This window comes from Lepidochelys kempii, chromosome 16, assembly GCF_965140285.1.
Source record: "Lepidochelys kempii isolate rLepKem1 chromosome 16, rLepKem1.hap1, whole genome shotgun sequence".
Lineage (NCBI taxonomy): Eukaryota > Metazoa > Chordata > Testudines > Cheloniidae > Lepidochelys > Lepidochelys kempii.
In genome coordinates, this window is record NC_136395.1 from 20,807,918 (window position 1) to 20,952,096 (window position 144,179).

Here is a 144,179-nt window from a genome sequence, read left to right on the forward strand (position 1 = left end):
GTCACATTGGAAGGTGTGGGCCATTGTTTAGAAGGAGAAGAACGTGATTTTGCAGGGCCCCTGATTTTTCTCACTCCCCACCCTGCCTTGGTTTGCAAAAAACTAAAAGTTCTCGTGATTCAGAGATTCCAAAGCCAGACGTGAACACTGTGATCACCTAGTCTGACCTCCTGTATAAGCCAGGCCAGAGAACTTCCCCGAAATAGTTCTTAGAGCAGATCTTTACAAATAAATAAATAAATAAAAATAAAAAATCCCATCCATCCAGGAGAGAGTTGGATCCAGACTAGTGCAGAGAATAGAGTTGGTCATCTTTCTAGACTAGCAGATTGTGCCAGTTGTCACGTTTTGCTGATTCGTTTCTAATCATGGAAGTGTTCAGGAAAAGCGGGTAATTAGCAGTTTATTCATAAGTTTGCAGAATGTGGATGCACAAGTTTGCAGAATATGTGCTTGATAAGAATTCCGATAGCTTATTATCGTAGCACCCTGACATCCGAGACCTGGACCGGGACCCCATTACGCTAGGCGCTGTATAGACAAAGAACAAAAAAATCTTCTCATGAACGACGATGCTTGATTTAGCATAGGTGATCTTGTCTTTTCCCCTGTGGGTAGGCCCAGCAATTATAACAGCCTACTACTTATCCCCAGCTAAAGGAGTTAAGTTACTCCTTTAGCTCAAGTAGTAGAGGCCTGTGTTTTGGGTGCTGAAGACCTGGGTTTAATCCCCAATGCTTTTAGGTTTGTTACAGCTGCATTGATGAGGATTCCAAGGTTAGAGAATTGGTGCCTCATCTGCTCTCTTTCCATATAAAAACAAGCAGAGGGGACAAAGAGTGGGAAAACCGCACATGTTCTCTCCTCTTTCTGGCAGTAGGCAGGACCAGCAGGGGTGTGGAGCAGGCAGACATCTTCAGTGGGTGCTGGGGAGCATTCCAGCATCGATAGGGTGACCAGATAGCAACTGTGAGAAACTGGGACAGAGGGTGGGGAGGGGTAATAGGTGCCTATATAAGAAAAAGTCCCCCAAAATGGGATGGTCCCTATAAAAACGGGACATCTGGTCACCCTAAGCATAGATATCTCTTCTGTTACAGTGGGCCCAAGACAGCTTTCCCCTTTGATTTGCTCCCCTCCCTTTACATATTAGAAAAGGGATGGGGTGAGCCATAGAAATTAGTGATGGAAAAGCATTCTCCAGTCAGGAAACCCATTCTCCTCCCAAAGCAGGAGTGCTTTCTGGTAGAAGAAGAAATGGTGATTTCGAGGAACGTCTATAGGAAGATGCTCTCACCAGACCGACAGTTCAGGGCAAATATAGTCTCCAGTCTCATGGAATGGAATCAAAGTGCCATTCATTGTGACACAAAAGTGTGATGCTCCTGCATGAACATATGAGGACAGCAGCCTCAAGAGATGGCCACAAACCCATAGTTTATTTCAAGCTGAAGTTAGTAAGAAGGGGTGGGGGTGAAGGGGAAAGACCTTTTTCTCTTTAGTAAATAATAATACAAAACCCAAGATATCAATTGGCCTGACCCAGATATAAGAAGCAGAGCTGTCTGGATACCAGGTACAATTTGATTAATTGGTTACACTATTTGACAAAGAACAGCTACATTCATCGAAGAGCGTATCTGACCAATACCGCTTGGCCCGTCTTAATATTCCCATTTAGAGACACCAAGAGTCCACGCCTGGTCCCTGTGTACTGCGTAAAGAGTGTGGATTCTTCAAACCGTGAGGACTGCTGTTTGTTGGGAAGTTCTCTGTGGTGGACTTTGCTTTCCAGTGATTGGCCTGCGATTACAAAAGGCGTTCATTTGTGCTCTCTCTTGGGAGACCTATAAATAATGCATGCGTCGGTTGGCTGCTAATAAGTCAAAAGGTGTTATTCTCCTCTGCTCATAAGCTAGATTCATACTTCCTTAAGGCACCTGCTAATGGATCATCTGTGTATTACAACATCTTCTTGCTCAATTATCTAATTTATCCGGAGTGGCACAACCCAGTTAAACCTTTTCCTTCCGTCCTGTTGTTTTAGCATCTTACACCCTTGGGCCACTGCGGCTGACTTCACAGATTCTGCTGAGGAGGACGGATGTATATTTATGTCACAGTTTGCTCTCTTCTGTCCTTCAGTGAAGGTCGCTCGCAGAGGTGGAGGGAATGCAATGTAAAGCAGCTGCCATGCTCCTACAGGAAGGGAGAGCATACACACAGCAGCGGTTCATACTATTAAAATTTAAGGTTTCCCCTCCCTCCCCCCAGTTGAGAACAGGAGATGTATTGTTAAATCACAACACCCAGTAATGCTATGGTCCTGATTCTCTTTTCACTTGCCCTGATGTAAGTCCGGAGGAACTCCCCTGGGGCTGACGGAGTTATATCACTGTAACACTGACGGGAAGGGAGATTCAGGCCCAATATCCTCATCCCGTGATGGCTGCTAACAGTGGTTCGTAAGGAGTCCTTTTCACTTGCTGTGGGGCTGGACTACACCATCGCTGGGCCCCCCTGGCTGTTTGGGGGGTCTGGAGTAGCTTATCATTAGAGACATGTCCCCTTCTTGTAGCACAAAAGAAGACAAGAGTAAAGAGATTGAACCACTAGACCTTTATTAAGAGACCACAAGAGGGGTCGCTCTCCTGGCTTGCACAAAACATTGTTCCACCCAGGTTCTTTCACTCACACTTTGGTGTGGACGATCCAGGTCCCTGGACTTAAATCACAATAACTCTGGTGAAGGTGATGCGTTCATGAGACTGGAGTCACTGCACTTTAGCACTTGGCTTTCTCAGCAGGACACCTCAAGGAGGGGAAAATGGAAGAACCAGTTTAGCCTATGAACCAGGGGCAACAGTAGGGGACAACAGGCAGGCAAAGGTTGGTGGGATGCAGAAGAAAAGCAGAGGCAGGGACCAAAGCAGGGCATGTAGTTCAATGACACCATGGGCCCCGTAATAGCTCACCCATTACCTTGAGAAGGTCAAACCTGTTTTGTCGTGAGAAGGAGTGCTGGCGGGGATGCCAGCATCACCCACCAAAACGACAATAGGAAGTTTGCATGGACAAATGAAGCCACTGAATTTAGTGCCCCTGGTTAGTAGGTGAGGGTGCTGGTTATCTCCTGGCTGGGCAGAAAGGAAAGTAATCTGGTTTAGCATTTAGGACCTGGCTGAAGGAAAAAAAGAGAACTACTTTTTAAAGTTCATCCAGAAGCCTAATGGATCACCAAGGGTTAAACAAAGGGCAGGGAAGCTGGCTGCTCGGAGAGGCTGGGAGTGTGAGCAAAGGCCCAGAGCAGGGACATGGGAGAGAAAATAGACACCGCTGAGGCCATCCATGGAAGAGGGTTTGTTAACATCATTTAACCTCCTACCCATGTGAGTTTATAGCTATCATTACAGCGAGGGTGCCTGGGGTGTTTGAACTAGAGCTCCGTGTGTGTGTGTGTCCAACAGGGAGGGGCCATCGAGGGGAGGTAGGGAAGGTAGAAAACGGGGCCCACTAGAGGTATAAAAAGGAATAAAGAGAAGAGCACAATATTTAACCTTTCAAGTTGGCACGTGGTTACTTGTCAGCTATCTGTGCACATGCAGGCTGGAGAACAAGGAATGGTACAGGTAGGGAGCATGCTGATAATGATACCATTATGTCTAATAGTCTAATCTCTCCATCTGAGCCACTTTGTGGGGAGCAAAAGGATCAGAGAGGGCTGAGTGCGTGGAAAAAAGCAACCAAGCTTCGCGAAGAGGGAGATTAAAGATACAAAAACAACCCCAGGGCTCAGCCTAGAACATATTTGTTCCTGATTAGCTGGATGTGCTTTGCCTGTCTAGCTAGACACCAGGTGATGACATGCAAAAGCATCTTGCAGGCAGGGCATACTGTCTTCTGTGTTGGTTGAAAGGAATTGCTTTGCTAGCAAGAGGGTCTAAATTAGTTTAATCCACTTTGGACGTGTCTACATGGAGATATTCCAGAATAGCCACTCTGCTTTAAATTCACACCCTACCTTCCTGTGGAATAACTTCCAGGTGTACACAAGTCTTAAGTATAGAGGCGGTGGGGCTAAACCAAGGGAAGCAGGAGCTCCTGGGTTCCAATCCCATTTCTCACACTAAGGCCCAAATGGATCACTAGTATAAACTGGTCCTACTCCACTGGCCTCATCATCATCAATCCCAAGACTCAATGGCAAGTGACTTCGGGCTGGATTGTGAGAGGGCAACGTCGTAGCACCCACCAGCCTGCACTGCTTCCTCTTACTGCCCACAGGGACACTGGTCACTGGAGGAGAAGGGATCAAGCCCAGGGAGCTGTCTCAGTACACTGCAGGGAGCAGGCCATTTTAAGGGATTGTACCCTGTTTGCGCTCACCCTACTTGCTGAGAATCCCTGGGATTCTGCCTTCTGAGATGTGATCCATCTTTATGCAGCTCTGTCCCCCAGGGTCTGTGTCTCTCTGGCACAATCTGCCCCTTGACATCTCTGGGATAATTGCACCAGCATAAAGCTGCAGTAGTTACATTGTAGTCAAATGAGTTACTCAGGATTAAATCCATGTAATTGACAGCAGGATCCATCACTCTGTGGCTCAGTTTCCCCACCTGGAATGTGAATAAATTAATATTACATCCAGCACCTGCCTCCCAGGGCTGTTGGATTAACAGGTGAATGGCTGAAAAGCCGACCGTTCGTCTTCTAACACTGGAACACTGACAGTTTTCACTTTAAGGCAAGGGTGCCGGAACCTTTGTAGAAGTGGGGGGGGGGGCCGCCAAGGCAAAAGTGCCCCCTCCCTCTCTGTGGCTGGCTGCTCCGGCAGGGAGCCAGTTGCTCTCTCTTCTGGCACGACAGTAGCCACTGGCACGTGATCTGCGGGGGACATGAATTCTCAGCTCATGTTCCTTTTGTTAAAAAGGTGAGGGGCATGGCCCTCACACTGTTAAAAGTAGGGGGCTATGGTTCCTTACCCTCCCCCCGGTTCCAGGACATTAAAGCACAGACCCAATTTATTTTTAATTGCTTTTCCGTTGTGACTGACACAGCCACAAGCCCGACCAGCTCTTACAAATGTACATCCTGAAAACAGCTTCATGTCTCTTGCCCCCCTGGGCTCCCCTACACACCGGACCCACTGCATCATTAACGTACGCCCCCTTGCGTTTGGTCCTCAGAAATACGCAGGGACAGACTCTCCCCGGGCATAAACACCATTGATTTCACAGGAGAGACGTCCATTGACACGAGCTGAAGCACGAGTCTGGTCCGTTTTCTCCGTGAGAATTATTTTTTGCAGTTTCACTCAGATTCTGCCTTTTTAGCCATGGGTTGAATCTCCTTTCCAACAGGAAGTTATACTCTTGTTGGACAGCTCATCTGAACAGCTAATTCTTCAAGGCACGCTGTTAGCAGGAGGTCTAGGCTGATCAGTGTATCTATTCTTTGAACAATATTAAAGAGTGGGGAGCGGGTCAGTTTAACCCTGATGGAGCATAAAATCAGGGTACAGCTTAGTAGATGGGCGAAGAGCTTAGCATTGCCTCCTTCAGGCAGTTCTGGGCTGTTCATCTACATCCGTTGGTTCCTAGGAAAGATTCCTGCCAAGTTTCAGTTTTACGCCACTGACATGAAATACGACAAATTGCTCGTCGGGCCTGTGGAGTCTCTGCAGCCATCAAACACTAACTCCTTAGGTGACAAGAGAAAACTTGGCTGGCATCGGCTCCTGAGGTCTGAGCACAAGGCTGCTAACTAGTAAACAAGGGATAATCTGATCAATTAAGTGCTCAACCTCCAGTACCAGGCAAGGGCACAGCTTTACCAGGTAAAGCGCTTGGAATAAACAGACTGTACAGCACTGGTGCAGAGGGTCAGACAGATGCAGCTTGGGTGGAAACCTCTGGGCACAGATGAGGCTAACGAAGGTACCATCGTTTCTCTTGGACATGGATTGTCCAAGTGTCCAAGGCCCAGCCCAGTCACTTTAGGGCACGTTTACACAGCAAGAACAACCCTTCATCAGTGAGTTCCAGAGCCCGGGTCAACTGACTTGGCCTTGGGCGGCAGGGCTAAAAATAGCAGTGTAGATGTTTGGGCTCGGACTGGAGCCTGGGCTCTGAGCCCCTCCCCCCTTGCCGTGTCTCGGAGCCTGGGCTCCAGCCCGAACTCGAATGTCTCCACTGCTATTTTTAGCCCCACGGCCCAAGTCCTGCAAGCCCGAGTCAGCTCAGTGCCACAGGTCTTGTATTGCTGTGTAGCCATACCGGTGAGAGCTCCCAGAGAAACACAGGAATTCCCATCGTACCCATTTTGCCATGCTGGGTAGGACCGACCCTATCTCTGACCATAGCCAATGTCACACACTTCCAAGGAAGGTGCAAGAAAATAGGTAATGAACAGATATAGAATAATCTGGCCACGGGGCAGTTAGTGGTTGTCTTATGCCATGAAGTAAGAAGGTTTTCCCTAGATCTCTCCTTAGATGGGAGCCTGGTCTTTTGCTCCCCAGGAAGCTGGGAACAACTTTGTTCCTAGGAGTGGGGGTGCTCCATGTTATCACAGAATGATCATCTAGCTCACTGGTTCTCAGCCAGGGGTCCAGGGCCCCCGGGGGACCGTGAGCAGGTTTCAGGAGGTCCACCAAGCAGGGCCAGCATTAGACTCACTGGGGCCCAGGGCAGAAAGCCGAAGCCCTACCGCATGGGTCTGAAGCCCAGGGCCCCGAGCCCCACCACCCTGAAGCCTGAGCAATGTAGCGTCGCCGGGGCCCATGGTGTGGGGCCCCAGGCAATTGCCCTGCTTGCTACCCCTAACACCAGCCCTGGCTTTTATATGCAGAAAACCAGTTATTGTGGCACAGGTGGGCCATGGAGTTTTTATAGCGTGCGGGTGGAGGGAGGGCTCAGAAAGAAACAGGTTGAGAACCCCTGATCTAGCTGATTAAGGAGTGGCACTGAGGGACATGGAAAGGGATCTGTCCAGTTCTCTTTGGCCAGCAGGACAATAGCTTCAATCCAAAGCCCTGAGATGGGGTGATGAGCAGGTTAAAGAGAAGGCAAAATGTGCTAGGTTCTCATTCCATGCTATAGTTATACCCATGTTCTGAAGGAGCAATGGAGCTTAGAAGGGTGTAGGCACCTGTATAGAGATAGCTCGGAAGATGCTTATGTACTGGTTCAATGTCATCTAGACGTCCAAGTGGGCTTTACCTATTGCAGTGACGATGTCAGATAAACAGATGTCAGGGTAAGCTATTGCCTGTCAGCAGCCACTTGGATTTCCTCCACTCAGTGCTCTAGCTTCTCCAGCCTTTCCTCTTCCAGAGAAAGGAGGCAAATCCCATAAAGGCTCTGCACCCCTTTCTGACCCTGAAGGCCAGATTAAATCACTGCCATAAAGGGATCCAATGCCATTGCAGCCAGTGAAATTGTGACTGCCTACACCCACAGTGAATTTTGCCCCTCGCTGGGTTCTTGGCTCTGCAAGAGGAGAGAGGAAATGGTAACATCGAAGGAGATGAATGACCTCATCCCCAAATCTTGCGAATCTGAGTGCAGGAGAGCAGTAGAGAACGGAAATTAAAAATGTCTGGTGCTAACGACGGAAAGCTCGTTAGTAGGCACACGTAGAAAAGGGGCTTTGCACCACCGCGGGGGTTTCCTGTATTATTATAATGTCTGGGTTATGTTGAAACTTGCCATTAAGCAGCCTACAGCAAAGGGTGCATTTTCTGTGCATTAAAGCCAGGGGCAGCAACAGGGTGCAGACGGAAAATGTGTTGAGTGACGCTGGAGCTCAGGTACTCTTGAGAACAGCCAAGATAGAATCCTGTGTCTTATGTTTTGTGTGAACGTGTGTGCCCGGTAAAAGTGCTGGACAGACTCCCCGGGGGTCTGAAATGCTTTAGCCACAGATAGGTAGAGAGCATAGGTGCAGCAATGCAAGTGTCCTCTACCCTGCTGCGCTGGAGAAGAAACTTCTTTAAGGCTCCACGGCCCATCCAGTCCTTCACCTCTCTGCTGTGACCACCAGTTCCTGCTGTTTCTAGTGTTGTGGATACCTCTCTTATGGGAACGAGTCTGACACCCCTCATCTCGTTTCACAAAAGCCACCGAAACCAGACGGTGACACCTTCTGATCGGCAATACTCACCTGGCCTGGATTTGAACCTGCAGTCTAATGCAAGGCTCCAGAGGCCAAATTCATCTTTGGTGTAACTTCACAGAAGCAGATGGAATTACACCAAGGATGGATTTGGCTCTGTGTTATGCCACAATTCTCCTTTGCTGATCAGCCCCACAAGGCCCTGATAAAAGAACAGGGCTCTCAACGGAAAACATGCTAGGAAGATAAATGCAACAGAAATGATCTGTATTTCATCCACAGGCCCACCAAGTTGGGGCCCCATTGTGCTAGGTGCGGTACAATCATAAAAGATGACGGTACCTGACTCAAAGAGCCATTTTTGCTGAAATTTTATATAAAAAAATGGATTTTCCAGGAGAGAGGGAAAAGCCCCACCAAAAATGTTCATAGAAAATGTTTGTATTTGTTGACCAGCTTTTTTTCAACTATTGAAGCATGTCAGTGAAATTAAAAAATAATAACAAAGTAAATTTAAAAAAACAACAACAAACCCTCCATGATTTTTTCGTACCGTTTTTTCAACAGCTGCACTTATAGACTAATGCGATCGGTTTAAAATTGGAAACATTTTCCAGTGGACCAACCCAAATGCTAGCTCAAACAAATTGAACTCTCTTCAGACACATGCTGGCTGAAATCCACCTTCCCTCAAATTCCCCCATTCAGAACATTTTTCCCCCTTCCCAATAAGATGATGCATATTACAGTTTCCAAGGAGCTCAGATTTTGAAACCTGCGATATTTGCCCTACCCCCTCTACAAGCAAGGAGTGAGAAAATGTCTAAGGAATTAGAACTGTCAGATCCAATAACCTGAAATCTTATTTGTGGCAGTGAAGGAGGGAGACATGATGGGCGTTGCCATAATTAAGGGGAGTTGAAGTGGGGAAAAGAAATATCAGAACCTGAAATGTTATCCTGCTTCTTAACAGCCCTGCAGGTAGGAAAAGAAAAGGAAAAAACAAAACGAAACATGGAAACCAAACCCCAGCAATAGCCCTATTCACCTACAAGGCTTTTATCCACTCAGAGTGTTTGATTCTCCCCTCATCTCGGTGTTCAATTAATCAATAGAACAAATCTCCAGTGTCACACCTCTCATAGCACCCACGGGCTCCTCGGAGATTGATTAAAGCAAACATCAATTTTCAGGGCTGCACGCCTCTGAAAACACGGCACTTTTCCAGACTGAATTGCTACTGTGCACTCAGTGTGAATAAAGGCGAGGGAACAATATGGGAGATTTGTTACCTTGCGGAGCAACTGCTCAATCTAACGCTTTCTCTAGTGCTGTTTTAAAAGGGGAAACAAAAAAAGCAAGACCAGGGTAACCCAACACACACAGAGACACACAGACACACACCAGGCAAAGGGGGAAACGATCTGGTCTGCAGGGTGGGAGAGAACAGATTTGTTTGAGCTTATTTCAAGGGAATTACTGTAACTGATCATGTGACACTGACACAAGAACCCATGTCCAATTCACAGAACTAGAGATGGGGTTTAAACTCGGGATGTCAAAACTTCCGTTGACTTAATTCCTCCAGCCCCTGCAAGTGGCAGTAGCTATGTCAGCGGGAGAAGCTGTCTACTCTGGCACTTAGGTCGGTGTAACTTATGTCCCGTGGAGGGTGGCTTATTCACACCCCTAAGTGACATAACTTATACTGGTTATAACTTATACTGATGTAAGCTATAGTGTGTACATAGCTCTCATGTCTTAAAAACTCAAGAGCAGTGTTTGGATTTGAATCCTTGCATCAGAAGCTGTCCCTCCTTGCTTTGGACGCATGCAAATATCAGAAAGGGCTGCTTTGGATGCATGCAAATATCAGAAAGGGCTGTGTCGCCCAGTACAGAATTGCCAGCCATGCCATATGCAAACAGCACTTCCACCACTCCAGGGATGAGAACCTGTATAGAAAACCACTGTCATCAGTAGCAGCAAGTAGGTCCGAGCATCCCCAGCCAAGATCAGGGCCCCTTTGTGCTAGGCCTGGGTCCAAAACACATAGCAAGAAATAATCTCTGCCCCCCCCAAGCCTGCAATCTAAATAGACAAGTCAGACAAAGTGTGGAAGACAGGAAGTGTTTCTTGACCCAGTTGTGCAGATGGGGAACTGAGGCACAGATAATTTAAGTAACTTGCCCACAGTCACACAGGAAGTCTGTGGCAGAACCAGGAACTGGTTTTTCTAATACTCAGGCCTGGTTCCCTAGCCACAAGACCACCTCTTCCTTTTCATGCCAGCTGCTCTTAGCCCTCAGTCACATTTGTAGGAACTGGTCTGTCCAGCTTTAGTTCTTTGCAGCTAGAGAGGCTGCGTCAACAGCAACAGATGGTTGAAGCGCACGGTAGTGAAAGCTGCAAGCACCATGGAATACAGCTCTCTCATAGCTCATCTGCTTTTAAAAAAAAGGACAGTTGGTTGGGTTTTCAGGGAGCCCCTCCATGAACACACAGGCTGCTGTGTGATTTTTATCTCCATTTTTGTACATCAGGACCTGGAGTTGTGCCTAGGAATAGGGTGGGGGAAGCGACAAAGATTTACAGAGCTGAGCTGGAAGGGAAAGCCATGCAGAGAGGTGTTAAACCGAGGACAGCCTTCTTCTGTGGTCAGTCTGAATCAGCCCCATACTGCCTCTCTCTTTGGAGCCTTGACAACAAACCTTTTACACAGCCTGGACAAAATGCTCAGAAAGTTAAAAATGGCTTTTTAGCCCTGTAGAGCCCTCAAGAGACACCAGGCCAAATATTGTTTCTGATGTAACTCCACTTCAGTCAATCGAGTTGCACCAGGGATGACGTGGTATCTCCGTCCTCCCATGTACTGTCAAGGGGCTCGCCAGGAAAAGCATTAGCAGCGCAAGGTTTGTGTTAATTCTCAGGCTGCTGCACTGAAAATTTGTACATTCCATCTGAGCGTTGAGTCTAACCCAAGGGTGAGGTTCAATAGATAGGGAAGCTAGTGATGGTGTCAAAATGTAACGATCATCCCTGATTTACACAAAGACAAGGAGAACTTTTATAGGACTTAAAGGAAGCCTGTCTTTAAAGGACACAAAAACACATGGCTCTAATACATATACTTAACAGACATACAATCAAAACTGGAATAACCTAATTTCCTTCTCTGACAGCTTTGCTGTCCTGGTGGATGGGGAACAGGTTGGACATACCTGTCAGGGATGGTCTAGGTTTCAATGCCGGGGGCTGGATTTGAAGGCCTCTCAAGGTCCCTTCCAGCCCCATATTTCTATGATTCTGATCTAGTTTAATTTTTAAAACCGCAAATGACTGTAGAAAATGTTTCAGTTTCTTTTCTTATCAGATGTTCTCTGAAGTTGTACCTCATCAAATTGCAAGGAACCTGCACTGACATAGAAGCCAGATGTCAAAACTTTGATCAATATATCCGTGATTGTATTGATCCCACATGGCGGGGAGAGGGAAAGCGTGCTAGGAGGATGAGATAGGTTTAAAGATGGAATGTATAAAGGTGAGGAGGTTGCACTAAACCTTTCCTCAGCTATTTAAAGAGCAATGAAAATTCTGGAAACAGGCGACATTTTGGAAGAACAGAGAACACTGCAACAGTATTGCCAGCACGTGCGAGTCTTAAGCTATTTAGGGTTGCTTTTAAAGCCCCAAGTCCTGGAGTCATGTGATTATGTAAGACTCAGCTTTCATTCAAAACCAAAACGGAAGCTTCAAAGCCTTATGAGTGTTGAGAAAAGCTTGACAATCTGAATTCCTTAAAGCTCCTACACTGGAAGGTAAACATAAAGAACCCCAACCCTACTGGATATTTTCTCCTTTAAATCTCTTGATTTTTAGGCTAATCTTGCGATTGCTTGATTTTTAAATCATGGTTGGCAATACTGCTGGAAGCTGTGATAAGTTTTAGTGACAGATCCTCAGCTGGTGTAAGTAAAATCGAACTTTTAATCTTTTTCTTAACTGCCCGAAAATCTTGCCAGTTCATGCCAGTCAGTGGTTTGGAAAAAATCAGAAGGGAGCTTTAAAAAAGGGTTATGGAAGGTGATAAATTATAGTAATGTTTATTTCCATCAATCATGTCTGATTGGAATCCAGTTTAGTAAGGATAAATCTCTATGCATGATAAAGGAAGGGTTGTCTGGTCGTGGATAGGCTACAGGATGGTATGTCTGAAATGCAGCTAGACCCTCACTTAATTGAAGAACACACCAGCTGCAAATCAGCAACAAACTCTTTATTTCATCAGACAGACTTAAGATGACTTATGTCCCTCCCCCTACCTCCGGCCCTGCTCAGCCCAATCTTCCCAAATTTTGCCCAGGGGACCATGTCTGAGGACAAAAGGTGAGTTTAGTCTCCTTGGCCCATTTGTTCCTTTGTTTCTCTGAGACTCTGACCCGTTGGTGACAGCTATGGTGGTGGTTTTCTCTGACGTGGACCACCTTACCTACTGGCGCTTGAACTGAGCTCATTTGATACATGGCCCACTGGGGGGCTATCAGACAGTAACACCTTTCACTTATTAACAGGCTGGGCGAGATCTGGACCACTCACCCAGAAGTCAAGTCTGTATAGCCCACTCCATCAGCCATCCTGTCCCACCAGAAGTGAGGCTGTTTGGCCAAGCTCCTACAGATGTCCGAATATGCATCCTTTTAAAGTTAATGTGGTTCAGTGAAAGACCCACCTAGTGGTTGATTCTGGAAACTACGAGGGTCAGTTGCCCATATGAATTGTATTTTGGGAGCTGAGGAGCAGCTTGGCTGACTGTTAAGCAGCAGGCAAAGGCTACCTCCTGTAGTTTGTCCACTGTGTATTCTTGTGTACAGATTCAGCTGCTTCTTTCCTCCCATTTGAAAGCTTCAGTGGTCCAGAAATCAGCTGCCATGGGATTTTTAAAACAGGTTTTGAACATGGATTAGGGTTGCCAATTTTGGTTGGGTGTATTTCTGGAGGTTTCATCACATGACATAATCTTTAAAGATTAATCTTTAATTGCTGGAGACTCCAGGACAATCCGGGAGGGTTGGCAACTCTAACATGGATTGGTGCAGTCCACATTGACAAAACCATATCTGAAACTAAATTAGCCAGAGGCATTTGAAAACACAGCTGGAATCCCAGTATGGACAGGGTGCTTAATACAACCTAGAACAAAACACAGGACTAGACATGCATCACAGGACTCTAATGATTGTCCTACGATATCCATCATGTCACCAAAACTCCTCTGATGTGTAGAAGCTGAGGAACTCACAGCTACTGGAGCCATATTTTTCTATGCATCATTCACTCTGTGACCCAGCGGGAGGAAGCCAAAAGTAATTACAGAAAGGAAAAGGCTTATTCCTGAATTAATATTTGTTATTTGTATTCCAAATACCTTACAATGTAAATAGACAAGACAGGGCAAAGGAAGGACTGTTATCCTCATTTCACAGATGGGGAAACTGAGGCACAGAGCAATTATGTGACTTGCTCAAAGGCCTGGTAGAGCCAAGAATTGAACCCTGCTCTGCTGAGTTTCAGTGCCATGTCCTAACCCGAAAAGCACCCGTCCCATCTGTATTAATGACTGAAAGGAAGCCATTGGGTGGTGGAAAAAGGGATGCTGGGAATAATACAGACAGCTGTTAAATAATAACAGAGATGGGCTTGAACCAAAACTCTACATCTGAGCAGCTTTGACCGCTCAGACAGATGAAAACTTTCAGGCCTCTAATAATAACAGTAATGCGTCGAGTTTAGCCTGGGGTTCAGGCTTATGAAGAAGCTGCAGTCATTCTAAATCGCACGTCGCCCCAGACAGCCTTTCCCTCGAAGCTGCTGGAATTCCGGGAGGAAGCAGCTGAGCTAGTCAACAGGTTTGTTCTCCCAGTAGCCTCCTGCATAATGGCCAGTGAAGCACCAGCATATGTGTGTGTGTGTGTGTGTGAGAGACCCTTTGCTGGCCTAGAGCCAGGGCCCTACCAAATTCACAACCCATTTGGGTAAATTTCATGGTCATCACATTTTTAAAATCTGGAATTTCACAATTTCAGATATTTAAATCTTAATGTTGTAACCATGGGGGTCCCAACCCAAAAGAGGGTCATGGTGGGGGGGGAGGTCACAAGGCTATTGTAGGGTGGTCAGAGTATTGCCACACTTATTTCTGCCCTGCCACCCCTCCCCAGCCACCCAGCTCTGAGGCAAGGCAGGAGTAAGGATGGCTATTCCACAGCCCCCCTACAATAGCCAGATTTCACAGGGGACACCAGACTTCATGTTCCGTGACATGTTTTTCACAGCCGTGAATTTGGTAGGGCCCTATGTCTAGCCCTCGCTAGAAGACTCCTGTCTGCTGTTCATACAGCTAGGAGCACAGGCTTGCAAAGGGAATCTGCACAAGTTATCCTTTCGTCAGTGGGCAAACCACTGCTTGAATGCCCTCCAGCAGCAGTGCAGTTTGCAAATAATTAACGTTACCCGCAGAGTCCGCGGTGATCCCTACAGCAACAAGGGGGGGGATTGTAGTAATTGAAACGACTGTAATGGCCGTCGCTGTACACTTTGCAGGCTAGTTAATTGATGTCATACGATTGGGGGAAATGGGGCCAAGTACGCTTCCTCTGCCCCCTTAATGGACATGGTGCTATAGCATTGGGGCACCTTTGGTATTTCATACAAATGGAGGGCTGATACGGCTCTCAAGAGGTCATCTAGTCTGGTGGTTCTCAACCAGGGGTCCAGGCGGGGCCTCCTGGGGGGCTGCGAGTAGGTTTCAGGGGATCTGCCAAGCAGGACCAGCATTAGACTTGCTGGGGCCCAGGGCAGAAAGCCGAAGCCTCACTGCATGGGTCTGAAGCCTGGGGCCCTGAGCCCTGCCACAGGGGCTGAAGCTGAAGCCTGAGAAATGTAGCTTCACGGGGGCCCCAGTGGTGTTGGGCGCCAGGCAATTGCACTGCTTGCTTCCCCCTAACACTGGCTTTTATGTGCAGAAAGGCAGTTATTGTGGCCCAGGTGGGCCGTGGAGTTTTTATAGCATGTTGGTGGGGGGTGCAGCTCAGAAAGAAAAAGATTGAGAACCCCTGATCTAGGCCAGTTCCCTGCACTGAGGCAGGATTAAGTATACCTAAACTGTCCCTGCCAGGTGTTGGTCTAACCTGTTCTTAAAAACCTCCCGTGATGGGGATTCCACAACCTCCTTAGACAACCTGGTCCAGGGCTTAACTATTCAAGAAAGTTTTTCCTAATATTTACCCTAAATCTCCATGTTACACACTAAACCAGTTATTTCTTGTGCTTGGGGGAGCGTGGAGAACAACTGATCACCATCCTCGTCATAACAACCTTTTATCCATTTGAAAACTGCTATCACGTCTCCTCTCAGCTGTCTCTGACTAAAACTTGCCCAGTCCTTTCAGTCTTTCCTCAGAGGTCATGTTTTCATTTTGTTGCTCTCCACAGGTCGCTCTCCAATTTGTCCACCTCTTTCCTGAAGCGTGGTGCCCAAAACTGGACGCAGGACTTCAGCTGAGGCCCCACCAGTGCCGAGTAGAGCAGAAATTCCTGTGCCTTCCTTCTGACACTCATGGATTGAAACAGTTCATATTACATCCGAGATTCACACAAACACAAGGCCTCCTTGTCATTGGCGGTGTCCACTTTAAATGAGCGCACAGAGGTTTGCATGTACAAAACTCAAGTGAGCTTGTGTAAAAACTCACCTTGCTTCCATCCTTTTAGTGGTGTCTGGGGGCCTATTATAGAAATGAAAACAAACTACTGTTGTCAAGAGCTGGCATAGATCAAACCTTCCCCTGCATCTGCTTTCCTCATCCAGTGACAAGATAAGTATCCTCCAAATCTGCAAAAGGCTACAGAAGGGCCAATTCTTCTCTCAGTTATTACACAGTAATGTCAACTGACATGCTATATATAAGTCCCCAAATCTGCCCAGCTGAGGCTCTGGAGGATCAAGTGGGAGCAAATTCCAGAGTCAAGGACCCTTCTCTAAACACACCCTGCTGCCCCCAGGCCCTGTGGGTGTGTGGGGGGAACAGACAGCAAAAGCATTATGGCAGATCTAGGGGGAGTCAGCCTCTGAGTGAGACCCTCAGGGTTAGGTGAGAACGAGCTCCTTGAAGTGCCCCCTTGAGGCAGAGCAGGAACCAGGGGAGGACACGAGCCCAGCTATTATGTGTTTGTAATGCCAACAAATCCCGGTCGTCAGTGGACGGGATCGAACCTGGGACCTCGGGAGCTTAGTGTGTGAGCCTCTAGTGCATGAGCTAAAAGCCAACCGCCTGTTAGCTAAGGCAGTTGGGCAGACTCATTTTATCTCTCTCTCTAAGTGGTCTCGGTGACACTAGATGGGACAGACACCACCCCAGAAGGTGTGGGGTTACATGTTCACATCGATCTCCTTTGCTTAAAAGACACGGGCACAGTGGGCCGTTCGGGCCTAACTCCCTGGTGTGCATGCCGGTGGATGTTTGTTCACATATTTGCACATGCAGGTAGAGAGGCTGGGGGTGAGATGGGGTGAAAATTTGGAAGCCACAGTCACCTGGCAGAATCAGGCCTGCAGCATGGGCAGGCTGAAGTCAGCAATTGTGTTCCCAGCATATACATAAAAATCAGAAATAAAAAATTAAACCATAGCAACAAAAGGCGCTCGCATGGCAACAGCAGCACCTGCTGCAAAACAAACAGTAACAAAGAGGCTCTGGGGGGAAAAAAGTCTTGGTCAGTTACTTAAGGTTTTTTAAGGTAACGTGGAGTTTTGTGCCGCAGATCTACAGGAGCCTGGAATGAACACATTGACTCAGTGATAATGCAAAGAACCATCCACTTTGTACTGGCCCAGCTACAGAGCCCTAAGTGAAACTCTTGTCCTAGCATGCTCCAGGTCTTGTGTAAAGCCTGGACTGGAACCTCCTTGGACATGGTGTGTGCCTTGATGGTCTCACGTCCTTGCCAAGGACACTCTGTGACGTTCTTCCCGAACGTCACAGAGTGTGAGAAGACAGGAACAATGAGGCAAATGTCGAAATCAGCGGGAGTTTTGCCGGATTAAAAGAAATGGCGAGTACAACTTGCTGGCTCCAGGACTGTGGTACAGGGACAAACTGCCCCCCTTAACTCAGCAGGAGGCCCCGTGCAAAGTAGAGTTCAGCGGGACCTGAGGGTGCCAGCGAAGGTCTCTGCCCTGGGTAGGGTGACCAGCTAGCATGTGTGAAAAATCGGGACAGAAGGTGGGGGGTAATAGGAGCCCATATTAAAAAAAGGCCCCCAAAATCGGTACTGTCCCTATAAAATCAGGATGTCTGGTCACCCTAGCCTTGGGTGGTGATAGTTTACAGTGGATGGATGCAATACACAAAATAAAAGGGTGGCAGAGAGATCTGCAGCCAGTGATGGGAAGCCAGATGCAGGGAGTGGCTTTGAAGGAGGAGGGAGAGGAAATTTGGAGCCCTGGAGGGAGGAAGATGAGCCAAGCACAGCAGGCAGCGTGAAGGGAGGTACAAAGTCAAGAGTGGGAGTGGTGAGGGGAGAAACCTAATGGCTGATTATCTGGAGCGGGTGCAGGAGGAAGAGAGATGCGAGGGAGGAAGGGGTGGAGCTGTTTGGTGCCGGAGGCCCTGATGCAGCATGCAGGCATTTCAGCTGGGATTTAAGCACGGGCCTAATTGCTTCGTTATTAGGGATGTGCCTAAAATTAAGCCTGTGCTTAAAGGCGAGAACGAGGAACTGATATCTGGATGTAGGCAGAGGAAGTGAGTGGCAGGAGTCAGTCAGGTGAGTGATGTGATCGGAGCAGAGGGGAGAGCCAATGTTGGTCAGGGGTATTAGCATCTACACAGCAGTACTTAGCTAAACAATCCCTGTCTGCTCTGGTCAGAGAAACCAGGCTTCAACAGCACCTCTCCCAGAATCCCAGCAGAAGGGGTGAGCCTTCTGGTTTGTGTCTTCAAGGGCCCATGTGCCAGGGTATAACACCTACGCACCCGGACACTATGCATGGAACTCTAACACATTTCTCTTTCCTGAATGGATAAAGCACAGGGTGCAAATCATACAGAAACAAACATCCTGAATGCAATGCCCCTCGCTCTAGCTCAGCCCTCCCTGGGGAGCCCTGGATCATCTCAGTGTAAGTGGGCATAGTCCCCCACCTCATCAGGCTCCCTCATCTTGAGGTGGTGAAAATGGCTGAAGTCCTCAAAACAGATTAACTCCTGCCCTTTCCAGTCCTTCTGTCAGATGATCCCTGGATCAGCCTTTTCAGGTGATCCCAGACCTCTACCGGATGACTTCACTGCCAGGTATTCCCCCCCACCCCCAACCAGTTTTCCTGGCTGGGAGCCAGTCTGTTGTCTAGGATGTTTGTAACTGAGTAGAGAGGACCACCTGGAGGACCACCTGCATCTGATGAAGTGAGCTGTAGCTCACGAAAGCTTATGCCCAAATAAATTGGTTCGTCTCTAAGGTGCCACAAGTACTCCTTTTCTTTTTGCGAATACAGACTAACACGGCTGTTACTCTGACACCTGGAGTTAATGACTCTCTGTTTGTCACTGCTGTATGACTAGGCCTTGGAATTTCAGTCCAACATGGAGGTAAAACGCACAACAGAGAGGTCAACTTGCCCCCACATTCAGAATGGAATTTGCAGTTTGGTAAAGACACAGAGTTCGTAAGTGGTACAGACAGACGCCCAAATTGCTAGCAGTGGCTGCGTTTCAGCACAGCTGCAGCTAACATGTAACTGGTTTCCATGTATAGGCCCGAATGACTCAGCCCTTCTGCAGTACCTCCATTCTCTCGGAGCAAGGTAACCTTGAAACTACTTCATCCTCGTAACAATTAGGGAAATGGAATGAGAGCACCGAGGGATCGATGCTCACTCATCTAGGCTGCAACATCAGTGAAAAGAAATAATAATGAATTCCTTTGTTATCCTGTTTTCAATTACATCCCAAGGTTTATTGTCTTTCGAGAACCAATAATGCAGGCAAGGCCCACCCCCTGAGTAGCTGGGTATTGTGTAGATTTAATGAACAGATTGGACCATGGAATGCAGCCCCTCTGGAATTTAAAACAACAAAATAGTACGGACAGCTCAGAACACTCCTGATTCCTGAATCTGTTCTGATCTTCGCCCCCCCCCCCCCCCAAGCTCCCGTGAGTCTGTGCGCGTGCGCACACGCCCAAATACCATTCTTATTCTTCATGGATAGATCAGGGACCAGCCTCTTGGTAGGTGTACATCAGCATAGCACCGGCAGGCATGCATCAGCGTTCCCGTCGTCCCCCCCGTCAGTACCTGGCCTGTGGCGGGAAAGCGAATGATCCAACCAGCGGATCAAGTTCGGCGACGAATCCTGGTCATGTGCTACCTGAGGCATGTTGCCCATGTGCTAAGCAGCATCAGCATAGCACCATTGAAGCCAGCTGAGGATCTGGCCCAAGATCTGCTCTATAATCCACAGCCAACGAGCCTAGAAAGTGTTGTAACACACAGCTCAGAGTGCAAAGCTGCAATCCCTGTCCTTGTAGCTGAGATTCACTGCACTGACCACCGTGTGTTACTGTTGGAGCGGTCTGAAATATTCAGCTCAAACCACAAAGATGCTTGGACGTGGTTTTAACTTGATCTGTGTTTGAGACCTCATGGAACATAAACTGAGCTTGGCCTCATAGCTGGGAAGCCAATGAGCATCGTAATCTTCAAGCGGCCCCTTCCATTGTAATTATCACTCCTACTTACAGCACCCAGTATCCCCCCTACAGGTTTCAAGCTGGTCCCTGAAGACCTCCCAGGTAAGAATTCTGGTAGTGATGATGGTGGTCCTCAGGGCTTGCTGGAGGATTTTGGGGGGATCTGGCTGTGGTTGGTCACTCTTGATTTGTTTGAGTTTGTCTCCATTGGCTCTCTAGGGGTTGGCGGCTTTCCAAGCCTCTCTGAACCAAGCTGCAGCACATAGCTTGCGAAACTCATGCTCAGCCCAACCAGAGGGTTGCGACTCCCAGCCAAGCGACCCTAGAATTGGGAATGCAACTGCGAGATCAGCAGTACCAAATGAGAGACAATCAGCCCTATGAGGAGTCACGGTGAAACCCAATCAGCCCTATGAGGAGGGGCCAGCCCCATGCAATGCAATTACATTCAAAGTAAACCCTCAAAGTAGTGCTTAAGTGAGACTTGATTGGTGCATGGGCCAGTTCATCTGCAAAGTGGTGAACTTTGCCATAATGAAAAAGGCTGTTTTACCCTCCCAGTGAAAGGTATGCCATTCCAGTTGAGCAGGGATCACACCTGCTGAAGCATCTCTGTTCCTCCACTCCACTGACCGTCACTTGTTTCCATCAACCGTTATTGATAAAATTACTTAACAGTCACCTAATAAATAAACACACGTTCATAATTAATTATAACAATAGATTCTTAAGCACTAATGAACAATCATTCTCTCCAGCAGCGTTATGACCAGAAGGATAATACTTTGCACTTGTATTTGCACCAGATGGGCATGTTTTTAGGAGAGTTATCAAACTAAAAAAAAAAAGCAGAACTGCTCGAAAGAAGCGAGAGCACACAGCACGGTACTAAAGGAGCACAAAGTAATGACCGCCTGCTCCGCAAGTCATGTTATTAGCCACATGAATGGGAAAGAAACAACAAACTGAGCATCAAACAAGTGTTCAAAAGGCTTAGTTTGCACCCAGGTAATGATCGGCTGCAGCTGTGTGGGAAGAGGGCTGCAGAAGCAAGCCCTAATGCTTGTTAATTTCAAGTGGCATCCACTATGTGAGTCAGGCAGCAGGAGTGAAGGGATGGAGTGGGAAGGCCTAAGCAGACAGCACTGTATGGCAATGAAAGTGTTGCTGCTTCTGTTGCATGCTAAAAGGAGTCACATACAATTCTGGCCTGGCAGGCCAGCCAGAAAGCGCTGGAACAATATTAGGTGGGTTTGGGATTTGGAAAGAGCTGTATAGAGAATACAGATGGGATTGCATAAAATTGAGTTGCAGACAATTTGGCTTTATTGAAACCCACGTTAAATGAATGCTTTTTAAAGGATTATATTTTCCATGCTCCCAGAGCCAAACCAAATACCGTGAGACATATTTAAATGCTTGCCTGCTAAAATAACAATTTTCCTGCAAATCAAAAGGTAACGCACGATAAAAGACGGCCCCGATAAAAGAACAGTTTAGCCTGTGTGCCAAATGGAAACATACTAATAAAGAGCCAAGGCCTTTTAAAGACTTGTTGGGTTTTTTTAAAGTAATAAAAAGAATAATATTTTTGTGCAGTAGGGTCTGTCTGTCTGGTCTCACATAAAGGTCTATCTGTGTATCTATCTAATCCCAGTGAGGCTAAAAAAGAATGATTATGCCCTCTGTGGTCACTGAGCTAGCAACTAAAGTCATACTTCACCATAGTCCCTTGTGTGCCATTTGTCCCTATCACAGAAAAACAATATACACTTCAGTGCTGCACCGCTTAATTGGCTTAAGAAGCAGTCTTGTCTGAATTACCAACAGCCAGTTGAAATACTAATGCTCATCTAGAGAAAAGTGGGAAAAAGCGCTTTGAGTAACTGTGCAATCTTTATTCTGTCCCTGGCAGTAAAACAACAAAAAAACTTCTGCACTTCTCCCTCTTTATTATACAGAGGAAACTTTGGTCATTTCATTTAGTGGGAACAAAGCCACTTGGTCCATGACAAAAAAATTTGTTCAGAGGGTCCCTGGTCTGGTACGGGTTAGTTGGAAGAAAGGATACTGGGCTATATGGACCATTGGTCTGATTCAGTATGGCCATTCTTACATTCTTCTGTCAAAGAAAGTATTTAAGAAATACCTTCCAAGAAGGAAGAATCCAGGAGACTATAATACAAAACCAAAAGAACCCAGAATAATAATTTCTAAGAGGCAAACTTTAACAGAGACCTTGACATTTTTACCCATGGAACCCCACAAGTGGGCACAAAGAGCATGTGAGTGTGAAGACCATTGCTCATGCATTTAGTATACTAGCTATCTAGTTATTGCATTTTGGGTGCACAAATGATTATGTGTGCAAAACTGCATGCCCAAATTTACAAAAGGCCAGGTACAAAACTGGTTGGAAAAATCAGTCCATAAATGTTCTTCTGTTTAAGATAAAAGCTTGTGTGTGTGTGGTTTTTATTTTTAACCTCCTTGATGCTGAATATGTAGGACTTTACCCATTGTGAAAAAAATCCCCCAGCAGAATTATTTGCTGCCCACGTTTTATTAAAAGGAATTAGGACTTGGATATGTTAACTGCATTGCTAGTGGCAACAGGTCTTCAAGCCATAAAATAAGAACTAAACATACTTGGACATGACAAATGAGATAGGAGGCTATTTTACATGGCCAGCAGCGTTGCCTTGTGCAATAACAGACGTGCTGCTGTTTCTAAAGCTCTCCTCTGCTGCTTTGTTCCTACCCTGCCTGGCCCTCCTTACTCCTGCTAATAGTTCTGTCTGCTGGGAGGAGTCTCATTCGGGTTGAGATTCCACTTTCACATACACCAGTGGTTTGAGAGCAGCCTCAGCTCCATTTCGTGAGAAGACTCACATGAGTAAAGGCGGCAGGACTGATCTCTAAAGCATGTGGGCAAGGTTCTCAGCGAGCATTTGCTAGGTTTACCCTAGCTGAGAACCTGGCTGGGTATTTGTTGAATCTTAAAAGTGACTAATGCAAGAAAGCAATAGCGCTGGAGACACATAGCAGGAAGAAGTCATGCAGTCCCTCCTCAACACCTATGCAGCTCTGCCAGTGCCAGCAGGTTTCCCGAGGAATGCTGTGACCCTTCCAACCTGACAAGACTTATTTTGATTATTTTTTGCATGAAGATCAGGGCTCCATTGTGTTAAGTGCTGTACATACACACAGTAAAAGACAAGTCCTTGCCCTGAAGAGTTTACAATCTAAAGCACTATTCTTTTTATTTACATGATGATAAAATCTAGAGGCCCTCTCAAGGCCGCATTGTGCAAGGTGCAAGCAAAAAGATGACAAGGTGGGTGAGGTAATATCTTTCATTGAACCAGCTTCTGTTGGTGGAAGACAAACTTTTGAGCTCCACAGAGCTCTTTTTCAGGTCAAAAAGACATTCCTTCTGCCAGAGAGTTCATAGTCTAGAGTTATAACAAGACACAGCAGATGGAAGAAACAGACATAAGGCTTGGGAATGGGTGGGAAGGACAAGGTAACAGTATGAATGCATTCTGTATAATAATCAGTAGTGTCCCCCCTGCCCACCAGCCAAGCAATTGTCCTGAACATCAACATTCCATCTATTTCAACCCTGGACTATAGCCAAGCAAAGACTGGCCAGTGATGGCTGTGCTGGGGCTCTGTGGTAGGGGTTGAGATTTTTAATTTATTTATTGTTTCAGTTTTACCCTCCTGCCACAAATATAGGCCACCAAATTTTATTTTGATTGTGATCTGAAACATAATATAACGTAACACCTTATTAAAACAGAAATAATTTAAAAATTATATATAATTTTATGCAGTTTGCTTACTTTTTGCACTTCACTTAACTAAGTCACTAGACTGGTCAGTTTCACTTTTTGTTTAAAATCCATTTCACTTCCTGTTTCAAATGCACTAGTGCAATACTTTTGTGCTGGTGTCCAAAACTGGGAATGGTTCAGTTAAAAAAGACCCTGTTTTTATTGATTTTAATACAACCACAATGGCTTTTTTATTCATGTTCTATACTTTTTTCAAACCCCTCCAAACACAAATTCTCCCTCTCTCCTTTATTTAAAAAAAAAAGAAAAGAAAAAGAAAAAGACTGAATTTAGGGCCTAAATTACTTGGCATTGTCCCTTTAAAAAGGTTCAATATTACTTCATGGCTGGAATGACAGAAATAAACCTGCTAATAAAGTGGAAAACCAATAACTTTTAGCCTTTTTGTCCTTTCAGAAGAGTTACACTGTGGAGCCTATACAGTAATTATACTGCAGTTAGCTAAAAGTTAAATTAAAAATTAGTCACTCCTGCCCCTCCCCTCTAGAAAAGAAGTTGGCAATAAATTAAAAACAGTTTTATTTACCTTGAACTATTCAGCCAAGAATGCACATTATTTAGGGACTGGAATAAAAAGCCATTCACTCTAGTTCAATTGGCCATTTAGTTCAATTTGTGTGTGTTACTGTAGGTAATTACTATGGTAATAATGTACTGTAATCTGTGTTGATTTGGAACTTATCCTGTTTCTGTATTAATAATAAGTGCTATATATGTACTAATTACCAGTTTGTTACCATGGTTATTAGTGTAGATGCCATGTTAACGATACCCTGGGAACATAAAGCAATCGCATTTTTTGAATTAAATCTTTGTGGTCTCTTTAGTGCTAAAAGCCCAATTCACATAAAATAATGATGAAGAAAATGAGATCATTGACTCGGACTTGCCAGCAAGCTGATTAGCTGAACTGCATAAATATACCCATCCTGAAAAATTAAAACCTCCAAAACATTTTCCATGGTTGCTAAGTAACTTCCCAAAGATTACATCACTTACAGGAATATGTGGTGTCAAATATGTCCTGCACACATATTTATAGGCCATATAGTACGTGGAATGTATATTCTATATAAAACCCTGTCATTTCCTCTGGTGCCATAGGTGTAATCTGCTGGATCATGGCCCGAGATGTATAAACAAGAATCCCTTAACTTTCCTGTCACAAATAATCTACCCACTTGAAGGAGTCAATGGAAGACAATTCCTAGACTTTAAAGGCCAGATGGGGCCAGCATTATCTCTTCAGTGCAACACAGGCCAAAGGATTTCACTCAGTAATTCCTCCAGTGGAGGAGATTATTGTCCCCTAACAGGTAAATGAACACACGTTGTTCAAATTAAATTTATCATCACTTCTTTTTTTAAGTGATCTGGTGGAAATAAATAATACTGACAGGTTTCAGAGGAACAGCCGTGTTAGTCTGTATTCGCAAAAAGAAAAGGAGTACTTGTGGCACCTTAGAGACTAACCAATTTATTTGAGCATGAGCTTTCGTGAGCTACAGCTCACATCTGATGAAGTGAGCTGTAGCTCACGAAAGCTCATGCTCAAATAAATTGGTTAGTCTCTAAGGTGCCACAAGTACTCCTTTTCTTTTTATAAATAATACTGTGATGGATTGGCTCGTGTGCTGCTGCTCTCTACTGGATGGAATCAGAATTGCTCAACTGTGTGTTACAGGTCCCATTCTGCTAACAGAGATTCTCCACTAGTTCATGTGGTAATATCCTGCATATATGGAACACAAGGATGTGAGTTGTAGCCCTGCATAAGCTCATAGACGTTTAGGTCAGGAGGGACCATCGTGATTATCTAGTCTAACCTCCTGCACGTTGCAGGCCACAGAACCTCACCGACCCCTACTGGCCGTGATGTGCAGCATAGTTGGACATGGATTTGTCATTACTTTATTAAGCCCATAAAATCTCCCCTTTAGGGAGGTGAAGCAACTACCTCAAAGGTGTCAGCATCATTGCCAGGATGAGACTTGAGGAGTTCCTGGTTCTCAGCCCTGCCCTCCTGACCACTAGATCACATCTTTTTCAAATATTGCTGTAGAAGGATATACTTCCACTGTCCTAGTATGCATCCAGATACAGGGCCACATTTCACTCACTGACACCTGATCATGTCAGGATGGTTGCACATGGCTACCTGGGAATAGAATATGCTCGGAGCTTTCTCTTTAAGGTTTAAAGAAAAGGAGTACTTGTGGCACCTTAGAGACTAGTAATCCAGTTTATTCTAAAAACAACCTGTTATTCTCACACAGCAGCTATGTCATTGTCCTAACTGGATCTACATTACAATTAAAAATACTTCCTTGGCAACAAAAACATTCCCTTTTCAATGATCACATGTTAAACAATGCATTCTTCCCACCCCCGTATTAATGACAAACCCTCCACTAGCCACCCCGGTGTCAGGGGAATGGTAGGGTGAGAAATCAAAGTCAGTGTAGCTTTGTTTCTCTCCAGCACTAATGAATAATGCAGATAAATTTAAAGGGCCCAATCCCATTGTAAGATCTGATCCGATGGTCATTACTCAAGACCTTGGAGTCAATAGAGACTTTTGCCAGCCTAGAGACTTCAGAATTTGTCCTTTGGTGCTGTAGTTCCACCTAACAGAGCTCATAGCACAATCCTGGGGCTAGTAAAAGCCCCCATGAATGACACAGCCTCTTCCAAAGGGTGGAACTTCTTCCATTTCCCAACACATAAGGCCACAGAGCTATTTGCAGCCACTGTAATTAGCCAGTGAGCCAGGGAAATAGCCAGACACCAAGTGGGAAAGAGGGGCTTTCCTTGCTAGCCAGAGAGGTTTATTCAAAGAGATTAAGAAAAACAGCTGGAAAGAGAAGACTCCAGCAAGTTTTGCTGTCAAGCAAACTGGTGCCCTGAAGGAATTGGATGGACCAGTCTTGAGAAACAACAGCCATTGCAATGTTGCAGAGTGGGTAAAATTTTTCGTTCAAAGCTCTTTTTCCTGAAAAATTCAGATGCAGGTTGACCAAAATGTTTTGTGAATTCATGTTGATTTTGCTGAATTATTTTGGTTGACTCCTGCTTTCTCCCCCCCCCAAACAATTGTGAAAAAAATGAAACATTTTGTTTACTTCAATTTCATTAAAAGTTTCAAAATGCTGAAAAAAAACCCCAAATATTTGTTTTGGGTCAAATGAAACATTTTGTTCCATCCAAAACTAATTATTTTTTCAACTTCTTGTTTCAACAAAAATTTCAAAAAGCTTTCACATCATAATGACTCACAACTATGAAGTGAGCTGTAGCTCATGAAAGCTCATGCTCAAATAAATTGGTTAGTCTCTAAGGTGCCACAAGTACTCCTTTTCTTTTTGCGAATACAGACTAACACGGCTGTTACTCTGAAACTAGTAGTTGTATTAATTATTATTGTTCTTCTGAATAGCCACCAAACCAAAAAAAATTTTTAAAAATCAGTTATTTGCACAGCTGTAGTTGCCAAGACTTGTGAGACTCACTATGATAACCTGCTAAGTACCCACTAGCCAGCAGGTGAAAGATACCTGATGGCAACTTTGTATCCAACACAGCATTTCTGAAAGACCAAAGCAGAGACGATATATAACTAGGGAGAGTTCTCTGCTTCCCTGATGGGGCTCTGGAGATTCCCCCACTCTCCTCCCAGTTTTAAAAGTCATTCTCCTCACCTTCAAGGGGTCTTCCAGACAACTAAATACTTCCAGCCAAGGAGGGCTGGCTGGGAGTACGTCCTTGGGAGTGTTGTATCATTCTCTCTTCCATCAGCCAGAGGAGTGACACTGGATCAAGATGAGGTATTCTTTTCTCTGCCTTCCCAAGGTGGCACTCTGCACTGACTCCCCTCCAGCTACGACAGCCCCAGGGAGCAAAAAACCTGGACCAGGAATCCAACCAAATCCCTCATGAAGCAACAAGGCCGAGACTAGGAATCAAACCATGTGGCAATGCAGAGCTCATACACTGGAATACAAGACTTGCCATTCCAGAGCAGATGAGTAGGCCTTCAGGCCTAGGTTCCTACCTGTTCCCTGTACCTTGATGCTTCAGAGGCAGGTGAAAACCTCCTCATAATGAACCCGACTAATTATGCAATAAGAGAAAAATACCCTTCCAACTCCCTGCACCCATCAGCTGAGGCACAAGGCTCAATTCACCCCCAATTAATTCACCTGTTCATAGAATGATTGTGGCCTTTGAGCAAGCTCAGTTTCTTTCATGATTTTCCCCACCTGCTGTTACACCAGGGCATCTCAGTTCCCAGGAGCAGGACATTTAACCGGAAGGTTAGAACAATAGATTGGACACCACAGCATTTGAATGAAGAGCTACTTAGTGTCCTTTTATTATTTGGTCAATTATTTTTCCACTGAAGCCTGAGGTACACAAGACATAAATCAAAGCAGAACAGGAGCCTTTAGAGCTGCCCCTTAGAGCAGGTAAAGATAATAAAAGATTTTAATTAGTGAATCCAGACAAGAAAAGCAAAGCAAGGGTGAGGGTAAGCAGTGGGGCCGTAGCGTAGGGTAGAGAAAAGAAAACAAAGAAAGAGAAACATCACTTGTTTGGGATCTAGTCAGATGTTTCCAAAGCCACATTTTCCACATGACTCCCAGTAAAAGCTTTGGGTTTGATTATTAATCACAGACACACCTCCATCCATCAATCCCTCTGGTCAGGCTTCCCAATTTGTTTGATGTGCTATTTGATGCTCACTCATTTCACATCTTCCCCCTCGAGTGGAGCTGATCTGAGAACGAGTTGTTTAAAGAAAAGCACCCCCTCTCCCCCAAAAGCACACCAGGAAGGAAATATTCTTCTACGTTTGTTAGCTACCTGACCCTGAGCGCTTTGGAGAGATGCTGACACTTGGAGCAGCTTTCTAAATAGATGGGCTTTGCTTTTCAGCTCATACATCTGTTTAATGACCTCTCTGTGTGGGCACTTGACACGTGATTTATTGGGTATGAATTTTACCTTACACTTAGATGTTGCAATTGCTAATTCCAAAAGGTGAGTCTACTTCACCTCAAGGGAAGTTCGCCTAATGATGTTCCACCCAGTTCTCTCTCAGTCCTTTTCTTCCCTTTCTTTTAAACTTTTTGTCTTTCTTAAAATAAATGTGCTGCCAAAGCAGCTTTAGCAGGATTCGAAGCCGATTGTGTCTTGCAGAAAAAGCAGCATCCCAGCTGATTTCCTGCAAACGAACCCCGCCCCCAAACTTTAATTCTTTTACTGGCATCCGTAGCCTCTAATTCATAAATTCATCAGGACTTTCCCAGGATGTCAGTTTTGGCAAATGAGCACCGAGTTGCCTAATGCTAATGGAGCGGTGGGCTGCCTGACCTCAGGAAATAGAAAGGCCAAACATGAAAAAACAGAGCTGGGTTCAAGGCTGGGGCTGTGAACCCCAGATTCGAGGGTGAGGTCAGGCTAGGGTCAAAAAAGCATTGTGTGCGCGCAAAGTGAAATGCTGGTTTCCATTTAAAGCCTTTCATGCAGCTCAGAGAGACCCTTCTCCATTGTATGCTGGGAGCAGCCTGGCTGTTGGGAAATCTTCCTTGAAGACTCCTGACTGCAGGAATGGGAACAGATTGAAAACAGTCACACTTAAGTGTTACCAACCAAACCTCTTCCATACCTTGGAAAGAAAGCAAGGGAGATATGCCTGTCTCTTTTCACTGGCTAACACAGATGGATTTCCTTTGGCACATGCATCACGTTTAAATGCCAGGTGCTATTCATTAGAAATGATTTGTTGGAGTGAGTGTAGCTTGCCTGCCCATTAGGATACATTTACTTCACAGGTTAGTAATGATGGGTGCACTTAATAGTTTTTAAGTATCAGAGGGCATTTAAAGAGCCTTGGAAGGAAAGGATATCAATATTTACAGCTTCAATTTGTTGGTGGAGAAAAACAGTGTGTGTGTCTGGAAGGGGTAGCTGCATGAGATAGTGCAAACAGAGGGCTGGATTCTTTGTGCTAAGGGAGCTTGCTAGCCACCCAAGGGAAATGCTGGTCCTGGAGTGAGATTTTAGGGTGGTGGAAGAAGGGAACCTCTATCCAGTGCATGGTTAACAGTGGCTTCCATTGTGGATAGTAAATAATCATAGTACTTGGTTATCAGAGGAGCTCCACAACCACCACTCCGGCTGAAGTCAACAGGAACTGCGCAAATCAGGCCCGTGATGATTTGCATTTCTATTAGCCCTTCGTGCAAAGATCTTAAAGTGCTTCACAAACAGTAATTTATTAAGCTCTGTGACATTCAGCCCGTTTTTAAGACGGGTAAAACAGAGGCAGTTTGCCCAAGTTCACACATGGCAAGCCAGTCAGGCAAAGCCAGAGGCAGAACCCAGGTGTTCTGATTCCCAGTCCACTGTTCTAATTGGACACACTCCTTCCACTGTGATTAAAGAGCTATTTGATTCAGGTTCTGCCAGCATGATAGGCCAGGCTAGCATTAGCAGAGGGTCATTCACTGAGGAAAGACGATGGCTGCTACATACCAATTCTCTCCACCCTCCCCCACAACCGAGGCTTCACTAGGAGAGAAATCCTGTTAACAGTCTTCTGCCGATAGGTGGCCATTTACTTAAGTTCCAATTTTTCATTAAAATAGCACATATGGCCATCAAGCATCGCAAGGTCACAGGGCTGCATTGTCTCAGCTTAATATGGTGCCATTAAGGCTGGGCTCTAATGTCTCAGATACAGCAAGTTCAGCAGAGTAAGATCAAGCATTGGGCAAAACTGTAATTTCCTCCTGTCCTCTTGCTATGATCTTATCAACCTCTGAGTGATTTTTATATAAGAATCTTCCTGGAAAACATTAAATATCACATAAGACTTTGCTTCCACGAGTTTGGGGTCCCTGTGTATTTATTTCCCTTTGTGCTATTGGCTTGCTCCGCGCTTTTGTTTTTATCCCTGCAAAGGTTGAAACAGTATTGGCTTAGTCGGCAGAAGCGGCCAGAGCGGAGAAATGATTGTGACTTTGCATTTTATCTTTGTAATTTGTTTTTAAAAGTTCGATCTTAATTCAGGCCCAGGCATTGTTGATTCAAGTTCTTGTCTCCGAGAAAGCACGGGGTGAACACCATTGAGTCACTCATTTTTGCCAACAGCAGCAGCCCGCCAGTGCGATTCTCCTTTGTCTTGACTGAGGTCCGTAACTGAAGAGAGGGGAACAGCAGCTTTGTGGTTAAGGCAGCCGACTGCGTTTCAAGACACCTGGGTTCAATTGCCAACCCTGGGCACCTCACCTAAGCCTCCTCTTTCCCTCATCTGTTACACCGGGTGATAATACTTCTTTCCTCCCAGCTGTTGTTTGTCTTGTCGATTTCATTAAATTGTAAGCTCTTGCATGCAAGAAACTTTCTTATTATGTGTTTGTCCTGCACCTAGCACAATGGGGTCCTGATCTCGGTGGGGCTTTTAGATGCTATTGGAATACAGATAACAACATAATTACAGAACAGGTGTAAAGGTGAATGCATGTAGATTGTAAACTCTTTGAAGCAAGGACTATATTTTAATCGCTTTAATGGACCATCCAAAGATATGCCACCTGCCGTCGATCGTTTAATATAAATTGATAGAAGCCAATTGTCAACCAATTTAAGTGTATCCACATGGGGAAGATAGGATAGTTTAAAAAAAAAAAAAAGAGATTACAGTGAAACCAGTGCATAGTTGTGTGTCCCGAGAGAGTGAGAAATCAGGTGCACTACCTTGATAAAAGTGACTGTGATGACAGTTTGTCCATGGTGGCGCAAAAGGGATCCTTGAGGGGCTACTGTAAGAATAAGAAGAGGAGTTAACATCTTTCACAACCCTCATCTACAGTCCTCCCCTCCCTAAGCATACACCAGTGTACTCTGCAACAGTTAGCTCATGTTACCCCTCTGGAGTTATTCCACTCGAGCCAGCCCAGCTCTGCCACACTGCACACCAAGACCGGAGTGACACCGAATGACTGGATTTGTAGAGTGATCGGATTTGCAGCTGATGAGTGGGGCTGTCTCTAGCTGTTGCCTGTCGCTGCATCCCCACTGCCTGGCTAGCTCGAGTGTGGGCTTCAAGCCGTTCCCTCGGAGGGTATGTCTACACTGCAGCTGGGAAAAAGCCTTCCAGCCTGGGGAGACTGACATGTGCAAGCAGGGCTCAAGCTAGTGCTCTAAAAATAGCCGTGCAGATGCGGCTGGTCCGGCAGCGACTCAGGTGAGCCACTTACACTCAGACCCAGGCGGCTGGGTGGACTTGAGAGTCTGAGCTGCAGCCAAAGGCGCAACATCCCCATTGCTCTATTAGCGAGCTAACTGGAGTCCGGCTAGCCCTGGCCTGTCTACCCAGCTGGGAGACTCACTCCCAATGCAGTGTAGACGTACCCAGACAGGCCAGCTGGCTCGAGTTTAAAGCCACCTTAGCTCAAGCTAGAGATTTGTGTGTGTGGATGGGAGTCGGATTAGGGGCAGCACTTGAGTTATGCCCTAACTAATGCTGTCGTGAACACAACCCTAAAGCGTGCAAGGAGAGATTCTCTGGAAAATGAGAAATGCAAGTCGATATGCCAGTAAATCCAGGATGGAAGAAATGAACTGTCTGCTTGTGCATACACTCAATGCAATTTTGTGTATGCAAACATGGTCACTGAGCTTGGATTGTGCATATATGGAATGCACGGTCACATGTGGTTATGTCTCTGTATATTTTTGTTTGGTCGTGTGGACCGGAAACTCTGGTTAAGAGTCTGTGATGTGGCTCTAGCAATGGAAATAGAGTTGCCAGCAACAAACAAACAAACAAACAAGGAAACTAAATTAAAAAGCAAAGCTCCTCGGCCATTATTTCCCATCTGAGTCAGAACGGCTTAAAAGATAATTAGTTAATTGAGCTAAGGAAGCCATCTCCCTATAGCTATGTGTCAGCTCCTATTAGCTGCTCTGTAACATTAACTGAGATTATACAGAGACTCCCTGGAGATATTGATCATTCATTTACCAGGCCCCTGCAAGAACCCTTCCCCTTCTCTCTTAGGAATGGTTTGCAGTGGAGAGCTACTCCATCATGCCACACAGCACTCCACAGACAGCCATCAGCTGCAATTGTTTTCTAGTGAAAATAGATGTTCTGTATTGATCTCTCTCCTCCAGTGGAGTCCGGGGGCCTTCTCCTTAGTTACTCTAATAAAACACAACTAATTAAATTTGTGTCTTGCATTTTCAATATTGCATTATCCTAATTGCTAATTACGGGGACCACCTGTAAGGGAATAAGCAGTATTTCCTGCAAAGGATCCCCTAATGGCCTAAATGTCATCTATTGTATGGAGGAAATCTTTCACCAAAGGCAAAGCCATGACTGAGGCCTGAAGGGGAATCCCTAAGGGGAGCCCATTAAAGGCTCTTTAACCCTTCAATTGCTGCGACTGCATTTGCAAAATCATGGGTTGTCTGGGAAGGCGTTAATGCAAAAAATGTCTGCCAATCTGGAGCAGTCAGAGATGGGCCCAGACACAAACCACACATACAAACGTGCCCTGTCTTTGCGGGTTAACTGATTTGGATCCAAACTTCATTGCTGGACTCTATGTTTAGAACCATTCTGACCAAAACACTGGATCTGGGCAATCCAAACGTTGGGAAAGTGGCTGGACTGGGAAGTCAGCTTTGCGTCTCATGCCCGTTTCTGGGTATGAAGTGATGGGACTGCTTCAGGCACGGCGTCCTTCCAGCAGGGCCGGACTGTCACATAGGGGGAGCAGAGTGAACTCCTGGTGCTCCTCCAGTGGTGGTATGGATCCCCACCCTGGGTTGTGCCCAGAGGAGCATGATTTAGCCCTGAAAGGAAAAAAATGTCATGGCAAAATTCATTAATCATTTGAAATAACGAATATATCTGAGATTTTTGCCAGCTGCTTGGGAGCCAGAAAAAGAGGAAACTGGAGGAATTAACTATACAGGGCAAATTATTCACTCATCTTCACTACATATCATGCTACAGCAAATCATACCCTGTGACATATTGTTATATCTATACCCTGTTATGATATACCCCAGCATGTCATACCCAAGTCGCCAGACCCAGACCTTACCAAACCAGAACTCTGCCATAAAACTTGTATTCTGTTTCAATCTGAGACACAACATCTATTGCCACATCTTTGGCAGCCAACCGCAGATCAAACAGAAACCTAGCTCCAAATTCCCCAGCCATCCCTGGTAATAAATACTTAGCTCTTATATAGCATTTTTCATCTATAGATCTCAAAGTATTTTTCATATGGGGAAACTGAGGCACAGAGCTGGGACATGGACTTGCCCAAGATCACCCAGCAGGAGAATGAGGAAGAGAACCCAAATCTCGCAAGTCCCACTCCAGTGCTCTTCCCACTAGGCCACACTGAACCCATTTCCAGTGAAACATTATGAGGATCCTAACCAAATGGACTTAGTCTTCTGTAGCAGGGCTCTTTGGATGAAATACCAAATTCATTTAATATGCTCCTAGTGGGTTGAGACCACTGGCAGAAAAAACCTCTCCAAGCTAATTGTTAACCTTCTCTTTCTCGGGGTTGGAATGTTAAATCCTAATTAATGTTTGCTAACACTCTTGTTTAATTTTTCCATGTGAATCGCTGCTCAAATTCCCGCCTCAGTTCTTCTGTTCTGGGCCTTTCAGTCACTGATTCATTTTTCATATGTTTTTTTTTTATAGATTCATAGATAAGGCCAAAAGGAACCATTGTGATCATCTAGTCTGACCTCCTGTATAACACAGGCCAGAGACCTTCCCCACAATAATTCCTGGAGCAGATCTTTTAGAAAAGCATCCCATCTTGATTTAAAAATTGCTGGTGATGGAGAATCCACCACAACTCCTGGTAAATTGTTCCTGTGGTTAATTACTCTCACTGTTAAAAATGTACACCTGATTTCTAGTCTGAATTTGTCTAGCTTCAGCTTCCACTCTTTGGATCCTGTTAGACCTCTCTCTGCTAGACTGAAGAGCCCATTATTAAATATGAAGAAAGGTACTTCTAAAAATGGCCTAAAAGCTTGAATTGGGATTTGGTCTGAAAATAATTTTGAAAGATGCCCAAATTTCTCTTTGATGGAGAAAAAAATTCTAATGCTATGAACTCCTCTGATATAGTCTAAGGGATATAATGGGGTTTATTTGGCCTCTGAGTACAATAAAAATACTTAGCTCATACACAGTGCTTTTTGTCTGTAGGCCCCTTTAGGCTTTAAAGGAAGGTAAGTATCTTTAGCACCATTTTACAGACAGGAGAACTGAGGCACAGATGATGTCACACCGCAGGGTAATGATTAAGTCAGGAGTAGAACCCAGTTTCCAAATCCTGCCTCCAGTCCATACTGCCTCATCCTAGGATAGCTCCACCCATCATCAATGCAGCCACAATTTGGCTATGAAATTACAGTATTAATTGGAATGGAAAAGAACCCTGGACAAAACTGATGGCTGGAATTAGGAGTCCCCTTCGCTTCTATTCTGCTCACAGGTTAGACTGAGCACAGGTCAGCTTTGGTTTGTTTAGTCTCTTCCTTCTTCTAAGTGATCAGAATCTCAATAATGAAGGATAATATTGATGCCAAAGTTTTAAGCAGTAAACATATAAGCAGAATGAAAAGAAGCAGGATGCTTATGCCTCTCGACAGTGAAAACAGATCCTTTTTGTTTTCCTGTAGCAGATGTTAAGCTTCCAATAAGAAAAAAAAAAATCTAAGGGAGACGTTTAGCAAAGTATAGCTTTGCACTCCAGAGTTATCACTCCAATTTCAATGGGGACTATAAAGTTTTATGAGCTATTAAATTGTCCTAAACCTCCTTTAACACACCAGCGCTAATGGTGGAGATTAACCATTTAGAAAAAGCAAGTTACCTTCGCAGAGCTAGGACTGGTATTCAGTCAATAATAACTTTATAGAGTAGGGCCATTTGCTGCAGAGTATGAATTGTAATTACCTGTCATGCCCCACAGGTGACTCTATCGTTAGGTTGGATTCGGTCTCTCCTGCAAAGCGGGGAAGTCTTAGATCGAAAGGAAGGATGAGCTTGTGTTTAAGGCACTGGACAGGGATTCAGGAGATCAGGTTTAAATTCCTGGTCCTGCCAGACTCCCTGTGTGACTTTGCGCGATCGGTTCCCCTTCTGTCAAATGGGGACAACATTTCCTGAATAGAATACATACTTGCAAAAAGAAAAGGAGGACTTGTGGCACCTTAGAGACTAACCAATTTATTTGAGCATGAGCTTTCGTGAGCTACAGCTCACTTCATCGGATGCTGTAGCTCACGAAAGCTCATGCTCAAATAAATTGGTTAGTCTCTAAGGTGCCACAAGTACTCCTTTTCTTTTTGCAAAGACAGACTAACACGGCTGTTACTCTGAAACAATACATACTTGGTCTCTCTCGTCTATGGAGACTGTAAGCTCTTTGGGCCAGGGACTAACACTTACTATACGTGTGGGCAGCGCATAGAGCATGATGGGACCCTGGTCTTGGTTTGAGCCTCTCGGTGCTACTGTGATACAAATAAATAATAACTGGATTGCTCATGCACCAGAACAGATTAATAATAATTCAGATTTGCACTGATCTAGCTCCTTTCATTGAAGGATCTTCACACTTCACACACATTCATGAAGTCTCGCCACATTCTCTGTAGGTATTATTTTATTGATTTTACAGAGGAGTAAAGTGAGCCACAGAGTTCAATGACTCATTCAAGCTCATCCATTCAGTGGCTGAGCCAGGAAGAGAATCCAGGAGTCCTGGCTCCAAGTACCTTGTTCGATCCAAATCAGAGTCTGACGCCTGGGCAATACTCCTCATTGTTGTCCTTCCATTTGACAAGGCCAACACACATTTAAATCATGTAGATGAAAATGCATATTAAAAAAAAATCTCCCTTGGAAAGATGTAGGAAGTTGTAACTTTAGTTTTATGACAGTCCAGTTCCAACAAAGAAGCCATCACAGCTACATGCTTAACCATCAACCTTATATAAGGAATAGTGGAAAAATGGACCTTTCTTGGATCTCATGGGGTCAGGGGCATGAGTCATAAGGAACTCATGTTGAACCTCTGACCCACCATGTGCTGGGATTGCTGTGGACATAGTGGTGGAGGGAATGAGTGGTGTTGTGTTACCCTGTACATCTGTGATGACTAAGGAAGAGTGCTGATGATCTGTGAAGGAAGTTCTATTTGTCCTTCTAGGTCAGGCAGGATGCAACAGGAAAGCTAGAAAAGAGGGGAAAATGGTGAGGAAATCCCCAGGGCTCCCGCACATATGTGGGAGGTTCAGTGAAAAAAGAATTTGGAGGAAAAAACCCAACAGGTGCAGCTGCTGCAGGTTAGAGATTTGAGATGCAGTGTGGCCCAGGCTTGAGATTTTATTGCCAGTCTCAGGATATTAGGTGTTTTTTCTGAAACTCCAGCTCCTGGAATCATATGAGTATAGGATAATCTCGTCTTTCATTAACGTTTCTAGCTCTCATGGTTGCAGGGAAAAGCTGGAAAAGGTGAACCCCAAAAGATCCAAAACCAGATTTTGTCCCCCTTGGTTTTAGAAGAGAACCCAAGTAAAAAGAACTCCAAAGTTGCCATTGTTTAACACCCAGTGTTTTGGGGGCCTGACTTATGATTTCTGAATGCTTGGGGTGTGCTAAAGTGTACATGAGCTAGTTGCTAAAGGCTTAATCCCAAACCCATTGAATTCAATAGAAAGACTCCCACGGACTTCCATAGGCTCTATCTCACTCATGACGAGGCATGTCTGGTGAGGCCAAGTTGTTATACAAGAAGATACCTTCCCTGTCCTGCCATGCAATGCACAGAGCTCTGCTAATCCCGGGTTGTAGGATGATGCATCCAAAATGTGCGCCTTATCTCCTGACACTGAGGAATTATCTTGGGGAAAGTTAAACTAGGAAAAGGAGAGGGGACCCATTGTTATGTTCTGCCAAAGGATTTGTATGAGAAATGAACATTTCCTCCTGGTATCGTACTTTACTGTTGAAACATAGAATACATACAGCATAGAAACCTGGATAAGAACATTAAGCACCAGTCTATGGAACAGAAAATGTACGGCAAACCTTATTGATGCTGTTCTGCACCAACTGGCCAATAGCTTTCACGTAGCATAAGACTGTTGTTTGTTAGCTCTCCAGGGTGGAAATGCTCCCTGCTGGTCATCTGACTTCCATTTTCCTGTGTTAGGATTATTCAAGACTATTTTCCTGGTATAATTATTTAGGTTTCATGCTTTAAACTTTTATTATTTCCCTCATCCTAGCTCTTGTAGCAGGATGCAAACTGCTTGCCTTCAGAGGCCAGGAAGAGATTTTCCTCCTCAGACACTGTTTCATCTAGATGCATTATCTTCCTTCAAAGCGTCATGTATCTGCTATTCCAGGGAGGGAGGGAGGTGGACTAAATGGACCCCTGGTGTCATCCAGTATAACAAATTCTGTATTCCACCTTTGCTAGGACCAGAGTCTCTTATAGGCAAGCCACACGCTGCAAAGTTTAGAATTAAAATTTATGGTACAAATCTACAGCTGACAGAACAGGCTGGCACATGAACCCTCTTGTGGACTATTGGCTCTATGCAATTTCTTCCTTTCTTTGGGCTTTGAAACTGGGAAGGGGAAATACTCTATGAGGGACACACATGAGAGCCCTTTTTGTTACCAGAGATGCATTTCCAGTTTCTAAGATTCCTTAGAGTATGAGCAGAGACCGTGGTGGGAAGCACCTAGCACATACTAAGCCCTAGTAATTATCATCAGTCATTATCACGTAAGGACTGTTTAGTATGGGGTGCACCCAACTTTTGGAAATGCCTTATATGACTATCTTTTACATCAGCACTGAAGGCCTGACCTCCTCCATACTGTGTATTGTATTCACACAAATTAGTGTGATGTGTGTTTAGCATTATGGGTGAACAGTCTCTAACTTCAGTTGAGAGTCCTGTGGGGTAAGGGATACATTATATATTTGGGTACTGCTGAAAGAGTGTTGAGCACTCATAAGAAAACTTCTCCTGATGCACTCTTACACACAGGATGCTGCCTAGCAGGACACTTTATGCAGGCAGACTTTAGAAGGATGTAAATCAGAGGTGAATTCCAACACCAGTTCTCTCCCCCAAATCAAACCTCAGATCTAGAGCTGAACTTTGCAGTTGGCCCCTTGCTATCTAATGGGCTAAATCAAAACCATGGATTTGGAGCCTCCTGAACATTGTGGACATTTAGATGCATCCTGGCTGCTCTCTCTCTGCAACTCTTAATTATTCCATGTACCACTGAGATACTCTAGCACCTGAGAAATTTCCAAGCTAGATAGAGGCAGACTTTACCGCTCAGTTCCATCTCTAATGTAAATGAACCCCCAGAAGTGTTTAGCTGCTAAACAAAGAAAAAACAGTCATTACTTTTTGTGAAGCATGAGATACAGATCTATGTCTGTTCAATAACCAGAAATTACAAACAAATCACCTTTGACTACAGCCCTAGAGCTCTCTACTGAATATGCCAGCAGCCCCACCACATCTCCCTCCCTCTAGTCTATCCCTGACTACAGCCACTGTGGCCTTATATAGCAGCCTCAGCTATCCCACAATGCCATGCTGCTTTCTCTTGACCCCACCCAGTGCACAGCTGTGGCAGTTTAGCCTTAACTGTGTTGCTAAACTCAGGCAAGTATGAAAAAGAGGCTCCTGCAGAATCCCCTGTTCAAAGAGCTAGAAAAAAGAGCCAACACAAAGTTCTGTAGGAGCAACACTGCTTCTGGCTCCTTGTCTGCTGCACTGTTCATAGTGCCGGGTACCATTCAAATGGGGAGCCTGCAGCATTTCCAAACACTTTGACTGATCCTTCCTGTTCCCTGGCTTTCCTATTAACAGACAGAATGTATATGGGGAATGCAAACATCATCATGAGAAAACGGGCCTTTCTGCTGAATGTCACTGAGTCCCGCACAGTGGGCGTGTTGGCATACAATCGCTAGGTCCAATCTGTACAGTTATGCAGATAGACAGATGTGTGTAAGACTTAGTGATAATAACAGGTGGCCCTTTTAAGTACTTTTCATCAATGGAGCTCAAAGCACTTTATAATCTCTAGTTTATTTAGCTTCACAGCACCCCTGTGAAGCAGGGTAAGTATTGCTATTCCCATTTTACAGCTGGGGAGCAGAGGCACATAAAAACTAAGCAATGTGCCCAGGGTATTACAGGAGCTTGAACCTGGGTCTTTAGAAGTTCTAGGGTAGGGCCCTAGAACCAATCTATTTAAATAGGTCTTGCTAGTTTGGTAGTTTTTATGTGTTGTGATCCCAACGCTTCCCGGTGCTATCACCATTACAGTGCTGCTGATGCTAGGATTATAATAAGAGAGCAAGGCCTACAATAGGTAGCAACCTGTGTGCGAGTCTGAAATATATCCACAGCTACCTCTTGGCTCACTAGCTAAACCATTGGCTTGTAGAGCAGGGGGCTTGGGGTCTGTTCCTAGCTGTGCTACTGAATTGGACAAGTTTCAGAGTAGCAGCCGTGTTAGTCTGTATTCGCAAAAAAGAAAAGGAGGACTTGTGGCACCTTAGAGACTAACCAATTTATTTGAGCATGAGCTTTCGTGAGCTTCAGCATCCAAAGAAGTGAGCTGTAGCTCACGAAAGCTTATGCTCAAATAAATTGGTTAGTCTCTGAATTGGACAAGTAATTGGAAGCCACACTCTGAACAGTGGCCTTTAATTCTGCATGCCTGAATTTCTGAGCACCTGGTTTGAAATTCCTAAAGGGGTCTTATTTTCACATGTGCTAAGCATCGACTTAAACTGCAGCGGTGAGTGCTCAGAAGCCTAAAAATGACGCTTGTAGCAGGTGTGGCAATTTCCTGCAATATCTTTGGAAAACCTTATTGAATTATCTTTGGAGTCCATTGTATGAAATGCAAAGGTCCTGTATTACTGTGGGCCTGGATGATCAAAGGACTGTATTGAACAATGCGGCAGACAAGAATGGTCTTTTGGGACAACAATGTGTGCCACTGATTTTCTGGGGAATATCTAGGGGGAGGTTCTGCAAATTCTCCACACACACCCCCTTATGCAAAAACTCAGCCTTTTGAAGCTATGCCCTGAGAAGTGGACTTCTGTCTGCTGAACACCTGGTACATAAGGTCAAGATGAAAGGCCCAAGCTGTATAAAGGAAGGACTGACCTATTCATGGTTGTGCTTGGCTAAGGCTGTTACTAACTTGTAACCACAGAAACCCCCCTGGGTGGGATCTGAAAGATTGACTCCTACCAGAGCCCTTCTTGGACTTGGGAGGGGAATCGTTCGTAAGCTTATTAGCATGTATGTAGGTTCTTGTATTGCTTTTAAGACATTTTCTCTGTAATGCTTTCACCTTATAACTGCTGGCAGTTCCATTGCTCACAGAGGAAGCTAGTCTCTAAGGTGCCACAAGTACTCCTTTTCTAAGTGCAGATGCTGGCCTGTTTAGGCCATCCGGCTTGCTGGGGATATCACGGTGTAGGCAGGGAACTGCGTAGCCGAAAAACACACTGGTCAGGAGGGAAACACGGGTGTCTGCCCAAGAGTGGCGATGGCTGAGGAGCTGGGAGCTTACAGGGGGAATCCTTCGGGGACCATGCAAGTGCAGTTACCGTGAACTGTGACCCTGTATCAGAGGCAGCCAAACTCAGTGACCATTAAAGCTGGTAAAAAGGGATGAATGTTTTTTTGGTGAAATTTTTTTCATAGAAATTAAAAAGAGAAAATCATCCCGGGCTAGAGTCGCTTTTGAAAACTGAGAGAGGCCGGTGCTGTTGAACAGCCATCTGATTATTATGACAGCACCGGGAGGCCCCCAGCTGAGTTCAGGACCCTTTGTATTAGGTGTTTTGCAAACACACCATGAGAGACAGTGCCTGCCCTGAAGAACTGAGAGTCTAAACAGGCCAGGCTGAGAGGGGAAACAGAAGTGAAGTGATTACCCAAGGTCAGAGCCATAAATAGAACTCAGGTGTCCTCCCCCTCAGTCCAGTCCTTATCTACTTGACCTTGCTGCAGCTAGCTATTTGCCGTGTGCCCATCATTGTGTCCTTTGGGACCTCAATAAAGCTTTTAAAATCTTTTGCTCCATTTATTTGACATGCCCACATCTATCCCTTTTGCCTCGATATCAGACATGTAGTTTGGAGAATTTAGGGCAGCTGCTCTAAAGGGCTTTTATAATTTTTGCCAAACCCTTTCAGTGTTTTAGGCAAGGCTTGAAATGAGGCCATGTTATTTCTCCCTCTTCTTCTTCTTCTTCTTTTTTTTTTTTTGGTCCCTGTCTACGGTTGCTTCGGGATGAATTAATTTAGACGTGTGGTTTTGAATTTTTTTGGCTGCTGGTTATTGAGCCATTCAGCAGTTCTCGGAGCCTTCCTCCCATAGGCTGTTATTGTACCAGACAGAGAGGGGGAGGAGGACTTGGCAATGGCCTGATTTGTTGGCTTGTTAGTTCTGCTCCTTCAAACAGTCCATCGTGTCATATTTCTAAACGCTGACAGGGAGAGACGTCAGCCAAAATGCTCCTTGCGAGTGGACTGGAGGGGCTGCCTGCTTCATGCCGCTCGTGGAATAATTATTAGCATTTAATTTAAAGTTAAAACATTGGGTTTCTTTTTTTTCCTAATTGAGGCCAGAGCACAGGAACTGGGATATTCTGGAATCCCAAACCACATTATCGGGATGGATTTTTAACACAGAGGACTGAGAGAGCTTGCTGGGTGACAGGAACAGCTGCGCATGAGGGGGCAAGAACTCGCCATTAATTGCTTCAGTTTATCCTCCTTGGATGGGATCAATGAATGGCCAGATCCTGGTGTAAATCAGTGTACTTTCATGGGACACAGGAGACCTGAGTTCTAGGCCCAGATCACCCAGTGCCCTGTAGTGTGACTTTGGGGAAATCACTTAATTGCTTCTGATTCTTCTCCCACTCTTTGTCCATCTTCTCTGTTTATGCCCTGATCCTACAAAGATTGACTCACTTGCTTAACTTGAAGTATGTGAATAGCTCCATTGGATGCCGTGGAACTAATCACAGGTGTAAAGTTAAGCGTATGCATTAATCTTTGCAAGCCTGGGGCCTGGGATGTAAGATCTTCAGGGCCGGGACTATGACCCAGATCCTCAAAGGTATTTAGGTGCTTAACTTCCATTGATTGTTTTGTACAACACCTAGCACAATGGGGGCCCGATACTGGTTGGCTCTTCTAGGTGCTACAGTGATACAAATAATTGTAAAAACCTGGCTATTCCCTCCACTTTCCTGAGCTCATTTCCTGGGAGCAGCAGCCACATAAGACTCCCAATACAGATGGGCATGAACCACCAAATTTGTAGCTGGATCTGAACATGTTCAAGATTCAGGGTATTGTTAGGATTTAGCATTTCAGTTTGGGACCATTATAATAACTTCCAAATTTCTCTTGAAATGTATTTCTGTTCAAATTTCCTACCATCCAACAGAAATATTATCCAATAGCCTGGCTCCCTTTCACCCCAGACTTGTTTGCCTTTCAGTGGTGGGTGAAGCCATGCCTGTATATTAATTATCTAGCTGTTAAATATCTCTGGAAACCTTCCAGGTGAAGGTGTCAGTGGAACCCACCTTGCACTGAACTCTGCTGGAGTCAGACTCCATCTACAGTGAAGCAGAATGGAAGTCCTGTATTGTTTCAGAACATCACCATGTGAAGATGGTGTTTCTGTTCTGGGACAAATGTCCTGCTAGTTTTACTAAGAGGCTTCCATTATAGGTATAAAAAGAGGGTGTCTGAATTTACTGCTGGTGTAATTCCCTGACCTTTGATAGAATTCCATCAAAGATGAATTTGGGCCATTGCTACTATCCATAAGAGCCCATAAGACAAGAAGATCCTGTCCCTCTTTCACATCAGCTCTTAACTCTCGCTTTTTTTCTGTTCATTTCATCCACATTTTTCATTTATGTCTTGATTGGAAGCCCAGTGAAGTTAATGGGCCTAATGTGTATTTTGACCTACAAGGTTTGGTAACTTACCGCTTCAAGTTCATATACACGGCCATGTGTTAAGCAACCAAAGCTAATTCCCTGATTCCCACAGAAACTCTGCAAAAGACGAATGTGCCAAGGAAATGGATGTTGTGTTCTGAATTTTCCACTGACTTTAATGGGCCTTGGATCCAATAATGGGCTCAAACTCTGTGTCTCAGGTCCGCCTTGACTTTATACAGAGAGATATAGGGCTCAGCCATCTCCCTTGCCTGAGATTACTGAGCTGAATTAAACGGGGTTACGCTGGGGCTTACGTGACTATAGTTCAACCACATACCAAAAGGTTGGACGGGAAGGGGAACGCAGGAGTGAGAAAGGCTTATTCTTACAACCATGCTAGTGGCGGATATATAGATGGTGGTTAAAAAACTGGGTGGGATATACCCCATAGTGGTTTCACCCATTACACCCGAATGAGAGGAGAATCAGGCCTTGTCTACACTAGGGAATTGCCCTGATATAAGCCAACATGCAATGTCGCTGCACCATTGCAAAGCCAGGGTAAAATAGCTACAAGCTGCAAACAGAGGTAGCGTAAATAACACCTTGCAGGCCTATGTTAGAGGTTTGCCCTGGGGCAGCGATACAGGTGGCTATAATGAGGGCAAATCCATGGGGCAGACAAGGCCTCAGTGTTTGTACTTGAAATCAAAAACCTTAGAGAAAGGAAAAGAAAGAACCATGCCCTGGTAGGGCTTGTCTCCATGGGCAAACTGACCAGCAGGACAATATAGTGCTGTAGCTAGGCTGGTAGAACTCCCCATGTGAATAATCTCTTTGGGGATTCAGAGTGCCTTTGTTGGTTTAGCTGATGTCTCTACTCTTAATTATACCACTCTAACTAAGCCAGCCACTTTCCCCATTTAGACCAGGCTGTCGTGGCAGAGCACGGAGGATATGTCTTTGTGTGCACAGTGTACTCAAGGCAGCTCTGAACAGCGAGAGAGAGGAAGAAAGAGGGAGAAGAATAGAAAAGAATGTGTGAGGGAAAGAGAGTGTTATTGCCACATCCCACTGAGAGTCTGAGGCGGACGGCAGCAGGCAGCCTTTCTCCAGCTGGGTTCTTCTTTTGCAATTCCTGTGTCTTGTTTCTCAGTAATTTATATTGACAGAGACTTTCAAAACACTTTAGGGTTGTTTACAATGTTGAGCAAGAACATTTTGTCTCCTGTCCTCTCCATCCTTAAAGAGGATTCTCTCTTCTTTCCATTCCCACCACCCTCCCCTCTTCTCTCCTTAAAGAGACACACCCCTCTCGCCGATCCACCCCGCTAGAGCTCAGGACAAAAGGAAAATGCATCTGCACCACTGATGGGTTAAAAGGGAAGGAGGGCATAGAAAGATCTTTGACATAAGGTGCCATTATGTCTGATCAAAAATTTGACTTTTCAATCAGAGCAAAGGGATTATTTCTGTGGGGGAAACTCCATTTGCTTAAATTGTGTCTCTGTGTGTGAACTATGTTTATCATAACCCGGGAGGCAACATGAGCTCCAGCATGCACTCAGTGTCAGAAGAGCTGGGTTCTACTCGTGGATCTGCCTTTGACTCAACATGTCATGGCCCCGCTCTGTGCCTCAGTTTCCCCAAAATTGGGCATGTTACACTTACTCTTCTAGGGCAAGTGCTTTGAGATCTTCTGAGGAAGTGCTACATGTGATTACTACTCAGTGGAGTTAGACCATGGATGGAATTTAGATCAATGCAATCCCTTCCCTCTCTACATACTTTCCAACCACTCTGAACTCCGCCATCTCTCCCATTTTGCCCTTTTAGTAGTCCCTGCTTCTCAAATCTGGCTGCTTTGACTTTCTCTCATCTCCTTGCTGTTTCCTTGTGAATATGTATCCTTGACACTGCAGGAAAAGAGTGCATCCCTACAGAGTCAGTGCAGTCCCACACCCTTTCCACCAACACTGGGCAATTTTTAAAGGCCTTTTAAATGTTCCTCTCTTGTCTCCAATAGGTTTGAAAACAGAAGCATTAAATGCTTTTAAAAAGCCTGTAACACTGGGAAATATAAAGGACTTACCTTCCTCCTATGGACAAGCCCCCTGGTTTGTTTGAATTCAAAGTCTGCTCTCCCTGGAAAGCTACAGCATCCAAGGACATTGGCCTGTGCTAACAGAAGCACTCCATGGGGGAGAGTGTTGTTAATTTACATGCCATTGGGTTTGATTTTAAGCCAGGCTTTTTTCATCTGCCACCTGTTTTCAAGGTGCATGCAAAACCCTGAGCTTTCCAAGGTGGTACCATGAGTGGAGGATCCTACTGTGGCTTCCCAGAGCCTTTTCCTGCAATTAGCAGATCAGCCATGCAGGATGGTAGTGTTATTGTGACGAGCATCATGCATGATCAGAAAGCACTCCTGGCAGAAAGGCAACAATGTGGAAAATTCACTGAAAACCTCACATTTTCCAGGAGGTTCTGGTACTTTGCTTTGAGCTGGAGCCCTGGCCAATTCTTTCTCTGTTAATGGGCTGCCGTGCCTATGAGAGATCAGCTAACTCTCTGCACGAGATAGATTGCAGAGACCTCACACTAATCTGTATTTAGCAAGCCCTATTTTGGGAATGGAAGGGAGAAAATATAAGGGACCTGATCCTGTAAACTCCCCATGTAAGGTCCTGAGCATCCTCAACGAGACTTTGCAGCATCTGCCTCATAATCCCATCAGGTTGCATTAGTCTGGGTCACATCCCTGGTTGGAGTCTCACTGAAGTCGATAGTGCTATGCTGATATACACAAGCTGAAGATCTGGCCAATATGTTTCCTCCCAGCACCAGGAAGCCCATGGGTGGCCAAAGTGCTAGGGAGTTTTGCTGAGCTCTGTTTTTCCCCTCTAAATTTATGCTTTGCCCTCAGGTTGCCCCCGACACAGCTCCAAATGCTACGAGCCGCCTTGCCACAAAATGGGAATTCAAATTCCATCCATCTGCAGCTTTTAGCCCATAGACAGATCACAGCTTTGGCCCTGTTCATCGCTGCTTTACCCAGTGCTGCACTAGGGTAACTCCTCGGACTTTATGTGTAAATCTACAGTCACACGATGAAAAGAAAAGGAGTACTTGTGGCACCTTAGAGACTAACCAATTTATTTGAGCATGAGCTTTCGTGAGCTACAGCTCACTTCATTGGATGCATACTGTGGAAACTGCAGAAGACACTATATACACAGAGGTCACAAGTACTCCTTTTCTTTTTGCGAATACAGACTAACACGGCTGTTACTTTGAAACCAGTCACACCATGCTGGACCAGGGTCTCTCGTTAAAACAATGCATGGCGCTGCTAACTGTGGCCACCACAACGCTAGTCACTGTGGCTGACTTTTCACGAGAAGGTATGAATCTACTAAAGATGGGCCAGAGTGTAGACCTTGGACCTGAACAGCTCTGAAGTGAACAGAGGTTTAGGATCCAACCGCAGATCCTGATTGCAAAGCCGATCCCTTCTTCTATATTCTATAATGGGATGAGGCAAACCCCCAGATCGCTGAATTTTGATGGGTTAAAAACCGAGATTGAAATGTTGTGGCTTCGGACCAATTCTAGTGTGTGTGTGTGTGCTGGGACCAATTCTAGAATGTGTGTGGACTCTCAGCACATTGTTACCTTCACTTCCAGCGAGGGCTAATTTACTCATGGCAGTGCCACTCCAAATCAGATCCCTCTCTCTCTACATTCATAAAGATAAGTGTCATAACAAAGATCAGCCAGCCATGAATTACACTCACACTCATATTGATTGCTTTGCAGATAAAGACGTATTTTGGGGAAGTCATTTCCATGTGCAGCTGTCGCCGCTCCCCGCCCCCCCCCGAAACTGCTGCACGTGCCTAATCAAACTTGCCAGGGTGGTCATGCCCATGTCAGGAAAATCATTTACACATATTAATAAGGTACACGGAGAAATATGTATCCAGAGGAGGGCTTGCTTGACAAGGGGCTCGGTCAGGAGCAGCCTGAACCGTGCCATGATAACTATTCAAAGTGGATGAGCTTTCTGTTAACAACTTAATAACCATCGCCTGCTGAGAATGAGCTTCAGCCGAGGCTTTCTGCAATGAATGGCTGGTAATGAGCAGGTTAGGCTGGGGAGACAGGCCCTTGCTGTCAAAGCGGTGGTCTTGTCTACAGAAAGAGATGCAAAAAAGCTAGTTTGCCCTGTATCTGTTAACATAGGAGTTTAGGAATGAAGATGTGATGGTGATGAGCAGGGATAAGAACCTACATAGAATAGAATAGAATCACCAAACTGGATCAGTCCCCAGATACATGTAGGCCAGTATCCTATCTCCGCCAGTGGCCATAACGAGATCTTCAAGAGGAAGGTACGCTAAAGTATAGAGTACGCAGATAGTGTAATTAATCCACCCAGAGAGTCTCCTCTTAACCCCGAATAGTTAGAGATTGGTTTAAGCCCTGAATTGTGAGGTTTTTATAGCCCTTTCCAAAGTACTTTTTTGAAAGTATTTACTACTGTAAAAGTGGATTTTCTTATTAACCATATAAATATCCAGTCCTTTTAAGCCTTCTAACTTCTTGGCTTCAAGGTAATCCCGTGGCAATGAGTTCCACAGTCTAATTATGCACTGTGCACAAAATTATTGCCTCATCAGCTTTGAATGTGCCACCTTTCAATTTCAAAATGCCCCCTTGTTCTGGCATTATGGGAAAGGAAGTTCCTGATCTCCCATCTCGAGACCACTCATTATTTTATATAATCTTATTATGCCCCCCGCCCCGCATTCATCTCTTTTTCTAAAGTAAACAATCCCAGTTTTTTGTTGAACGAAAGTTACAGCATACTAATTAAATCTGCCGTGTCTAGTCTCCTGCAGGCAGCTGTTACTTTGCTGGAGTGTAGTAAAGGAGTAAACACAAGTTTAACTAGTACTAAAGCAAGAAAACCTTGTGTTAGTCTTGTCTCTGGACTTCCACACTTTTGGTGTCAGCGGCTATGTCACTTTTCAATCAAATGAACCTGCCGTACGTGAATCAGAGAAAAGCTGTAATTATAAATCCCAATTTAAGTCCAAGTTGCAAGAAATGCTTCTCACCATGTGGACTTTTGCCAGCTCTCCCTCTTGGGGCATGATTCTTCTGTTTCAAACAGTGGTGTAAATCAGGAGTAACTCCATTGAAGACAATGGGGCAGACTCTCAGCTGGTTTGATTTGGCATTGTTCCTTTTAAATCAATGGTGTTTCGTGGATTGACACCAGCAGCAGGTCTGGTCTAATGGGCCAATTCATTGTTGCTCTGCACCTTGTTTGGTCATTTTCAACAGTGCCACCTAAGTGCAAGGTGAGTGCGAAGCATGGGGAGGTTTCATACTCTCTTTGCACTGGCATAAAAGGTTCTACCCAAGAAGCAGGGCAATGAAGAACTGGGCCCAGTGGTCTCTTTTTTCCTTTCAGGCAGGTGTAAATAAAAACATAAGAACATAAGAAGGGCCACACTGGGTCCGACCAAAGGTCCATCCAGCCCAGTATCCTGTCTACCAACAGTGGCCAATGCCAGGTGCCCCAGAGGGAGTGAACCGAACAGGTAATGATCAGTGATCTCTCTCCTGCCATCTATCTCCACCCTCTGACAAACAGAAGCTAGGGACACCGTTCCTTACCCATCCTGGCTAATAGCCATTAATGGACTTAGCCTCCATGAATTTATCCAGTTCTCTTTTAAACCCTGTTATAGTCCTAGCCTTCCCAACCTCCTCAGGCAAGGAGTTCCACAGGTTGATTGTGCGCTGAGTGAAGAAGAACTTCCTTTTATTTGTTTGAAACCTGCTGTAACTGAAGAACCTGTACTGAACCCAATGGAGCTGAACTGGAGAACTGGGACCAATGGGGTTCCTCTGGTGTAAAAAAAAAAAAAAAGACGAAGAACCTTAGTGCCCAGATTGGACCCCGGACTCTCATCTCAGCTACACTGGTATGAATCCACATGGTCTGAATCACCTCTCCCTTGCTCCAGTATGAAACTGGAGTCGCCCCTCTGACTTCAGTGGAGTTTCTTTGGATTTACACCAGTGTGGGAGGAGAATGAAGCCCAGCGGGGTTCCTCCGGATTTACACTGGTGGAGCTAAGATCCAGAGCTGGCTCAGGGCCCTTCTGCTTCGTGACTGTGAATGTGCTGACACTGTGCAGGCCACCCACTGCCAGGACACACTGAGCAAGAGAAGCCACCTCTGTGTGCTTATTCTGGGGGAACAAGGAATTAGCCCTTGGTGAGCAAATTCCTTTGGCTGCTTGAGAGTCAGGCTCAATACTTGTGAACACCAGACAGATAACAAGAAATCAGACACTCGCTTAAAGGGGCTGCAGACAGGAACGGAATGCTGCAGCTGTTTCTAATGGGAATGAGCTGGGTGTCTCTCATAGCACATCACAGAATGGAGGTGGGGAAATGAAACACCGGGCAGACTATGAGGGGGAGTTAGGACCCCTATTGAGTTGTTATGATCAGAGATGTTAGGACAACGTGCAGTGGGGTTCAGATCCGGGGCGAGCTTGTGTGCTGTGCCCCACCCCCACATGACCCCCTCTGTCTGAGCTTGCGAGAGGTCCTTGGAACACAGGCTCAGAGGTGTTGTGCACAGGACATAAGGGGAGGGGGGCTTTTAGGGCCTCTTTATGCTGGACTGAGGCCTGGTCTGCACCTAAGGTGTAGGCCAATCTAGCTACGTTGCTTCGGGCTGTGAAAACATTGGTGCCATTAGCACCATTGTTAGATCGACCTAGGCCTTGGTGTAGACGCGACTAGGTCGACGGAAGGGTTCCTGCCTCTTGCAGATGGGAAAAATCACAGAAAAATGGAAAAAGCCTCTCTGTCGATGCTGGAAGTGTCTACACTAGGGTGCCGTAGCTGTGCCCTCTAGCGGCCGTAGTGTAGATATACCCTGGGACCCAAGCATAGGCGCTGACTCCATGGGTGCTCCAGGGCTGGAGCACCCACGGAGAAAAATTAGCAGGTGCTTGGCAGAGAGGGAGAAGGGGTCAAGCACCCCCTGGCTAGAGGGGAAGTTGGCGTCTATGGACCCAAGCAATCTGGGCCTCTGCCACAGACTTTTTGTGTGACTTTGGTCACGTCACTCTGGGCTTGTGTACACTTAAAATGCTGCAGTGGATGCTTCAGTGAAGACACTGCCTATGCCAATGGGAGGGATTCTCCTGTGGGCATAGGTACTCCCTGTCCCCGAGAGGGGGTAGCTAAGTTGATGGGATAATTCTCCCTTTGACCTAGTGCTGTCAACAGTGAGGGTTAGGTCTCCTTAACTGCATTGCTCAGGAGTGTGGATCTTTCACAACCCTGAGCGACACAATTATACTGACCTAATTTCCTAGTGTAGACCAGGCCTTAATATCTCTGTGCCTCAGTTTCCCATCTGTCAAACAGGGATAATGATCTGTCCTTTGTCCATCTGGACTATTTAGATTGTAAGCTCTTTGAAGCCAGGACTGTCTCTTTCTGTGTGCCTGAACGGTGCTAAGTATACAGGTGCTCTGATCCCTGCTGGGGCCCCTAGGCAGTATAGTAATATAAACCATCATAACTTTATGGCTCTGGTTTTTTCCAGCTGGGTGTTGGGTTGATTTTTTGGGTTTGCTTAATCCTGAAACACAAGGTGGAACGTGGCTAGAGGATGGCGTTGAACAACCCCTGCAAATATAGGTATAGGAACCCCTGCAGAGAGATTTCAGAGTAGCAGCCGTGCTAGTCTGTATTCGCAAAAGAAAAGGAGGACTTGTGGCACCTTAGAGACGAACCAATTTATTTGAGCCTAAGCTTTCGTGAGCTACAGCATCCGATGAAGTGAGCTGTAGCTCATGAAAGCTTAGGCTCAAATAAATTGGTTCATCTCTAAGGTGCCACAAGTCCTCCTGCAGAGAGAATTCACCAAGCTTTGCACAGCTCTGCGAATGAATTCTTCCCCCTCTACACCAAGGTAGGCAAGTATTTTACAGATGCTAAAACTGGGGCATGTGGAGGTTGAGGCTGAAGCTTTCAAACTTGGGTACCTAAGGTTACTCCTCTAACTCCATATATAGATAAATATCCCATTTTTAAGAGACACTGAACAGTAGCTCCCATTGATTCCAGTGGGAGCTGAGAATGCCAAAGTAGGATAATGAAAATATGCCCTCATGCTACAAATCCCATCCCCCAGCCTCTAAGTTTTATACAAATAACATTTTAAAACCAGAGAAACGAAGCCATTCAGTGCCTGATGCAATAAATGCTGATTTCCGAGGGCCGCGCTTCCTACTGTGATTAGGTGTGTGGAAACCAATAGGGTCACTCATCATAATGAGCCCTGTGCTCAGCAGTAAGTGTTGTAAGCACTGGACTCCAAAGGTCAGAACCTCAGCTTGTGTAAATTTGCAGAGCTCTACTGAGTTTAATGACAGGTTTCAGAGTGACAGCCGTGTTAGTCTGTATTCGCAAAAAGAAAAGGAGGACTTGTGGCACCTTAGAGACTAACCAATTTATTAGAGCTCTAATAAATTGGTTAGTCTCTAAGGTGCCACAAGTCCTCCTTTTCTTTTTACTGAATTTAATGGAGCTCCTTTGATTTCCACCAGCTGAAGAGATGGCCCTAAGGTTTTATTATGTGCCGACTCCAATTTTTTTAGCAGGACAATCTTAATGTCATTTAAGAAACCAAACAGAAATATCTCTGAATTTTTGGAAAATAATGAAATAACTGTCTGCTACTTGTTGTTTTGGGAATTTTCTGAAAGAGGCTCTCTTGCTGGAAGGGTGCATCATAACATGACCCTATTTTTTAAAATTCAGAACACAAAAGAACCCAAAACCAGATAGAGACAAAGCAGGCTGCTCTCTAGTGCAGAAAGGTACAAATCACCCCACATTAGTCTAGGCTGTCTGACTCCAGATTAATTCTGATCACACTCGCAAACTTTCCTACAGAGCTCCCTATCTTAACAGCAGGACCAGTATTTAACGTGACAGCATGTAATTCTTACACTTTTCAGTACACCCCAGGTTTGAATTGGGACCAGTTCACTCTTATGGGTCCAATCCTCACCTTGTGTATAATGGTGGTTGTCATCAGCTGAGGCTCTGGCCCATAATATGTGAAATCAGCCACTCATTAGTGTCTCTTGCAATCTATCAGCACGTGGGGTGAAATGAAAACATACGCCATCTGCCAAATTGCCACCTGGAACAAATTTTTACAGCTGAGTTATGATCTGCTTTGGAAAGTAGGAGTTTTTCATTAACATTAACCATTTAGCAAAGTGCTTGGATGCTGCTGCTGAACGGTTTCACACCAGGTCTGCCTCTGCTGAATCCCGTTACGGAGTTCCCCGAATGAGTACCAGAAACAGGACAATGCGGTGTTCCCACACAACACGCACGTCGCAACATCGCCACAGCATTTCCATTAGCAACGTTGTACTGGTGTCATAAACCTTTGACTACCGCTTAGAATGCCAGCCTGGAGGTAGCCATGAGCACAGCTAGCCTCTAGCTCATTAGAGTGACATTTGTGACTCCCCTTTCCTCCCCCTTTCGTCTTCTTGTCTTGTCATTAACGAACAGGCCTGCCTTTCCCAAGGGACTTTGGGACTCTCTTACACACCTCTGTCTGCTGTCAGAGCCGCTCCATCCCTGTGTCCCTTTCCTTTCCCACAGTGGGTATGTCTTAATGTTTATGCTCATCTCTCATTCACTGCGGGTATGGCTACGCTTGAATATTTAGTTCTGTTTTAACACCTGGTAACTAACACGATGGTAAATTCTTGTGTAAACACAACTGGCTACAGACACTTGGTCTCTGTCTGCATTCCATAATGAAACAGATCAGTTAATCTGGAACCTGGATAAAAATTCAAGTGTCAATAGGAAGGCTGCCAGTTTGGCCAACCCAAGAGACTGAACCAAGGACTAAAAGCATGAATCTCTGTAATTGAGCACAGCCCTGCTTGACATCAGTGCAGTCTGTCTACATTAGAGGGGTGCACCAGTGCAAAACTACAGCAGTGTAGTTCCACCTGGCAAATTTCAGTCACACTTTATTAACCCTTTATACACCATTTATAAATAAAGCCTTAATATCGAGAGTTAATAGGTGCTGCAAGCATGTTACATGCTCTGTTGTTGTAGCCATGTTGGGCCGAGTTTACAGAGTTTTTCATCTTGAACAACAGGTCTTTGGCTGGGCTCTGGGCTAACCAGAATGCTCTATGCTTTAACCTTCATTTCTCTGTGCTAACCTAAGCACTTCCTGTGTTGCGTTCCAGTGGGCTAATAAACCCTGCTGTTTTGACAACGCTGTATGAGTGTCACTGCAAATACTTGGCGAGGCATGTTAATTCTGGAAGAGCGATCAAGTCTCTACCAGGAGTCTGTCTCAGCTGGACTCACTGAGCTGAGCTCACAGAGTGAAACAGGAGGGTGGGAGCCCCAGAGGTTCAGTTTAAGGAGGTGGTGAGTGGCTGGAAGAGTGAGGTCCCTTGGAGGTGAAGGGGTGCCATACCCCAAAGTGGTCTGACTTTTCCTGCACAGGGTTGGCTACACAGCCCGACCACGGAAGGAGTTCCTTCTAGAGACTGTTCCAAAGCTTGGGTTGTAGCACCAGAAGAACTCAGTGTAAGCCTGAAAGCTTGTCTCTCTTGCCAACGGAAGTCTGTCCGATAAAAGACATTACCTCACCCACCTTGGTCTCTCTAAGCATGTTCTAGACAGGAGCAAAATGTATTCCAGGTGGTTAGAAGCACATCAGTAGAAGGAAGTATAAAGGGTTATAAGTCATGGCTGCAAGCAGCCTGTTGGCCCTGGTGGATTCTATAACAATGGATTAAAACATCTATTAATGATTTGTTTACCCTTTATAAGCAATTTATATACAATGTAACCTTCCTACAAACTGTGACCGAAAGCGTTCTAGTGTGGACAGGCTTTTAATGTGCACTCCGAATCCTAATGCTCTCTCTCTCTCTCTCTCTCTGCTAGGAAGTTGTCCATTCATTTATAACAAAACAAACAAACAACAACAACAAAAGAACTCCCTCCCACCCCTACAAAAAAACAAATCAGACTTTGTCTGCTGGGAACATTTTGATTTAAAAAAACCCACATATTTGACTATAATCTCCCTTTTCTTTTAAATAGCTGTCGTGGAAAATTCACTTGAAATCAAGGTATATAAACCTGTATTGTTTTGCTCCTGGCTAATTAGGTAAGTGCACCTCAGAAGGATCACAGCTAGACTTGTTAACCAGACTTAGTCACGCAGACAGCACCCTTTACAACTACATGGAAAACCAAAGTCACTGCTGTTTGGCTCAGAGGAAAAGCTGCCACTCTGTAATACAGACATGTTGCTTCAAAGAACGAGGTGGGAGTTGGGAGAAAGAGAGGCTATGCTGTGGAAGCAGTCAAGTACAAGGACCCCTGCTTCAACATGGTTGTCCTCCAAAACAATTAAACCACATGTTATTCTCACAGTGTCGATGGGATTGAATTATATTCCAACTACTTTTCTGTAGCATGGGGCACTCAGTTTAAACATGGCGTGGTCCTGCCTATGCTGCTAGATTAACACGTAATCATGTTGGGAGACAGATGTGTTGCAACTGGATGGCTCAGCGTGGTTGTCCCTCGAGTGAATGCAGGCCCCTGTTTCTCTCCATCCTCCCCCTCACTGTGGCTGCAGAGGAAACATGACTGAATTAAATGTTGGCAGCTTTCAGGATTTTCCTTGGAGCCAAGCAGCAGTGAGTTTGATTTTCCAGCTAAGTCTAGGAAGGCTGGCATTTTTGTCTGAGTACAGCAATATATCTGGCTGCGATAGTTCAGAGCTGACCTTGCTTAAGCACAGAATAAATACCCCTGGATTTCCATTGAATTCTCGGTAACTTCCCTCTAAAAATGGGGCTCACATGAAAATAATGGAGCAAAGAGTTTTTAAATGCTCCACGAGTTCCCATTCTTCGGGCCACAGGGGCACCTGAGGTCTGATTTCACACTGGGGCATTCAAGAGCAGTTCTACTGAAGTTAGGACAAGAAGCAATGGGCTTAAATTGCAGCAAGGGAGGGTTAGGTTGGACATTAGGAAAAACTTCTGAACTGTCAGAGTGGTTAAGCACTGGGATAAATTGCCCAGGGAGGTAGTGGAATCGCCATCACTGGAGATTTTTAAGAGCAGGTTGGATAAACACCTGTCAGGGATGGTCTAGTTAATACTTAGTTCTGCCATGAGTGCAGGGGACTGGACTAGATGACCTCTCGAGGTCCCTTTCAGTCCTATGATTCTATGATGCCAGTGGAGTTACACTGCTGTAAAACTAAACAGGATCAGGCCCCACATGGTCTCTAGCTTCTTCCGCCCATGGATACAAGGGCTCACAGTCAGTGAGAGGGGAAGGTGAAAGCATTTCCAGAATGCCTGTCTTTAAAGAAAAACTCTAATGTACTATAATAGATACAGGGCAAATGGCGTTATAAGGTGTAACCAAGAGAAGAATTTGGCCCATTCTGTTAATGGACAAGGAAGCTGCTGTCTTCACCAAGGCCCCTATTCAGCAAAAGCACGTAGTCAGGTGCCCAAATCCCATTTCAATCCTAACTCCAATGGGCTCCTTTGAGCATCACCACACGCTTAACACCAAGTACATGCTCGGTTCTCATTGATGTCACTGAGACTTAAAACCTTGCTTAACATTAAGCAAGTGGTTAACCGCTTTGCTGAATGGGAACCCAAACGCTGAGCTACAGTTCTTGGGCATATAATAGGCATCACAGAAACCTGGTGGAGTGAGGACAATCAATGGGACACAATCATTCCAGGGTACAAAATATACCGGAAGGACAGAACAGGTCATGCAGGGGGAGGAGTGGCACTGTATGTGAAAGAAAATGTAGAATCAAATGAAATAAAAATCTTAAATGAATCCACATGTTCCATAGAATCTCTATGGATAGTAATTCCAGGCTCTAATAAGAATATAACAGTAGGGATTTATTATTGACAACCTGACCAGGACAGTGATAGTGACGATGAAATGCTAAGGGAGATTAGAGAGGCTATCAAAATAAAGAATTCAATAATAGCGGGGGATTTCAATTATCCCCATATTGACTTGGGTACATGTCACTCAGGATGAAATGCAGAGACAAAATTTCTCAATACTTTAAATGGCTGCTTCTTGGAGCAGCTGGTACAGGAACCCGCAAGGGGAGAGGCAACTCTCGATTTAGTCCTGAGGGGAGCGCAGGATCTGGTCCAAGAGGTAACTATGACAGGACCACTTGGAAACAGTGACCATAATATAATAACATTTAACATTCCTGTAGTGGGAAGAACACCTCAACTGCCCAACACTGTGGCATTTAATTTCAGAAAGGGGAACTATGCAAAAGTGAGGAGGTTCGTTAAACAGAAATTAAAAGGTCCAGTGATTAGAGTGAAATCCCTGCAAGCTGCATGGACACTTTTCAAAGACACCACAATAGAGGCTCAACTTAAATGTATACCCCCAAATTAAAAAACACAGTAAAAGAACTAAAAAAGAGCCACCGTGGCTTAACAACCATGTAAAAGAAGCAATGAGAGATAAAAAGGCATCTTTTAAAAAGTGGAAGTCAAATCCTAGTGAGGTAAATAGAAAGGAGCATAAACACTGCCAAATTAAGTGTAAAAATGTAATAAGAAAAGCCAAAAAGGAGTTTGAAGAACAGCTAGCCAAAAACTCAAAAGGTAATAACAAAATGTTTTTTAAGTACATCGGAAGCAGGAAGCCTGCTAAATAACCAGTGGGGCCCCTGGACGATTGAGATACAAAAGGAGCATTTAAAGCCGATAAAGTCATTGCAGAGAAACTAAATGAATTCTTTGATTCAGTCTTCACGGCTGAGGATGTTAGGGAGATTCCCAAACCTGAGCCATCTTTTGTAGGTGACAAATCTGAGGAATTGTCACAGATTGAAGTGTCACGAGAGGAGGTTTTGGAATTAATTGAGAAACTTAACAATAACAAGTGACCGGGACCAGATGGCATTCACCCAAGAGTTCTGAAAGAACTCAAATGTGAAATTGCGGAACTATTAACTATGGTTTGTAACCTGTCCTTTAAATCAGCTAGTGTACCCAATGACTGGAAGATAGCTAATGTAATGCCAATATTTAAAAAGGGCTCTGGAGGTGATCCTGGCAATTACGGACTGGTAAGTCTACCGTCAGTAGCAGACAAATTAGTTGAAACAATAGTAAAGAATAAAATGGTGAGACACATAGAAGAACATAAATTGTTGCACAAAAGTCAACATGGTTTCTGTAAAGGGAAATCATGTCTTACCAATCTATTAGAGTTCTTTGAAGGGGTCAACAAACACATGGACGGGGGGATCTAGTGGACACAGCATACTTAGATTTCCAGAAAGCCTTTGACAAGGTCCTTCACCAAAGGCTCTTATGTAAATTAAGTTGTCATGGGATAAGGGGGAAGATCCTTTCATGGATTGAGAACTGGTTAAAAGACAGGGAACAAAGGGCAGGAATAAATGGTAAATTTTCAGAATGGAGAGGGGTAACTAGTATTCCCCAAGGGTCAGTCCTAGGACCAATCCTATTCAACTTATTCATACATGATGGGGACAAAGGGGTAAACAGTGAGGTGGCAAAGTTTGCAGATGATACTAAACTGCTCAAGATAGTTAAGACCAAAGCAGACTGTGAAGAACTTCAAAAAGATCTCACAAAACGAAGTGATTGGGCAACAAAATGGCAAATGTAATTTAATGTGGATAAATGTAATGTAATGCACATTGGAAAAAATAACCCCAACTTTACATACAATATGATGGGGGCTAATTTAGCTACAACAGGTCAGGAGCAAGATCTTGGAGTCATCATTGGATAGTTCTCTGAAGACGTCCACGCAGTGTGCAAAAAAGCAAACAGGATGTTAGGAATCATTAAAAAAGGGATAGAGAATAAGATGGAGAATATCTTATTGCCCTTATATAAATCCATGGTAAACCCACATCTTGAATACTGCGTACAGATGTGGTCCCCTCATCTCAGAAAAGATATACTGGCGTTAGAAAAGATTCAGAAAAGGGCAACTAAAATGAGTAGGGATTTTGAATGGGTCCAGTATAAGGAGGGATTAAAGAGGCTAGGACTTTTCAGCTTGGAAAAGAGGAGACAAAGGGGGGATATATAGAGGCATATAAAATTATGAGTGGTGCAGAGAAAGTGAATAAGGAAAAGTTATTTACTTGTTCCCATAATATAAGAACTAGGGGCCACCAAATGAAATTATTGGGCAGCAGGTTTAAAACAAATAAAAGGAAATTCTTCTTCACTCAGCGCACAGTCAACCTGTGGAACTCCTTGCCTGAGGAGGTTGGGAAGGCTAAGACTATAACAGGGTTTAAAAGAGAACTGGATAAATTCATGGAGGCTAAGTCCATTAATGGCTATTAGCCAGGATGGGTAAGGAACGGTGTCCCTAGCTTCTGTTTGTCAGAGGGTGGAGATAGATGGCAGGAGAGAGATCACTGATCATTACCTGTTCGGTTCACTCCCTCTGGGGCACCTGGCATTGGCCACTGTTGGTAGACAGGATACTGGGCTGGATGGACCTTTGGTCGGACCCAGTGTGGCCCTTCTTATATTCTTAAAACTAGCCCTACTAGTAATAATACCTAGTTTTTATAGAGCACTTTTCATCTGTAGGTTGCAAAGTACTTTATAAAGGAAGGTCAGTGTCATTTTACAGATGGGGAAACTGAGGCATAGAGAGGGGAAGTGACTTGCCCAAAGTCACCCAGTAGAAGAGCCAGGAATATAACCTAGTTCCCTGCCAAGCGCTTTAGCCTGTCCACAAGCCACAGTCCCATCAACTTCAGTATGTTGCACTCCCTTTACTAAGGCTGAATGTGGTGTGTTAGGTCCTCATCCGCATCAGCGGACTGGACTTCCCGTTGGGAAATGTCAGGAGAACAGCAGCTGCCCCTACAGTACCACGCGACACTGCAACGGGCATTTCTAAAATTTCTGTTTCATGGTAAATATTCGTGTGTAAGAGTTTGATCAAGCACAACTGTAGCTAAACGGGAGTTCAGACATTGACACTCCAGTGACAGCAGGATCAATCCCTAAAGGTTTGTTTCACTAGCTAAAAGAGTCTTCAGAGTCCTTTAAATAAACAATATCCCCCCCTTTTTCCCCATCGGTAAGGTGCCAGTTCAGGACTGGCTGCTTTGATCTGCCCTGATCTGCTTCATTTCCAGAGAAGCCAGGCGGGGAGTGAGGCATGGATCCAGCGCACGAGCCAGAAATTTCACAACAAAATCCTGGCTAAACCTCATTGTCACCTCTCCATTTTTTTCTAATTGACCAGGGTTTGTCTTTGGAAAGAATGGGCCAATTCCAGTCTACGGACCTGATCTGAACAGACATACCTGGAGCCATTTGCAGGATCAGGGCTACCATTGCAGTGGTATAAATCAGGAGAATAGCACCATGGTTTTCACCCAAGGATCTCTAAGCAGTAAGGGCTAGATCACGGCTTGACAAAGGAGCGAGAAGGGGTAAGTTGCCCCGTCTACACAGACTACCCAGATCTTGGGGTTGGGCACGTCGAAGCTTCCCGTCTGCTTACTCCTTACCTGGCGCTGGTGGGCAGGGTGCGGGGGAATGACCGGAACTGTGGCTCAATGCCTTCTACTCACTGGCAAGAGTAGATGAGCCAGCAAGGGTAAAGGGGTAGTAATTTGCTGCAGAAACTACCCCTGCCCACAAGGAGGAAGAATTGTGTTTCTGAGCCAGAAAAGCCTCTTGGGTTGGTGCAATGTATGCCCTGTGCTTTGGTCTAGCCCTAATGAATGAAGTCACACAACTCTGAGCAGTAGGTAAATATTAATAGAACCCAGGAGTCTCAATTGTCTGCTTTAACCACTAGCCTAGATGCATTAAAGACGGGGAGAGGGAGTAGGAAGATTTTTCAGTCGATATTAGCATGAGTAACAGTTGGAGCCCAGGTCAGATGTTGCTGTGAAACTGAAGCTACCTACACAGATAGGGTAGGTGTGTTTACAGAAATGGACTATGGGCTTTCAGCAAAAGACAGCACACATCCGCTCTTGTTCCTGTCGTTTGGCACCAAACCCTGCTTGATTGTGGACTCGGTTACACATGTTCTGCTGCTTCGTTACTCATGCATGCAGGTGGACTGGGGAACCCTACTGCACCACAGGAACTGCAGGCAGGAAGTCAGCATAATGACTGAAATCAGACATCTGTTAAACAGCATGTGTGACAAGGCGTGCACTCTGACACGAGTGTGAACTAGATGGCAAGGAATTTTTAGAACACTACTATATTTTGCAATGCCATGTATATATGTGGGTGAGAATTGTCAAATAGGGAGTGTAAATTTAGTCTCCTAAATCAAAGTGGCATGATTTTCAGAAATGCTAAGGAGCCACAAATCCCATTGACTTCAATGGGTGCTCAGTGTCTTTACAATCAAGTCCCTTTTATTTAGATGCTTAAGTATGTTTTTAGGAGACTACCTTTAGTCATCCAAGTTTGATATTTTTGGTTGTAATGCATTTATATACTGTATATAATAATAATTAATATAATGTATATTTATCTTCCATTCATGGATCACAAAGCATAGTCTAGCAGTGCTGCCAACTCTCACAATTTCATCATGAGTCTTGCAATATTTGTTTTCTTAAAGCTCCAGCTTCAGGAGTCATGTGACTATGAGGGATTTCGGCTTTCATGCCCGTTTGTGGAGAAAAGCTTGGAAACACAACCATAGAGTATCCTAAACCAGAAGACAAATAAAATAAGCCCCAAAATTATTATTGAAAGGAACCTCATGATTTTCAAGCCAATCCTGTGATTTTTTTAAAGCCTGATTCATGGTTTGTGAATGCTTGTTGTTCGCAATATAATTATAAGCCGTATTGAAAAAGCCTCTCAACTATCCTGGGAAGCAGATAAACCTCATTAGCTCCAGGTCACAGATGGGGAAATGGAGGCATGGGGATGTTAAGGCCAAAATTTGCAAATTTAGGTGCCTAAAGTTAAGCGCGTAAGTAAGTGGCAACATCTGCAGCCGTGCTATGCACCAAAATCTCCCACTGACATTTGGGTCACTCCTTTGCCTTATGCCTCAACCTTCCGTTTCATTTAGACAAGCCACTCCAGTTTCAGGTTCTGGGTTCCAGACCCAGAGGAAGGCTGTTTTCTGTATCCCTGCCCGCCCAGAAGTAGGAAGCACGGGCAACCTCAACACAAGCCTGTACTCAGGAGATTTTACATACCAAAGGGCGTGCCAATAGTGGAGAGAAGCATCCACATTTCTGGATGGGGTGGGATGGGGTGATCTGAACTCATCTTGAATTCCAACACTCTGCAGGCTAAGCCTCTTGCCTGTGTCATGGCATGGCCTGCCCTGATCCTTTCCCTTTCCTGCGCCGTGTTTCTTCAGACTCTGATTTACAATGCTGCAGCCCTCTGCACTCCTTTCCTGCGTGCTGGCTGCCAACATCCGACCACCGCAACTTGCCAAGGTTGTGCGGAGCCTTTGTCTGTCGACTCTGAGAACTTCTAGTCAGTTCCAAGGGCAGGCCCTTGGTCAGAATCCAAACAGCAGAAAGAGGTAATAAAAAAAACCCCTCCCCATGGGACATGCAGGGGAGAGCATTGAAAAGGAAAATAGCGTGACAAGGACATCTGTCCTCAGGTGGGGTGATGTTGAGAGGTCTGCTCTTGACAGATTTAATCAGCTGAGTGAGCTTCCTCCAACACTACCTCTCCCCTTGGCACTGGCAGCTGGAGGAAAACGATAAATCCATCTGTCCTAAGAGAGAAGTAAGGGCCCTGGGGTTGCTGCATTCTTCCAGGCACTTCATCCCCATTAGATGCATTAAAAGGAAGGTGCAGATCCTAAAGCTTCAGGAGCTCCACTAGGAACAAGTCCTCTCCGAGCAGCATCAGCCCCCACAGACCACAGCCTGGGAGCAATGCAATTGTTGGAGGCAAGTCAGCATAGCAGCCCATTGTGAGTAATATGTGCCTCATGGATTTGGATGATCTGTGTGTCTCACTTCATCGCCATGACCGATTTTGCTGTTGTTGCATAGAGCGAAGTGTGGTTAACACTGGATTTCATAAGCCAGATCTCTAGCTGGGACAGATAAACAGAGCTGGTTGAAAAACAGAATTTCCATCCCATGGGAAATTCCAAGGTTTCATCCAGCCCCGAGGCAAGACAAGAAGCCAAAATCTCAGAATTTCCCCAAAATATTTAATTTCAACCTTATCGAAACAGGTCTTTTAGTCTATTTATTAATTGATTATATGACTATATTATATTGTAAACATAAAGGGTGGAATGATAACATTGAAACAAAATGTTTTAACCTTATTGAAACTGAACGGGTTGGTAATTTCCTGTCAAAAATGGGAATGAAGTGGAAATGCTCCCCAAAATGGTTCCATTTTGTCGCAGCAGCATTTTCCGACAGGAAAACCTGTCCTGCTGAAAGATTTTTAACCAGCTCTACAAATAAGCAGAGCTCCCCTGACTTCAGCAAACATGCACTGACTTACATCAGGTGGGGATCTGATCCCTCCTCTCTCTCCCCTCCCTCCCTGTCCCCCACACTGGAGGTCTTAAGTTTAATAGCAGCCAGCCAGTGACAAGTTGCCTAGAGTGCAGTCTGCGACCAAATGCCAAGGAGCGACAAGCAAAAGGGCAGCAGGCAGTGCGAGAAGAGACAAGGAGCCAGTTCAGAGGCAGATAGTTGGGGACTGTTCCTCTCTCGCTCTGTATGGACACAGAAAACAAGCTGCATCTCCTCTGCTTTGGAAGATTTGGGGGCTGCAGGAGGTTTGAGAACTTGGGGGCATAGCTGACCCAACGTGTCACTTCCTCCCCAGGAGTGGATCATCAGAATAGGGGATCAGAGGGGGACCTCAGTGGAAGGCTAATGAGCTACTTGTAGGAATTCCACTACCCGAGGCCAACAACAACCCCACCAGCCTGCAGTCACCCACCGAAACAGTCACTGAATGTTTTGCTGTTCTTTTATCTATGTGGTAGGCCTGTCCTAGCACCCCAATCAGGGGACCAGTGGGGACCATCTAAGATGCTTAGGGATCCTTTACATTGGTAGCCCTGGAGGATTTCAGGATCAGCCTTGTCTCTGAGCCAAGGCTGCTATCTGTACCCTGGTCTCCAGCATCATGGAAGCCTGTTACAAAGAGCCCTGGTATAACATCTTGCCTATGCCATGCCTAGCGCGCTCGGCTCTCACGAGAGAGCATGCTGTCATTGTCAGAAGAGGTGCCTCCTGCCTACTTAGCTGGGAGAGAAAGGCTGATTTGTGCTGAGGCAGGAGAGAGGAATTGGGGAGTTGCTGCCAGGTTTTGTGTGCACATTTGGTTTGCTTTTGTTGTTGCTGCAGCTAGGGTAGGAAGCCAGAGTTTGCAGGGCTCCCCAGATAATGGCCCAGGCTACTTACCAGCTGATCCTTCCCCATCCCTCTTCTCCCCCTCGCTCTGCTCCCTGCCAGTCTCTGGTGGGTTTCAGTGCCTGGAAACTCTCTGTGTTTCAAGCTGCTTGCTTGGCGGAAGCTCCCAGCTTGTGACATGGAGGGCTGTTATTGATCGACGTGGTGGCTAACGGTAATGAAATCGGACAGCCCTGCAGCGCAGAGCGGGGCCTGCTGAGCCTGATGTAATGCTGCCAAGAGGCGCTGCTGCGAACAAGCCTCGCTCGCTGCTGGAAACCCTGAGTTAGAATTAATCCAATCCAGCCTAGCCGTTCAGCTGGGCAGGTACTCTCCAAGTCCTTGCTCTGAGGAGCGGAAGGCAGGCCTCGCAGAGGCTCATGTGACCGGCACATTCCTGGCACCGTGCCTGGTGGACTCCAAGGGGGGAAAGCATTCCGGATCCCAGCCTTGCCTCCTGTGGGGATTAGAAACAAGAACAAACCCGCCAAGCTCCAGTGGATTCAGAAGGATCACACACAACTGGGTGGGCGCCACAGGGGCGTGGTGGGGAAGACATGCCCCCGAATTCTCTCTCCCCGGCTGAGGGCTGCAGCTGCGGGAGGGAGGGTGCGGGCCACAGCACTTCAAGGGGCAGGAATGATGGCGTTAGGGGGCTGTGCTGGGGTGGCAGCTCAGGGGGGAGTTTTTAACATCAGGTTCCTACTTTCCCCTCCCTCCTGCCATTGTTTTAGGCCAGGCGTATATCCCCTGACTTCTGTGTCCCTTGCCCATAGGAACTGCTATACCTAACCAGACCAGTGGTCCATCTAGCCTAGAACCCTCTCATTAGCAATGGCCAGTACGAGTTACTTTGGAGTAAGGTGCAGGAAAACCCCATCATGGGCAAGTCTGCTGTCTGCAGGGGAAAGTTGGTTTATGCTCTCTAGCATGAATGTTAAATCCCTCTTCTCTTTTTGTCCCATCTATTGAATCTGTAGTTGTTCTCACCATCCAAGGGCATGCCTAGCCCTTCTGTGACTTTTACTAAGCTCTTGACCTCAATGCCATCTCATGACAATGAGTTCCACAGGTCAATAGTCTCTAATACACTCTCCCCAAACACCCATTCTGCCTTGCCCGGTTGTAATCAGCTGCCCGTCTTAGGCTCATTTTCTGGCTGAGGAAGGGGAGACGAGCCCCGTCCAGGGGTTGCTCGTAGAGAGTGGGTATGTGTCATTGCAGGGCATGACTCCAGCAGGTGTAATTCAGCAGCCTCACCTGCCACAAGCTCACCCACACAGGCAGGTGGGCCAGCTTGAATTCAGGTCAAGCCTTCCCCTCCACTCAGAGTCTCCTTTTGGGCTTCTCACATTGCAGAGAATAGGGGTCCACATGCCAAAGGACCAGACTGTATAAGTACAGGTGTGCTTTTCTTTCATAATCCGACCTTCTGAGTGAGAATGGTGGTAGGGGCGCTGCATTCCCCTGCATGGTGCTAGGGGGCGCTGCAGTGCAGGAGGGGCTGTCTCATACATAAGAAGCAGCCCCATCACCCTGCTGCCAGGGGACGGCAGATTTCCGTTCCAGCTGGGGCCTGTCTCCCTGCAGCTTTGGCCCTGTCGTACTCCAGGCTTGCTCTGCTCAGCTATTGGCTCTTTGGAGGAGAAAGGATTGTGGGCACCTTGCTCACTGGCCCTCTATCCTTTCCCCTCTCAGAGAACTTCTTACCACTGAGGGCCTACAGCAAAAACCAAGGAGTGAATCAAGCCCTCTATCTATAAACGAAAGGCAGCATGGCCTAGTGGTTAGCACCACGGCGCTGGGAGGCAGAGCCCCTAGGTTCTTCCTGAACTCCTGCCTCACATTGGGAAAGCCACTTAAACTGCTCATCAGATTCCCCCTGCCTGCACAACAGAGACTGCAATACCCATCTGCCCCACAGGGGTGTCGTGATGCTCAATTAACCCCCATTTGTAAGGCTGCTTGAGCTCATTGCCTGAAAGATGCCCCATCAGTGCAAAGCACCCCTATACTGGCCCTATAAGGCGCTAGTCACGCGACAGGCTATAGTCAAAGATATATGTTGCCAATATGACATGCCAGATGCTGCATTCATGGCAGATTATTACATGCCTCAAGTGCTGCTACATTGCGGGAGGTTTGGAGGGTAAGTGACTTTAACCATCTAAGCACAGCAATAATCCCTTAGAAATGAGCTGCCTGGAGTGTTGTTTTCTTTCTTTACTGAAGCAGAATTTAGCAATAAAAATAAAACAAAAGGCCAGATGAGGACCTTTCCTGGAACAATGCTCATCATTACACTGACAGGAGCCTTCATCCAAGGATCTCAAAGCACTTCATATAGGTGTTTAACAACTGGACCCTTGAGATGGGGAAATAGCTTCATCCCCAGTTTACAGATTCTTGGAAGAGGTGCTCCCAGCCAAGAGCGGGACCCCGTTGTGCTAGGCGCTGTGTAAATGCACAATGGGAGACCATCTTTGAGCTTAAATTCTAACAGGACAGACCAAGAGTGAGAGCAGAAGCCGCAGCAAAGATTGAAAAACGACCGTGGCAGGATTGCGTAGTGAGTTAGAGCTTCAGCTAGGACTGGATTCCCGGCACTGTGCGCTAACCACTAGACCACACTCCTGCCACACAGTGTAGACATAACTGGCGGCCATTCAGAAAGCTGTTTGTGTCCCATGTTCTAAAGTCCTTCATCATCATGTGTATGTAAGGTTATCCCTCTCTGTACTGGCTGTACTCCCCTTCTCTCTGCTGGCTGTCTACTTACTCTGAAGTAACTTTGCTCTTTGTTCACTGACAACGTAACACTGGACTTTACCCAAGAGGGCTCTGCTGTCAATGAAATCACAGGAATGGGCTTGTATAAACATTCAGCTTCCAGAGTCCCAGCAACTGCACCAGCCACATGCCTCCAACATTGCTATTTCCAGAGTTGGATGGCTGATTGCCTCTAACCTGCTGAGTGTTACAAATGGCATCTTTCAGGCCTGTGAAAGAGGAGGAAGGGGCGGGGAGACATCGGATGGCGGCTAATAATTGGATTTCTGCTAATGCGGAACATTCCCTTGAATAGGTTCCTGATGTTTAGTTGCTCATGGCAGGGTTCAAAGAGAGAAAAAGCTACGGGGTTGGACAACAATCTGGAGCTGTTTTCAGAAGGGCACTGTCAAGTTCTTGTGGTCAGGAACTGAACATAGCTTTCAAGCTGCCCATTTTCAGTGGAGAATGTGCCCCTTACTATAATGCTAGATGGTGGAAGTGGCTGGAGAAAACTGACCCTTTCAGTACTGAGGAGTTAAAAATGAAATAGATAACCTAGGTCCTACAAATAGACCAAACAATGCAATAGCAGATGGAGCATGTGTCTCTGATTTGTGTGTAAGCTGGGAAGGGCCACATCCGCTTATATTGGGGATAATTCAGCTCTGTAAGACTGGATTTAACCCCTGCCCTCCCTCACCCCTGCTAAAAAAGAAGTGCAAGGCATTGTTATTTTTATATTTTCATAAGTCAACATGTGGCACTTGCACTGAGACAGAACACCAGGTGGCTGAAGTCAGTGGAGAGACTCCAGGATTGCACTGTCTGTAACACAGTCTCAGCAAAGGTGTGTGTTCCAACAGGACATGGAGACAGAGACCGACATAGCAGCAAGAAAAGACTTTACAATTGGTCATTGTCTGCTTCTGGGCTGGGCAGAATTCTTAAGAGCACCCCCAAACTAGAGGGATTTTTTGTTTGTTCAGTAACCAAGGAGAGTTAAGAGGTTTAGAAGTGATTAAAAGGCCATTTTCTTTCCTTCAGCTAGAGCACACCAGAAATGATCCCTGGACAATGCACATTCAAGCATATAGTATAGAAGGATTAAATAAATGCACACACTTATAGGGACTGTTCTCTGCTTTTCCCCTGTGTGTTCCCAGAAAGGATTTCAAGCTGAACAAGCAGTGAAGACAGGAAGAATACCAAGGGTTCTTAAGCTCTGTCATGCAATCGTCTAAATGACCTTTCTCTAGCAAAGCACCAACTATCAGACTATGGATTTATCCTGAAGAAATGTGAGTTCTTTGTTCTGGAATTGCACATCTATTTCACAAGCAGAAATGGCAAAAGGATAGATAGATAGGTAGATAGATAGATAGGTAGATAGATAGATCTTTAAAAATTATTTCAACTAAACTGTTCCTGCTCCTATGGTATATTTTGACCCTTTTGGAGATGGTGAGAGGAGAAATTCATCTGTCTTCACATAGGTCCTGAGAATGGCAGTGTTTGAACAGTGTTATTCACATGGGACATGATCCTTAGCCCTTATCCACATGTGTACTCCCACTGACTTCAGGTGGGGAAACTGAGGCACAGAGCAGTGACATGACAGGAATCACACAGTGGCTATGTCTACATTTGGAGCTTGGGGTGTGAGTCCCAGCTCAAGCTGACACACTCTTGATGAAAGCCAGTGTGCAAAAAATAGTGTAGCTGCAGTAGTATGGGTGAGCTGCCCTGTGTACAAACCTACAAAGGCACCCAGACCCCACAGGTATATACTCCGGGTGGCTATCCTAAGCTGCTACTCACTGCTGCCTGTGGCTACTCTACCCTGATCAGAGCTAGTGCAAGTATGCCTCCTTGAGCTGGGAATCACAGCCCCAGCTCAAGTGTACACATAGCCAGTGAGTCAAAAGCAGAACCTTCAACAGATCTTAAGAGTCCTGACTCTCAGCCCCGTTCTAACCACTCTCTTTCACTGCATTACCCTAGAAACTACCTTCACCTTGTTTCCCACTGTATGTAGCCCTCAATTTTGCCTCCTTTCCAGGGTAGCAAATATCCAACCTACAGGATTATAACTGTGTGCACGAGACAGGCAGGAAGAGAAGAAAGTTGTGGGGCGGGAGCAATGCACTTTCCCGGAAAAGCTTGACTGAAACCACAAAAGCCATTTCCTTTTGGACTAGAACCATTATCACTAAGGTAGAAATTCTTACTCTGCACATGGTCCCCACTAAGAACACACATAAGCACATGAGAACGAATTCTGCTGTAATAGCTTCAGACAGCAGAGTTGCACGACACCCTGCAGTATGGGAGAAGATCACTCTGGGATCTCCATAAAAAGTACTCTGGGCTTTAGAAAAAGAATTTCCAGAATGGGGTCACCATTGCCTTGTGTTAATTTTGACCCTTTTATTGTGTCGATACTGGGTGCTTTGGAGCAGATAAGAACATCAGAACATAAGAACGGCCATACTGGTTCAGACCAAAGGTCCATCTAGCTCAGTATCCTGTCTTCCAACAGTGGCCAATGCCAGGTGCCCCAGAGGGAATGAACAGAAGAGGTCATCATCAAGTGATCCATCCCCTGTCACCCATTCCCAGCTTCTGTCAAACAGAGGCTAGGGACTCCATCCCTGCCCATCCTTGCGAATAGCTATCGAAGGACCTATCCCCCTGAATTTATCTAACTCTTTTTTTAACTCTGTTATAGTCTTGGCCTTCACAATATCCTCTGGCGAAGAGTTCCACAGGTTGACTGATCAAGCCAAGTTCAACCAAACACGAGTGTCTTTTAGGTAGAATGTTAGCACTAGAGCTGGGCGAACTTCTTTGGCAAATAGTTTATTTGCTGAAAAATGAATTTTCAGTTGACCTGAAACTATTCTCAAATCCATGTTGAGTTTACCAAATAGTTTCGACCAAACTGAAAAAAATGGAACGTTCTGGCAGTGTTGAAACAAAATGTTTTGTTTTGATCAAACATGAATATTTTCTTTTTCTTTTTCCTTTCCAATTCATTGAATATTTTGGGGGGAAAAAGCATTTTTGGTTCGACCAGAAACAATTACCCCCCCCCCCCAATTTTTTGGAACTGCCCATGAACTGAAAACTCCATTATTCGCCCAGCTCTAGTTAGCAGGTGGTCTCTTGATCTTTGTCAAGAACCATTTAACACCCCAGTATGGCTCATGAGCAGGGATAGAACATTTAGTAGCAAAGGCAAAGGCCTCTACCACTTGAGTTAAGGAGCAACTGACTCCAGCACCTAGTAAGAGCTGCAGGTTCGTAGTGGGGAGATGCTCAAAAGCACAGAGCAGAGTTAGGTGACTGTCAATAGGAGGTGGCCGCCTAACTGGCCTTTGTGCTTTTGAAAATCTCCTCCAGCTGCTAGATGAGGGCACAACACATTTAGCCAGCGTTTTACCTGCCAGAACAGTCAAAGTGGAGCACAGATAAATAGAGAGTAAATAATACACAACACTTTAATGAATTAAACCTCAGAGCACCCTGGAGAAGTAGGGATTCATTATTAGATGTGCTCCAGTCTCAGAGGAGAAAACTTAGGGTATGTCTACACTTAAAACACCACAGAGGTACAGCTATAGCACTTCAGTGCAGAGCGTACCTATGCCGATGGGAGGGGTTCTCCTACTGGTGTAGGTAATCCACCTCCCTGAGAGACAGTAGCTAGGTCCATGGAAGAATTCTTCTGTCGACCTAGTGCTGTCTACATGGAGGGGGGGGGGGGTTAGGTCAGCATAGCTGCGTCTCTCAGGGGTGTGGATTTTTCATGCCCCTGAGAGATGTAGCTCCACCAATGTAAGTTTCTAGCGTAGACCAGGCCTGAAGCAGAGGGCGGTTAAGCGTCTTGCCCAAGGACATGCTGTAAGCCAGTGGCAGAAACAGGAACAGAATGCCCAAGATCTGACTCCCTGCTCCAGTCACTAGATCTCATTCGCATTCTGCTAGAAGAGGACTTCGAACCAAATGGCTGCTTCAGATGACTGCATTTTTCATACCCACCATTTTACCCTGCTTTCAAGTAAATGGCAGCCAAATAAACAGACACCAAGGGCTCAAATTGCTAAAAAGCAGTTATTCTCTCTTTTGTACATAATTAAGCCTCACATCCCTCTGTGGTGACAGGTAAAAGTATCCTATACATGGGTACAGTGAGGCACAAAGGAGCCAAAGGCAAAATTTTCAAAAGCAACCATTGCTTTTCTAAGAGACTTAGGTTCCTAAGGGCCTACGTTGCATTTGAAAATGGGACTTAGGCTCCCAGGTCCAGATCCCATTTGGAGTTAGCTGCCTAAATACTTTTGAGTATCTCAGCCCCAGGCCACATAGAGAGACAAGGTGAGAGAGCTTTTATTGGACCAACTTCTGTTGGTGAGAGAGACACGCTTGTGAGTGACCCAGAAATCTTCCTCAGGTCTGGGCAAGTCACTAGTTTTGAAAATTTTACCCCAAGTGACTTGCCCGATGTCACCTAACAAGTAAATGCCAGAACTGGGAAAAGAACCCAGGAGCTCTGCCTCCCATGCTATTGCCATAACCATTAGACCATTCCCAAAACATGCATTTTCCAGGCCTACAAGGTGAACTAGACAGCAATACAAATTACCCATTAGAAACAGGAATGGTTTGCACTAGTCGTAGCTTTGCTATTGCTAGGCAAAAAAGATGTGTTGAAAATATTTTGGAAATTTAAAACTTAGAGGGGTAATTTTTTTAACAGCATTTTCCCCCCTTGCCAGTCTTTGCTTTCCATGGGCGAGCATCTCTATTCACACAGCAACCGACAGATTATATGCATTCTTTAAATGTTGAGGGGAGGAGGCATTTTTTAATTTCATTATAATTTCAGCATAAAATATGTCACTTCTGTAGGAGCTTGTTGTCTGGCGCATAATTACTTTATGGCACTATAAAATATATGTATCACATTACAAAGCCTTGCCATGCTACACGGAAATAATTTATAGCACAGTAATAGCGTGAAACAATATTTGAAGCCATTCTACCCAGGGTTTAAACAAAAATAGCAGAAAATAATGACTTGATTAAATATTAATTTAATTACCTTGGAGTCTTGGCTAAATCTCTGCAACCTCCCCCAACCCGCCAGCCCCAGCCCATGCCGTTCATCATTAGGTTCAAGGTAACCAAGAGGAAATTTTTCAAGTCACAAAGGGCTGTTAGGCACCCGATTCCCACTGAAAGTCTTATTGCTACTCTCATGTGTCAATTCACATCCATATTTATTAGGCAGGGATTTTCCAATGTGGTCTGTGATTTGGGTGCCCAAGGTGGGCCTTTCAGATTAATTAAACCTCAGCCTTTGGGATTTTTTCGGAGGTGCTGAGCATCCTTAGCCCCTGCTGTGTCATAAGCTGCACCCCTGCAGGAGGTGCTGTGACTCCTGGGCACCCCTCTAAGTCACAATTCCTCCCCCACCTCCTCCTTACTCCCAGAGGGTCGTCATTTACTGCTGGTCTAAACCGTCAGCAAATTAGGACATCCAACCACAGCAGCTCATCTGCACTGGCCTGTGAGTGGGGAATGGAATTGTGGTTCCTCCCATTCCTGGCTCCTCCCCACCCACCTGCTCCTGCATGTCTGGAATGAAGATCCAGGTGGCCTGTGCTGGGTGTAAGGCTAGTTCTTGCTCCCCCTTGTTCCCATTGCCCAAGTGCTTAGTCCATTTCACCGTCTAGCCTACTGCCTTCACTGGGAGGTGGAGAGGCTCCACTCCTCTGAAACTCCACCCTGAAGTTTCTCCAGTTCAACACTCAGCAACTGAGGCGCCCCAAGAGCAGAGGCCACTTACAAAAATATTGGCCATGTTCCCCATCCTGCAGCCCTGACTCATGCAAGCAGTCTTTATTCATACATGCAGACCCACTGATTTCAGGGTGGCGGCGGGGGTGGGGGTGGGGGCTGGGGCGTGTTCCTCATGAGAGCCAGGGCACCAGACCGGGCCTGCATACGTTAGCAGGCCCATCGCCCTATACCCATTTTTAACAAAAACCCTATCCTGAGTCCCCAGCGCTGGATGGAGGCACCGGATGGAAAACCCAGTTCAAAGCAATTCCCATGAACAAAGTTGAAAGCTGAATTGACAGCACACACGCAAGATTTGGAAGGCTTGCTGACATCGTCCAAGGATGGGCATGGTAGAAAGACATAATGTCGTCCCTTTTAATCGCCATGTTACTATGTGTGTGTGGAGCAGGGTAGCAGGTGGGCTTGGGGAGGAGGAGAAAAATGCCACCCTAATCCTTTATTCTAGTAAGATAACTTCAGCTGGTTGCTTTGCTTAGCATCACTGGGAATGGAAAGAGAACAGAGCAGATGCAGTGCCAGGCAAACCACTTATAGCACCGCTACATAAAACCACATCACACCTTTCCAGAGAGCTCATCGGTAAAATCAGCTTCCTTTTATTGTTGTCTCAGGTCTCAGAGGCTGAGGGGTGGAAGTAGAGTGTTGGGTTCCTGAGATATGAGCGGAAAAGATTAAGCCTAAAAATAACAAGGTCAGAAGCATCGGGAAAAGTGGTGGGAAGGACCAGTATGATGCTGTGGATTCAGGAAACCTCTCTACGAGGCTGCTATGTCTGATTTCCTTTCTATAAGGCACAGAAGCAGAAGAAATTGGATTTCAAGAGAGTAAAGGAGGCTGGTTGGTTGCACTCACGACGCATTTAATTCTGTACCATGGGGCATGCATGGGTTTGAATATAGCTCCTTTGTAGCCTCTCCTCTCCTCTTTGGGAGTGGTGGGGAGTGCAGTGTGGTCTGGGGGGGCTATCAAAATGAATGTTGTTGATGAAGCACCAAGACTTCCCAACCAAGATCATAATAGTGAAGCTGCGGCAGCATGGACCAGCCGCTTGAGTGCACACCCAAGGTCCTACGCAGGCTTATACAGCCAGTGCTGCTGCCCATGGTGCCACGGCTGCACCGCCATTGCTATGCGAGCTAGCTATATCAAAGCTAGCTCAGATGGGTCTACACTTGCTTCAGTCACACCTCCGATTACAGTGTAGCCAGCCTCACAGTTTAACATCTTTAACTCAAGTCTGGTAGGTCAATAGCTTTCCCCCAGTCTAGACAGGGCCTTTGTAACACCCATTTAACCTGCCATCTTGGGCATAAAGTTAGTGTCATGATGTAATGGCGGATGACCAGGAAGCAAGAAAATGATGGCTCAACCTTGAAAACCCCACTGGGCCTATGCTACCATCCTGAGGGACAGTCAGAATTCCCCGGACACTTGCCCTCAGGTGTCAGAGTGGGCTGAGTCCACCCTGAGTCTCCCTCCTTTCCTCTGAGGAGAAAGGAAAGATCTTCCCTCAGCCAATTCTCTTCCCCTCTTCCCTTTGTCTGATTCACCCTGGTTCCAATTTGGGCTGAGGCCTGGGGCTGGGACAAGGATCTAAAAATAGCGGTGGGTGCTGGGTATGCATCTTCAGCAAAGAGACTCATAAATGCAGCCTGGACTGAAAATCAATTCTGTAAAGCTGAAATCAATAACAATAACTAATATTAATAGTGATTATCCTTTCTTTATTGCACTTTGCAGTTGGAAATGAATTGTTTTTAAGGATTAGCGGCAGCTCAACTCTGTAATGCAGTGTAAGGCTGAAGATTTACTATGAAAACACAGCTTATGAGGAAAGACCCATTACAGCTGATGGAATATGCTTTGGAAGTGGCCGCAGCCACGGCTGCTGCGGCTGAGCAAACGAAGACTTTAAATGTGGAGTTGGTGGTTTAGATTTCTGCAGGAGACGGGGATTTTGGTCAGTTACCCTGTCTGGTTCTCTTGCAGTCTGAATGTCCTGTTCCCAGACATTCTCAGTACATTTCCTTTTTTTGGTAGCTTTTATCTAAAACAGCTTTACCCCTGCAAAACTCCCAGGGGAGTAGGAGGGGGAAGATGGTGTGCATACAGACAGACATCTCTCTCTTTCTCTATAAGAGACAGCGATGCCTCAAGGTACAGAGAAAGCTCTACTGTTTGCAACAGATTTTCAAAAGAGTTTAGCACCCTGCCTGGATGTATGCTAGGTATTGAACTCTTTGGAAGATCTGCCCAGAAGTATCCCAATGGGAACTGAGTGCAGGGTACTTTTGCAAGTCGAGTACTGAGCATTGGGAAATCTGGCCATGGGATCTTGAATCTGGTCTCATGTAGCCATGGCAATGCATAGGAGACACACAGAACTGGGAGTCAGGAGATCTGGTTCTGACACAGTCCTGCTGTGTGATCTTGGGCAAATCATAAACCAGCTCTTTGCCTGTTTCCCTGTCTGTAAAATGGGGAATGACAGATACCTCGCTTCCTGGCAGCAGACTGCAAGTTTCTGGGATTTCCTCAGTATTCCAATTTGTTAAACGAATAATCAGAATTCAGGATATGTTCTGATGGGTCAGATAGGTCATTCTCCCCATTGTTCCAGTACTAGGGTGCCTCGGAGCAGCCACCTATGTAGGGGTTGAATGAATATTTCATTCTCCAAAAGCTCATCTACTTATTATCCTCTTCCGAAGGTGTCAACCAGACAGCTACTTAGTTTCCATTCTGGAGATGATATTTGTGATGTGGACACTTGAGCAGTTCCTACCTTACCTGAGGCTACTAACCCACTTCATATACATGCCACCAAACAGCCATCCATTGGCGACAACTTTGGACATTGCATTTGAACCAGGGACCTAGACTAGGGTAACAGGTGTGATATTAGAACATGTTAACTAAGGGGCACTGCTAAGATGATCAAGTTAAAGCCTAGCGGGAAGTCCAGATTTTAACTCAGTTCACTTAGCCCATGTCACAGTACATGCTGCTGTTATCTATGCTCAACTTTTACTATGTGTTAGTTAGGCCATGTTAGCTATCACGTTCTAACAGCACACCTTTTATCCTAGTCAAGGTCTTAGAGATGAAGGACTCCATATGACCAATCTTCTTAGTCCCCCCAAGGGGATTTTAATGCTCATTAAAGTTTGAGACTGACAGCACACTTTAGAACCAAACACGCTGTAGGCAGGGAATATGTAAGTTTTGTCCTCAGCAGAATCCAGTGGTAGCAAGTTGAGAATGATGTAAAAGCCCATGAGGTGAAATCCTGGCTCTTGTGAAGCCAATGGAAAAACTCTCATTGACTTCAATAGGGGCAGAATTTCACCCATTATGCTTGGTATCTAATTCTTCCATGCAGAAGTTGCTGTTGAGTTCAGGTTTAGAACACCTCAACTTGGGATTCCTTTTACTTACTCAAAAGTTTGCTATTGCTAACTATTATCAGACAGAATAAATATCCTACAGAGACAACAATTGTTCAGTGCAAGTCAGCACAAGAAGACAAGAGTTGTATCACCTTCTTGATCCAAATTTTTCACATGGAAAGTTTTCTTTTTTTTATGAAAAATGGCTTTTTTAAATACAAATCTCTTTGTGGAAAATTGTCATCATATCAATCTTTTTCCCTCCAAAAGTTTGTGACATTTTTAATCAATAGTTTTATCCAAATTTTAGTCTAATTCACAGGTATCCAATTTTTTGACTCAGTAAGAAAATGCAGTTTTCAGTGGAGAATACATTTCTATTAAAATTATTATACATTTCAAACACTGCAAAATAACTTCAAAATTGCAAAAGTTTGTAATTCCCTCCTGCCTTCCCCCACTTTTTTTTTAACCAGCTCTAGTTTCAGCAAAGATGCATTTCCCTTCAAAGCAACAATCAGACACTTTCCCAGCTGGATCTGGCAGAACTTAGGCCTCCTTAAGTTGGTACCAGCCTGGATAGATTTATTGGTGCTTTACTGAGACTGGCATGTGGTGTGCAGATGTCCTCACACAGGCTCCGCTTTTAACTTACTCTAACAATTATGCAAGATTGGAAAAACTGATTTGTTAATTTCCTTAAACCCATCTTCAGAGAGAGGTGGGAGGCGGGGAACAGCTTCCCTTTCCCGGCTGGGGAAAAGCAGGACTCTGTAGCCTCGAGGGAAGAGAGAATTTCTGAGGGTGATCATGAATATTATGGACTTTTGGGAACAGACGTAAAGAGGCCAATATGGCCAGATCTTTTATCACGGTGGGCAGCGGCCATGCTGGGAAGGCTTCCACCCTCAAGTGAATTGAGAGGACATTTGGGATGGATGGATCGTGCTGGGCTGGGGATGGATGCATGGATAGGAGCATGGCTCAAGAAGCCTCCTCCCTACAGCAAAGTTCAGGCAAGTCAACAAGTTATTATGACACTCTTGGCTATACTGTATTCGCTGGCTTTCTTGATCATTGAAGAAGGGATGGGGCAGATAGTCCAGTCTCTGGTTCAGCTGGCACAGGATTGTTCCCCAGCTAGCATGTTGTCCAGGCTAGGTTTGGCGAGCATTGCTATGGAAAAGGGAAGTGCAGTGAACTAGGTTTGTAGCATTTAAAGGATGTGATGCCTTTCAAATAGTAACTGACTCCTCTTAGCTCCCCTGGGAGGGAGGCAGATATTATCATCCCTATTCTACAGATGGGAAAACAGCGGCAGAGGGGGTGACTTGCCAAAGGTCCCAGAGGGAGCCATATAGCTCTGAGCCCTCTACAACGTACAGCTATCTCTCACTGACTTCAGAGAACAGGGACTACCTACCCCATTGAGCACAGAGAGTGGAGGTCTCTTTTCCATAGGACTTTTAAACACACCCATTCATCGCTACATCTGTATAGGCAAAATGGTAAAGGCTTGTTCACACACAGACACCCCACAACCTGTAAAACAGAGATCTTACAAGGGAATCAACCAGTGATTTTCATGGAATCTGCGCTTTTGCCAACCCCACTACCTCCTCCTAGCTTTCTATTAGCCCAGCTGTCAATCTGCCTTGACTTTAACAAACAGAGGGAGAGAGGGGGAAGGGTAACTCAGGGAGAGAGAAATGAGATAACATGCAGATTGATCAGTCCAAAGGTTAAGAAGCTGAACTTATTTAACTCCAGTTGGTTTATTTATTGTCCCCGAGTTATATTTGTGACTGTGATGATGGAACAGATTAGCACAGGATTGCTGGGTAGATTTAGAAAGCTTCAGTGTTTCCAGCTCAGTATATATATGTATGTGTGTATATGTTTGTTATTTTCACTTTTCACTAAGCACAGCCATTCTCTTCTCCCCGAGGCCCATTATGGATGACTGTAAGCACTCATCTATGCAATTAGGGACAGAGAAGGGAGAAAACTTCCTTGGTCATCAGATCGGGAGCTAAATGTATGCAAGGTAGAACACACTCTCTTTATTATGCTGTAAAAGCCCTGAGTAGTAATTTCTCTGGCCTCAGAAACAAGGACATGTACTGCAGTAAAATATATAAAAAAGCCCCTCCCACTGGTGGCAAACACATGCATCATGCAAGATTGATAGGCTGTGGATGACTAATGCTTGTTATGGCCCCTGCAGACTACAGCCTAGGATCAGGAGCTGAAGGTTTAGGGAGGAAGAATGTTCTTGTGGGCAGAATTACGCAAGGGCATCAGGCAAACCAGGCTTTACTCCTAGCTCTGCTGCAGACTTGTTGTGTGACCCCGGGCAAGATTCTTTAATTCTCTGTGCCTCGTTTTCCCCATCTGTAAAAGGGCTTTCAAAGACAGTTGAGCTCCTCCGAGGGAGGGAGCCTGTATCAGAGTATTTAACATATGTATTCTTGTTCCTTGGGTGCTTTGGTAGTTTTCGAGAAGGGCAAGATTGGAAAAACAGGGATGGGGTGCATAGACAGTCCAAACTGAAGTAATGGCAGAGTCTCAAATAGAATAGCAAGAATGTTGTACATCAGGAGTGAAGTGCATTAGGCAGATGTCCTGGCTAATATCTCATATTACATCAGTGTCTCCCCCACACTTTTGCAAACGGTCACAGAAAACACTCAGTAATTTCTCTTTAACACCTAGTCATGGTGTTTCGCAGCCCGGTGAGGTTTAGAGCACATTAGAAGTACAATTCTCCTGTGAGTCTGAGAAAGTGATAGATTTGTAGCCCCAGTTGGTTTTGATCCAAGAGGAAAGTGCCAACACTGTATAGGATGCCCTGGGGCTACAGAGAGGAGAAAACCAAAGCCAGCTTCTGCTCTCACTTACCCCAGCGTGGATCAGAAGTAATGTCACTGAAGTCAATGGAGTGACACTCGGAGGGGAATGGGGCAGTTTTAGATGAGAATGATCCAGGAGTGAGCTGGTTAAAGCCAAGGGGATGGTGTCAAGCAGGGACATGCAGAGAGGGCTGCAAAGCGATACCAACAAAGCTGCTGTTGACAATGGATTAGAGTCTTTGGTTTTCATACAGAATGAAAAACAGCAGATTTCTAGTTACCCCCATTGTCTCTTTGTCCCTTGAGCCCTATGTCCAGCCCCCATCCTCATTACGCTGAGCCACTGATTTAACCTGTCTTGGGGGGAAGGCAGGGGCTATTTTCCAAAGCAAAACGAATCCTTTAACATCTGTATTAACACGGCGGGTGAAGACAGCCAGCCTTGTTTTCGCTGCCGTGAGATGTGCGCTACTTCCGGGAGGTGGAAGCCAGAGATGCCATTGGCCACGCTCCTGCATACATAATTGATACTATCAGCTTTTCATCCACAATGAGATGTTCTTTTCTTTTCTTTTTTTTAAAAAAAACTTCAGCTGGTGCCTTAATTTTTATTTGTTCAGCCGGCCTTAGCCCCCTTAGACTTCGGAGGTCTGTCGACTCCCACTGACCTCAGCACTAAATAGAATCAGGGCCAGGGAAATTAGGGTTTTGTTTGGGATAGCTACATCGGCTGCTGATGCTTGCTCCCCAGCTGGAGTCTGAGCCCAGCTGTGTGCCTGATGTCGCGGTTATTCAGAAAGGAGCCCAAACCGCACAATGTGGGTACGACTTCAGATTCCTAACACCTTGAGGTTCAGAGGTGTTTGGATCCAGGGCCTAGGTCTGGCCTGTGATGGGGAAGTGCAAACACAGGTTTTGCATTCTGCACCCCACCCCCCACGTGTCAGGGTCTTTATCAGAGGTTTTGCCTTGTGCCCCTCTTCACTCTGAATAATCATTTCGTTGAGATGTTTACATCAGCCCCAGGCACTTAGTTCCAGATTCTGATCCCGCTCCTCAAGCTGAAGAGGACCTTACTCTACCAGTAGTTTCGCTTGAATAATGCTATCAGCATCTAGACCCTGGACAGTGCCTGGCCAGAGGGGCTTACCGTCCAATGCAGAGAAGAATATTCCGCAGGAACTGGGTTTAATCCAGGCAATCCATGTAGAAGACTTTAACAGAAAGATTGAAGGAGAGGTTATGCTTGGGAGGTGGGAGGTTATTCCAAGCCTAGAGAGTGGCACAAAAGAAGAGGCATACCTGGGAGTGGGAGCTGATGACAAAGGGATCTGAAGGAGAGAGGATATGGAGGAGTATTATGAGCAGGAGGGAGGAGAGGTGTCAGGCCAGACTGGGCACTGCCAGTCACCCTGTCTCATGCTACGAGGTGAAAAATTTTAAACTGTTGAAAGGAGATAGTTCTTCACACAATGCAAATTGGCCTGTGAAACTCACTGCCCCATGATCCCATCAAGGCCAAGAGTTTAGCAAGATTTTAAAAAAGGGGGTTGAATGTTTATGTAAGTAACAAGAACATCCAGAGTAATAACAGTAAAGAATAAAACCCGCAAGAGCTATAGAAGGGATAGACATACATGCTCCAGGGCAACTTCTAACCAATGGCAGTCAGGAAGAAACTTTCCTTGGGGGCAGATAGGGTGACCAGATGTCCCAATTTTGTAGGGACAGTCCTGATATTTGGGGCTTTTTCTTATATAGGGTCCTTTACCCCCCACCCTCTGTCCCGATTTTTCACACTTGCTGTCTGGTCACCCTAGGGGCAGATTATTCCATAACTGCTGGCTACTACTGGGATTCTTGCATCTTCCTCTGAAGCATCTGATGTCAGCTACTCTTGTAGACAGGATATGGACTAAATAGACCACGGGTCTGATTTGATCTGGCAATTCCTAGGGATTGTCACTAGTGTAAATGAGAGCAGAATTTGGCCCTACAGCAGAGCTGGAGACATAGCTGATGACAGTGAGAATGGAAATATTCCTTGCCCCAGACCCAGCCTGTATAAAGGGAGGCGTGTAATTGGATACCAGTAAATTGAATTTCAGTTTTAAAAAAAGGTCCAAACGACAGTGTTAGAATTGGTAAGAAATTCCCTGGAAAATCATCTGAACGTTCCTAGCCTCACGCTGCTGACTTCATTACAGACATATAGAGATATTTACTTTTTATATAAAAAAGTCACAATGGATTTATTTTATTTATTGAAGAGATTGATAATTGACAGGTGGCTGTCTAAAAGATATGAAACCCTCCAGCTAAACACTGCAGCCATGGCAAAGATACAAATTACAGAGATATGGCTCCAGAGGTGAGAGACTTGTTACTTTTAACACTGCAAGATATAGAAGAGAACAGGGTTGAATCTCAGTTCAGAACAATCATACCTAACCAGTGAATGAAATAAAAACCAAGGATTTCATACCAGCACCTGGAGCAGCCTCAGAGTGTGTTTGAATTAACAAGCACATTGTTTCCTCCCAAAGGGTCTTGCGATCCCCATATTTTCTATCTATCTATCTATCTATCTATCTATCTATCTATCTATCTATCTATTTTAGGATTGTATCCTGCTACCCCTCACCGAAGTATCTGGGCACCTTTCATGTAAAGTCAATAGAAATAAGGAAATCCCTTGTGGACTTCATGGAGTTTCTGGCACACCTCCCTTCTTGTGTAAAAACTATGCTGGGGTAGAGTTTGGGGAGTTTGAATTTTTCGATTTTTATCAGTTGCCCCCTTTTTGTTTGTTTGGGGTTTACTGGTTAGAAGAGGATGTCAGTATTCTGAACTTCATCCTTACAGTCATCATCATCAAATGTGCATAATCTACTGACTACCGTTATGCCAGCCAGAGTGACCATGGTTGATGGCATTGTACCAGGCATCATGTAGTGAAGTTTCCATATCTGGCTCAATCCTACAGATCCACAAATCTCTGGCACAGCCCTGCGGCCGACATCAGGCAGGGTCAGGGCACACACCCCTTTGTGTATCAATGGAGAGTTTAGGAGCACGGCGTGCTGGGGTGTTTTTGTCCATCCTGGCAACATGGCCAAAGAGCGTACAATGCTGCTTTTGAACATGAGCATTTGGAGGAAGACCAGATCTCTGCGACATTGTGGCATTTCACACAACGGCAAACTGCTTTGTGCCCAGGATTTAGCACTGACCACACATATAGAGTGTCTCTAGCCACTCCAAGTTTGCCTGTATGATGGTCCAGGTTTCTGACCAATATGGCATTACAGGCAATACACAGGTTTGATAGATCCTGAACTTTATCTAAATGCAGGGACGTTTTTGCATCCATAAGCAGACATGGACTTCACGCAGCAAGACCTAATTGTTGGAGGATGTCTGGTGTGCTGCTCGCAGCCTAGGGAGATGAACTCTTCAATGCTCTCCACAGTAGTTGACAGCAGAAAGGTTTTTTGGAAGATGGAAGGTTTTGCAGTGTTTGCTAAAAAGCCTCCAACGCTGGAATTGCCTGATCCCCTCTAGAAGTTTGTTCCATTGCTGGAATCCCTCAGCAAAGAATGATTTAGACTCAGCTGTCTTGCTCTTCACCCTGGGCTCTGAACTGGCCCAGAGGAGCACAGCTGTTGCCATGGTTCATGGACAAAAACTCGGTCTGTAATGTCGCTGGGCTTTGATCCATTAATTGCTTTGAAAATTAGGACCAAAGCCTTTTCCTCTCTGTCATACCCAGGCCAATTTTTCCCTTCCCCTCCCGACAAGGCCCCATCTTTGTCTAAATGAAGTCAGCCCCTTCCCAGTCAGCACTGATAGGCACTGCAGGACACCATGTGAAGACAGCAAGGAAACTTTGAGGAGTGCAGATGGAGTTTAGACCCTATTGGTGCAATGCCTCAAGCCTCCAGCTGGGGGTGCTGCTCTCTTTTGGACCAGAGGCCTGAAGGCCTGATCTAGTCAGTGGGAGTCAGTGGCTTCTTTTCACTGGCTTTGACGGTTTTGGTCAGGCCCAAAAGGAGGGGACACAGAGATTCAAAGGCGGCCCTGAAGTGATGTGAAGTCATCCTCAAGCAAATCTGAGGTCTGTCTGTCTACTCCATCCATCTCCATCTCCATCGCCACTCCTCTATCTAAGGGTATGTCTACACTGCAGCTGGGAGCGTGCGTCCCCGCGCAGGTAGACAGACAGGCCAGCAGTGCTTGAGCCATCATACTGAAAACAGCAAGCGTGGTCATGGCAGCATGGGCACATCCTCAGGCAACTAGTCCAAGTCACTACCCAGGCTGCTGCAGCCACGCTGCTATTTCATGCACTAGAGTTAATGCCTGTCCGTCCTCCCCGGTGCTGGGCAGACATAACCAGAGTACCTGCCCAAGGACCCTTAGGGTGCTAGCCCACTCTGAAGTCCATGCCATCGCATCTGCACTGTGACTGTTACCCATGGCAGATTATGCCTTCCCATGCTCCAATCACACCTTTCATTTGCAACCTAGACATAGCCTAAGACATAGCCAACTTTCAGGATTTTTTTCCCAGTCTCATGATATTTCATGTTTTAAAGACCCAGCTCCTGGAGTCCTGTGAATATTTGAGACTCTCTGCTTTCATTTGATAAGGAAGTCAGTTTCTAGCCCACAGAGTTGAGTACATCCGAACAGGAATGACCCGAACGTGACTTAACAGATCAAAGACCAGAAGGCAAATAAAAAGAACTCAAACTACATTTTTGTAAAAAAAAATCTCTTGATTTTTAAGTCAGTCCTGAGATTTGGCAATGGGGTTCTCATTCATGATTTTTGAACATTTGAGGCTGTCAATAATGGTATCTGTCCATCTAACTACCTAGAAGGCCCCATCACATAATGCTTCCCAAGCATTCAGGGAAAAAATTAACAACAGTGTCTTTCTTCCTCTGTCGTTTCCTTCTCAGCCCACAGGAGAAATAGGAGGGTTAAGTTTACAAGGTTGTTGTGTTTGTTTGTTGGCTTGTTTATGTTTGAGTGTATGAGCGAATGAGTGTGTTGAGTGCACGTGTGTAAAGAAATTGAGAAAAAGCTAAGTGGCAGTGCTGGGTTATGCCTTTATTTCTGAGTGCGGTAAGTGCTGTGATCATTCTTATCTCCTGAAAGAGCAAGTTCCACAGTCCGCTACGAAAGTCCTGTCTCCCACACTCCCTCCTGCTATTGGCTGACAGTTTCATTGGGCCAGTGGGGTGTAGCGCTGGTTGCAGGAGGGAAATGTCATTCCTCAGCTAGCTGGGGCCAGCCCCGTGAAAGGCTTGGACTATCAGAATAGGGCTCCCCAGCAACACTCAGTTCACTGGGGAGCCAATGCAGAGAGAGGAGCAGCAGGGTGATGTGTTCATGGCAACCTGTGTTGCTAGGGAGACAGGCTGTTGCCCTTGGTACCGGTTGGGGCTTTTTCAGGATGGGTGGCTTCATCCCTAAATAGAACGAGTTGCCATCATCAAGCTTTACTCACTTTTTTCCTAACATGGAACTTGGAGATCTCTGAAGGTCTTCCAGGCCTAGGCTTCCTGTTGTTTATTGGATTTGTACCCATATCTTGTGTGCTCAATAGCATCTGTTCACGACTAGTTCAAATAAAAGCAATTATTTAAAAATAAACCCCCACAGGACTCAGCCCACCAGACTGACAGTCTGCTGCCTGGGAACCTAGGTACCACATGACACAGTGTTTATATTTACCGGAGTGTTTTACAAGCTGGGTAATATTTATGGTGTCAGTTTATAGGGGCTATCAGGGTCTGGCACTGCACACCTGCAATGATTCAGTGTCACACTGGGATCAAAAGGAGTAACAACAGACTGAAAATGCTCAGGTTTCCCAAGGCACCTTATGTTCCACCCCCACATCGCCTGTAGCAACTCAAAGTGCAACCAGGACCCAGCATCATCTCGCTGAGGCTGCTTCCAGAAGCCTGGGACCTTGTATGTTATCTTGAGGACAGGGCATGGGCTATAATAAAAGGAGACTTTATTGTAGACTGCAATAGAGCCAAGAATCCAACGGGTATTGCCTAGTGGATTAATTGTAAATTCTCTTTTACGGCCCTTTCAGTCTAATGGAGATTTACAATGTGGAGGGCTTGTGTTCTGTGTCTAATGAACAGTATTTTTAGCCTGGGTAGCTTCAGCACGGTGTCCAATCTTTGCACTGGGAACGCCGGAGCCTGCCCCAGGAATGAGATGGGAAGTGGATGCACTTTTGACTCTGAAGGGGCAGCATTATTCCACGCTCAGGCTACAGGGCTCTGTCAGGAGATTGCGGTGATCTGCCCTGGCACTAAGTCCCAGCCCCATTCTGGCACATCCACAGAGTTTTCACCCTCCTCCAAGCCGGGACGCCGTGAACAGCCTTTGGCTGCAGGAGAGTCTGAGAAAGGTCATTTCCACTCTAGCCAGTTGTTTTCCTCCCGTAGTAAATAATAGTTAGCTCAGGGAGGGAAAGGAGGCTCTTTGGACCTTCACTGGGCATTCCTGAATATAGGCATGTTTAGAACCCTGCCAATAGGTTCGGTATTTGTCACCAGCTATCCTGGCATGTAGCGCCATCTATGTGGCATTAGTGATGGCCATGAAAGGGTTTCCAGGCACCAATTTTACATTTGCCACCAGCGTCTGGAACATCCAGTCAGACCATCTTAAGGACTGAGCTAGAGCCCAGGCCGGGCGGGGCTCGACCTGCAAGGATTTACCTTGAAGATGATGGTGAAAGGGCTTGGTGGTATATGCCTACTGTTCCCAAAAGCAACTAACAAGCATATCCTGACTTCAGGTTAGACCCAGCCAATGATGGTGCAGTGCTTATCGCTGAGGAGGGCTGGGCTTGATGTCACTGAGATAGCCATGCTCATTAGCGACATGGGATCTAGAGTTAGACTGATGGGAGATGAGGGCCAGATCCTGGCCAGCGCTTTCTCCCAGGCTGTGGAACGCCTGACTCTGTGCTCATGTCTAGCCACCTTCAGAACCCAGTGCCCGACCTACACCTTTGTATATACCTACCTACAGTGAAAAGAGCTACACTGATTTAAACAAACAAAAAGCTGTGAAGCCTCTTTGCTGAAAAATACTGCCTTTCATATTTCATTGTATTTCAGCCTTTAGATACTGTGGTGACTGATGATAGATAGATAGAATCATAGAATAGAATCATAGAATAGAATATCAGGGTTGGAAGGGACCTCAGGAGGTCATCTAGTCCAACCCCCTGCTCAAAGCAGGACCGATCCCCAATTAAATCATCCCAGCCAGGGCTTTGTCAAGCCTGACCTTAAAAACTTCTAAGGAAGGAGATTCCACCACCTCCCTAGGTAATGCATTCCAGTGTTTCACCACCTTCCTAGTGAAAAAGTTTTTCCTAATATCCAACCTAAATCTCCCCCACTGCAAGTTGAGACCATTACTCCTTGTTCTGTCATCTGCTACTGCTGAGAACAGTCTAGAGCCATCCTCTTTGGAACCCCCTTTCAGGTCGTTGAAAGCAGCTATCAAATCCCCCCTCATTCTTCTCTTCTGTAGACAAAACATCCCCAGTTTCCTCCGCCTGTCCTCATAACTCATGTGTTCCAGTCCCCTAATCATTTTTGTTGCCCTCTGCTGGACTCTTTCCAATTTTTCCACATCCTTCTTGTGGTGTGGGGCCCAAAACTGGACACAGTACTCCAAATGAGGCCTCACCAATGTTGAATAGAGGGGAACGATCACGTCCCTCGATCTGCTGGCAATGTCCCTACTTATACATCCCAAAATGCCATTGGCCTTCTTGGCAACAAGGGCACACTGTTGACTCATATCCAGCTTCTCGTCCACTGTAACCCCTAGGTCCTTTTCTGCAGAACTGCTTCCGAGCCATTCGGTCCCTAGTCTGTAGTGGTGCATTGGATTCTTCCATCCTAAGTGTAGGACTCTGCACTTGTCCTTGTTGAACCTCATCAGATTTCTTTTGGCCCAATCCTCCAATTTGTCTAGGTCCCTCTGTATCCTATCCCCATCCTCCAGCATATCTACCTCTACTCCCAGTTTAGTGTCATCTGCAAACTTGCTGAGGGTGCAATCCACACCATCCTCCAGATCATTTATGAAGATATTGAACAAAACCGGCCCCAGGACCGACCCTTGGGGCACTCCACTTGATACCGGCTGCCAACTAGACATGGAGCCATTGATCACTACCCGTTGAGCCCAACAATCTAGCCAGCTTTCTATCCACCTTATAGTCCATTCATCCAGCCCATACTTCTTTAACTTGCTGGCAAGAATACTGTGGGAGACCATGTCGAAAGCTTTGCTAAAGTCAAGGAACAACACGTACATCCACATTTTCCCTTCATCCACAGAACCAGTTATCTCATCATAGAGGGCAATTAGATTAGTCAGGCATGACTTGTCCTTGGTGAATCCATGCTGACTGTTCCTGATCACTTTCCTCTCCTCTAAGTGCTTCAGAATTGATTCCTTGAGGACCTGCTCCACAATTTTTCCAGAGACTGAGGTGAGGCTGACTGGCCTGTAGTTCCCAGGATCCTCCTTCTTCCCTTTTTTAAAGATGGGCACTACATTAGCCTTTTTCCAGTCGTCCGGGACTTCCCCCAATCGCCATGAGTTTTCAAAGATAATGGCCAATGGCTCTGCAATCACATCCACCAATTTCATAGATAGATAGATAGATAGATAGATAGATAGATAGATAGATAGATAGATAGATAGTTTGGAGGCTATGCTGAACTGTACAGAAATGGAATTGTCCATTCCCAGCTTGCTTGTACAGTTTCATTTGAGTTCAGACTTGTAATTAAAAGTGGTTGTTATTTGTTTCTTATTCACCTTTGGACTTTTAAATACTTTGAACCCAATTTTGCTCACAACTGCACCAAAGACAATGAAAGTGACTGCACGGACATCTGGTTGGTTTTCATTGTACCCTGCTCTGCTGAAATGAAACTTCAAACCAGGTGCGTTTCATGTGGTTGAAGGTTTTGCTGTAAATGTTCTGTGCAGATCTCCTGGGCAATTAAAAAGTCAAGAGCAGGAATGAGAACCGTCTTGCTAATGATTTGAAGTCAGCTCCTTTGAGCAAACATGTCTGAATAAAGCCAAAATTATATCATATCAGTCTCCAGAAATTAACCACAGAAGTTAAACATTAAGCCATCTTGGGATGGAAACTTCTGTAGTTCTGCGGCTGATCACAGGTCCAGGAGAAAGCCATTAGGGAAGGCCTTGATCTTTAGTAACCATCAAGAGAAATGGGAAAGCACAGAAGAGAGGACAGCAAGCGTTTGAGTGTCATAAAGTCCAACCACACCTGATTTCTGCTTATCTGGAGCTTGGTCCTGCACACACTTAAGACAACAGGAATACTCCCCCTGACTTCAACAGGAACAGGGCTGAGTTCCTGTTTTATTTTTCTGATATGGTGACAAAGTGCTGGCTAAAGGAATAAACAATCTCAAGTAATTGTTCGAAGATTCATTCTAGCTTGAGCAGTCCAAGGAGGCAGATCCACAGCTGGGTTTTTTTCGTCATAGCTCCACCAACTTCAGTTCCTGAGGACCTGTCCCCCAGTGTTTAGAGCAGGGGGGGTCTCACAGTCTGGACTTCTGGGTTCTTTTCCTAGCTCTGCCACTGACTTTGGGCAAATCACTCCACCTCCCTCTACTTAAAACACTGTAGCGCTATAGTGAAGATGGTGCATGCCGACGGGAGAGAGCTCCCCCGTTGGCACAGTTAATCCACCTCCGCAAGAGGTGGAAGCAATGTTGGTGGGACACACAGCACTGGCACCTAGGTCGGTATCACGATGCTGCTCAGGGGGGTAGATTTTTCACGCCCCGTGAGCGACACAATTACACTGAAGTAATCCCATAGTGAGGACCTGGCCTAAGGGAGCGTCTACACCTCACTCCAAGGTGGGATTGCAGTTTAGGCATGCTAACATATCTAAAAGGAGCAATGTAGAGGTGGCAGGGCATGGGCTGTGCAAACAAGCTGGGACCCTAGGAAGCTTCTCTCGTTGTTAGAGCCTATGCGGACACATTGACACTGCTATTTTTTGCCATGCTAGCGTGGGTAAATCTAGTGTGGGTATGTCTATGCAAGATGCAATCACATACCCTAAATCCATTAAGTGGGAGCTGGAGTAGGTAGCTATTGTCTGGGGATCAGGTACAGAGAGGACATATGCCACACACTGAAGAGTAAGCTAGCTACCATTTCATTTAAGGAGCTGTAGAAGTACAAAAGACTCCATTCATTCTCACCATTATTACCCATATTAAAACTTATTAAATTCTCTAGTCACTGAGGAATAGAGGAAGGTTTTTTTTCGGGAAAACCCAGTATTTCCCATTAGATTTTCAGCTCTCTGGGGTAAGGGCTTTATCCTTTTATTTTTTCTGCAAGGCTCCTAGCACATTTTGGGGTGACAGACAAACAATAAATGACGATGTTAATTGGCCAGGGGCTGGTAAATAACAGCAGGCTCATACCTTAGTGGAATTTGTTTAAAAAGAACTGTGGGAATATTGTGATGGTGTGACTGGGTAAAACACCCCAAATCCAAGATCCCAAACAGGTAAAGGTGATGCCAGAAAAGTGAATTGTATTAAAGAGATTTCCAAGGAAATGCACAGTTACTAGGTTTTGAAATAGGCATCAGGTCGGAGCCTTAGTGAGGTTAAATAAAAAAAGCTTTTACAACCCAGACCTTAAACACATGCCCTCCCCTTTTGCCCATTTATTAAGTAATAATGAAACACTTTTGTCACAGGTTAGGCACAATATTTTTGACACTAAATCTGCTCTAAAACTAATCAAGGACGAGACAAATGGGAATATAATTACAGCTGCTGACATCCCTGTATCATTAACCTCTCAGCTCAGGTGCTACACTGAGACACAGCTGCAAAAGATTCCATATTACAGATAGTTCGCACCAGCCTCGGAAATGAATTTGGATTTTAATAGCCCTGTAATGTCTCCACAGCTGTCTAATCTGGCACCGGTTGCTAAGACAATGGCTGATGGTGAAGTTTCCTGTTTGCGACACCCTCTGCTCTCTAGTGGCTTGTGTCAGGATCCAGCTAGCTACATGGCCTGGTCTTACATAAAGTGTAGTTGAAATTGTACCACATTGAGAAAAGACAGTTTTCCAGGCCAGGCACTAGACTGGGACTCTGTTCTGGTATATATAGATTCTTGTACCACTCTGATCATTGCAGTATCTGAGCCTTTTCCTTTAGCGCATTGACAGACTAATGTCTGTGAAGTGTGGTTCATATATAAGAGCGAGGGATTGTTATTATTATTAGTTTCTTCCCAGTGCAGCAGAGTAAGCCACAATGTCAAAGGCACATTTGTTCAGCCAGTCCTCCGATCTCATAGTGCAGTGCCTCTGATTTGAAATTACGCAGAAGCCCTTGCTTTCAGCAGTGATGCTGGGCACTTGGCCTGGGTGCTTCAGGACTCCTAGAATACACTTGTATGGCCACCGGTGTAAGGTGGCCCATGGGGAATAGATGGCCAGCCCTCTGTGGAGAAAGAGGTGGTTAGGGACTATTTAGAAAAGCTGGACGTGCACAAGTCCATGGGGCCGGACGAGTTGCATCCGAGAGTGCTAAAGGAACTGGCGGCTGTGATTGCAGAGCCATTGGCCATTATCTTTGAAAACTCGTGGCGAACGGGGGAAGTCCCGGATGACTGGAAAAAGGGTAATGTAGTGCCAATCTTTAAAAAAGGGAAGAAGGAGGATCCTGGGAACTACAGGCCAGGCAGCCTCACTTCAGTACCCTGAAAAATCATGGAGCAGGTCCTCAAAGAATCAATCCTGAAGCACTTACATGAGAGGAAAGTGATCAGGAACAGTCAGCATGGATTCACCAAGGGAAGGTCATGCCTGACTAATCTAATCGCCTTCTATGATGAGATTACTGGTTCTGTGGATGAAGGGAAAGCAGTGGATGTATTGTTTCTTGACTTTAGCAAAGCTTTTGACACGGTCTCCCACAGTATTCTTGTCAGCAAGTTAAAGAAGTACGGGCTGGATGAATGCACTATAAGGTGGGTAGAAAGTTGGCTAGATTGTCGGGCTCAACGGGTAGTGACCAATGGCTCTATGTCTAGTTGGCAGCCGGTGTCAAGTGGAGTGCCCCAGGGGTCGGTCCTGGGGCCGGTTTTGTTCAATATCTTCATAAATGATCTGGAGGATGGTGTGGATTGCACTCTCAGCAAATTTGCGGATGATACTAAACTGGGAGGAGTGGTAGATACGCTGGAGGGCAGGGATAGGATACAGAGGGACCTAGACAAATTGGAGGATTGGGCCAAAAGAAATCTGATGAGGTTCAATAAGGATAAGTGCAGGGTCCTGCACTTAGGACAGAAGAACCCAATGCACAGCTACAGACTAGGGACCGAATGGCTAGGCAGCAGTTCTGTGGAAAAGGACCTAGGGGTTACAGTGGACGAGAAGCTGGATATGAGTTAGCAGTGTGCCCTTGTTGCCAAGAAGGCCAATGGCATTTTGGGATGTATAAGTAGGGGCATAGTGAGCAGATCGAGGGACGTGATCGTCCCCCTCTATTCGACATTGGTGAGGCCTCATACGGAGTACTGTGTCCAGTTTTGGGCCCCACACTACAAGAAGGATGTGGAAAAATTGGAAAGAGTCCAGCGAAGGGCAACACAAATGATTAGGGGTCTGGAACACATGAGTTATGAGGAGAGGCTGAGGGAACTGGGATTGTTTAGTCTTCAGAAGAGAAGAATGAGGGGGGATTTGACAGCTGCTTTCAACTACCTGAGAGGTGGTTCCAGAGAGGATGGTTCTAGACTATTCTCAGTGGTAGAAGAGGACAGGACAAGGAGTAATGGTCTCAAGTTGCAGTGGGGGAGGTTTAGGTTGGATATTAGGAAAAACTTTTTCACTAGGAGGGTGGTGAAACACTGGAATGTGTTACCTAGGGAGGTGGTGGAATCTCCTTCCTTAGAAGTTTTTAAGGTCAGGCTTGACAAAGCCCTGGCTGGGACGATTTAATTGGGGATTGGTCCTGCTTTTGAGCAAGGGGTTGGACTAGATGACCTCCTGAGGTCCCTTCCAACCCTGATATTCTATGATTCTATGATTCTAAGGTGCGCTGCATATGAACATGCCAAACCGGTTCTGCCGGAATCAGTGTTGTTGCAAGGATGCCCTGACCCAACGCCCATTGACCCCCGCCCAAGGGGACCCATTCTGCTGACTTCAAGGAGATTTGGATCTCTCATTGCAGGTACTGGATGCACCACCACAATGTCATCGAATCATAGAAGTGCAGGACTAGAAGAGACCAACAGATCAGAATGAGGGGGGATTTGATATCTGCTTTCAACTACCTGAAAGGGGGTTCCAAAGAGGATGGCTCTAGACTGTTCTCAGTGGTAGCAGATGACAGAACGAGGAGTAATGGTCTCAAGTTGCAGTGGGGGAGGTTTAGGTTGGATATTAGGAAAAACTTTGGTGAAACACTGGAATGCGTTACCTAGGGAGGTGGTGGAATCTCCTTCCTTAGAAGTTTTTACTGTCAGGCTTGACAAAGCCCTGGCTGGGATGATTTAATTGGGCATCAGTCCTGCTTTGAGCAGGGGGTTGGACTAGATGACCTCCTGAGGTCCCTTCCAACCCTGATATTCTATGATTCTATGATCATCTAGTGCGGTCCCGTGCATTCAGAGGAGGACTAAGTAATAACTCTGACAGGTGTTTGTCTTACTTGTTCTTAAAAACCTCCAATGACAGAGATTCCACAACCTCTGTAGGCAATTTGTTCCAGTGCTTAAGTATTCTGACAGTTAGAAAGTTTTTCCTAATGTCCAACCTAAACTGACCTTGCTGCAATTTAATTCCATTGCTCTTGTTGAGAAGAGAAATTTTTCACCCTCCTCTTTGTACCAACCTTTTATGTATTTGAAAACTGTTATCATGTCCTCTCTCAGTCTTCTCTTCTCCAGACTAACCAAACCCACTTTTTTAATCTTCCCTCATAAGCCATGTTTTCTAGAACTTTAATGATTTTTGTTGCTCTTCTCTGGACTTTCTCCAATTTGTTGACCTCTTTCCTGAAATGTGATGACCAGAACTGGACACAGTACTTCAGCTGAGGCCTTATTTCCTCATCGAGGGTGAAATACTTCTCATTGACTCCATCAGGGCCAGGGCTAACCCTGAGTGTGATCACAGCAAGTGCCTAAACCTTTGCGAAGCCTTCTCAACTGCAAAGGAAAGAAAGGCCTACAGGGCAAATCTGCATTCCTCATTCTGTCTCTCAAGTCCCCCAAATCCATAGTCAGACCGGGCCAGGAAGGATTCTCCAGTCACCTCTCCATGGATGACAAGAGGCCATTGTCTAATGTAGAATTGAACACTAGCTTCAGTTCAGGGAATATCCCAGCCCTGCCTCAGGGGGCTGATCCTCTCCCTGTTCCCGCCAAGCTAATTGAATGCAGTGCAGCCCTTAGCGCTCTGGACTGGAGGCTACATTCGTTACCCTGCCTTCTCTCTGCTGAGAGATTATGAATTGTCTGGCTATACAAGGGTGAAATCAAGCAATCTGTACAAATCATATTACCCAGGCAGCAGCACCAGGGGCAGCTGGGGTTCAAGAGGTGAGGAGTCAAAAGGTGAAGCCGGTGCCCTCTGGATGACTCGGGACAACTGGTGGAGACATTTTATAATGCTCTCACCAGGATGACACTCTGATGTGCTTCTCCTTCACCTGTGGTTACCACAGGAGACTGAGGGAGAGAAAAAGAACGACCACCAGCACTTCTAAAGACGGAACCTGTTGCATCGGTGGTGCCTGGGTCCAGCCCAGAGGGTGCTGCAAAGTGAGAAATCATAGGTGATGCCATGGGCCAAGTTTTGCTCTCTGATAAATTGGTATCAATTCCGAGTAACTCCTGTGACTTGGTTGGACTTATACTGGGATGCTGGAGGGCAGAATTCAGCCCTGTAGCTGCAAACGGGGCTTGCTTCCTTCACATCTTGTTATTCATCTTAAAATAGTAACCAATCACAGTAGCTTGCCCCCTCTGTTTGCAGTTCAATGGTAACTGAGCATTAAGATCCGTTCTCTTCCTCCCCTTGTCTGACATGAGAGGAGGAGAGGGAGCTCTGGTGTCCTTGGCTATTCTACTGAGGCATGTTTTTGAACAATAAATGTAATGGAGATAATTGATTAGCTCTGAACCGTCCCTGCTGAAGAGGAACCCTATCTGTTTTGCTTTGGCAATCAGTTGCCTTTCATATCACATGCCCACTTCAGCTGAAGTGCGGCTATTCAAGGGGCAGACACTGGCATTGCTTTTGGGAGCTCGCTTTTTTTTTTTTTTGCTTCTTTAAAAAACGGGATTTGACTGCTCATGATACAGAGAGACTAACAACACCAACGAGCAGCACGTCCCAGACTTTACTGGGTCACGTGCCACCTTCTTAAGAAATTGTTGCAAAATGAATTGATGGAACATCAGCCTCACTTACCACAGTTTGGGAACCCCTGGACGACCGCCAAAGGAACAATAAGAGCAGGCTGCTACAGAGCCTTTTATCTGAGGATCTCAGAACACATTACAAATGGTAATTAATCCACCCTCACATGGATTATTTTATAGACAGTTAAACCGGGGCACAGAGAGGTTAAAGGACTTACCTAAGATTGCAGAAATCCATATCTGAGCCAAGAATAGAACCCAGAAGTCCTGAAAACTTGGTTCCTTACTCTAAAAGCTAGCCAACATTTACTCTTAAACCAGCCATCCACAGTGCCCCTGTTAATGTTAACCCAAGTGATACATGTGCATTTAGAAGAGAGTACACGCTTAGTATGAGAATTGTATGGCCAATGCACTTTAGTCCTAGCTTGCACAATCCTGGTGATCATAGAATCATAGAATATCAGGGTTGGAAGGGACCTCAGGAGGTCATCTAGTCCAAACCCCTGCTCAAAGCATGACCAATCCCCAATTAAATCATCCCAGCCAGGGCTTTGTCAAGCCTGACCTTAAAAACTTCTAAGGAAGGAGATTCCACCGCCTCCCTAGGTAACGCATTCCAGTGTTTCACCACCCTCCTAGTGAAAAAGTTTTTCCTAATATCCAACCTAAACCTCCCCCACTGCAACTTGAGACCATTACTCCTTGTCCTGTCCTCTTCTACCACTGAGAATAGTCTAAAACCATCCTCTCTGGAACCACCTCTCAGGTAGTTGAAAGCAGCTATCAAATCCCCCCTCATTCTTCTCTTCTGCAGACTAAACAATCCCAGTTCCCTCAGCCTCTCCTCATAACTCATGTGTTCCAGACCCCGAATCATTTTTGTTGCTCTTCGCTGGACTCTCTCCAATTTATCCACATCCTTCTTGTAGTGTGGGCCCAAAACTGGACACAGTATTCCAGATGAGGCCTCACCAATGTCGAATAGAGGGGAACGATCACGTCCCTCGATCTGCTCGCTATGCCCCTACTTATACATCCCAAAATGCCATTGGCCTTCTTGGCAACAAGGGCACACTTCTTGTCCACTGTCACCCCTAGGTCCTTTTCTGCAGAACTGCTGCCTAGCCATTCGGTCCCTAGTCTGTAGCTGTGCATTGGGTTCTTCCGTCCTAAGTGCAGGACCCTGCACTTATCCTTCATAGAATCATAGAATCATAGAATATCAGGGTTGGAAGGGACCCCAGAAGGTCATCTAGTCCAACCCCCTGCTCGAAGCAGGACCAATTCCCAGTTAAATCATCCCAGCCAGGGCTTTGTCAAGCCTGACCTTAAAAACCTCTAAGGAAGGAGATTCTACCACCTCCCTAGGTAACGCATTCCAGTGTTTCACCACCCTCTTAGTGAAAAAGTTTTTCCTAATATCCAATCTAAACCTCCCCCACTGCAACTTGAGACCATTACTCCTCGTTCTGTCATCTGCTACCATTGAGAACAGTCTAGAACCATCCTCTTTGGAACCCCCTTTCAGGTAGTTGAAAGCAGCTATCAAATCCCCCCTCATTCTTCTCTTCTGCAGGCTAAACAATCCCAGCTCCCTCAGCCTCTCCTCATAACTCATGTGTTCCAGACCCCGAATCATTTTTGTTGCCCTTCGCTGGACTCTCTTCAATTTATCCACATCCTTCTTGAAGTGTGGGGCCCAAAACTGGACACAGTACTCCAGATGAGGCCTCACCAATGTCGAATAGAGGGGAACGATCACGTCCCTCGATCTGCTGGCAATGTCCCTACTTATACATCCCAAAATGCCATATCCTGACTTTTGTCCAGAAAATCCTCAGATTCTCGTATGCAACGCAGGGTCGTTATCTGTTGCTCCAGACCTTCAATCTTCTCTTCCAGTATGGAGACCAGCTTGCACTTTGTACAGACAAAGTCACTCCTGTCCTGTGGAAGAAAGACAAACATGGCACATCCAGTGCAGGTCACAACAGCTGAACCCCCCCCTTCCATATCACCTTCCTACTATGAGCTTCCTCAGAGAAGTTGGCAAGATGTAAGCCTCACTGGGCTCACTCCAGGCGATAGGTCTGTTAGATACTAAGCAAAGATGGCTGGATTTTTCTCGACATGAAAAATATCTATTAGAAGTTAATTAGAAATGCAATACTAAACCCAATTAAAAGTCTGGTGTATTTTATTGTTCATGGTTTGCTATCACAGCGATTACATTTGTTGCTTTGGATTTCAAAGTTTGTCTCATATTTTCTGGACAATGGTCTCAGTTTCTATGGTGCAAAACTCAGAATCCTGAATCTGGTACATTGTGTTTTCAATCTTTCCATATTTAAAGGCCTCCTGCTTACCCTGCCCAACCAAAGCTACAGGAAACAGAGATCACAATAAATAGAGGCCAAAGCACCACAATCCAAATGAGAACTCTTGAGTAGTTCATGCATCCTATTAATTCCATGTGCCCTGTGTGTAGTTTTTAGTTGGTTTTAATTCAGTTTCTTGGAGATGCAACTCAAATAGATTATACTCAGAGGATGCAACAGAAAGTCTTTAATCCAAATGGGATGTAAGATTTATTTAGGAGAGGCAAATATCTTGTCTTGGACAGAAGTGACTGAGTTGAGCTGAAACAGAAGGACAAAAAGGAAATCAAACAGTGTTGCCACCTCTCATGATTTTATCATGAGTCTTGTGATAGTTGGTGGTGTTCTTAAAGCCCCACCTCCTGGAGGCATGTGATTAGGTGAGAATTTTAACTTTCACTTTAAAATAAAGAGTAGTTTCTAGCCTTCTAGGTTCTGGAGAAAAGTTGAAAATGTTACCAAAAAACTCAGAAGCCAGAAGACAAACGAGAATCCAAAATTTAGTGTTTTTTAAAATCTCATGGTTTTTAAGACAATCTCATGATTTTGCCAGCCTGATTCATGATTTTGGAACACCTGATATTGGAAATATTGATCAAAAGATTCACAAGTAACTTTTCTTTTTTTTTTTTTAAAGTCCCAAAAGTTTTACCTCTAGGCAGTTTATATAGGCAGTGAAAACATCAACAATCTCCATTTTACTCTTTCCAGGCACCACTCAAATACACTGCGATCTATGGTTGAAATGGGACTTCAGTAGCGCTGTTGGCACTCTGCAGAGAGTTGAATGTCACTCTCTCTTTAAAATTGAAGTCCTGCTAGAGGTAGTAGGAATCAGAATGATCCTCCTTCGATACTCATAGCAATAAGCTGTAAATCTCAGTAGAACAGTATGTCTTGTGAGATTTCTGGCACTTCCTGGTTCTTTTGAGGTCAGAAGTATTGCAACAGCCAGAGCATCCTTCCTTGTGATATTTTGATGCATCCGGTTGCAGACAGATTCCAGAAAATGCAGAGACATATGAAAAAAAATTATCTGATCTTCTCTGTGCCAGGAAACAGCCTGGATTGAGTTTAAGGCTTGGGCAAAAATGTGGATTAGTTCTTACTTCATTCAAACTGGCTCCCCAGTCTATAACTTTCAGGTTCTTGGTGTTGATCAAGTCTCCTTGCTTAGTACTATATAGTATTAATAATAATAACATCTTTGTATTATGTAGCACTTGAGAATCTCAAAGCACATGGGGCCTGATTCAAAATCCACTGAAGTTAATGGAAGTTTTTTCATTGACTTCAATTATCTTTGTATTTGGTTCTTAGAAAGGTGGGTGAATAGGGTCATCCCCATTTTACAGACTATGGGAAACTCGGTCTGACGGAGGATGGATGAATTGCATCCGCTCACAAAAGAAGTTAGCGACAGAGTCAGCATGGCCTTACTTTTGGCCACGCTGCCTTCCAATAACAGGTGAGAGTGAAGCAGAATGCTCACTGGCCTGAGGTGGCTGCCCACTTCAGACAAGGTGGCATCCTGCAGTTCTGGCTGTAATATTTCCATCCCTCTGAAACTCATAAGAGCATTAGCCCGGCTGGCATCTGACATTTCCAAAGGTAAGAAAGTCTATTAAATATACCACCCCACTTCCAAACAATCCCAAACAAACATCTTCCCACTCGCGTCCTAGAGCAAACCCGGTGCATTAGATCCCTTCCCAACTGCTCACCTCACATGCCAGTTTTACACTTAAGGAGAGAACCCCCCTCCTGTTTGCTCATTTTCCATCTCTTGTCCCAGTACAATCTGAAGTGGATTCAAACAAGAAGGAAAAAAAGAGCACGCAGGAGAGAGGGAAGAGACTCATCTATTATTATGCTGTGCACAAGGCAGGAGGTCTTGGCCTTTCTGGTTTGAGTGCTTATTCCCCATAAAATACATCTGAGAGAAATCAATACAAGAAGCACGCAAGAACTTAAATCAAAATGCAAGGAAGCAACACTAGAGCAGGGAGCAACATTATAAAGCTGGCTGTATGGAAACTGCGATTGGCTGGCTGTCAAAAACCAGGACCTGGCCTGTCTGCAATTGGAAAGCCTTCTGCAAAAACTCCTGAAGGCATATTTCCCAGATTGTTGGGTGCTTCCTTGGTGTAGGTCTTGCATGGGGATAAGCATTCCAAAATATGCGTGCATAACGCATGCTGCTGCCCTCGCAAACTGGGAAACTGCACAGTTATGTTCATGGCATACACACAGAGAAGTTAGATTAAAAACATGAAATACTCTTGCTGGAAGGTTGCAATGTAACTCAACTTTGTTCCTTAGAATTCAGAACATTAACACACAAGAACCAAAAACAGAGAGAGAGAAAGCACGCTGTTCCCTAATGTGGAGAGGCAAAACCAATGCTTAATTGGTGCCAGGGCTTGCCAGGGCTGCACCTTGGCACCTCTAGGCTTGGCAGTTCATAGCCCCAGCATCTCTGGGCTTGCTGCATCAGTTATGAATGCAAAAAAAATGTCTGAGCCCTGGCACCTAACTGCTTGAGCCCCAGCACCTCTTTCATTACAAATTAAGCACTTGGCACAACTCAACTCACCTTATTCTAGGTCCTTTGCAGATTAATTGTTGAAGACCTAGACTACACAGATCGCAATACCTTGCAAGAAGGGCTAGGAAACCCCTTGAACTGAGAGACATAACTTGCAATTTTAACGGTTTTCAATACACTGCCCTGCACGAGGCCAAGCAGCAATTTCTCCGTGCTCATTTGCAGTTGTGCCAGCAGTGTCCTTTCTGTGCCCGGACTTGCGCCTGCAGTCGAGGTTCATCTTTTGGTGGAAAAGGTAACCATCTGTGTTGCCTTTGTAGGAATAGTGCCTGAGGCCTGCCACCCCAGACAATGCTGTTGGTCAATCTGGCAAAGGGATACTTGGGTCTCCTTCTAGCCTCCAACCTTATCTTGGGAAACAAGCCCTTTCAGACTGTGTGACAAGGACCCGAAATGAAGGTCCCAATCACTCAGCACTTTCTCTGGGTCCTGGTAAGGACAAGCAGTTGAGTGGTGTAAAGCCTGCCTGCATAAAGGATGCCAGGGCCCGATGCTATCAGGTCTGATGCCTTTCTAGCGTGTTAGTGCTTCACAAGTAGAAGGCCCACCTTGAATCGGTCAGGTGTCTGGGTGGGTGTCCCCTGTACTAGGCCCTGGCTCAATGCCACTGACGTAACAAATCTGCAAAGATTTTCCCAGTCACGCTCAATGCCCTGCCAACCACAAGGCCCATGTCCCCCTGCTGGGAAACCTGACCCCTTCGGTAGGCAGAAAGACAAGAGAAGCTTGGCTTTGGTGTTTTGAATAAGTGGCTTTTTATCTGCGATTCCTTTGGGAGTGTGAGCTCAGTAACCAATGAAATTATATCTGTTGTTTCAAGCAGTGAAGAAAACTTGGGCTGATGTTTATTGAAATTTATGGCTTCCCTTGAGCTTAATTGTCTTTGGGAGCCCTGGATCTTTTTAACAGTTCAGCTAAGTGGTACTAAGAAGGATGATAATGGTTTGAGCAGTTGGCCCCCTTAACATCTCTCTCTCTCTCTCTCTCACAGACACACACACATACACACACACACAATTTGCTGATATTTGGGAAATACAACTAATGCAGTCCATTCCTGAGCTCACAGTTACTCACTGGTGTGAAACTTCGAAGACACAAAAACAAGTGTGAAAAGCTCCCAGCGGGTATTTCCCTTCGCTAGCCAGCTGCTGCAGCTTCTACATTTTTCCTGCCCCCATTTCGTGAAGGGGTGGGAAAAGTACACATCAAACATCAGTTTTGTTTACTCCTGGGCAGCTGGAAAGTCTGCTGCTTCCCCTAAAGAGACTTGGGGTTGCCCTTATCTCCTCACTACATTAACCCTCTGGGTTCTTGTGGCTCATTCTTCAGATCCAGAAAGATTGGCAGGGGGCTTATTGGCTGCTGGGTGACCTGAAGCAATTTCTTCCCCAAGGATTTAGCGCTTGATTGGGTCAGTGGTCGTGTTTCCAATGGCTTCAATGCTGGTGGAATCAGGCTCCTATCATGTGCTTCCTCCATGGTGTCTAGGAAGCAAGAGACTGGAAATTAAATCCAGGTCTCACTTCGGTGGGCAAAAGATCTCGTAACAAGGCCACGAAGCAGGCCAACTGTGTGTGACTTTTATAGCCTTGTAGTGGATCTTCATTAGAACGAAGGGGGGCATCACAGCTCATGCTCATCCCAAAGGCTTGACAACAACAGTCAACAGTGACATGAATAAAGAGCGAAGGCTTGGAAGACCAGGCTGGTTTCAACAGACTGGTTTGAGGGGCATGCACCTGATGGCAGGGGAGATCGGGAAGAGATGGGGATGGATTAGATGCTTGCTGATTAATCTGTCTTCGCCTGGGCCCTGGGACAAGAAGACCGTTCTCTCATTCCTGGCCCTGACTGTGGGAACTGCACCACAACCAGGGGGCAGAGAGGGCAGGGAAGGATCGTCCCTTGAATGAATGGGAAGTAGATCCTCAGGAGTCTGTCTTCACTGGGACAGGTGCTGCACAGTAGAATCCATATTCAGATTTCTGGTGGGAGCTTGGACCCAGCACTGAATTGTTCCCCTCTCAAAAGGAATTTCACACTGTGATTTTCCAGCATAGAGTGGAACAATGCTCCTTTGGCCAGCCGGCCATAATACTCCCCTCAGAAACTGCCCCGACTAGAGACACATGATGCCATTCTATTCTGTGCCTGGACCATCCCATCCGGTAAATCTCAGCACTGGAGGCCTCTGACAGGGAGCTTGTCATTGGAAGGAAGATGATGCCCTTCACATGTAATTATTTCTCTCTTCTGGAACCTTTATCTTCAGTGACCCCTGTTGGTCTGTTATCTCTATCCAGCCATTCAATGAAGCCGTAGACCTGTCATTGTAGGAAATGACCTTAACCTATTTACTCACCTTGAAAAGATGCCATGTCTGCTACACTGGGTACTCACAGCTGGTCCCCAGGAGCCAAGAGTGCACATCAGCCTTTCTGTGAAGAGCAGGGAACTTGTCCGAGATAATTACAACAGCCCTTTCAGGTTCAATGGTCACTTTCATTAATAAACCTCAGGTTTCAGAGGTAGAGAGCTCAGCCATTTGAAACCACATCTGGCTGTAACTTTTCAGGCTTACGAGGACATCAGGCCATGTCCAACTTGCTGCGGAGCAACATGCTTTAAAAAGAAACCGAACAACGAGTCCCTAGGCTCATCTACTTAAGGCAAGAATGGATATGTGCCAGTCCCTTACCTTTTATTGTGAGCTAGTGCCATTTGGTTATTTTTTTTTTTTTAAAGAAAAGATGACCCATATACTGAAAAGTGCCTACACATTCCTTGCTTCTCCTTGATTATGGTGTTGTTTACTGGGGTTAACTTAGTGATCATGAAAGTGAAGGATTTAGAGTACTCGGCAGGCACTTATTGTTATTTGGGCACCACTAAGCATCAGGCCCCAGTGTGCCAGGTGCTGTACATACACAAAATAAAAAACAATCCCAGCCCCAAAGAGCTGACAGTCTGAAGAGACAAGGCAGACCTTGGGTAGGAGATAGGAATTATTATCCTCATTTTACAGATGGGGAGCTGTGACACAGATTCAGTGACCTGCTGCGGTCACACAGAAGGTCTGGAAGAGCCAGAAATCAAACCCAGAGTTCCATTGTTCATAATTGTTACTGTGGGAGCGCCCACAGGCCTCAGTCAGAATCCAAATCCCATTGTGCTGAGTGCTGTGTAGGATGACACAGTCCTGCCCCACAGAGCTTGCAACTGACTTCAAGACAGGATGTGACACGTGAGCATTGAGTGGGTGGGAGAATGGGGGTGACACTTATAAAAGCACACACATTTACACAGGCTACTGTGGCACTGTAAACCCATCATGAACTCCCCCGCCCCACAACTCCAGTGCATAGGAGTCCATTTGCTTCTCCCTCCTATGTGGCTCTGTAGCCTGCCTTAGGACCAATGAACCTTCGGTTCTTTATGCTCCTTAGGCTGGATAGCAGGTGTCAGCCCTTCGCTTGATGGTCACCAGAGCTAAATGAATTCTTAGGGTACAGTGTACACACCTAGCGGCCAGGTGAATATTTTAATATAAAGCCCCTAGGAGCTATAGGCATGTGGTCTCGTGGATAGAGCACTGGACTGGGACTCAGAAAAGCTGGGTTCAGTCCCTCTGCTCTGCCACTGGCCTGCTGGGTGACCTTGGACAAATCCCCTGCTCCTCCCCGTGCCTCAGTTTCCCCAACTATAAAATGGGAATGGTGAGACTGACCTCTTTCGTAACGTGCTCTGAGATCTACTGATGAAAAGTACTACGTAAGAGCTAGGTATTATTAGAACTAATGAGGTTTAACAAATACTTTACTGGAGAAAGGAAAGGGTTAAATTAAAAGAAGTGGTAAGGATCAGAATGGGGCAAAGAGAAAAGGCAAGGGAATCAAACGGCAAAGACGTATGAATGACTAAGTAACCCCCAAAGCAATAATCATTCTCTCTTCAGTAAAAACACCCCCTTTGATTAAATGTAATCAACATCCCACACAGAATCTAAGAGCCAGCGGGTGCGCGGTCGGCTTGCACTGCTTAGTGGAAGAGGAGCTGTCTAGGGCAGCTCAAAGGAAGGTCAGTTTGCACAATAAAACTATCAGCCAGTCACTGGGGGCCTGAACCTGGCTTGTGTGTGAGGTGCCATCAACCGTTTGGGTCCAGGCACCCTCAGACCACAGGGCTCTCCTCAGCCCAGAGCCCTTTCCTAGCCAGTCTTTCCTTTGGCTTCCAGAGCAAGGCAGGCCTGATGGGCTGGGCTGGGCTGGGCTGGGCTGGGCTGGCAGACGGTGGATGTAGTGCTGGGCTCTCCGTCTCTCCCTGCTGGGGCTGGCTGCTTGGGCAGACAGACTGGTTTTTCTCCCCTGCCTGACGCTTACAACAGCCAAACTGTTCCAGGGACAGCTAGCTGAGGGGGCAATGGGGCACCCCCTGCAAAACGGGGTGCTTCTGACTGGCTGTGCCTCTCTGGCTGAGAAGCAAAATGCACGCTCCCCTGGAGCTAGCTGCCTCCCCACAAACACCATCCCTTCTCCCCAGACGCGGTGCACATTGTCGGGGCAGCGCCAGCAGGGAGCAAGCGATCAGGAGCCTGCAGTTGGTTGCCCTGATTGTCAGTCAGGCTCCTGGCCCAGCCCTCCACAGGAAACATGTGTCTTTCAAGGCAGGCACAGTGTCAAACCCCCAGCCTCCGTGGGGGTTGCTTTGCTCAATCCCCAAGCCGGGAAGCGGTCTGGAGCGAGTTTTGAGTCGATTTCCCTTTGGCCAAGTTGTTCTTAAGGCGCTGGCCTGTTCAGTCTAAACCAGAGAGTCAGAAAGCCATCCTAACCAGGTCACAGTTGTAGGCACTAGCTGTCTCCTCCCCAGTGCTGGTATCAGTCATGCTGGATAATTTCTGTGGGGAGCTGAAGTATATTCCTCACAAGGTCTCGAGCTCTCCCGCGTAAGATCTCACTGTGGAACCTGGTAGTGCTGCCATTCCTTACTTGGCCAGAGAGGTCACCACTGAGCAATCACAAACCCTTCCTCACCTCTCCTCACCAGCTTCGGAGGGGACGGCTTCTATGTGCCACTTCCTGGCTGTGAAAAGCCTTGGCCGCTTATATGCACAGGTGAAATAGAAGCTATCTGGGCTGATCCATATTCATGTGACTTCCCAGTGATGGTGATCATCACCCTGGGAGAAAACTCACTCACCACTCTCTGCCACCCATCCCAAATATGAATCGAATTAAGGCCATCCAGGCATTGTGCAGGAATTGCCTACTATAGGGAATTAAACTGAGGGTTGCAGCTTGGTCATGGGTTATTGCTGCGCTCATGGATTGCTAATGATGTTTGCAAAAGCCCTGAATTAAGACCACACACATAAGAGGCTAAGTGAGTGATATATCTTGGACCTTGAGGGCATGAGGCAAAAATGCTTTCTTTCCTGACTCATCCGTTCTGAGCTAATATTGAATTATAATTACTGATTTTGGTCCAAACAAAAGATTTCTCTGCATTCAAACATATAGAAAATGCTAACATACCCTGCCCATGAAAAGGGAGGGATGCATTCACTGTGCCATACAATGCAGGGAAAAAAGGATTTCAGAGATGCAAATAGTAGCATTTACTTTCTGATCATGACTTGTAGATTACTCTGGTCTGGGCACCAGAAGGAAAAAAGCAGACATATGCAAAACCTGCCCCAGTGATGGTCATGGGAGTTTTGCCTGTGAAAGGAGCCCTAGAATTGGCCTTTAATAGAGGTCTTTGTTAAACTCTTGGTAGTGGTGATGATGGGGTTCCTGCTATGCTCACATGCGGTGCCATCAGAACTGCGCTAGATTGGATCATAGTAAGAGTGCACTCAAGTACATCGGTCCCCCCATTGCCTTCAAGGAGATATTCATGCATCTCCTTGACCACCTAGCCAGGGAGTTGCTCAATGAGCATATTTCCATTGACTTCAGCGGAATCCAGTGATGTCAGATTTACACCAGCTGAGGATCAGACCCGTGCTCTCCATCCCCAGTCTCTTGGATCCTGGGAAGAAAGGGGTAGGCGGGGGAACTGGCTACTATCCCAGCAATCTGAGTGAGACATCAGCGGTCGGAATGAAGAGCTCCTGCTGGCAGCTCCCAGGCTGCTGAGCCCACCGGTGCATGACATCAGGAAGCTTGTTTATTGTTGTAGCTATAGCACCATCATAGGCACTGCACAGTGGGTCAGGCATGCAAAATGAAGAGGCCTCTGTCCTGAAAAGCTTGCAGAGTAAAGCCACGAGCAGGTGTGATAGGGCACAGAACGCGGGCAGCCCTGATAGCTGGAAGGCAGAATGGAGAAGATGAGAATGGAGGAGCTTTTTGAAGTAATGGAAGGAAGTGTGGGGGTGTAAATAAAGGTGGGCCACACAGGAAGGTGGTGAGAGGTGAGCCTTATTTCATGGCCCCAAAGGTCAGGGTTAGGAAAGATTGATACCCCTGTCGCAGGATGAGGGTTGAGATCCACTCACTGAAGCAACTTCTGTTACAGGGGTCTTAGTGTGCATTAGATAGAAAGCTGAACCCAAGAGCTGAGCTGCCCCCTCTGCTCTGTCCAGGACCTGTGCAGAGCAAGGCCTATACCCCACGAAAATCTCCCCGCAGGGCACACATTGCAATAGTACAAAGGGGGAGGAAAAGGCTGTATACGGCTGGGTAGGAACCGGTTTGGTTGCCCTGTGAAGATTTTTGAGATTTTGAAAGTTTTGCCCATGCAGAACCAGGACAAACAGTCAAAATCTCAAAATTGTCCACAAAATGAAAATAAAATAATAAAAAATAAGTGGCACAGGTCAAAGCAGCTCGAGATTTCATAACATTTCATTTAAATTTTTACTGGTTTGGTTCTATATTTTTTACTATCATTAGCTTAGATTTCAAAATGAAAAGTAATTTTCAAGGGTAAAACCAGACATTTTCATTCAATAAATGTCCAGTGGAAATGTTTTGACAATTTCAAAACTTGTATTGAACTGGGACATTTGTCAAACTGGTTCTTTCCCAGGAAGTTTCACTGAATCTGCATTTCCCAATGGAAAACTCCTGACCGACTCTAACGCTTTCCCTTTTAAGATCCATTTTCCGACAGCGCTCCCAACAGAAGGGTGAAGTTTAATCCTCAGCTGCTCTGGGACAATGCCACCGTTCACCCTGGCTCTCTCCCTCCCACAAACCCTCGCTCTGCCATGTTCACCCCTGCAAGCTCAGCTCTTGCTGGAAGCTAAGTGGGAATTTCCCCCTGTGCCAAGTGTTAAATACTTATCATGCTAATACAGCATCTTTGCGGAGGTGCGTACAAGAGACAACATGTTTCCTTAATTAACAAGCCGCTGAAGCGGGCACAGAGTCGCTGCTGCAGCTGCTGTCTGCTGATCAGACCTCGGTTCCCAGGGATGTTCTCCTGCCTTCTCGACAAGACAGAAAGGTAGAAGTAGGTTGGGGCACAGCTACATTTTGGAGTCACTTTGCTGATTAGAGAGAATGATCATCTTAGATTGAAGAAACCCAGTGCAGGAGAAAATCTGAGTGATCAGCAAAGAAGGCCTTGTGGTTAAGGCTAAAGTCTAGGAGGTTTGCGTTCATTTCCTGCTGCTGATTTCACCAGTGACCCCGGACAACTCACTTGCCCTATCTGCATCTCTGTTTCCTCAGCTGTTAAATGGGGGTATTATATCCCTATCTCGTAAGGGTATCAGAGAAGGGGTAGTACTCAAGTGCCATCACCATGAGTGTGGTAGGAATACCTATATGACAGAGAGAGAAGGCCACTGGCCAGGGACAGAGTGTTTTTCATGTGATGACAAACTTTCCTCTTTGATGCCCGGCAACACTTTGGATTTCTTACATTATTATAGCATGTGATTTAAAAATCAATACAGAATAAAGAGTGAAATCTTTGGCACACAGGCCAATGACTGATTCTGAAAACAGGGCCTGTTTAGTGAGGCTTCAGGACCGTGTGTGTTTTGGGTGACGGGAAACATTTGCAAAGTATCTATCTACTGTATCTATAATAGGTCTCAACCCCTTTATCTGGACCAGATATGTATTAGCTGACTCACCCAGCCATTCACTTAGCCTTAAGCAGAATTGCTGCACCAGAATCTCTCTTTCCGTTTATCTTGCCTTAAGCTGTGAAATCTCAAACACCAAATAAGTCATCTCAGCTGCATGTGGTAGCATCTACCTTGCTATTGGGTTTTTTAATTTTTAATTATTTTTTTCCTACTGTGCTGTATACTGGCTTCCTGCATGCAAATTACTCTGAGTGAACCATTTGTCTGGAAAATAAAGGTTGTGTACTCAAATAGACATTTAGTTCCCTTTCTGAATGACCAAACTTGTTTTCTACTGAGAAAACCAAGGTATTTAATACAGCGCAACCCCCTAACCCAATGACAGGGAAAAACGTACAGGTGAAAGCCATCCATTTATTTAATGGGAAAAACCCAAACACGCAAACAGATTAGCGGAAGAGTTTAAATGGACTCCGTCAACCTATTGGAGTTTAAATTTCCTTCCTGTCTTAAAGGAAGGTAAATCCAATCTGACATCCCGAGAGGAATATAACCTTAATAGCAGTTTAATGCCACGTTAGGGTATCTTTAGCGATTCTGTTAGAGATTTACCTGCCTTTAAGGGAAATTCATTGTTGAGTGTAAACAGGCTGACATGATAAGTGTCCTTTCGTTGGTAACTTTTGCAAGAGAAGATGCAGGGAAATTATGACTCAGACCACCGAAAATGTGATGCCAGGGGCTTTAACTCAGTGCCCTCAGACAAGCAAAGGATATGATCCTGCAGAATGGTCGGAGGCTCCCAGGAGCAGAGTCAGTGGACCAGACTTCGATCAGATTGGATAGGCGTGAATCAGGAAATATCCCTTGAAGTTGACTACGTTACCCTAGCCTAAAACTGGTGTGAATGAGAGAGAATCAGGCTAAAGCGAGTGAAGGCAGAAAAGTCAGGTCACCCACTGCAATCATGTCATCTGGCCAGGCACAGACAGAACCACAGCTATGCCAGCATGGTGCTACGCAGACACACTACTACACAGACACTTCTGACTCCTGGGTATGATTTCTGACTTTGTAGGATCTGGGCATACTGGGGAAGCAGCAAGATTATCTTAGAGGAGAGAGACTTCCTTGTGACCGTGACAGTCAGCAGCAGATTACAGATAGGTCCAACCCCAAAACCCTGCATCTGAGGACCTGAAGACTTCAGATCCTGATCTAGATTTCCATCTTATGCGCATGCCTAATTAATGCGTAATCTACCTGTTCCTCCTTGGCCATTCCATCCTGTGGCTCAGTGAAAGAGGACTCCCAAGTCAAAGGGAACATAAAGGGCTCTGATAAACAGAGTTCTTTATTAAGGAAAGGATCATTTAGATTTGGGGTAAAATTTTCAAAAACACCTAAGTCATGTAGGGGCCTAAATCTGATTGGAAGTCAATGAGACAGAGGTGCCCAAGTCACTTAGCAGCTTGAGAAAATGTTGCCCTTTGTCTGTGTCTAGATTAAGTTCTTTGGGGCAGGGAATGTCTCCTGATCTATGTTTTGCAGCACAATCGATTCTCAATCTTGGTTGGTCTCTAGGCGCTTCTGTAATAAGAATAATAATATTTATAAAAGGAATCAGATATTTTTTCTCCTGCATGTAATATAACCCCAAGGACATCCAAGCATTCTAGCTCATCAGTAAAGAATAGATCATTGTGAAAATACAGCTCAAGGCTGTGGACTGAAGGTCTGTGTAGGTGGGTTGGATTCTGTAGCCAATGCGGCTTATGGATAAAGTTGGATGGGAATATTTTTTCAGAGACGTTATCTGTTTCAATGCAAATTTCCTCAGGAAGTTTTCTCAGGACCATGGCAGACGTCCCCGGTCTGGCTGATTTGGAGTAAGGACTTGAGCCTGGGTACCCACAACCCACTGGACTACTGACTATTTTGGGGATGGGTCTCACTCTCTCTCTCTAGATCTAGGGCTTGGCTACACTTGTGAGTGACAGCGAAATAAGGGAGCCCCGGGCGCACTCGCCCACTACCCGTCCACACTGGCGAGGCACGTCGAGCGCTCTGACTCCATGGCTACAGCGCTGCTGGTACTTTACCTCGGCGAGTGGAATAACGTTTGCTGCGCCCCCGCTGGAGTGCCGCGGCACCAGTGTGAATGAGGTGTTGCTCTAGTGCGCTCTGATCAGCCTCCGGAAACGTCCCATAATCCCCTTAAGTCAAGTGGCCAGTCTTGTCATTGTTTGGAATCGGCTGTAGGAATGCGGAAATGCCCTTTCAAAGCTCCGTTTCTGACAGCCAGCTGCTTATCTGCTCCGAGACAAAGCAACCATTAGTGTGGAATGCTGTGTGTGAGCGAGAGAGAGGCAGGAGGGTGAGAGGGGTCTGCTGCTGTCTGAACTTACAAGACAGCATGCTAACACGCTCTCAGCCCCCCAAAAACACACTCTCTCTCCCCCCACATACACACAACACACTCCCTGTCACACTCCACCCCCCCCCCCCCCATTTGAAAAGCACGTTGCAGCCACTTGCATGCTGGGATAGCTACCACAATGCACCGCTCCCAATACCGCTGCAAGGGCCGCAAATGTGGCCACACCCGTGCGCTTGAAGCTGTCAGTGTGGACAGACTGCAGCACTTTCCCTACTGCGCTCTCCGAAGGCTGATTTAACTCAAAGCGCTCTACATCTGCAAGCGTAGCCATGCCCCTAATTTTCGTTCTGATGCAGAATGAAAACAAATGTTGAAACCTCAAGATTTTTGGCAAATGGAATTCTTGTTTTCCAGCCTGCCCGACTTACAAGCCCAGTCACTGCAACGCTGTCTTGTGTGGCCTGAAAATAGAGAGTTCATCAGTTGCATTCTTGACTCCCCTGTTCTAGCTCCAACAGAAAGAGGAGCCATAGGCTCAAATATTTAACCCGGGGCTATAGGCAGCTCCAGGAACGTAAGGATTGAATTTCTGTACATTCCGTACCTTTTGTTGTTGTTGTTGTTGTACACTGTGACTTGAAGTGTATTTTAGCAGGTAAATAGGAAGAGATTGCTCCTAAGATGCTGACTGACACTCATAAGAAACAGCCAATATATAATGACAAGCAAAGGGATTGTGGTCTCAGTAATATTCACATAAGCCAACATCTAACCTTCCCCCAAAATATCATGATTAAGTTTTGAAAGTAACTTTATCAAATGTCTGAAGTTATTTTTTTAAAGTCTTTATTTAAACTTAAGTAGATTGTCCCTAGGTAACACACTTCTAAATCATATTGTACACATGCAATGGAAATAAAGATGGCGCCAACCACAAACCCTCACCTTTCTGATCTATTAAAAGGTTTTCAGAGTGGTTGGTTTCATGTGAACTGATATCAAAATAGTAGTCAGTAGCCTTTCTAAATCAGTGGTTTCTTACAGTTCTGTCTAAAACTCATCTGTATTAACAGCTGATGGTGATGAATATTATTAATTATGTTTTGTACTTATCAGTAAGGCCAATGTCAAATGTTCATAAAACATGAGCCAGGCCCTCCCAAATCAGGAGACTGTCTTAAAAATCATAAGAAAAAAAAAACGGAGGGTGGGGGTGGGGGTTATTTATTTATTGCCTTCTGGTTTCTGAGTCTTTAGATTACACTTGGGTCATATTTTTGAGCTTTTCTTAGGACGTGTAGGGCTAGAAACCTATTTGATTTTAATGCACGCTGAGTGTCTCATGTGATCACTTGTCTCCAGGAGCTGTGGATTTAAGTAAAACACCAAATATCATTAAGACTCATGAAAAAATCATAAGAGTTGGCAATACGGACAGTACCCACAGATACGTTGGCTGCTTTCCATTTATTTGCAAACACAATTTGAACTCAGATCTTCTAAGTTCCACGCCAGTGCCTTAATGCCAAGACCATCCTTGCTCCCCAACCATTCTCTTGCCAGCACAGGATTACACTTTACAATCCATTCTGCAGACTCAGAGGTATTTGTAATAGACATTAATCTATTTCAGGTTATTTGTTTCAATGCACAATTCTCATTCCCATGCCTGCGTTTGTTTCATTCGGTTTTGGGCTGACGTAGAACCCTGTTAAATAATAAATAATATAGATTATTTGTATTATTGGCTCCTACGTTCTTATGGCAGGAGTGGCATGCCCCCTTCCTTCCACTTTACAGCTGAAACACTGAGCTAAATATAGACTGGTACATGCCACTCAATCACCTGTAGATCCATGTAGGGAAAAAAATCTCTGTATTGCAATCCTGTTCGACGGTCTGACTCTCTGATCCAAAGCCCATAGTCAGTGGAAAGACTCTTGTTGGTGTCAGTGGGTTTTGCACCAGGCCTATAGCTCACAGGCTGTCAGGGCCCTGAAGGAAGGGAGGGGTGGGAGCGCTTCAACACATCACCCAAAATTGCATATCACTTACCTGTTGATGTTCAGCCTTAAGAACAGGAGGGCAAGTCAGACATCGCTCCTTGCTACTTAACTGGCCTGCCTGACAGGTTTTTTTAATTTTTTTTTTATTCTGTCTCCAGTTAGGCAATACACTTACCTTTTAGAAATACTGCCTTGGGCTGCCAGCTCTTTGAAGGAGAAAGGAAAGCGTTTGTTACCAAAGGGAGGAATATAAAGCAGCTTGTCTGGCCTCCTCTGCTCAAACAGGCAGCGGCTCTTAAGCTGTACAAAGGATTTTTAAGAAGACTCAGCAGCATCTGGGTCAGAACCAAAACCCTTGAGCACAAACACCTTAAAACGGGACTCAGATCCAAACCTCGTAGCCCAGCCCTCTCTTTAACCTTAGCTAATTTCCTCTGCCACTCAAACTGTGGAGGGGTCTGTTGTGTTGTATCTACTGAAAAGGACCCCAGACCACTAACCAGAGGGGAAGAGGTTTGTACAAGGTCAGACACAGTCAGTGGCAGAAGTGACACGAGAACCCAGGTGACTGACTTGTGCCCTGTCTACTAGATTGGAGCTGCTGTTGAACAGTTGACAACAATGCTAGGCAACAGTTCAGGACAGGAAGTGAAGCAGAATGTCGCAGCCAATTAACACTGTAATGAGGAAGGTGGGTGTTGCAGACACGTAGATGCAGAAGCCTGGGACTCTCCCGGAGTTATTTTTGAAAGGGTTTCTGGGTTCATTAGGAAACCAGGTGCTCCTGGGACGAAGCAAGAGGTATTTGGGAAAATGTGCTTCCAGATTCCGGTGACTTAATAATTTCTGCCGAGATGAGTGCAGCAGGTTAAGTGAATGTCAAGTTTGTTTGCTTTCGCAGAGGATTTGCTGATGGTTATGTAATCAAAGGGTGTGACTTCCTTAATGAGGGGAAAAAATAGAAGCGCGCGCACACACACGTCTGCTCAGGGACGTGCATAAGTGCAAGTGAAGCGATAGGCGTTCTCAGGGAGTGCTGATAGGAGGCCTCTTGGCAGCCAGGGTCTCTCTGTAAGTGTGCATGGCTTTGGCACGCATGAGCCTGTGGGGGCCTGCATTGGTCTGATTTTCTTTTGCTTCATAAAATGCCTCAGATTCATTCTCCTGGCTTAGCCCTGAGGGTTGCAGGATCGTCAAGGACAGAGTCACTCCTGAGGCAGAGTGGCCTCGTGGAGAGAGCACTGCACTGGGACTCAGTTCCATTTTTGGCCTTGTCACTAGCCTGCTGGGTGACCTGGGGCCAGTCAGGGCCCCTCTTATTGCCTCAGTTTCCTCATCTGTAAAATTTTACAGATGGGGATAAGGATACTGACCTCCTTGGAGGTCTACTGATGAAAATGAGATTGGTATTGTCATCATCATTTTTATTAATGGCTACCACTCAGCAGAGCAAGGCCTAGATGGGGGACTCAGTGTGTGACAACCAGTCAAAAGGACGGACACAGAGCAACTCTTGATGCAGGAAACTGACAGAGCTGTGGGATCCCTGCCTTCAGTGGAACTGACTATTTCTGTAACCTTGGCTCCACGATTCTTTGTTTCTGATGTCAACCATTTTCCAAAACTAAGAACGGAGGAGCCCATTTGTGTTGCATGTAGGGAACTCTGGAGACCACCACATTTGATGCCCCTGATGACTAAGTTTCTTAGATTCCAAGGCCAGAAGGGACCACTGTGATCATCTAGTCTGACCTCCTGTGTAACACAGGCCAGAGAACTGCCCCCAAATAATTCCTAGAGCAGATCATTTAGAAACAAGAATCAGATCTTGATTTTAAAATGGTCAGTGATGGAGAGTCCCACACCCCTTGGTAAGTTGTTCCAGTGGTTGATTACTCTGTTAAAAATTTACACCTTATTTGCTGTTTGAATTTGTCTAGCTTCTGCTTCCAGCCATTGGATTGTGTTATACCTTTCTCTGCTAGGCTGAAGAACCCATTATAAAATATTTGTTCCCCATCTAGGTATTTATAGGCTGTGATCAAGTCTCCCCTTAATATTTTCAAAAGATCCTCAGGAGCTTCCAGGGAGAAGACTGGAGAATTCATCCTGGGAGAACAATGGTAGAAGTTGGGAAGTGAGTGGGTTTGAGAATCTGGGCATCAAGACCTACCAGACTAGCCTTATTATTGGCTTGCTAGGCTGGGAAAGGCTGTCCCAGTTTTGAAGTAGCTCAGTAGCTCCTGCTGGAGGAGAACTAGGTTGAACCATGAAGACACGGCTTTGAGCTGGGGGATGAAGCGGAGTTGCACCACCCTAAGAGGATCTCAGAAAGGAAGCGTGCAAGGTGAACTCTGCCTCCTCTGGCCTGCTGAAAGCCCCAGGGGGAGTATGGAAGGAACAATTGTTACCCACACACCTTCTGTATTCTGTCCCATCTAGTGGCACCAAGACCTCTTAGAAAGTTAAATGAGTCTGTTCTACAGCCGTAGCTAAGAGCCAGGTGGCTCATTCACTAAGGTCCCGGGCTTGACACTGATGACCGGGGTCTGTCGGCGTTACAACTGGGGGCTTATCTGGGATTTCAACTGGGAAGTCTCTGAAGCTCAGGTCACGCTTCCCCAGCTAGGGGAAGTATGTAACCCACACACCTCCTGGGTGTGGCATTCTGTCCCATCTAGTGGCATCAAGACCACTTAGAGAGTGGCTTTTGGCTCATGCACTAAGCTCCAGAGATTCCAGGTTTGATCCTGCCCACCAACGACCGGGGTCTGTCGGCATTACACAATGATAGGTCATGGACTGCACTTGTCATTGAGCATATTACTATTGGGAGTTTTACTATTGCCTTCAGTGGGAGCAGAGTGAGGCCAATGTTGAGTGCTTTTGGAAATACCTTTTGGAAGAGAGTACAGAGAGTACTTTTGGAAGAGAGTACAGAGGAAATAGATCTTTATACTATACTAGTCAATGCTTTTGGAGCAGAAGATTCTGAGGTTTAGCCTCATTTACAACAGAGAAGCCTACATGGCTACAGAACCCTTTCGAGCTCCTGGAAAAGATTGAATAAAGTCTGAAATTGGAACCATCTGGCTGGATCCTTTTGTCCATAGAGAGCCCCTTGCTCTCCATATGTATCATGCTCAGTGGAACTGGAGTCAGAGGGCCCACATTCCCTAGAGAAACGGTTAGCAAGGGGACATCAGCAGAACAGGAAACACAGGGAGTTGTGGCTGGAAGCTACTCAGCCATCTGCACAGAGCAGTGCACAAGGTATAATCAAGTCCCACTTGTTCAGCTTAACCTGCGCTCAGTCTCACTCTGCTTATGGGACACCATGGGCATGAGGGCAGCCTGTATGAATCCTATTGCACGCTTAGGACCATAATGGGTAACAAAAGAAGACAGACACAGCAGTATGCCGAGTGTCCATATCCTTTGCAGCTCTGATTAACTTCACTGGAACGGCCCATTTACCGCTCTGAGGACTGACTCAGACTTTTTTTTTCAATCTTGTATTACTGTGTTCTTTGTTCTTCTAGAAGCAAGCCCCAGCCCTTTGCGCATCTGCAGGATCTCTTCCTCCCACCATTTAACGAACTCATCCAATCAGCCACACACTCTGAGAGGGAGTAGGCAATTACCTTGGATTCTTCCCTTCTAAACGGGAACCTTTTTGGCATTACTGCATCTCTGTTCTTGTCCTCATCACAGCAACTCAGAGCATCAGGATGTCTTTGGGTTAATCTCCCCTGGAAAAATGACTTTCATTATCACTAGCAGTTGTTCCAAGGGAGGTTTTCACTAATCACACAGAGTAAATAGCTCTGATCTAACAGCATCCTGGATGGGATGCTTGTTCCCCTCTTGTTCTGCCTTTGCCCAGGGTGAGTGTGGTACATTGGTGAGCTGGAAGGAGATTGCTTGGTGTGGGATATTCAGAGCGAGGGACCTGGCCTTGTCATTGTCTCTGACTCATGTGTCTTTCTGGGATCAATAGGCTGCAGTAATATATTGCACTAAGATAACAAATCACTTAGCTTATTGGGTCTTAATTAGGCCTCTTTTATCTCAGTGACAGCCCCACACCTGAGCTTTCGCCCAGGCGAACGGTATCTGAGACCTCGCACCAGGGAAGACATGGTGAAGTTCAGGAATTGATGAGCCTGTACTCAGTAGAATTACCTCATTGTGTTTACCGAGCACAGAGTCATTGATCTGTCATTCCCCTGCTCCCTTCTGCTCAACCCAGAACAGATACAGGATCAGCAGGCCTTCCTCCTTCCATATTACAGCTGATAACACAAAAGGACGGAGGAGGGGGGGAACAACAGAACTTCCCCTAGTATTCAGCTGAAGAAAGGTCAAGTTAGCCCAGGCCCAGGTAAGCAAGCTCCCTGAAAACTCCCATTAGGCCTCCTGGGTAATAGATACAGTTGTTATAGTCCCTGACAGCATGAAATGAAGACCTACATCATCATAATGTATTGTCAGCCTTTAAGCACTCTGCAGCCCCTGAGATGAATGCGTGCAATATCTCTGGATAAGAGGGGGAAGGGAAAGGTGTTACCTCTGCCATTGGCCTCCAGGCTTGAAGCCTGAATAGTCACTTTGTCGCTTTGGAAAAAAAAAAAAAGAAAGAAAAAAAAAAGGGCATTTTTGTTTTGCAGGTATAAGTTGAGGGGGGTCGGATCCCCATGAAGCTACTGACAGACTTGGGCTGGGAAGGGGAATGGCTAGCGAAGGCTGAGATGCTATTGTGATGAGTTCATCCAGCGATGAAATAATCTTGCTCCAGTTCTGTCATCAGATGAGGCAGAAGGACAGGGTATAGGATCATGGCAAGGCTGACCAACTCTGACAACTACTAATGCAGCCAAAGAGTGGAGTGAGACCCTTTCAAGCCAGCAAGGTCAACTCGACTGGAGGCTTGTTTACACAGTAGCAGAGATCTAAATAAAACACAGAATTAAGTTATTTTGAAATAGGGCACTCTTATTCCAAAATGAGACTATCAGCACGCATACTTGAAACAACAACAATAACGCTGTGAATTACAGCTGATTTAGGTACTTTGGCTCTGTTTAGTGAGTAGACAATGCCCATAACATAGCACACACCTGGGATTGCTTCCTGCAGGACCTCTGTATTTCTGTTCTGTTTCCTTCTGCCTTCGATAGGTGCTTAATTCCCTTCGCATCTTGGGTTGCTAATAGGACCTGTCTGGTCTGACCCCTAGCAAGAGTCAGAAAATAGCTCTGCATCTTTATTTAGGGTCCAAAAACCTAGGGTTAGACTGCCGAAGACCTCCAACTTTCTGTGCAGGGTTTTAGAATCTGACACACTGTTACAAAGTTCTGATCCCAGCTTAGCCATTGTCTTATTATGCAACCGTGGGCAAATCACTTAAGAGTTCTCTGTTTACCGGTCCATGAAATGGGCGAAGTAACATTTGGCCTCCCATAATAGGCTGAGGAGGTTTCTTGCAGGAGACAAAAGTAGACATGCTTTGCTACACTGGACATTTGCTACATTGTGGATGTGTGACATTACACACAGGAAAGGTTATTTTTAAATAGCTTTCTGTTTGCCTTTCACGTCAGAAGGCAGGGTGCTCAACAGACTAACATAATATTAAACAATAGCAAAGCCCTATGCAATTAGCCTACACAAAATTCAAGTAAAAGGAAACACCCTTCTACTGTTCCAGTGTTTTCATAGTGAACTATGGTTACTTGGATGGACATAAGAAAGAGAATACAGAAAAGTCCAATTCCCACACGTAGTCAGCATAAATTTTCCTTGTACAGTAGTTCAATTGAGGGTATATGAAGTAATTGCCATCCATCATCCACAATTGTAATGTTACTTGTTTACTGATCTAGTCTTGTTTCATCTTGCGGGAAAGGATCCTCTTCCTTTGTCATTTGTTATGTGGGCTAGGCTAGCTGGGCTTGAGTTTGGTTTGGTTTGCCCTTGCCAGAAGTGTTCAGAGAAAGGTCTGGACTACATGATTAAACCCTTCTTCTGAGCAGGGAGAATAAAAACGCTGTTTGTGAGCACCTGTGCACGGGCGAAGAAATGACTCTCGGCTTTGACCACGTTTGTCTCCCTTATTATTTGCAAGAGTCATCAGTGTCTCCGTCACCTTATGCTTCCCTCATCTGTTTATTGTTTCCACTTGTTGCCTCTTGCTCGGTGCTTAGATGCAACGTTCCCTCTCATTTTTGACACACCGTGTGTGCAAAAAATTTCTTCTGTGCCAATTGTTGTGCTTCTGTGCAAATTTCTCTGTGTGTGGGTGTGCCGCCGTATGTGCGGGGTTTAGGATCTGTGTGCACGCGTGCAGCTTAGAGGGAACCGTGCTTAGATGGTAAACTCTCTGGGCGGGGACCATCTTTTCATGATATGTGAATACAATGCCTAGCGCAATGGGGCCTTGACTGAGGATCTAGGCCTAGTTATGGAACTGCTAGTGACGACGCTGATGAATGGGGTGTGGTTCATGGGACTGTGTGGTGAATGATTATCCTTCCTCTTAATGTCCATATTCACGTGCGATTCGTGTGCAAAGAAAAATATTCCCCACTTGTTATGTGCTATTTGCCATGTGTTAGCCTCCTGCTCAGTCCAGCAGGGCCTGATCCAAAGCTCCCTGAAATAATCTGGAAAGACCCCCCATTGATTTCAGTGGGCTTTAGATCAGCCTCTCTATCAGGGAGCAGAAAAAATATGATGCAATTTAGATGACCAACCCTACGCCACAAAGAGAAACCAGTTGAGTAGAACAGTGTCTGAACAGTTCATAGGCTGAAATCAATTTGCATAAGTTATTGGGTGAAAAATCGCAAGGAACAAATCAAAGATCAGGATCAATCCATGAATAATTTGCAAATGAGGGGGGAAATGGGGCTGTATTCATTACAAATATTTACAATGAATAATTTGATCAGTTCTATTTATTAGTGGAAAGAACAAGATCAGTAATTCATAGCAAATACAAATGTTGCCATTTTGTACCACTGATGACAACTTTGCAGCATTTGTGACCCTGCACAGGCCTGGAACACATAGCTGAATACGCAGTGCTGTTTGTTAGACTTACGTCATTCATAGCACAGATCCATGAATTATGTCAGGGAGCAATGAGGCTGGAATACTGCACCCAGGCATAACATCCTCATTCTCCATTCTCAGTGGTGATGTGGAATTTCATCCAGGTTGTTGTGTGCAATTATGGATGCGTGTGAGTCGGGGAAGTGTGGAAAGCAAGAGGACTCACGGCTTTCTGATCATTAGCATGTTAGCATCAGCAGCCCTCAGTGTCACAAATAAGCTCTTTAGAAAGCAGGTCCTTGAAGCACATCACCAATCAAAGCTACAACACACTTCGACAGTATGAGATTGGTAGAGCTCCTAAAATAGCAGGTGTTATTGTAGCCCAAGGTGTGAGCTGCATTAACAGACCTGTGTAGGGAAAGCCTTGAGGAAGAGTTGTTTGCATCACATACAGCGGGAGCTAGGAGTGACACTTGAGAAAGTTTTCTATAGAATTCTGCACCAAAATTATTTTTTTGTTTCAGCTTTTGGGGGTGTGTGTTATTTTGGGGTCCCTCAATCTTTGCTTTTCTGCCAGATATAACAAAATGGCAACTTTTAATCTCAAAATCATGTTGGGAGAGATGGAGCCAGGTCCCACAGTGAAAGGCAAAGCTGAAGCAATAATTCAGATGTGGATGTTTGCCCTTGGCGTTTCAAAGCTACCTCTTTAAGGTCAGCCATCTCATTTTTTCTGCAAAACTGGCCCATGTTCAACTGAAAGAGTTGTGCAATCACACCCCAGTTGCACATGGAAAATTCATGAACATTGCAACAAAACTGGCCTGTCCTCAAGTGTGTCGCAAATTGAGAAAGGACTCAGGCATACCTTTCAAATTTCCCTCAAGAGATGTCCATCATTTTAGCCCTGAGTTATCTCCATTCCACGCATTTCAATTTCCCTCACTTTTGCTGAAAAATGGTTTACATCAGAAATGCAGAATCATGCCAGGGGAGTGACAGAAAGAGTTATTTCTACTAAAGGAAGGAATCCCACAGCACTGCAAGCTTCCTGCATTAATAGTGGGGTTCATGCCCTTCATCCTGGCTCTTCATCACATATGGGCCTTGGCACGTTGAGAGGCCTGGATTGAAACACAGAGCTGGTTTGCCTGTTGTTGCAATTGGCGGGTAGCTTTTGGCACACCACTGTCTATCAGCCTCTCACTTTGATGAGACACGTCTCTCCCACTCAGCAGGGACTGGAGATTATGTAATTTAAACCTTGGCATCCTCCTCCCATTGATACCAAAGTTATCAACTCTTTCAAAACAAAAGCGAGTATGTTAAAGGGACACATCTTTTATGTGTGTTGCTGCTGTTGCTCTGAGGGTTTCCCGGGAAAGGTTAAGTCCACTCCAGTGTTACCATTCTTGGCCAGACTCTGTAGGCGATATCTGGTGTCCTTGTGATCTTCTGTGACACACGTTTTGCTCCTGTTTGTCTGTGTGTCATATTCTTCTCGTGCCTTGTCTGTTATTATGTCTAGTGCTATGGTGGTGTTTTAGTGCTGATTGTTTTTCTTGTTCATCAACGGATGTCCCTTATGGGATGTTTCAGCTTTAATAGTATATAACTTTCTGTTTATGGGATGTTTTAGTTTTAATTGTGTATAACTAGCTATCTAGGGAACTTATCTGGCCTCCATTACTGTAGTATCTTAGTGCTTCTGAATCTCTAATATATTTATACTCACTATACCCCTGTGAGGTAGGGAAGTATTTTCCCCCTCTGTAAAGCGGGGATCTGAGGCAGAGACTAAGTGATTTGCCCTAGGACACACACAGGAAGTCTGTGATGGAGCAGGGATATTAACCCAGGTCTTCCAGGTCCTGCTCTAACCACTGGACCATGATCCACCTTCTCCCTTTTAAACTAGGAGTCTGGGGTATCTGGCTTTTATGGATTGTGACTCACAGCGGTTGCCATTACATGGTGGCATTTGCTATTGGTTATTAGCACACAGGGGTATCTAAAATGTAACATTTCCCCCTATAGTAGAACACAGGAAGAGGAAGATGTTCTGGAGCTGAGTTGGGACTTAGGAGATCTGGGTTCAGGTTCTGCCTCAGCCATGGACTTTCTGCATGACTTTGGACAAGTTACTCAACCTCTCTGTGCCTTAGTTCTCACTCTTCCTCTTGGGTGTTGTATCCCTTTCTCCACCCTCGCTGTTTGTCTTGACAATAAGCTCTTTAGGGCAGGGCCTGCCTCTAACCTAGTGACTCTGTGCTCCTTTAACCTGGCTCACTTCTAGCATCTTTCTCATATGCTCTGCACTTCCAGCATTCATAAAAGTTAGCCATATGCTAGTCACTTTCAGGTGGGATCTTTAACCCCAAGTAGCAGCCTATAGCTGGGTCCCTCCCAGTCTGGCCCATTGCCAATGCAGCTAGGAAAACATGAAAGAAATCCAAGGTGCCCAGGTGCCCATCCCAGATACACAAAGACAGGATTTACATGCACAACCTAGGCATGCAGCCACTCTGCAGGCCCAGACAGTTGCGAGTGTGAATTCAGGGCGGCTGAGAACATGGCTCCTTGTCCTAAGCTTTTGAATTCTCCTTCCCGAAGCCCAGGATTTAATTTTACGGCTCACCCACTCTGAATTCTGGGACTTCAGATGCTGCTCCACTGGCAGCCTTGAACTGGAATTCCTGCTGCATGAGGTGTGCCGGCTTCATCGGTCCACTTGTGGCCTTTCTTGAATGAAAGGCAGAGATGGCGCATCGGGCAGGGGTAGGGGTCATCACAGACAGTGCTGTGGGATGGAGGACTTGGTGTCTGGAAGCAATCATTGGTCAACTTTTGCTCCTCAGCACCTCTATCGGAGCAAAGCTCTGTGCAACCAGGATCGAATTAAGCTGGCTAACCTGAAGGAGTTATTACATCTCCATGGAAAACCGCTCCAGTTTAGCTGCTCTGAATAATAAACAAAGTACTTGGGCAGATGAGAGGGCATGTAAGTGTTTACACTTCAGAGCAGTAAGTGCTAAATTTGTTTTTAGCTGGCTTATGAAGAAGCCCCTCTTACTAAAGCACACAAGGGTTTCAGTCATACCTTGCAGCATTCTCTAATCACAGACTCCTGCAGTCAGCTGGGAGCCTCCGTGAGGCCACATACAGCAGATACTCCATAAGATCAAATGAAGCACTGATCAGTAGGATTACACAGCACCACAACAGATGCTTAACATGCAACGAGCAGAGAGGAGAAGCCAGACTGAAACCCCAGCTCCAAACACCCCCATAACGTTGCAACTCGGCTCCATCTCTAATACAAGTCCTTGTCCCAAGGAACTCACCATCTAAGGGCTCGATCACGATTTTTACAACCTGAACCGGATTCTTCAGTTGATCAGTGCTAAACAGGGAGCACCAACTGCTATTCTTGTTTCCTTCCGAGTAAAGCTGAGTATTATCCTTATTTTTTTAAGGCCAACAATGTGCTTTGTGCAGTATGGGATGCAGATAATGAGACACTCCCTGAGCACAAAATCTTGCAGACAGACAAGAAACACTGGGGTGATGCCTCCACTGCATGCTAACCCCAGGCTCTGACTCAGGTTTGAGCCCAATCTCCCCTTCCATCTGCACCTGAATCAGTCAGCAAGCACTCAGGACCCAGGTCCTAGGACCCTGCTGGGGGGTGGGACACAGCCTGAATCCTGCTGTGGCTGGGGGCTAAGCCCTGTCACTTTGCAGAGGGACACAGCTCAAGCCGCAGCCCTGAGTCAAAAAGTCTGCGTACCGCAATACAGCTGTGAGACTCGGGTGCAGCAACTGTAAATCCAGGTTTACAATGCAGTCTGGACATTTCGATGTGGACTTGGAAACACAAAGTCCACAATCCTGGGTCCCACAGACCTGGATTTACAATGCAATGTAAACGTACCCTGGGGAGATCCACAGCATGGAAATCATTTTCCCTCCCTTCTACTTCTTTTTAATCTAATCTTTCCCATAGTCCTATCACTGACTTCAAATCCAAATGGACTCCACTGTCCTGGAGGAACGGAGATCAAAATTCAGCCCAGGGAGTTCAAATAAAAAGACTCTACCTGATTCAAAGACAGAAAACTGACAATCCATCGCTCTTTGCAATATGTCACTACAATGAATATAAGATCATGAAAATCATTAGTTGATGCTAAGAAATGCAATGATGGCAGATTGTACTTGCCTAGGATAAGATAGTGTCGTTCCAGAGAATCCAGCCCGATGTGTGTTTTAATTAACTTCATTGCAACTTTGTTCTGCTGAGGCAGGGTGGCTGCAAGGGGGGTTTGATTCTGCGCTTACCCCTATTCCAGTCCATGGTGACACTCCTGTAAGAGAGAGGGGAATAAGGTTTAGATGGCTGGCCTACAGCAGGACATGGTATCGGCTTGCTTTTACCTTTCTCTTTTCCTACTGCATTTCTGCTGTTTTCACATTGCTTCACGGACAGGGCAGTCTTGGAGAAAGCAAGACTATCGCCTACTGGTTCATTTTACCATGCTGTGCGGAAGCCCATCTGGATCTGCTCTAAAGGGGACATGGTTTTCAGCTGGTGGAGGCAACCAGATACACAGTGCAATGGTGGGGCCCATCACGACCCCCACCCTTCAGGGAGAAGGAGACGAATCTGCTGACAACAATGACCCTTGAAGTGCAGTTTACTGACAACATTCTAGGACAGGGTCAGCTCCTCCTCATGCTGCCATGGCTACTCCTGGGGCCTCAGCAGCTTTGAAACTGCAATTGGTTAGACACCAAGTCTGTTTCCCAAGGGAGGTGATGAATGCCGCAGCAGCCTTTGGGGCACAGACTGGATAGAGCACTTGAAAATAGAGTGAGGGATCTCCAGCACTGGTCACGAGGCATGGCCTGGGTGACCAGGTAAGTCTTTTCCTTTTAGACTTTCTAATCACCTTCATGATTCAGCCCATAGGAGGTGGCATGTGCCCAACGGTTCTGGACATATACATTGTCTGTCGAGGCATATTAGGGTTGCCACCCATTCAGTTTTCTCCCGGACAGTCCGGATTTTGGCTTGTGGGTCTGGGTGCCATTTAACAAGCCCTGATGTTTGTGGGGTTTTTTTTATCTTGGGCGGGGGAAGAGGTGGAGCAGGGGCAGGGCCTTGTGGGGTAAGATGCAGAGAAGGGGCGGGGCCTGGGGAAAGAGGCAGAGAAGGGGCAGGGCCTTGTGGGGTAAGATGCAGAGAAGGGGCGGGGCCTGGGGAAAGAGTCGGCAGAGGGGGCAGGGCCCACAGGGTCCGTTTACCAGCCCTTAGAAAGGTGGCAACCCTTGAATAGATTCTTTACCCATTACTGTTGTAGGTGAGCATCTTGCATATACATGGACACACATCCATCTCCAACTAGCTGATTATATGATCCCCATCACAGTAGTATCTGACCATGTCCCAAGTACACACAAAACTCCAGTGAGTCAGGGAAGTATTATTATCCCCATTTTACAGATGGGGAAGTGAGGCACACAAAGGTTAAGTAACTTGTCCTTTACCACCCAGGAAGGCTGGGGCAGAGCCAGGAACGGAGCCCACATCTCCCCAAAGCAGTCCAGCTCCCACACCAGCACAACTTCTACTGCAAAATGTTAAAAGCTTTGCTTTATGAAGGGAAAGCTGCAAGAAACATACTAAAGAAAAAACAAAATGACTTTCTATTTCCAAAGCCCAGAGTAGTTTGCACTCTACCACACCAGGATAAAAAAGAAAATTGGCAGCTAGTACAGGAAAAACACCACAAACCCACACTACAGCGTCAAGATGCTGAAAAGCCATTTTACCCACACTGCGTGGGTACAGTTTAATTGACTGTTGAGTTCCGCACTGGGACCAATGCTGCTCAGCACCGCACCAGTTAGCCTTCAACTCTTGGAGCCCGAGCTGTGTTCTCCCTGCGTCTGCTTCAGCTGAGCACGTCATGAGTTTTAAACCGCTTTTGACACATCAAAAATGTTGACGAATGACTCCGAAGTTTACAGAATAGGGCTTTTTGCTTCAGAGGGAAAAGAACACACGTGTGTCTATATATCATGGCAGCCGCCTTCTTTAAATAGATCTTTTTCTAGAGGAATAATATGGTTTAGGAGAATTTTGGACATGTTGGAGCATGCTTCCCGTCCAAATCGTGGATTCAATTACAGCACAACACTTTGCAGACTTGTGTTAAATTTTAACTCACTTCACATGGGTTGTGTGAACTTTGCCTGACATTTTAAGGCATGCAACTTGTGTCATCAGGTTACACTCACACTTATCTCTGCAAACATATAGTTGCACCCAGACCAACACAATCGCCCTGGGTATAGATGTCATTAATTGAACCTGAAATGTGCTTTCTTTTGGGATTATGCTCCTTGGCTGCTTTAACAGTCACGCGTGCGAAAAAACATATCCAACAGCAACAAACAGAGCATGGGGGGAGGGGGGTGTGCACGCGTGCTTGGGATTAAGAGTTGGGGGGAAATCATAGGTTTACCAGATGAAGAAACTCAAATGCCTATATCTTCTAAAATCCACAAGCCGATCCAATTTCTACAGAAGTCGAGGGGAGATTTTTCACTGACTACAGTGGGAGCTGGACTGCATGCCACGAAAGCGGGACAGGCAACCCAGGAAACACTTTAAGGAATCTCAGGTGATCCTCATGGAAAGGAGATAGCTCCAACTCTGCCCAGCCCCCTGCCTTCCCAGGGGCTGTTGGATACTTCTGCTGCACCTACGTTGCTCTCAGCAGGGAAGCGTGGGTGCTAATACTGATTCTAGAATAGTTTCTCTCTCAGAAATCTGTCAGGCACAGAGGAAAAGAAGTGGGAAAAGGGTGCCCCCCGCCCCCAACCCTGCCCTCAATATGCCCCTCTCTGGCCAGTGCAGCATCAATCCAATGGATCTCACAAAAAGGTCACAGAGCCACAGCTTACCACTTCCACCACCCACCTCTGCACACCCTGCCTGTTTGCCCATAGTAAGAATTGGGAACAGTGCACTCCGAATGCTGGCTACAGAGGAAATTCCGGCCTATACACCACTCAAAAAAAAAAAGAAAACAAAAAACAAAAAGAAAGAGAGAGAGAGAGAAACTTAAGTGCACATAGACCTTCTGCTGGCCCTGCCTGCGCCCAGGAGTGAAATTCTTTCAGAATGAATGAAATACTTGTCCTAAAGAATGGAAGATATTTCAAGTGGCTCAAGTAACCTGAGTAGCCTCACCAGCCAGCGAATCTTATCCATCAGCTCAGCAAGGCACAATAGAACATCGAAAATGAAACAGTGAGTATCTCCTGCAAACATCAGATATCTCCTGCAAACATCAGCCAAGGATTACTGCAAAGTTAGATCTGCTCAAGGCATTCCTTTCCGTTAAACACTTCTAACATCCGAAAAAAAAGAAAAACCCCATTCAATCAATCTTTTTTTACCTCAGCTATAAGAAATGACCAGCCCGGATGATCAAAGGCATGGACACCATTGCTTTAAGGGCAAAATTTACATTTAAGGAGTTTTTGAAAGTCCTGGCTCGCAATAAAAATCCAGACACCCAGTCACACAGTGACTCAAACTCAAGTTTAATGATAATGAAACAGCCCTTTTGTTCCTAAATTCAAAGAAGAACCACAGACCTGTTTATAGCGTTTCTAATAATGACTCCAAACCTTTTACACAGAATTGAGTAAACTGATACTGACAAATCCTAGTGCTACCAAATTATACCCAGAGTGTGCAAAACAGCTTTTGTGAAAGTTACATTTTTGGTTTTTTAGTTTTCAGCTGCCATTTACGTCGCTTTCTTTCATCCCAAAGAAAATTTCCTTCCAAAACCAGCAGAGCAAGATGGGTATTTTCATTCAATGGAACAAATCACTCCATTGACATCAGCTGGGTTACACCTGACTTGAACTGGACCTTTCTGAGCAAGATCCTTCAGCTGATGTAAATTAGCATAGCTCCATTGACTCTCAGACAGCTACTCCAGGCTACTCCAGTTTACGATCTGGTGCAACAGGTGTAACAATTAAATTGCTTCTTTCTGAAAATAGAAGTGCTCTTATGAGCCCAGATCTTCAGCTGGGCTAAACTGATGCACTGAAGTCAAGAGAACTATGATTTACCCCAGCTGAGGATCTGTGATTTAGATTTATTAGATTTATTTCCTGAATTACTCCCATCTGAGTGAGAGGAAAACCAGGCTCCAGATCATTACAATGATCTTAAGTTACCAACTTTCCTGTGCTCTTTGGAAATGAAACATTTCATCCACGGCAGTTTCATTTGTCAAGCTGTTTCACACTGCTGACCAGTTTCTGTAGCACGTTAACTGCAACGCAGCACCAGGACACATGTGTGCAGGAGAGAATGAGCTTTTCAGTTGCTTTTTTTTTTTAGCAAGCTCATTCCACGGTCAAGCTAAACTACTGCTTGCCCCTGCTCCGACTGAAGTCGAGCGGAGCTGGCAAAGACCAAATCTAAGCTGCTCCTGAGCAATCCAGCGCATTTATTTAAGGCAGGTGATTAAAAGCAGTGGGACAGCCGTGCAATGACAGCAGTGAGTTATGGTCGATAGGCCAGAGTCGGATTTCACCACTGTAATTAGGAGTAATTTCAATGATATACAGGGTCTGCTCCTGCTCCCATTGAAGTCAGGGGGCCAGATCCTCGGCTGATGTAAACTGATGTAACTTCACTGACTTCTACAGAGCTGCATCGATTTATATTAGCTCTCCACTGCTTTCTGGGGGAGCAGGCTAAAGCCCTTCTACCAGGGAGACCAAGATTAGGATCTGGCCCGATATCCTGAAAGCTCTCACTAGCATGATCTACACATTTCAGCGTGCAGGAGCAGCAACAGAGCAGCATGGGGCCAAGAAATAATTGGCTCATGCACAAAAATTCATATCAGCACCTCCCTCTTTTCCCTCTGTGCTGATACGAATGAACGTAGCTGCCCATTACAAAGAGAGTTGCAAATACATCACTCTATCTAACAGCGAGTCCCTGGCCCTCCTTAGGGGACGTGAGGCTGTGTATGGAGTCTCACAGACAGGATCACAGGGCTGCAATAGCCATTCTGCGTCACGCACTTCATTTATAAATAGCCTAGAAATGAGAGATGGGCAGATAGAACCCACAGCTGGTAAGAAAATACAGTGCCCTCTGCGTTGGCTCTGTCTGTACCGGGACTGGGAAGCTCTTTGCTTTATGGCTCCCAAAGCTGCTAGGGCTGCTATATTCCAGCACACAGCTCCAATAAAGTTGATTATACATACATTCTTTATACCAGGCAATTGGAAATATCAGGCACATTTCCCCCATACCTAAGAGTCTTTGAGAGAGTCTGGTCTACTGTACAAACATGTTTTTATGACAGTGTGTTACATCAAAGATTTTCCCCCCCTCCCCCTCCAGGTGCAGTAAATACCATGGAGTACTAATAATACACGTCAGTAATTCCTCGAGGGAAGCAAGGTTCTGAGAACTGAGTACAAACAGAAGCATAAAGTTTAGTGGTTTGATTTCTTAATTATTTGTAGCTGACAGGACCGAAAGCAACAGTGTGAGCAGCAATCTTTTGCCTCTTCGGGCATGTGCAGGTAAGAAGAACGTACGCCTCGTACCTAATAAAATCTATCTACAGCACCTTTCGTGCTCGGATCTCGCTCCCAGTGTGGTAGGGACTCTCCCAGCTTCCCTGTGAAGGAGACCCAGGATTATTATCCATGTGCTGTAGAGGGGGAAACTAGGCACAATGAGATGAAACGCCTTGCTGGGATTCCCATAGCAAGTCAGCATCAGACCCAGGACTAAAACCCAGAAGTCCTGACTGTCAGCCCCCTGTACTGATCAATAGACCATATATCCTCAGAGCTGGGACTAGAACTTAGGAATCCTACAGCCTAGTCCCTGACTCTAACCACTAGGGAGCCTGCCTCTCACAAGCTGTAGCTTCATGTACCCAGACCAATATACCACGGGGCCAGATCCTGCAAAGGGCCGCTTGCCTCCAACCCAACACTCATCGTCTCAGATTTTAATGACACAAAGCATTCAAATAAATTAGCAATGGGGGGGAAGGGCAAGCCAGCAGGCTGGAGACTGACATCAAAACCAGGGAACAGATGCAACTCATCACGTTAATGATTTTTTTCTTCCCAAAGGCGTCACCCTATTGAGAAGCGGGCGCTTTCTATCCCCTGGCAACACCGAGTGGTGAAAAAAACATGGGCCTAGTTCTTATTTAATTTTTTTTGGTCCCTTACAGGAGAACAAAAGCCCCAAGCAGATTCATCATTTTTCTCTCACTCCCACCCCCCGTCCCCCGCCTTTTCTTTCCTTTTATATTTTTTGAAAATAGGGTTAGAGCAAGATGGATGATTCCCCAGGCCCACGGAAGGCGCCGCGAGCGGCGACCCTGTCCTCTTCCAGCATCCCATTAAGCTAAGCTCTGGGAGGAGGCTGCTGGCTTTATTATTACATTGGTCTGGGTCTATAGATGGAAGGCCACCCCCCACGCCCCCGCCTGCACCCCAAATCCTGCCCTGGGCACCTCTCCCCTTTCTGATCGCCCCAGGCCACCTTCCTGGCCCAGCCCCACCACCGCTGGCCCTGATCCGGCCCCCCAGAATCTCGCCCCGCCTGGCCCACCCTTCCGCCCTCTCCTTATCAGCCCGGCAAAGGGGCTTCATCAGTTCTTGTCAGCCCAGGCCTATTAGTCACCAGATAGATGACACGCTTTTGTATGGCTGTCAGCTCCTCCCGGACCCCCTGCAGAAAGCGAAGTGGCTGCACACACACACACACACACACACACACACACACACACACACACGCACGCACACCCCCCCCCCCCCATCGCCCCGTCCCCCCTGATAAGTAGGCTGAGGCTTGGTGTTGGTGGTGGCTGCCTGGCTTTGGACTCTGTTCCCTAGAGCTGACCCGCCCCTGACCTGCAGGCTGCACAGTTGCCTTGCCTGTGACTTCTCTCTCTAGCTGACAAAATGGCAGAGGCATGGGGGGGGGGGGGGAAGAAAAAAGAAAAAGGCCAGGTCCCCCGCCAAGGGGGGATTGGGACGGGCCCACCGACTGGCGTGGGAAGGGCTGGCAGCGAGCCCATGGGGCAGGGTGGTGGGGGAGAGAGGGTGCCAACCGGTACTGCCCACCCTCCTTTCCGGGACGCCGCTGCCTCTTGGTTGCATTCTCACTGTACTTTCCGCTTTTATGCCTGCCCAGGATTTAAAAGCCTCCGGTCGTCGTAGTTTGTTTCTAACAATAAATTCTGAGTAGCTTACAAATCGGAGGCACCGTGTGGTTCCTCTGCCTGAAAGGGTCCTGCTGGAACTGGCTCTCCTGTATAAATCAGGAGTCACTTCCCTAACAGCTAATCATTTACACCGCTGCAGTGTAACAGGGTGCAGAATCTGGCCAGTGGTGTCTGTGATTGAGGCATATTATATTAGACAAGCCTCTGTCACACTCCGCTGTAACAATACACAAATCTATGTATGTAGAAATGCAAACAAATAAAAATATATCTATGTATACCCACACACAACACATATAATCATTGTGATACCTACTTTTTATACAGTGTTTTTTCATCAATAGATCTTAAAGCCCTTTACAAAAGGAGGTCAGTATCATTTTACAGATGGGAAACTGAGGCACAGAGTGGAATGGCACAGCCAGGAATAGAATCCAGGTCTTCTGAGTCCCAGGTCACTAGCCACTAGACCACGCTGCCTCTTCTTACTTACATGCACATATACACAGACAGTATACGGAGACACAAAGGATGAGATTTTCATAGGTGCCTAAGGGAGTTGAGTGCCAAACTCCCATTGGCTTTCAGTTGAAAATCCCACCCATATACTATAGACATGTGCATTTATAAACACACATGCATATACCATAAAGGCCAGCTATTACTAGGTACTGAGCACCTTCGACTCCCATTAAAACACCTTGCAGAGTCACCCTCAGAATGGCTAAAGGCAGCTTTTGACTTCAATCTTCCATGTATTTGGGGTCTGAAGAGGACTACAGAGAATTTTTTTCTGGAAACAAAACTTGCTGGAAAAGATTATCTCATTTGAGCCAGTGAGAAAAGCGTCTATCATGCCAATAGTCTTTGGACCATATGCAGTGTATGCTCATTATTTTCCCCCTGTCACATCATAATTCCACGTTAGAGTTGTGGTGTAATATTGAATTGATATATTTATTTAAATTAGGAAAATTACAATACTGATGTTTGTGTGGGATGTGCGTGTCTCTCTTTACTATATTTATTCTATAGGAAAACACTGCCTCTTGCCACTTTGCTAATCTATCGACCTGATCCTTTTTATGTGGTACTATCACTTGTTTACTAGTACTATTTATTAGGAGTATTATGGTAGTACCTAGATGTCCTGATCAAGGCTTGAGATCCCACTCAGCTAGGCACAGCTCACCTAAGATTTAATAGCAGAGGCGTGGGATAACAATACTTTTGGGGGGGACCAACTTTTGATGGTGGAAAAGACAAGTTTTCGAACTTCACAGGGCTCTTCTTCAGGTCTGGGGAAGCTCTGTGAAGAACTCAGTGAAGCTTCAAAGCTCGTCTCTCTCAACAGAAGTTGGTCCAATAAAAGATATTACCTCGCCCTCCTTGTCTCTCTCATATCCTGGCTGCAGCAACACTGAAGACAACAATACTTAGCACTTCTGGAGCACTTTTCACTGCTAATGGGCTTTGCAAACCTTATTAATAATATTTGATTTAACTTCAACAGCCACCCTGAGTTCTCCTCTTACCAAGACTTCATGACGTTTATAAAACGTGCTACCACGCGTTCATTGGTCTATTGGAAAGTACTAGCATCCTGCAGAGTGAACACTAAACTAAACGTGTCAACATAAATGAACGAAGTGCATTTTGTGATGCAGCAGATTAATGGGCCAGATCCCCAGCTGGCGTAATTAGATGCAAGAGAATTATGCCAATGTACACCTGCTGGAGATCTGGGCCCAATTTTATTTACTGTGTTTGTTCACTCACTAATATCCATTGCAGATTGCTAACATTTGCAAATAACAATCAGTAGCACAAGAGTGAGGTCACAATGAAGACAAAGGGAATTCAGGGTGCTTCATGCAGGATCTCATCTGGGTCTGTTAACCAGAGGGGTAGAAAAAGTGAAAAAATATTAATACCGGTACTTTCATTTCCTCTCATCCTTCTCAATGATCCCAAAGTGCTTTGTAAACATGAATGAAATTGGTCTAACAATACCTCTGCTAGGTAGGAAGTGTTCTTATCCCCATTCTACAGCAGGGGAAGCCAAACACACACATACCCTCCGAGAGCCAGAATATTCAAACTTGGCCATGACAGAGCCTAAAAATTGCGTTTGTCATTGGAGAGGCATTTTTCAGCTTTTCCTTGGCTCAGCTAGTTGCCGAAAGTTGCAATATTCAGCCAAGAAACTTAAGTATCTCTCTGGGGTAGATCTGTGATAAGCAAAATAAAAAAATCTGTGTGGGAGATGCCAGAGAGGAATGGTTCTGCTCTCATGGGCACATGTGCAATTAGGTGGCATTACATACCCAATAGCCGGAACAGGTGGGCCATCCCAGCCTCTTTGAACAATGTAATTAGCAGGCGTGCTACCTGTAGTTAAAATCCTTCTGAAAAACCACTGGGAAATGTTAGCTGTTAAATGCAAAGATGATGATTCTAAATCTTCAGCATCTTGGTTATTTAGACCTTGATCCCACAAGGACCCCAACACAGCAAAGCACTTAAGCATGTACTTAACATTTAAGCATGTGAGCAGTCCCACCGAAGTCAATGGAACTACACATGCTTAAATTTAAGCATAAGCTGGATCAGGGCCAATGTACTCCCAACGCCCGTTGAATTCAGTTGGAGTGGGGAGTACTCAACATCTCACAGGATCGGGTCTCACAGGATCCAAAGGTATTTAGATCGTATGACAGAAGGATTGTATGCTGTAAATGCCAAATCTAATTTTTAACCCAAGGAACCTACCGGCCTGTATCCTGTAAGACATTTGCTTAAACAGTTAGTATATGGCTTTGAGGCCCATGAACTCTGGCATAAATGACAGTCACCCTGGGTTTAGGGGAGCTGGGAATAGTTTGCATAAGAGGGGGTATCACAAAGTGATACCAGGCATAAGTGCTAAGGGGTTCTGGAGGAGCTGCCGTGCTCCCTGGCTTGAAGTGGTTTCCATCACATATGGGGTATACAGTTTAGCTCAATGGCTCTCAGCCCCCCCACTCATAGGTGACGACTCCGGGGCTGCATCATCCACAGGGGGAAAATGGTGGGTGCTGAGCACCCACAGCAGCCCCCCTATTAGCTCCCCCCCCACTCCCCAGTGCCTCCTGCCCCTACCCATCAGTGCCTCCTCCTCCCTCCCCATGCCTCCCGCCAGCCACAATCAGCTGTTTTGTGGGGTGTAGGAGGCTGGGAGGGAGGGGCGGAGGAACGAGGCTGTGACACGCTCATGGAAGGGGGCGGAACAGGGCGGGAAGAGGTAGGGCGGGGGTGTGACATTGAGGGAAGGGGTGGAGTGGGGGCAAGGCCAGGGGTCGAACACCCCTTGGCACAATGAAAAGTCAGCACTTGTGCCCCCACTATACAAATTTTTCCAGCACCCTTGATACCAGGTTACGGCGGGAACACTGACTGATACTTGGTTCGCATATTTTAGGATAAAATCTTGGCAAATGCTTAACCGCAGACTTGCCTTGGCAATGAATTGCTGTGTACGGTAATAGACTAAAATAATTAATACACTAACCTATAGGATATGGGTGAAGAAGGCAGATTATGGACAAGGGAGGCTGGGCATTTGTATGAATATTCATGTCACCCCCTAGGCCCTATAACAGGCAAAGCCACCATGTAAGAAGGGGGCCTGGATCACTGGACTTGTTTGGATGCCAGGGGCAGAGCAGGACCTTAGTCTCTTACCACCAGCTCCCCAAGAAAGGGTGAGAGTTCGTACATGAGGAGTGGTACAAGATACTGCTTCACTTCTGCAGTTTGCTGTCTTTTTATGTGGTTCAGAGCGTTTGTGTCTTTGCTAGTTGTGCGAATAAAAGTATTTCGAGTTTTGCCTTGCCCCGATCTGGATTTCTTCCTTGTCCACACCAGGGTTCCCAGCCTGTTATTGAACTTGATAACCTTGTTTCTGTTTCAGAGTAGCAGCCGTGTTAGTCTGTATTCGCAAACAGAAAAGGAGGACTAGTGGCACCTTAGAGACTAACCAATTTATTTGAGCGTAAGCTTGGTCCCACTAGTCCTCCTTTTCTTGTTTCTGTTATGCCTGATTCTGGGACTTGAACCCTACAATCCCCCAGCTCGTTAATTAGTAATTAAGTGGAAATCAATAAGCACTAAAGGATCAGGCCACACTTGGGAGTTAGAAGAGGGCTGGACCCACATCTAAACCATTCATTCCCTTGCTGAGACTCTTTATGCCAGCCACCCTTCAACCTTGAGTGAATTTTTAAAGCCAAGTTATACGTATGTATAGTTTGCATGCAGAAAATATTTGGAGTTCTACTGGTCTTGAAGAAAAAAGTGGACAAGGGAAATAAAATAGTACTGGTTCTTGCCTTATGATGCTAGAAAAACTTGATCAGAAACAAGAGGGCCAATCCTGCATTCCTTATTCAGACAAATCTCCCAGAGCAACCATAAACTGGGCCCTGTCAATATAATGAAAAGAACAGTGTCCAATTCTGCAAACACTTGTGTAAGTGCTCTTTATTTGTGGGAATAATCCCATTAACATTAACAGGAGTAAGAGTTTGCAGTAGGTTTTCTATTTATAAAATGCACCTAAGGCCTAGGTCCCCAAAGGTATTTAGGCACCTCACTCTTATTTGGACCTTTGGGGATGTAGGCCTTAGTTTGTAAAAGCATGGAGCAACATTTTAAAAGTAAGCCATATGTAGAGGGCAACTCAAGCAATGATATACCGGTATCAAATATAATGCTTTGCAATTAACAAAAACATCACAAATTTAAAACCTTTATTAACAATCTACTGCCCATTTCCCAGTAAGTCATGTGTCATGAAGGTCCATGAGGAAGTATTTTTAGCACTGGATCATTGAAAAAAAAATATCAAACTAGATTATATTTCCTACCATGTGGTTGACTGATTCATTGCATTTCTGTGCATTCATAACAATGGTATCCAAAATTTCTCCAAACAGTATCAGAAACAGATGGCCAAAAAACAGCCAAGAGAAAATGTCACCTTCATGGCTTATCAGCACAGAGAGCTGGCATTTCCATTCCAAATGCTTTTCAGTTTGCACCATTGTAGCTGAAGGCTGAATTTGGATCCATTGCCTTTATGGAACAAAAATATTCCAGATGATGTTATGAAGGCATATAGTTCTTCTGAGATCGAATACTACATGGACAGGCTTGTGGATTCAGTGGATGAACATGTGAAGAGACATATCTTCATACCTCTTTGGTGCCTTCCTATCCAAAGGGACACCAAAGTCAAAATTACGACTTCAGAATCAGTCATAATTTGCCTCCCCCCAAAGTATTAAAGAAAAAATATTGATGCTTCTTTTTCTCTATAAAATTCACTCCCCTCTTTCAGATCAGAGAGCATCAATGCACAAGGCATGTGGGTCAGAAGGTCAATCCTCATTCCTATGGGGTAGCCATATGAATATTTTTCTATGCAGACTGCTGTCTCGAGCTGAATCATTTGAAATCATACTCTTGCCTGCTCTGCAGTGGGTAGTAACTGAACCTAACAAGCCAGATTCTGCTCTCGGGTACATCAGTGGGAAGTCAGACTAACTCCACTAAAATCAGCGAAGGCTGCTCCAGTCAGTAGAGTTACTCTGGATTTAGAGCAGTGGAAATGGTGGCAGGATATGGCCCCAAAAATGTTTCTTTCACCCCCTTATTCTGCCATCTCTTTTGAAATGTTTATCTTGGATTCTCCTGTAATTTACACTAGAAATCCATGCAATATGTCTCTCTTACTAAACTATGCAATGTCAGCACTTGGGGAATCAAAACCATGGCCACATATTGGGAAGCCAGCCAGCGGAGCAGGGAGGTGGACCCGCTGGGAAAGAAACAGGGAGAACAGAGCCTAGGGTGTTGATTGTCCCTCAAAAGCCAAAAAGATACATATCCTGGGAGCTTAAAATTGCCTGTGACTTTATTTTAGATCCAGGGTAAAAGACAAGGAGCTTTTAGAAACGAGATGTGTGCTGCATTGTGTATAATTTGCATGTGCAATTACCATCATCATATGTGCAAATCAGGCCACTGTGCATCCGAATGTCCATTTACATGCCAGATGCAAGGCAGCAGCTGCACGCTCCAGTTAGGTGCACCGCGGATTGTGAGCGGTTTTAGAAGTCTGACTGACCCAAAACGTTTTCAGTGACTCGCTCAGTCATATTACATTGGACAGCAGCGAGTCTCAGACTGGTTTATAGAGTAGACCACTTCTTAACTGCATGAGTCTGGTGGTCACGTTCTATCCCCCCTGTGAACTCATGTCAACTCGGGCAACTATAGCAGTGGCTTACGCGGACAAGTACCATTAGCAAAGAATCCAATCTACTCCTAGTCGCTCTAAGGTGATTTTTGTAGTTGGAAACTAGGTCAAGAGCCAGCATCATGTCACTAGCCAGGTCCACGTGACCACCCGTGGATCCCGGGTGGTATGCAGACCACAGTTTGAAAACCATGTTGTTAGAGGATTGTCCCAGGTTTTTAATATCACCAAGCAATCTCACTAGATTTCACTCAGTCAAACCCACTGAGATACCAGGTCACATTGTACATAGTGCTGGAATGGTGGACATCCAGCTGGGGCAACCCTTCCCTTCCTTTCCTCTGTCTTCGCCTTCTCCTGATACATTCTAAGCTAGTATATTTTTAGGGAGGGAATTTCCCTCCTACTGCCCGAACTGCCACACTTTGAGCTGAAGCTCTCTAATTGAAGCTTTAGAGCAATGGCTCTCAACGAGGGGGTACACGTACCCCTGGGGTACATCGAGGTCTTTTGGGGTTACATCAACTCCTCTAGATATTTGCCTAGTTTTACAACAGGCTACATAAAAAGCACAAGCGAAGTCAGTACAAACTAAAATTTCATACAGACAATAACTTGTTTATACTGTTCTATGTACTACACACTGAAATGCAAGTACAACATTTATATTCCAATTGGTTTATTTTATAATTATATGGTAAAAATGAGAAAGTCATCACTGTCAGTAACAGTGTGCTGTGATACTTTTGTATTTTTATGTCTGATTCTATAAGCAAGTAGTTTAAGTGAGGTAAAACTTGGGGGCCCACAAGACAAATCAGACTCCTGAAAGGCATACAGTAGTCTGGAAAGGTCGAAAGCCACTGCTTTAGGGGACTCACATCCTCTGTGGATGGGCACACAGAAGGACCGGTAACATGCACTGACGCTTCAGAGAAAAGCAAAATCTCTTGTAACGCATCTAGCGCATTGAGCGATGTGGAACACAGGAGGAAGAGTTTCCTGCCTGGCCCCAGTAGCCCTCATGTTACGCCACAAAGCAGGAGACCTGAATGCTATTTTCTTAGCTCGAATATCTGGTGGCCTCTGGTCATCACTGGCAGCAGGACCGGCGCGGTGGGTCACTGCTCTGCTAGCTTCACATCTCCTAAAGCCGTAAAGGAGGGGAGAGCTAACAGTAGAATTCTGTTTCCCACTCCCCAATGTCTCTCTCTCCTCCTTTGGGAGGAGAGCACAGCGTTAGCAGAGTACATGGAGTTTAGCACACTCAGAGGATCAAGGGAATCCCCATGACCCTGCTGGAAATTCAAGGTCTTTGTTGTATCTGCCAGAGCTCTGGCGCCATGCCAGCCCAGACACGTGCATTTCCCATGTCCAAAGGGCTGAACTAAGGGCATCTCCTTCTGCTGCATAGATCCTAGGGGATGTAAATACAAAATATCAGAGCAGGCCTCCAAATAGGTTTAGTTCAGCTAGCTCCAACAGCACCAGCTGACAAGAGCAACTCCTTCTTTCGCATTGAACAGAGTGATATCAGTCACTTTCTCAATGCAGTAAGAGAAGCATTCACCCAAGAGGAATCAGCTCAGGGACCAGTACTGGGATTGGGTTCTCTATTTAGGTCTGCAGTCTCCAGCCTCCTTCACCTGACCCATACCTGGAGTGCCCCATGCTCCTAGACCCTGCTATTTCCCTGGATTCTTTCCTCTTTCCCCACTTTATCTTCTGGCCCCATCCTCAGGGTTTACCAGCCCAAACTCCCTCCTCTCATAGGAATAACTATGAACTGCTCCTTTCTTTACCTTCTTGCTAGTCTATATAGCTGTTCACAACCCCATCTCTCAGGGAGTCACTGCAGCCTACTTCCCTGCTCAGCTTGCTGGCTTTATCCTAGCTTAGTCAGCCTCTGCCCAGCTGGGCTCCATCTTCACTTAGTGCTTGTTCTTCAAGTCTAAATCTCCTCCCACACACAGCCTCCCAGGTTAATTGATCTAATTTAACCTACTCTGCCTTGTGTGGCATAACAACCACATTCTGATCTCCTTTACGCAAGTGCAAATTAGGAGTAACTCCCTTGATCCCCAATTTAAACCGAAGTAACTGATACTACAGGCTGGCCCAATGATGTGTTCCCCAGTGAGATGAAATGTCCACCTGCAGAATTAGTCAGATAGTATTTTATTTAATTTATTATTATTATTATTTTATTACTTTATTATTATTTTTGCAGTAACGCCTACCAGTTCCACGCATGGACCCCATTACGCTAGGCATGATACAGACACAGAACAAAGAGAAGGTCCCTGGCCCCAAGGAGTTTACAATCTGAGGGTTGAAGTTTTGGAGAAAGGGATTTTTTTCTTCCTACAGTCTGTCCATATTGCAGCCCTATTAATGTTATATATTCATGCCCAGGCAAACCACATGTAAACCAGGCTAGCTGAAACCTCACTCAAATCTGTGTTTGAAAGTGATCTAAAGCACCCACAGGAGTGAGTGTTTAGGGAAGTTCCCTATCTCTGCCTTGTCACTTTAAGCAGAAGGAAAAGCAGGCACTGTCTGTGTTTGTACAGCTCCTAACACAATGAGGCCCCATTCTCAATTGGTCCCAAGGCAATGCTGTAGTAAGCATGATCAGTAATAATAACTCAGAACAAAGGAAGGTGTTGGGAAAGACAGATCTGTGGCACATAATTGTCTAGTCTCCTGTGGGCTGTAATGCTTTGGTCTCATTCTGGTGGCTGGGTTTAGCGCATGGTGCTTGGTGCTGCTGGTGACCCAGTGACTTTGCAGCTTCGAGAAAATCAGTGCACTTCACCACACTTCTAGGGAGTCCTCCTCCCTCTCTGTCCCCCCCCGAAAGGACCAGAGATGCAGCAGAAAGTGGAGTGAAAGCCATGAAACAAAACTTCCAACACAAATAATTCCCTCCTTCAGAGCCCTGGGGACCTAGGACTTTCCAAAGCGTCATTCAGTTCCTCTGCTGCCCTGCCTGAGGGGCTTAACTCAGCCACAGAAATCACAGAAGGGAAAGATAGACTGACTCACCATCTCCAGCCCTTTGCGGGCGGGGGCATAATTCCTCCCCACAGCACTGTTTATTCTCCACTGCTTTGTCCAGCCCCATTTTCAGAGACTCAAGCAATTGGATTCCTCCTTGGCAGAATAATCCACAACCCACTAGCCCTGTCCATTACAGTGCCCCCCACCCTGGCACTCAAATGCCTTTGTTCTAACTCATCACATTACTGCTTGCTCTGCCACCTGGAGGATTTACACCCTTCACATATTCACAGGCTGATTATCACCTTTCCCAGCTCCTGAGGGTGACAGGACCACTGCGGAAACAACAGCCCTTCCCCAGTGTGCTGGGCTGTTGCTGAGACCACCTCTGCAGCACGTTGTGTGGTGTCTTGTCTGCTCCATTCTCCCCTCCTCCAGCCCAACCCTGGGGCATCCCCTCTGTGCCAGCAGGAATGTCAGTCACCCAGCTGAATTTAAAATGAAAGGATTGGTGTATGCATGACAAAAACCAGCCAGGAAACACGAGGTTAAGGCTGATGCTCCATCCTGAACTGATACTCAAGCCCATGAGCCTCATCTTCACAATGTGTGACTGGGTCTAAAACAGAGGCCTTGGTTTGTCCCACAGTCTTAGCGCTGTTCATGTGGTGTTAGTTTCTCATCCCTCGCTGTACAACACACTCGAGCCTCAGTCAGATACAGGACTCCTACTGTGCATTCTGTGGTGTATTGAAAACTGTGTTAAATTTGTAGGCTGTCACTTTAAATTTCATGATTTTTCCTGGTCTTCCTTATAGGCTGGGGGTGGGTGGGGGTGGGTCTCTGTACAGGTGTGTGCAATCTGGACCTAGTAGTGGTCAGTTTAGCAGACAGCCAACCCAGAATAAGGTGGGGTGAGTGGTACCAGCCTGTCTTAGTGAGCAGCCTGCTTTGTCTCTCTCTGATTTGGGTTCTTGTGTGTTATTGTTCTGAATTCTAAGAAATAAAGTAGTTTTAAATTGCAATCTTCTGGCAAGTGTATTTATATTCTCTATTTAACTTCTCTGTATGCATGTCATGAACATAAAATATTCACCAGTGAATTTGTGCTAGTCACTGCATGTCAGCATGCAACCTCCCATTAAAAAATCAAATTGCCACTGATACACTTCTCATTACATTCCAGGCCTTCTGCATCATTATTTCTTTTAAAAGAGGGTATTTGCTTCCCTTCACTTAACTTAAGTCCTGAAAATTTCATTATAATTTTGTCACTTGCTGCAATTTGACCACTTAATCACCACTTAATCCAACCTGCCAAGAAAGTTGATTTCCAGGTAAAAATCTCTTTGAAGCCTCTACTCAGGGGAGGAAAAAAATAAAAGAGACTACAAATTAGAAACTGACGAGGCTCATCTAAGGGGAGAGGAAGGAACAGTGGAAATTGGCATGAGCGAGATGCAAATCTTCCTTTGGATGATCCAGATAATCAAACTAAATGGATTAATGTGAGGACTGAGAAGAAATGGCTTTAGTTGTTACCCTAATTCAATTCCATTTATTTTTATATGGCATCTTTCACAGAGACTGTCTCCCCGCTGCTTCACCCAGGGAGTGAAATAATAAAGAGAGAACACTCCAGCGGAACTGCAGACAGGGCTAGCATGACACATGGAGTGGGACTGGAGGAAAGGAAGAGGAACGGGGTCCGTGCCTAGGGGATTTGATTTTCCAAATCAGAAGGAAATCACCATCAATGTTTTCTTCTTTTTTTTCAGATTTCTAAACATAATAATATTGCTAGGCTTTGGTTATAGCTTCCTCGTAATACACTGGGGCTGATTCCAATCTCATGCTGGTTTTATAGCAGCATTGTTCTGGTCTCACACTGGTGCAGTTCCATTTATTTCAACTGAGTTGACTCCTGATTTATACTAGCAGAACTGAGAGGCGAAACAGGCCCAGTGACTTCCATGGAGTTACTCCTAATTCACACCAGGGTGAGTGAGAGGCAAATCAGGACCTCTGGGGTCCCACAGATTTAAAACTGTTATAAACTTATGGTTAGCCCCCTTACTCTTTAAATATACATTCGCTACCTTATATGAAATGTAGCATGTTTATGAAATATAAGATATATAAGAGGAAGGACTAGGATTCAGGACACCTTGTTTAAACTCACAGCTTTGCCATGACGTTCTCCCATGGATGTATCCAGAAGAGGGATGGGACACCAAAAACTGTTATTGTAGTCTCCCTAATTGTCCTATACTGAATTCTGAGAGATCCACTAACTCATTTCCATTTGTTCTCTTAATATGTCTGTGTACATCTCCATCCTACTAAGTCCCAGTTCTGCCTGCTAAGTCTGTTGCTTTGGATTAAATGGAAATGTATGTCCTGTTTGCTTAAAAATATTAAACTGTAATCCTGGGGAATGAAATCCCTTAAGATATCAGTGTGATAGGCCTGCATGCAAGATAGTATTTCTTGCCATTTAGCGCACAAAGCAAAGAGACCAGAGCTGTGTGTTCCCAGACTCATAGATTAGGTCACAAATGGATCTGTTTTCAAGGGCAGGATCACATAATTCTAGTTCATTTTTTTTTCTCATGTTATGCACTAGACAGCTGATCACTGCTTGCCCTGAGGTTTGGTTTGTTTGGGGTATATTCATTTCCTTGGTTTCTCCTCTGTGATGTGATCAGGGATGTAGCTAGCAATTTGAAACCTGGCTTACGGGCTGCTCCTTTCGCCATAACTGCAATAGCCCCAAAATAGACACAACACAGTGAGCTAAACCCTGAAATCCTTATAGAAGGCCTGGTCTCAGTTACGCAGGTGTCAATAAGAGCAATTCCACTGACTTTAATGACATTACCTTGGCTTTACACCAGTGCACCTGCCCTTGACTTCCACAGGGACTAATTCCCTTAAGAACATTTGAAACCCTCACCCACTGAGAATAAAATTTGTCTTTAATTTGTACTTTCTCTTTACACAGGCCAAACTCCCATTGAAGCCAACAGAGCTGCACTGTCAGGGAGTGTTTTAGGGAGGGTAATCATGTGTATCATCATAAGGGCATCAGAAATTGATGCCCACATCTTTTCCGGAGACATCCCTGGGAAAACAATTGCACCCAGGTTGAGAAGCATTGCCAATGTTTTTATGACACCATAGCATGTTGAGTCACCACCCAAGATCTGGGACCCACTGTGTTGGGCACTGCACGAACAGCTGTTGCCACAAAGAGCTTACACTCTAAGTAGACAAAAAGTGGGAGGGAAGATGCACTATTCGCTCTATTTTCTAGATGGGGGAGTTAAATACGGAAAAGTTAAGTGACTTGCCCAAGGTCACACAGGAAGCTTGTGGTAGAAGCTGACTCCAGAGGTAGCCTCCAGCGCACCAGCAGCCCAACCCAGCATTTTAACCACAGAGCAATCCTTCCTCGATGGGGAGCACCTGCCATTTCTCCCAAGCTGGAGTTTTACCTTATCCTTGTGAAAAAGGGGATGTTTTCTCAGTGGGCTGCAGCTGCGCCCAGTAAACACATCAGTCGGCTAGCTCTCCCTCCTCTCTCTCTCTCTCTCTCAGCCTCTCCATTTTTAAAGGACAATTCACTGAATAAAAATGGCCTTCTTAAGGCAGGGTGGAAACCTCAAGAGGGTTTCACTGCTGTTGCTCAAAACCCGCCAACCGCACTTTGTTCTGACAGCTGATCATGTCGGCTGAGTCTCCTGATCATTGAAATTTAGTCTTCAAGCCCGCCCCATCCGTCTTTCTTTGTCTGTTACGTATGAGAGCAATGCCCTTCCCTCGGTGAGGGTTTACCCTGGCAAGACTGATTGCCTCTCACAGAGTGAAGCACTCTATTAATAAGATAAACAAGGGCCAGTTGTAATTAATGACCATGCAATTCATCAAACATTCATGGATCCTGGCGTTTTTCTGCATGAAGCTTGAGCTTCCTTGCAAGAAAGGATCAGATCTGAGACCTGGGAAAAGGGAGATGGGAAGGAGAGACGAATGGTAAAGTTTGCTCTGTTGTTATTAATAAAGGAATTTAGTCATCCCTTGGGATGTTTATAGGCCCTTGAAAGCTGAGATCTCAAAGCACTTTGGTAATTCTCCCTCCTGACTCCTTTCTGAAGTCTGGCTATCCCCATTTTAAAGATGGTCACACTGAGGCACAGAGAAATGAAGTGGCTTGCCTGAAATTCACTTACTCTGCATAAAGACTGGATAACTGGTCTTCAAGCAGGTGAAGT